The following is a 144,179-nucleotide window of genomic DNA, read 5'->3' as shown; positions in this document are numbered from 1 at the left end:
ATAAAAAGGTTGATATAGCTAAGGTCAAAAGGATCAATATGTCGACACAAACATTAGGTCAACATGATTTTTTCACCTTTTTTTAGCCAACATGTGCCAACAGGTGGTATTTCATGCCCTACCATCCACTAGGGCATGGAGGTAGATTATAATAGTGTGGTGAGCGTAGCAAGGCACCATGTCAAGTGCAGCAAACCATGCAAGGGGATGTGATGCACCAATACGGTGTCCATGTAGACCATGATGACATTGGGGATAAAAAAAAGTGAAAAACTCATGTTAACCTTTTGACTGTCGACTTTCCCATTGTCGACCTAATGCTTGTGTCAACTTTTTGACCCGGTCAACATTATCCTTGTCAACCTTTTTTCATGTGTCAACCTAAGCCCTGTCGGACATCTGTGGTCAAACCAATGCATGTCGACCTTAATTTGGTCGACCCAATGACCCATACCACGCCTCAAACGTTTCCTACAGTCCACTTCCTGTGCATGCAAAGTGGAGAAATCTGTTTTGTTAATTCAATGGTGCACCTTGCTGTGCAATCTGTGTCACCTTCTGGACTCTCAGGAGTTTGACCTTTTCCTCTGCTAGTAGAGAGAGGGGTTCCTGTATCTTTTGGAAGAGGTGTGAATTCACAACTTGGGCATACATTATGCTTCACATGCTGTGCGTATGCACTATTGTTATTTTTCAGTGTTAATTTTCAGCAGGAACCAGCAGGAACTCAGTTCCCGAACCTCTTATTATATATGACATCATCAGGAACCTGTTCTGGGGCAAAATGTACTTTCCATAAGACATTTTTTTAAAGTCCTTTGTTTCTCAATACAGTATATACATCTCTCTCTCTCTTTCTTTCTCTCTCTCCCTCACTTTTTATTTCATCGACACACCCCCAGCAGTTCCCGGATCATTTTTCCAGAAAAATAATAATGGTTGTAGGCATAAATATTAAGCCAACTGCATCTTACATGGGTTTGGATCATTGGGTCGACCACAGGAAGGTGTGGGAGTGGCCACGGGGGGCAAAGCTGGAACATCCCCCCCCCCAGTTCCGATAGCTGGCATCATAGAAGCTCGAAGTTGATCTCATTTATTCGAACCCAAATCGCTGGGCCTTCAATCTGATACCAGGTTCATATGGGTTATCAATAATCTTGTACCTCAGGGTAGCTAAACCGTGTTTCTGTTCCCTGAAGTCCTGGAAGGGAAAATACCCCCCACTGAGCAGCCCGTTCCCAGACACTTCCTTCAGGGAACAGAAACACAGTTTAGCTACTCTGAGGTACAAGATTATTGATCATGTGCCTCCCAATCTCAGAGGTGGTGACCGTGATCAATTACTGCTTCGAAGAGAGGCCAAATGGATATAGAGATTAAACACAGTACAACCGTTTGGTCTGAATGACTCCTGCAGTCTGCACTGCTTTCTATGATCACATTGCGGACCCTTCCATGGCTCACCCCCCCCCCCCCCCCCCCCCCCCCAGCATTTGTACTTCTCTTCATTTATCGCACAGTGTGTAAGGGTTACTATATTATACCCATCCATGTGAATAGCCCACTTTCAGGCTTTTTCCATTACGTCTTGCTACATTGTTATGTATACGTTTCCAGCTGTTCTAGACCTATGATCATGTACTTTCAATACTCAATTGTAGTCACGCTGCGATGACTCGTCCAATGTGGACACTCCGGGTCTTTTAATTTAATTTTCCTCTTCTGTTCACACAAGATTTCTATTTGTTTATTACAAGTCGCCTAGCAACCCTAACGGAGGTCCGGACGCACCGGCCGGTGCGCGTCGAACGAGGGTGACGTCGTGTGATCCGGGCTGACGGAGGGGTGCGGGCGCCGTGCACTGTGGTGTTGGTAAGTGTCTTTAAATATATGTACCTGTTCACTGTCATTTTGAGCTTGATAACGGTCCTAATACACCGAAACGTTGCTTAAGACCTCCGTGTCTGCCTGTTTCTTTTGCTCAAGTCCTAAGAGTGCCGGTCATCAATCTGACGTCTATATATATATATATATATATATATAGAAGAAGTCGGTTTGTTCGGCACTCTCGTTGAAAGAGGGATTCGCTGGTGCCTTCCTCAGTAGGGGTATACAGGCAGAATTCACCGGGTATTTCTACACCAAAGAATCAGGCGGCACTCAGACTCGTAGAATAATTTTTTGTATTAGTGCAAACAACACATAATGTTAAGTCATCAACGTTTCAAGGCCGGGCTGGCCTTTTCATCAGGATGCGTGCTAGAAAGTGCAATAGTGCTAGATAGAAGAACAGAAAGAAACGGAGCTGTGTGCTCTCTTACCTATATGTAGCAGCGTGTTCCAATGTCTACGGGAGCCAGCGTGTGTGAGGTCCACTTCCTGGAACCCGACTCCGCCCCGCTACGCTTGGCCGTTGTCTAGGTAACCGTAGTTGCTTCCTCTTCACAGCCGCCCCGCTGTAGACAGACTGAGTACGACCAACTTTCAAACTAGTTGGATAAAAAGTGTAAAACCAAAGTGAATAAATAAAGTAAAAACGTGTGTTTAAAAGCTGCTGACATATCACTAGACGATATCATAGAAAGTGATTAAGAGAAAACATGGAGCATAGTGCAAAAGACAAGGCATTTTAGAATGAATGACATTTCATGACATAGATAGAAAAGATAAAAAAGGCAGATGCGGGATATATTGTGGGGATTCAAGAGCAGGTTTCCAGAAGTTTCATGTACTGTCCCAATTCGCAGGTATTGTGGGTTTCAAACAAACACATTCCATGCAATTTTCTCATTTAGTCCCATTGGGGATAGGGAATTTAGTTTAAAGATCCACTCCGATTCTCGCTGGTGTAACAATTTATGACGATCTCCTCCACGGCAGAGAGGTGGAATGTGGTCGATTATCATGCTGCGTAAATTTGCCAAACTGTGTCCACACTGTTTGAAGTGTCGGGCGACTGGCTGTTCAATTTTTTGTCCTGCTAAACTTGCATTTATGGCAGAGCGGTGTAATGCCATGCGCTCTCTGAAGGTTCTTATAGTTTGTCCAACATAATATTTGTTGCATGGGCATATGATTAAATATATTATGAATTGTGACTTGCAAGAAAGGACATGTTTGATTTTGAACTTCTGTGCAGACTGTGGGTGTTGGAATTCACTGCCAGTGAGCATAGTGCTGCAAGTGGTGCACGACGGACATCGGTAACACCCATTCTTTTATGTTGGATGTTAAACAAATTTTTTGGGGGATCTGGGGTGATGTTGGTTCTCACCAGTATGTCTCTCAGGTTACGTCCGCGGCGGTAACTGGGCAATATTGTTTTATGTGCAAAACATGGCAGACTGTTGTCACTGGATACGATAGGCCATACAGCATGTGCCGCTCTGGGTAGCACTTGACTACCTGGGGTGTAGGTTGTTACAAAAGGTACTTTCTGGAAAGTGGATTTTTTTGAGCCTGGATTTAAGAGCTGGTCTCTAGGGATTTGCATCACCTGTGTTTTGTATTTTTGCAGTAAATTCAAGTCATATCCACGTTGTAGGAATTTTGTGATCATTTTGTCCAGATTAGTCTCAAGGGTGGATCGGTCACTAATAATGCGTGCCACACGGATCATTTGGGATTTTGGTAATCCTTTCTTCAATGAGGGGGGATGATAGCTACTATATTGCAGAAGAGTGTTTCTATCTGTCTCTTTGTGGTACAGCGAGGTCGCGATGCCATGGTTTGTTTTCTTAAGAGTCACATCTAAATAGTTGATTATATCACTGCTGATAGTATGGGTAAATTTGATCGGATTGTCCAACTGATTGATGTGTTCGATGAGATTGGTCAATTGCACTGCGTCTCCGGACCAGATCATTAGCAGATCATCTATATATCTGGTATATAGAAGGATTTGGGAACTGATGGCATGATCCATAAAGAAAAAATTGTGTTCTTGTTCGAACATATATATATTCGCAAGGGCTGGCGAGATATTGGAGCCCATGGAGCAGCCTGTGAGCTGCAGGTAGTAATTGCCATTATGGATAAAATAGTTTTTGGTAAGTGTTAGTTCCAATAATTCCAGATATAGGGAGATGTCCAGTGCTGTGAAATTCACTCTGTGTAAGAAAGTTCTCATGGCCGCGATAGCTTGCATGTGTGGTGTGACAGTATAGAGGTTTTTTACATCCAATGTGCACAATAATGCTTCATTGGGTAGTTCTGGAAGGTTTTGAAGTTTGCAGAGTAGTTGAGTTGTATCTTTCAAGTAAGTTCTTTGGATAGTAACAAATGGCTGTATCAAAACATCCAAAAATTGCGATATTGGCTGATATAGTGATTTTCGGGCAGATATAATTGGCCGACAGGGGGGGTTCAGAGGGTCTTTGTGGATTTTTGGAATTGTGTATAACACTGGTGATACTGGGAATTCGGTGGTTAAAGTGTTATATACTTTGTTGCTGAACAGCGAGTTCTGATGGGCTCGTTTAAGTACAATGTCCAGTTCTTTTTTAAAGACCATCGTAGGGTCCCCTGGTAGTTGTCTATACGTAGACGTGTCTGCTAGTAACGCATCAATATTAGCAATATATGTAGAAGTATCCTGCACAACAATTGCCCCGCCTTTGTCTGCCGGGCGAATTGTTATATTGGTAAGTTGGGTTAGATTTTTTAGAGCTTTTGCCTCATTGCGATCCATGTTGGAATGATTTTTTGGTGCATTTTTGTCAAACCTTGTAACTGCTTCATCCACTATTCGGGTGCATGTTTTCATGGAAGCATTATGGGATTGAGGATCAAAGGTGGAGTGTGCGTGTTTTTTTAAAAAAGCATCGTGGATATCTGTACTGGGGTTTGTGTGATATTGGAAAAATTCTTTGACTCTGAGCGATCGGTTGAATTTATGTAGGTCCACTTTCCATTTGAATTGGTCATGTTTGTTGGATGGTACAAATGAAAGACCACGATTGAGGACTTTTTGCTCATCAGGGGATAGAGGGTGGGAAGACAAGTTAAAAATTAAGGTTTCCTCTTGTTTGTATTTCTGGGCGGTTTTGCAGAGCCGCTTCGATTGCCCCCCTCTCCTTGTCCGCCTGTTGTAGTTGCTCCGGTGCGGGTTCGGGTCAGCCGACCTAAAGGGACCGCAGATTGTGCGTTGTCATCGGAGTCCTCAAGAGCAAAGTCACTATCACTTGTATATTTGCTTTGGTCTCTCGAGAGTCTATCGAGGGTCTATCCAAAGAACTTACTTGAAAGATACAACTCAACTACTCTGCAAACTTCAAAACCTTCCAGAACTACCCAATGAAGCATTATTGTGCACATTGGATGTAAAAAACCTCTATACTGTCACACCACACATGCAAGCTATCGCGGCCATGAGAACTTTCTTACACAGAGTGAATTTCACAGCACTGGACATCTCCCTATATCTGGAATTATTGGAACTAACACTTACCAAAAACTATTTTATCCATAATGGCAATTACTACCTGCAGCTCACAGGCTGCTCCATGGGCTCCAATATCTCGCCAGCCCTTGCGAATATATATATGTTCGAACAAGAACACAATTTTTTCTTTATGGATCATGCCATCAGTTCCCAAATCCTTCTATATACCAGATATATAGATGATCTGCTAATGATCTGGTCCGGAGACGCAGTGCAATTGACCAATCTCATCGAACACATCAATCAGTTGGACAATCCGATCAAATTTACCCATACTATCAGCAGTGATATAATCAACTATTTAGATGTGACTCTTAAGAAAACAAACCATGGCATCGCGACCTCGCTGTACCACAAAGAGACAGATAGAAACACTCTTCTGCAATATAGTAGCTATCATCCCCCCTCATTGAAGAAAGGATTACCAAAATCCCAAATGATCCGTGTGGCACGCATTATTAGTGACCGATCCACCCTTGAGACTAATCTGGACAAAATGATCACAAAATTCCTACAACGTGGATATGACTTGAATTTACTGCAAAAATACAAAACACAGGTGATGCAAATCCCTAGAGACCAGCTCTTAAATCCAGGCTCAAAAAAATCCACTTTCCAGAAAGTACCTTTTGTAACAACCTACACCCCAGGTAGTCAAGTGCTACCCAGAGCGGCACATGCTGTATGGCCTATCGTATCCAGTGACAACAGTCTGCCATGTTTTGCACATAAAACAATATTGCCCAGTTACCGCCGCGGACGTAACCTGAGAGACATACTGGTGAGAACCAACATCACCCCAGATCCCCCAAAAAATTTGTTTAACATCCAACATAAAAGAATGGGTGTTACCGATGTCCGTCGTGCACCACTTGCAGCACTATGCTCACTGGCAGTGAATTCCAACACCCACAGTCTGCACAGAAGTTCAAAATCAAACATGTCCTTTCTTGCAAGTCACAATTCATAATATATTTAATCATATGCCCATGCAACAAATATTATGTTGGACAAACTATAAGAACCTTCAGAGAGCGCATGGCATTACACCGCTCTGCCATAAATGCAAGTTTAGCAGGACAAAAAATTGAACAGCCAGTCGCCCGACACTTCAAACAGTGTGGACACAGTTTGGCAAATTTACGCAGCATGATAATCGACCACATTCCACCTCTCTGCCGTGGAGGAGATCGTCATAAATTTTTACACCAGCGAGAATCGGAGTGGATCTTTAAACTAAATTCCCTATCCCCAATGGGACTAAATGAGAAAATTGCGTGGAATGTGTTTGTTTGAAACCCACACATACCTGCGAATTGGGACAGTACATGAAACTTCTGGAAACCTGCTCTTGAATCCCCACAATATATCCCGCATCTGCCTTTTTTTATCTTTTCTATCTATGTCATGAAATGTCATTCATTCTAAAATGCCTTGTCTTTTGCACTATGCTCCATGTTTTCTCTTAATCACTTTCTATGATATCGTCTAGTGATATGTCAGCAGCTTTTAAACACACGTTTTTACTTTATTTATTCACTTTGGTTTTACACTTTTTATCCAACTAGTTTGAAAGTTGGTCGTACTCAGTCTGTCTACAGCGGGGCGGCTGTGAAGAGGAAGCAACTACGGTTACCTAGACAACGGCCAAGCGTAGCGGGGCGGAGTCGGGTTCCAGGAAGTGGACCTCACACACGCTGGCTCCCGTAGACATTGGAACACGCTGCTACATATAGGTAAGAGAGCACACAGCTCCGTTTCTTTCTGTTCTTCTATCTAGCACTATTGCACTTTCTAGCACGCATCCTGATGAAAAGGCCAGCCCGGCCTTGAAACGTTGATGACTTAACATTATGTGTTGTTTGCACTAATACAAAAAATTATTCTACGAGTCTGAGTGCCGCCTGATTCTTTGGTGTAGAAATACCCGGTGAATTCTGCCTGTATATATATATATATATATATATATATATATATATATATATATATATATATATATATATATATATAGATACGTGCATAGACCGCACTCTCACTTAATTATTTATATGTAACTGCGGGGTGCCAGACAAGAGATAAACGTAGTGAGCGAATATCCCAATAATAGTCTGAGGTGTATCCACACCTGTTGAGGTGTGGAATGTCAGGCACTCGCCTAATAATAATCAAATCCAAGGGTCAGATAAAATCCAAAGATTGTGCAGTTTTATTTCAACTATCCAGTATAGTCATATTTGTCTCATAATATGCCCCATATTATGAAACAAATATGACTATACTGGATAGTTGAAATAAAACTGCACAATCTTTGGATTTTATCTGACCCTTGGATTTGATTATTATTAGGCGAGTGCCTGACATTCCACACCTCAACAGGTGTGGATACACCTCAGACTATATATATATATATATATATATATATATATATATATGACAACAGTACAATGAACATTGCGCAAAGTGGTTAATAGCATATAAAATAATACATATAATGAGAGCTCCCAATGCAAGTCCCCACTTTAATCTTTTTAAGTTCTCAAGGGGAAAGGTGTTGATAAAGGAGATTGTTCCTTCCTTAATATTGTAATGCACTCAGTTTGTGAAAACCAGCTGCTCCGTGCTGAACCACACAGGTGTCCTGAATCCCACAGGCAAACGTAGATCTACAATAGAAAAAACGGGCGCTCCATAGTGCAATTATCATCAGTTAAAAAATACGTTTATTTAAGATCAATCACCCATCCCTCTCTCTGCCTGACACCCCTGTCCCCCATCCCTCTCTCTGCCTGACACCCCTGTCCCCCCATCCCTCTCTGTGCCTGATACCCCTGTCCCCCATCCCTCTCTCTGCCTGACACCCCTTTCCCCCCATCCCTCTCTCCGCCTGACACCCCTGTCCCCCCATCCCTCTCTCTGCCTGACACCTCTGTCCCCACATCACTCTCTCTGCCTGACACCTCTGTCCCCCCATACCTCTCTCCAGGGGCGGGCTGGGCCGGGGGGCAGAGTGCCATATGCCCCCCGGGCCGCTTACCCACCCACTGGCTGCGGGCCGTGCTGCGGCTGGATCAGCTTCTCCAGCCCTCCTGCACTGGCCGCGGCTTACAGAACACGGCCGCGGCCATAGGCGTGCGCACGGGGGGTGCCGGGGGTGCACAGGCACCTCCTAATGACACCCCTCATGTTTGCACGCAGTACCATTTTTACCGGCTGAATAGGCTGCCCAATGGTAGCGGCGGCTCCGCTCATGCTTCTGAGCTGAGCCGCCTGCATGAAGTAGCGCTGGCCGGAGAAGGTATTGGCTGCGGCGCACAGTGTTTCTCCCCATATACGCGATGTCTCTGAATCCCCGGCCCGCCCACACACTTACTTCCTGCGCTGCGCACAGTCTGTTTCTCTGCAGCGTGGTCGCGCCGCGCGCACTGTCATGACACAAGCAAAGCAGACTCCCGGCAGCAGTAGGTAATGATAGCAGTGACGTGCGGTGGTGGCTGTGAATGGAGAGGAACTGTCACAGCCACCTCCGTACCCCTTTCCCTCTGCACCAGGCTGCCACCAACACTCGCTGCACCCCACCCCCTCCAGGCAGCAGCCAGCAACCGCTCCATGCCACCACCTCCGCCGTACCTGGCCCCCACCAACACCAGTGCCCGCAGCAGCCGTCCCCCGCCGCCACCTCCGTCCCGCCCGCCCGCCGACTCACCAGGCAGGGGAGAGGGGTGCACTGCAGGAACACCGCACACAGGCAGGGAAGCGGGACTCAGGAGCCGGGCACAGGTCAGAGGTCAGAGCGGAGCAAAAATTAAAATTAGTTTATCAAAGCATGGGGGAGGGGGAGGTATTGTTAATTATATTTTATAAGGTATGAGTTAGGAAAAGTGAATTACACATATAGGCTGCATGATGTGAGGGATGGATATTAAACATCTAAGGATTGTATGATCATATGTAAAATGTGGCAGATTAACAGCCCCCATACACTATGCAATTTGTGCCCGATTTCATGAGAAATCAGCCCAAATAGCATGTGTCTCACTTCCGATCTGATCAGACCTGGAGAGAATACGTGCTGCACGTACAGTATGATCTCCAGGTTGGACCCCCTACCAGCAGCAGGGAACGGGAATTGCATTTGATACATTGCACCTGATGTATCAAGGAAATTGGGCGGGTGGCCCACCGCTCTCTGCCCGTCTGCTGTCCCCGCTCTCTGCCCAGGACTTATGTGGCATAATATGTAATAGGCATCAAAGCATGTTTTCGTATGTGTAATTGGCATTACAGTGTTATATTGTGTTATGGGCTTTATGGTGTGTGGCATGATGTGTAATGGGCATTACAGCATGTGGCATAATATGTAATGGCCATTATGGTGTTTGGTATATTGTGTAATGGACATTACAGAGTGTGGCATAAAGTTTAATGGACATTACGGAGTATGGCATAATGTGTAATGGGCATTACAATGTAAATTTTTGTTGCGCACCTCTGGCGTGCCCTGTCCCTGTTTCTACTCTATGTATATGGGGAGTGCACCCCCTAATAAAAGGGGCTGCGCACACCTATGGCCGCGGCTACAGGAAAATGGCCGCCGGCCCCCTGCACTGAGGACATGTTCTTAGTGCAGGAGGCCGGCGGCCATTTTCCTGTAGCCGCGGCCGTGTTCTGGAAGCCGCGGCCAGCGCAGGAGGGCTGGAGAAGCTGATCCAGCCGCAGCACGGCCCGCAGCTAGCGAGTGGGTAAGCGCTCTCCCCCCCCCCTCCCTCACCCCAGCATATGTGTTTCTGTCACTGTGGGGGGCATATCTGGCACTGTGTGGGGGCATATCTGGCACTGTGTGGGGGCATATCTGGCACTGTGTGGGGGCATATCTGGCACTGTGTGGGGGCATATCTGGCACTGTGTGGGGGCATATGTGTATCTGGCACTGTGGGGGGCATATCTGGCACTGTGGGGGCATATATGAAATTTGGCACTGTGGGGGCATATGTGTATCTGGCACAGTGGGGCATATGTGTATTTGGCACTGTGGGGGCATATGTGTATCTGGCACTGTGGGGGCATATGTGTATTTGGCACTGTGGGGGCATATGTGTATCTGGCACTGTGGGGCATATGTGTATTTGGCACTGTGGGGGCATATCTGGCACTGTGGGGGCATATGTGTATCTGGCACTGTGGGGGCATATGTGTATCTGGCACTGTGGGGACATATGTGTATCTGGCACTGTGGGGGCATATGTGTCTGGCACTGTGGGGGCATATGTGTATTTGGCACTGTGGGGGCATATGTGTATTTGGCACTGTGGGGGCATATGTGTCTCTGGCACTGTGGGGGCATATGTGTCTCTGGCACTGTGGGGGCATATCTGGCACTGTGGGGGCATATGTGTCTTTGGCACTGTGGGGGAATATGTGTCTCTGGCACTGAGGGGGCATATGTGTCTCTGGCACTGAGGGGGCATATGTGTCTCTGGCACTGAGGGGGCATATGTGTCTCTGGCACTGTGGGGGCATATGTGTCTCTGGCACTGTGGGGGCATATGTGTCTCTGGCACTGTGGGGGAATATGTGTCTCTGGCACTGTGGGGGCATATGTGTCTCTGGCACTGTGGGGGCATATGTGTCTCTGGCACTCTGGGGGCATATCTGGCACTGTGGAGGAATATGCGTATTTGGCACTGTGGCAGAATATCTGGCACTGTGGCGGCATTTGTGTCTGGCACTGTGGGGGCATATGTGTATTTGGTACTGTGGCGGAATATCTTGCACTGTGGGGGCATATCTGGCACTGTGGACATCACATTGTGCGGTGTAATGGGCATCATGGTATGGGGCGTAATGGACATTACGGTGTGGGGAGCATTGGGTAATTGCCATCACAGTATGGGGTGTAATGGGCATCAAGGTGTGCAGCATAATGTGTAATTAGCATCACAGTGTGCGGTGTATTGAGTAATTAGCATCGCAGTGTTTGGGCGTAATGTGTAACTGGCATCATGGTGTTCAGCATAATGTGTAATTGGCATTACGGCATGTGGCTTTATGTGTAATGGGTATTACAAGGTTCGCTAAAATGTGCAATCTGCAGGTACACAATACAATCATGGTACAGGCAACGCCCCTTATGATAGGCCACGCCCCTAATTTTTCGGCGCGCCTACGGCGCGCAAAAGCATTCCTTCCGACGGTGACTTGGCTGATTATGGGCCAGTGCTCTGGACTTGCCCCCTAGGCTAAAAGTTGCCAGCCAGCCCCTGCCTCTCTCTGCCTGACACCCCTGTCCCCCCATCCCTCTCTCTGCCTGACACCCCTGTCACCCCATCCCTCTCTCTGCCTGACACCCCTGTCCCCCCATCCCTCTCTCTGCCTGACACACCTGTCCCCCCATCCCTCTCTGTGCCTGATACCCCTGTCCCCCATCCCTCTCTCTGCCTGACACCCCTTTCCCCCCATCCCTCTCTCCGCCTGACACCCCTGTCCCCCCATCCCTCTCTCTGCCTGACACCTCTGTCCCCACATCACTCTCTCTGCCTGACACCTCTCTCTGCCTGACACCCCTGTCCCCCCATCCCTCTCTCTGCCTGACACCCCTGTCACCCCATCCCTCTCTCTGCCTGATACCCCTGTCCCCCCATCCCTCTCTCTGCCTGACACCCCTGTCCCCCCATCCCCCTCTCTGCCTGGCACCCCTGTCCCCCATCCCTCTCTCTGCCTGACACCCCTGTCACCCCATCCCTCTCTCTGCCTGACACCTCTGTCCCCACATCACTCTCTCTGCCTGACACCTCTGTCCCCCCATACCTCTCTCTGCCTGACACCCCTGTCCCCCCATCCCTCTCTCTGCCTGACACCCCTGTCACCCCATCCCTCTCTCTGCCTGACACCCCTGTCCCCCCATCCCTCTCTCTGCCTGACACACCTGTCCCCCCATCCCTCTCTGTGCCTGATACCCCTGTCCCCCATCCCTCTCTCTGCCTGACACCCCTTTCCCCCCATCCCTCTCTCCGCCTGACACCCCTGTCCCCCCATCCCTCTCTCTGCCTGACACCTCTGTCCCCACATCACTCTCTCTGCCTGACACCTCTGTCCCCCCATACCTCTCTCTGCCTGACACCCCTGTCCCCCCATCCCTCTCTCTGCCTGACACCCCTTTCCCCCCATCCCTCTCTCCGCCTGACACCCCTGTCCCCCCATCCCTCTCTCTGCCTGACACCTCTGTCCCCACATCACTCTCTCTGCCTGACACCTCTGTCCCCCCATACCTCTCTCTGCCTGACACCCCTGTCCCCCCATCCCTCTCTCTGCCTGACACCCCTGTCACGCCATCCCTCTCTCTGCCTGATACCCCTGTCCCCCCATCCCTCTCTCTGCCTGACACCCCTGTCCCCCCATCCCCCTCTCTGCCTGGCACCCCTGTCCCCCATCCCTCTCTCTGCCTGACACCCCTGTCACCCCATCTCTTTCTCTGCCTGACTTCCCCTCTCTCTTTGTACCTGAACTCTCTCTCTCTCTACAACCCTTCTCTCTATCCCTGACACCCTCTTGACACTATCTCGCTCTCCCCTCTCATTTACTCACTTGCTGGCACCCCCCCCTTTCTCCCTGACATTATTTATTTCTCTCCGACACCCTCATTTCTCTCTTTCTCCATGATTCCCTATCTCTCTCTTTCCCTCACTTTCCCTATCTCTCATTTTCCCTCGCTCTAGCTGTCTATCAATGGGGGGGCACCAACTTTTTTCCTGCCTCTAGGCGACATGGACTAACTTACGTCACTGAGTAGTCCCTTCGCACCCCGTGTCTGTGTCCTCAGCCCCTCACCTGGACGGCGGCACCCAGCTACTGCCCCAGGCCGTGGCCCCAATGGAGGAGCAAGCAGCAACCAGCAGCTCAAAAGCTCAGCCTCAGACGGAACGTCAGTGACTGAGACAGCTACAAGCAGCAGTGCCAGTGCACTACCACCACTGAAGTGAGTCCAGTGATGGTCAATGGCCTCAAACTCCCACAAGGTAATAAACCTCTCACTCCACCTTGGCAATGAGCATGTACCCTCCCTCTGGCATAGAGCAAGTAACCACTGGCATAGAGCAAGTACCCCCTGGCATAGAGCATGTACCCTCTGGCATAGAGCATTTAACCCCTGGCATAGAGCATGTAACCACTGGCATAGAGCATGTAACCTCTGGCATAGAGTATGTAACCTCTGGCATGGAGCATGTACCCTCTGGCATAGAGCATGTACCCCCTGGCATAGAGCATGTAACCCCTGGCATAGAGCATGTACCCCCTGGCATAGAGCATGTTCCCCCGGCATAGAGCATGTACCCTCTGGCATAGAGCATGTAACCCCTGGCATAGAGCATACAACCCCTGGCAGATCATATAACTTCTTGCAGAGAGCTTGCAATCCCTGGCATCAAGCATGAAACATTGAAACCCCTGGCATCAAGCATGAAACATTGAAACCCTTGGCATTAAGAATGAAACCCGTAGCAACCCCTGGCATTAAGAATGAAACCCGTAGCAACAAGCATGTAGGTAAGCAGCACTTATATGTAGTATGTAATAGGCATTATGGTATGTGGTATTATATATAATGGGCTTTACAGTGTGTGGCATAATGTGTAATAGGCATTACAGTATTTGGTATAATGTGTAATGGACATTAAGGTGTTTGGTAGAACATGTAATGGGCATTACAGCATGTGGCGTAATATGTGATAGGTATTACCTTGTGTGGTAAGTGTTATGGGCATTACGGTGTGTGGCATAATTTGTAATATTTAATGGGTGTGTGACATGTAATAGGCATTGTGGTGCAAATTTTTGGCATTCACCTTTGGTGCATATTACCCCTATTTTTATGGTTTGTCTTGCTCCTACACTTTCATCCTGGCTCCTACATTTAAAAAAAATTGCAGAGTCCTGGCATAACATGTAATGGGCATCACGGTGTGTGGCGTATCATGTAATGAGAATCACGTGTGTGGCGTAATGTGTAATGGGCATTATGGTGTGCAGTGTAATGGGCATCACGGTGTGTGGCGTAATGGGCATCACGGTGTGTGGTGTAATGTGTAATAGGCATCACGGTGTGTGGAATAATGGGCATTGTGGCAAAATGTGTAATGGTTATTGCGGTGTGTGGCAAAATGTGTAATTGGCATCGCGGTGTGTGGAAAAATGTGTAACTGGCATTATGGTGTGCATAATCAAGAATAGAATTAGAGCAAAGGTTTTTTAAAAATAAGGCTTTTCAAGGGGCGGGACTGGAGGTGGGTCAATGGGCGGGCCACTCTCCGGGAATCTCTCAACAAAAAGGTGGTAACCCTCCATGTTGACCATTTTTAGGTGAAGAGCTAGTGACTGTCAACCTAGGCATTGTTGACCATCTATAATATAACTTGGAATGATGTAATGTGTTCGCTCTTTAGTCTTCTTTAGTAAATATTCTTTTATAATGAATAAAATAATATAAACTGAATGGAAGATTAGCTGTAACAGCTGTTTGGAATTACTATAGAGGTGTGAAGGTTATGTTTTTGCTAAGCAAAGTAATATTCGTAATGCATACCTCCCAACTTTTTGGATAAGGAAAACAGGGCAGCTGTGCATGCCCAAAATTAGGGGTGTGGCTTCTCAACAAGGGGGCATGGCCTGCAAATTACATCATCCCCACACGGCCACGTCTGTTTTCGCCGATGCAGAGGCCTGACCAGGGGCGCTGTAAGCTGCTGGCCAGCCCCCAGCCTCTCTGCTGCGAGAATAGATTCACCAGATGAAAGAGAGGGCCTCCCAACTACCCCCCTGCTGCTGGACAATGTCGGCGCCGGTTGGGATGCAGGAACATCCCCAAAAACCAGTTGGGATACTTGATAAGTGATATCTAAACTCTTAAAGGTAGGTATAGGCAACTTCTCCATCTGTTCGCTTAAGGCACATGTTCTCAAAGTCGGTCCTCGGGACCCCACACAGTGCATGTTTTGCAGGTCTCCTCACAGAATCAAGTGATAAGTGCACCTGGCTTAAGACTATAGGGCCTTATTCAGATCTGAGCTCAGTACAAATTTGTTTGGAAAAAGGTCAAAACCATGTACAATCAGTGGCAGATTCAGGGGGGGGGGGCACCCGGGCACGTGCCCCCTGTCATTTAGCTGAGGACCAGGGCTTTCCAACGAGCCCAGCCCCGTGTCTCTAGCCCCCCGGGAACCGGAGATATCGCCTGGCAAACCTGTAACGTTTTTTCCCCATAGGATAATATGGGACCCGTCAATTCCGACCCCCACCCGGTTCCAACGGCTGCCAGTTCCCGCCCTGGCATCACAGAAGCTTGTGGTTGATCTCATTCAATTCCAGATCGCTGGGCCTTCAATATGATACCAGGCTTGTCCAAATCGGTCAATCGGTTCCAGAGATATTGCGTGTAAACCGATTTTTTTTTTTTTAAATGTAATTTCATGGCTGTTCATGTTCTTTGAGAGCAGATTACTCTGGAACCAAACGTTCCAGTTTCACTTGACCAAAATCATTCAAAGCCCGATCAAAAGTTATAATATAAAAAAGTTAAAATATAATACTTGTCTCATGTAAATGGGTCAGTTGGTTCCGAAGATATAGCCGGTTAAATGAGATAACTGGTTAAAGGGGGGAGGGGTGGTTTTCTCTCCCCCTCACACCAGAAAATGCAGGGACTAGGCTGGTGTAAAAGGGGCCAACCTGGAAATGCATTTTCTGGTGTGAAAAGGGGATTATTTCAATTAGCCGGGACCTGCAGTGCTCTGAATACAGCCAGGCTCTGCCACTGTCAGTGGCTATCACTTCTGCCTGGCGGCGGCTGTCCCCCATTTACCACGAGCATGTATTCCCCCTTGGCAATGAGCATGTAATCCCACATGGCAACGAGCATGGAATCTCTGGCAATGAGCATGTAGAGAAGCAGCACTTATGTAGCATAATTTTTAATAGGCATTATGGTGTTTGGCATGACAAATAATGGACATAATGGCGTGTAACTTAACATGTAATGGACATTATGGTGTAAATGTTTAATGCGAGCCTTTGGTGGATAATGTCCCTGTTTATGAAGTGTATTGTGAATTTTGGCTTAATCTGGGTGGCATTATTGAATTCTGGCTCAATCCATGTGGCATTATGTGAATTTTGTCTCAATCCGTGTGGCATTATGTGAATTTTGGCTCAATCCATGTGGCATTATGTGAATTTTGGCTCAATCCATGTGGCATTATGTGAATTTTTTCCCAATCCATGTGGCATTATGTGAATTTTGGCTCAATCCGTGTGGCATTATGTGAATTTTGGCTCAATCCATGTGGCATTATGTGAATTTTGGCTCAATCCATGTGGCATTATGTGAATTTTGGCTCAATCCGTGTGGCATTTTATGCATTTGGCTCAATCCGTGTGGCATTATGTGAATTTTGACACAATCCATTTGGCATTATGTGAATTTTGGCTCAATCCGTGTGTGTTATTATGTAAATTTTGGCTCAATCCATGTGGCATTATGTGAATTTTGACACAATCCATGTGGCATTATTTGAATTTTGGCTCAATCCATATGGCATTATGTCAATTTTGGCTCATTCCATTTGGCATCATGTGTATGGGGCAAGTATAATGGGGTCTAGTATTTTGTTGCATAATGTGTAGAAGTTGTATATGGTGTTGACATGCCCCCTGTTGAGTGGCCACACACTCTTTTCCGGAGCGCGCCTTTGGCGCGCGCACAACTACATCCTTCACTTTTGTCGCCATGGTGTACCTGCGTACTTTAAATGCCAGGGCCTATTTTTAATTCCATTCCCACCCTCTCCTGCCGCTCTCTTAGCATGTACACTGGCACCACTAACACCACCCCTCCCCCACCCAAACCCTTTTATATCATGGTGCCCCCCCTGTCATTTTATCCTGGATCCGCCCCTGTGTACACTGCAGGTGGGGCAGATGTAACCTGTGCAAAGAAAGTTAAATTTGAGTGGGATGTGCTTAGGGTTGCCACCTCATTCCTTTAATCCTGGAGACATATTAATTACACAGGTTCTGTGGTTGATTAAAAAACCTGTTGGAATGAGTCTTGAAGTGAGCCAGTCACAGAACCTGTGTAATTAATATGTCTCCAGGATTAAAGGGATGAGGTGGCAACCCTAGGTGTGCTGAAACTGAAATCTAAATTGCAGTGTAAAAATAATGCAGCCAGTATTTACCCTGCACAGAAACAACATAACTCACACAAATCTAACTCTCTCTATACTTGTTACATCTGCTCCACCTGCAGTGCACATGGTTTTGCCCATTTTCCAAACAAATTTGTACTGAGCTCAGATCTGAATAAGGCCCATAGCGTTGATAATTGATAGTTCCAACATTGATGCGAGAAGTCAGGCATTGATGGAGAACCATGGGTGGGTTTTGTTTTGCACATGAGCAGCTATTACACCAACTAAACTAATGATAATCAATAGCAGCCATAATCTGCTGTCACCGCTGTGACTACTTACAGTGTTGTAGAGAGTTGGCTGGGGCCTCAATACTTTTGGGGGGGATGTGCCGGTTATCATAGGAGGTTTGGCCAAGCCCACGCTTGCTTACCCTCCCGGAATTGCTGGAAGGCTCACGAACATCGGGTCCCTTTCCCGACCCCCGGGAAGGTGGGCAATCCTCCCACATTGGCCAGGCAGCCCCCGCACCCCCTTCCATGCTGCACAAAATTACTGGTTTTTGGGGGTCCGCAGCGGGGCTAAAATGACGTGAATTGTGTGATTTCTCATCATTTTAGTCCCTCCCCCAATTTGCGGACCCGCAAATTGCATTGTTTGACTGCCATGGGGGTGGGGCTTGATGGGGGCGGGGCCCCTGGCTTCTCCCGGAAAGGAGAAAACAAAAGTCAGCAAGTATGGCAAAGCCCCCTTGGGAAAATTTTTTTTTTTTTAAATATGGCTCACCACAATGAAAAAGTCAGCATTGGGGGAGGAGCGATCAGTGTTATAGATTCCACCCTTTCACAACTGGGCAGCAGACCCGGACTCCTCTAATACCACTTTTACACTAGAATCCCGGGTCGAACCCCGTATGTTGACCGCAGGAATTTTCCAGGTCAGACCCTGCTTCAGACACCATTTACACTGCACTTCAACCACGGTATCCCCAGGTCAGTGCTCTTTTACACTTAAAACGGGTCAGCCCTGCTTTTCCCTGTTGATGTACCTAAAAATTGCCTTTTTTGGGCTGTTCGTTCCAGTTGGCCGGAGGCAAGATATACGTACACACACAACCCTATATAACCTTATATAAAATATATATTCTGTTCAGCATATAGATAGATAGATAGATCGATAGATAGATAGATAGATAGATAGATAGATAGATAGATAGATAGATAGATAGAACATGTATATATATTTCAGAACTCAGCCACAGAAGCAGTATCGTTGGCTTTTAAATAACTAATTTAAACTTCCATGGAGAGGTGCCCCTTTGGGAGCAGGAGCCCGGCGGCAGATGACTCCATTGCCTCCCAGAGTTCTGCCTCTGAGTCCCTCTACAGAGAGACTCCTGGGCAGGGCAGCCGAGAGGAATGCCGGGCCCCGGTAAAAATGTTGGGGCGTGGCCTAAGTGTGGGAGGTGTGGCCACCTCCTGTGCTTAGGCCACGCCCCCAAAATGTTAAGATGGGGTGAAAGAAAACTCTAAACTCCACAGCAGCAGCACACACCTGCAGCAAGTAATGTGATGACAGCAGGCTCAGCATGAGTTCTCACGCTGTCAGTGAGACACACATGCTGAGCCTGCTGTCAGCACAGCACATGCTGTATGTGTGCTGCTGCTGATGCTGGGAAGGACGGAGGGGGAAGATGGGGGGTTGGACCAGGGCCCCTGCCGGGCCCCTCCAGCAAGCCCGGGCCCAGGTAATTAGTACCTGCTCCCCCTCCCTCTCGGCTCCCCTGCTCCTGGGTCTCAGAAACTAGAGGATATAAATGGATTGCATGGCAATAAGAAAAACATTATATATAGAGAGAGACAGAGAGAGAGAGAGAGAGAGAGAGAGAGGGAGATTGTCAAAGATACACCTTCCTGATTCAGGTGGGGGTCTGTGAATGTGCATGCGGGGATCTGTGCCTGTACAGACTCCCTGTGCGAATGCCTTTGGTAAGTATCACACTCTCCAAGGCGTTTGCATGGGCAGAGGAGGGTGGGGGAGGCAGAAGGGGAATACCCAGCGTCCCCATGAACTGACATTCCCATGGGATGCAGCGTCTGCCCCCATTTCAGTCATCAGCAGCCATCTGACAGGTAAGTATTGACTTACTTTTCTGACTGAAAGCTGCAGAAAGTTAACGCTTGGTCTTTCCGATATATCTTTTTCCACATTTACAGTATATAGATCAGGTGTGTAGTGAGATGCAGCTTTTAATATCCCATGGTTTTTTATGTCCCAAAATATGTGCCATAATCCTCATCTACATATTGGCATGTTTTGCACTTATTGCATGGGAAAACACCTTAGCTGTTTGTAACCAATTTATTTTAACAGTTGACTTAAGGTGACTTAACAGATTTCAGAATGGCAGCTCACCTAAACACTAATTGAGGCTTGGGAGGAAGAAAGGTTTGTAGCAGGGGGTGGGCAGTTAGTACATCCCAATGTTTAGTTAACATTTCTCTTATATTAGAAAGTAGCCTAATTTTGGGGGCGTGGCCTATACTCGCGGCTCACCAGCAAGGCCACGCCCCTGTTTTGCCGCTATGGGGGCATGACCCAGAGGCTCTATGAGCCTCTAGCCATGCCACCTGGCTGCGGGGATAGACATTGTGCGCATGCGCACAGCGTTTATTCCCCGCTGCTCACTAGCCGACAGGGGGGACTCCCAACAACCCCCCCCTTGCCGCGGGACACTGCCGGCCGCAGGAGGGACGCGGGAATGTCCCCGAAAACCGGGACATTCCCGCGGTTTTCGGGACTGTTGGGAGGTATGACTAAACATTGGGGTGTACGTGGACCCCCTGCTACAATGTGGCTCTGTCCAGTATTCCTGGCAGTAGAGGATGATGTGGGGTATACTGTACATGTGATGTGCTGCATGGCCATAACCAACTGCCACCCCCAACTGCCAATCCTCAGTGCACAGCAATATCACTGGCATTTCCTGGGCAGCAGCTGATGTGGACACAGGAGAAAAGGCTTCTCAGATTAGATCTTTTTGCAGGCGATTATTTGCTGCCAGATATTCTCCTAGTGAGTTATCAGTGATTGGAGCTCAGCGCACAATTACATCTGTGCTTTTTCTTTCTCTTTTTTCCCCCTTTTTTTTTTCAACTGGATCACCTTCTGCCTCCGGCTACAATGAGCCGCCGAGAGTTATCCCAGCTGATTGGAAATGAAGGTCAGTAAAATGTTTGTTTAGTAAATTAAATCTTAGACCAATGTCTCTTCTCTAGCAGTTGGCCTTTGTAGTGGGAGGGATTATAGCAGTGGTGTTTGGCCAGTGTCCCTGTGTTACTGGCTGGCACCTCCCATGCTGTCAGTTACAGATCAGGAACCGCTAAGCATTGGGGCCTGCATCCATACACTCATACTGCTGCAGCTCTGTTTTTCAGTTGTATGGTAATATAATATATAAATCATGTTACTGCTGGAAGTCTTATTGTACACCAGCAATATCTGATCTTTACATGTCACATATAGCTATTTGTTATATCTACAATATATGAAATATCATTTTAGATGGACCCGGCCAGAACACCAGAGAGCCATGGCTGAGGTCAGGACGCCGCAGACCATCCCGTGGGAGTCGGTCAGCAAGAAGATCTGGACCATCATCGGGAAGAGAAAGGTCTGGACGAAGAGGAAGAGACCATCAGGCCGGCAGCAGGAGAGTAGAACGCCTCCTGCTGGACAGCATCATGCGCCTCGTCCTGTCCCGTCTCCCCACCTACAGCAGGCGCACCATTGCAGACGGAGAGGAACCAGAGTACTGCTCCATTTGCATCTCTGACATTGAGGTAGGTACAGAAATGGCTGTATCGCACTGTCACCACACCTTCCATGTTCCCTGTCTGACAGAATGGCTCCAGGTCAACAACATCTGCCCTCTGTGCCGCGCGAGACTCTTCAACCCAGATTCTCCCACCTTTACTGACAGCTCTCCAGCAAAGCAGAACAACCAAACATAAGATCATGGTCTAAAGCGGTAAGTTCCTGTTTTAAAGTTCAAAAGTTTTTACACTTTTACAGTGTTTTTTCAATTTACAGTTTTTGTATTTTTCAAATTATCAAAAGACTTGTCACTGATCCCTCCAGTTCCAACAATTGTTGTTACACATTTAGTGTTTTTCTATTTTACTTAATGTTCTGTTTTGAAACTGGAGGGAATTGACGTGAACAAGCTGGGGATTAGGGCTACTGGCGACACCCCAAAAAAAAACCGACATTGAGCAGCCACCTCATGGGTGTGTTGGAAGAGCTGCTAAGCTGCTAATTATTTTTGAAATGTTGTAAATTAAACCCAACTCATTGATTACTTAATACTTGAACATTTAACATTTAAACCATCGCCGGGTACTTCAGCTAGTAATTAGTAAACCTGACCCTTTTCATCGCCAATAAGTCTCCAAGTCAAAATTTTAAATATGTTTATTATTTATTTATTAACAGTTTCTTATTTGGGCGCATACATATTTCGCAGCGCTTTACAGAGAAAATTTGAACTTTCACATCAGTCCCTGCCCCAGTGGAGCTTACAATCTATTTTCCCTACCACATGTACACGCACACACGGGCATTCTAGGGTTAATTTTTGTTGGGAGCCAATTACCCTAAAAGAATACAAGGGGATATAATTGAGCACTTGGGGTGGGGCTTAAGAATAGAACAGGCGCCTAGTGAGGTGTTGTGTCGAGCTGCTCCCACATAGGTGGTGCTTGTACTTTTAAAACCAGCTCCGGATTCTAAAGGTTGCACTGTTTTTTTTCCTGCTACAATTTATCTCCGTATCTCATCCCTGGGTTTAACTTTGGAACTTTCTCAGCAATATACCAACATATGGGACACCACCATCTGCATACTGTGGATTACACATACCGCATACATCGTGAGGACACTCCCTTGACTCAAGGATTGCATTCACCCTCCAGCGATATTCCAACATCCTGCATGGTTTATGGACTCCCTTAATTCGTTCATGGCCAAGTCACCCAGTGGGAAAATTAGTTATAAATCTATATATATATATATATATATATATATATATATATATATATATATATATATATATACACACAAGAACAAGCAGGACTCCAGTACTACTAATAATAATACAACCTTTAATATTTGTTTACTCAATATATACATTACAGTACACTTATTGTATTTATAAGTATTATTATTGCCAACCGTATTTTGAATACTGCATCATTTATGTGTTTTTTTTTAATACAAACTTTTATTTTTATTGTAATACTCAATTGATACAAATTACTTTTTAGTGCTCCACCTTTATATTTTGTTTGAGCCAATTAGCCTACCAGTATATTTTTGGATTGTGGGAAGAAACCAGAGAACCCGGAGGAAACCTACACAAGTACAGGGAGAATATACAAACTCCGCACAATTAGAGCCATGGTGGGATTCGAACCCATGACCTCAGCGCCTGTGGACATGGAGCTAGAGGAAGGTACCTGTCACCCCCTCATCCCTCCCCATCACCTCACACCCAGGCTGCTCCTTCTTTGTGTGCATGGTCCAGAAGGGATCAGCACCATGGGGTCCTGTGCGGGTCGGTGCAGCCTCCCACCTCCCACTCCAGCCCTGAGTGCCTGCATCCAGGCTGTAGCAGCACTAGGCTTGTGCCCACCACTCTCTCTCTGCCTGACACCCCTGTCCCCCCATCCCTCTCTCTCTACCTGGCACCCCTGTCCCCCCATCCCCCTCTCTCTGCCTGACACCCCTGCCCCCCATCCCTCTCTCTGCCTGACACCCCTGTCCCCCCAACCCTCTCTCTGCCTGACACCCCTGTCCCCCCATCCCTCTCTCTGCCTGACACCCCTGTCCCCCCATCCCTCTCTCTGCCTGACACCCCTGTCACCCCATCCCTCTCCTGACACCCCTGTCCCCCATCCCTCTCTCTTCCTGACACCCCTGTCACCCCATCCCTCTCTCTGCCTGACAACCCTGTCCCCCCATCCCTCTCTCTGCCTGACACCCCTGTCCCCCCCATCCCTCTCTCTGCCTGACACCCCTGACTCCAATCCCTCTCTCTGCCTAAAACCCTTGTCCCCCCCATCCCTCTCTCTGCCTGACACCCTTATACATACACAACATCAACAATAATACAAATCATTGCTTTTAATTTGTTTTGCAAGTCACTTGTACACTATTTCCAGGGCATCTCTGACAAGTGTCCGACAGTCTGCTAGCATTGAAGCTTTCCATTTCCCCTGGTATCTCTTCTCTATCTCAGAAATAACCTGGTGGAAACATTCACTGCGTTCATCACTAATGGCGCCACAGTTAGCTGGGAAAAAATGTAAGTGAGAATGAAGAAAATGCGTCTTCAAACTAGTGTCTTATGATATGAGGAAATACTATTTTCAAATATGTTAAAATGGTAAAATGTCAGCAATGCGTGATCACTAAGAATCTTCAAAACTTGAACTAATAAACAATGTTAAACATCATACTCGTGTTCAGCGCATTGAAATCAGTTAGAATTGGTTGTTTCTACGTAGAATCCTTTTTGGCTGTTGCCTAGTGTAATCAATGTATTGGACCATCACAGGTGTATGTATGGGAGGGGTTAATCTGGGCAAAAAATTTCAAATTGAATCAAGTTTCTGTCATATTTTCCCCACTGCCTCATGCTCGCCCCCTTCCCGCCCCTCCTGGTGCAAATGCCCAGCTGAGCGTGAAAATCGCGGAAGACTCCCGGGGATCTGCATACCCGACCTTCGGGACCGAGGACGAATTTGGACCTGAATCTGAATCGCCCCCAGAGTTCCATAAACACTGTATACACTGTACAATGACCAGTGGCGGTTTTTACCTATAAGCTGCAGGGCTGCAGCCCCCCACCCCCAGGTAAAATCCACCACTGTCACCTTCTCTGGCTTCAATGTGACTGACAGTGACTTCCTATTGGAAGTCCGACCTGCCAGTCACTGAAGGCAGTCCCATTGGGAGGTATTCCCTCCCTCCGGGATGCCTCTCTGTGCGCAAATGCGCAGCAACCTCCAAATCGGGTTCTGCGGATGCACAGTACCGCAGACGATACTGCGCATGCGCCATACCCAGGAACCGTATTAAGCCTCCGGTTGCTGCTGCAAAGGCAGCCCATGGAGGCTTGGGCCAGCGCATCATGCGCAGTATGTATGAAGTTACTGAGCATGAGCTGGCCTCGTGCAGGGGACTGGCGGCCGGGGAGCACAGCGGACGGGGAACGTAGTGGTGGTAGTGGCATCAGATGGGTGGCCCGCATTGCGGCTGCCCCCCTCCTCCAGAACGGTAAGAGCCACCACTGACAATGACTATGTGAGAATGCTAATTCTAGCCTTTGTTTCTCCTCTCTGGCTGCGACTGAGATACATTAGATTTACGTGTGGCTCTGCACTGTCCAAATATGTATATGCTTAACATGTGCAATTCGTAAACATGCAGGATCCATCCACAAAATAGACCAAACAAAATGGTATTTTCCACTTAAATCCCGGGTTCCAACCTAGGTCAGACCCAGGACAGACCCCATTTACTCCGCTGCTTGGACCTGGGTCTGACCGTGTGCAGGGTGTTTCTGTTAAGAAATTAAGAATCACCATGGATTGTATTGGAAGATCCTTTTGTTGTTTTTGGACGTTTTCAACTGCAAATAAACATTATACAAAAAAATATTTTTTTCTTATCAAAATTTTATTCGGATGATATAAGGATGAAAAGACACAACATATATGACCTATGCAGAGGTCCAAAACAAACAGCAGAGGCTAATAATCCAGAGCCAAAACAGAATAAAGAAGGTGCATGTCAATGGGAAGATAAGCACATCAGAAGGGTAGTTTCATTCAATTATATTTTAAATGTGAAAGGGATAATGAGGAATCCCTTGCCTTGGCCCCTGCTTTTGTAGGTATTTCAGTATTATCTTTCATATAGAGTTCATATTGTAGCGCATTTTCAATTTGCATGGATAAGTTCATCATCAAAATAGTGACCCAGGGCTCGGTGCTATGAGATATCTAATTAGCCCTTTGAGTGGCAACTTTGCTGTTAGAGATCCTCAAAATTTCCGTTAAAAGGTAGGTTAATCCGACAGGCATAAATCTAAAGGCCCCCATCCACTAGTGGCCTGTTTTCATGCGATTGCAATGCTTTTCTGCGACGGATCGTGTGAAAACTGGCACATCGCAGGTGCTTTTTGTGTGATTGCAATGTCAGGCGCACTCCCGTGTGCCTCGCATCGCAGATCTCACTGGCTGTCATGAATATCTGTCGCAGCCGTTAAGCCCTGCTAGGATAGCATGAGATACATTGTTTGCAAAAGGACCACATACAATGTATCATATGTAATCCTGTCCCCCCGGGATGGTCCCGCCCACATTGCAACCAAAACGCATCCAATTGATTGCTGATACAAATCTCACTAGTGGATAAGGGCCTACAGACTTGACAATCAGTAGGTTGACACCAAAAGGAGGACATGCACAAGGTCGTCATTGCCAAAAGGTCAATATGCACAAAAATTGTACACATGAAAAGGTTGACATGAGCTTCACAAGTTTTTTTGCTGCCAATGTCGACATGAGCAGGTGGACCCCCAATTACAGGGTATGGATCATTGGATAGACACCAACTAAGTCAACAAGCATTAGGTCGACATGCATGAAGGTCGACATGACTGTATGTAGACGGGGTCATTAGCATTAGGTCGACATGAAGACGTTGGACAGTCAAAAAGGTCGACATGGGGTTTTTCACCTGAATGTCGACACAGTTGACATGGACACTGAAACGTGTCACCATGTCCCCTCGCATGGCTCGCTGCGCTCGGCACACTATTCTTTCTCCCACCACGCATGAAATACCGGCTGTCGGCACTTGTTGGCTAAACCAAAGTGAAAAACCCCATGTCGATCTTTTGAATATCGAACTAACCCCATGTCGACATTCATACATGTTGACCTTCAGATATGTCGACCTAATGCTTGTAGACCCAATTACATACCTCCCAACTTTCTGAATTCTCAAATCGGTATCCGAAGGCGCACCAAGACCAAAGAGGGGGCAGAACTGAGGTGGGGTGGGTGAGGTCCCATGTATAGGGGGCGTGGACCGGCACCACAAACCCCATTCTTTATTTTTAATTTTTATGTGCATGCCCAGAGCTCCCCTAGTGACTGGGCAGCACCGGCTTCCCTTTATGGACTCTCTCCCTCCTCCCTGCACTGAAGAGATGCCATGCCTTTGCAGTGGTGATCTCCAGCTCCCCCCAACTCCCCCCTGCCCCCCCCCCCCACTGCCACTCCACGGGACAGTCTCCAAATAGCGGGACTGTCATGCTGTAATCGGGACAGTTGGGAGGCATGCACAGGGCCAGCCCAAGGGACGTTCCTTAGGAGCGTCCACACTGGGTGCTGACTCCTAAGGGCGGCCATCAGTTGCCCGCAATCTTAGGAGCTCTGGTGGAAGCCGCACTCAAGATTGCCGCTGCAGCTTCAGACTTAGGCAGAGTCACCGAGATGCCGCCAAACGCAGCCACCGGGAGCACTTGTCCGGATCAGGCACTGCTGTGCGGGGCTGAAAAGAGGCCGCATGTGTCCAGATGATTGGCCCAGCCAGGAAAGGCTGGGCCACCACGTCCCACGGCACGGAGCCCCAGTGGTTGATGCAGTTTAAAAGTGAGATCCCGGGCTCACATGAGAAAGGGGGGGGTCGCAGCCCAAAGGGAGTGCTATAACCATCCCCCGGCTCCGCAGCTCTCCTCACCCAAATGCAGCAAGGTCCCGGGAGGCCGAGCAGAATGGTGAGTGTAAGGGCAAAGTAACTTGATAATTCAGGAGGATAGGAAGGTACTGTAATCAGCAGGAGCTCCCTAAAAAAGCAGCCTGTCTCATCCTCGTGCAGGCCGGGGGGGTTTTCAAAATGTCTTGCTCGGGGCACTAGAAGGCCTGGAGCCGACCCTGGGCATGCAATTAGTGTACCACTTTACTTGCCATGCTTCAAGCCTCTTTACCGTTCCCAATTGGAGTATTGGAGAAATCGTCTTGTGTGTAATCTTCAGCCAGCACTGGCACAAAAACCCATTAATACCATCTTGTGTGTATCTTCAGCCAGCTCTGGCCAGTGGTGTAGCTAGGTGCCACAGTGCCCGGAGCAAGGGCATGTTTTGCGCCCCCCCCCCCCTCCCCAATTTGTAGTATGCTCTTGCACTGCGAAAAGGGGGCGTGGCCTAACATTATACCACACACCGTAATGCCCATTGCACATTTTGTCAAACTTTGTAATACCCATTACACATAAAGCCACATGCATCAATTTAGCATCAATAGGGTTATCCATGTGAGCTATGAATAAAAGTTATTAACTCAGTTACTAGGGGAGGATGAAGAGTAACAAATGCACTATCCCTTTTATATAGGCCTGACACCTCTGGTAACCATTGTGACCACAGTCCGGTATTGGCAGGACTTATGATCTGTGGATGGTGGTTAATTTAATTACCTGCTGTATGCCAGCGAATTCTGTGGTGCTGGCTGAGTATTATTAAATTAAATGAATGCACTGGGTGCTAGTAAACACTGAGCCAGAGATGGTTATTAAAAGAACCGAACACTGCCATGAGGACAGTAAAGAAGCAGAGAGTGCTTTGCAATGGACTTTGAAGTGTGACGTGCTGTGAGTTGGACATTGAAGGGAGGAGGGAGTGTTGAGAGGTGAACAGTGAAGGTGGGAGTGCTGCGAGGTGGACTGTGAGTGATGTAAAATCGGCAGATGAGCAGCAGGCTCTCGGCGGTGTGTGCGCTTACCGCTCTGGAGAGTTCCTGAGGCTGGGTTACTCACGTCCCGGCATCTATAGCAGTGCGGGCGGCAGCGCTAGCAGGGTTTTGGGTGCTAGGAGCGCTAGGTGATAGAGAACAAAACTAAATAAAAGTAAATAATAAAAAGTAAATAAATAAAAAATAAATATAACAAATAAAAAATATATAAATAAAAATAAAATGAACAAATAAAAATAATATTGTTATAAATAATAAAAGAAAAATACCAGTATACAAAAGAATGTGACCTGAGAAACTAATGTAGCTTTCACATCACATAAAACATTTTGAAACGTTTTGAAAAACTGTAATTTTAAATGGTATTTTAAACGGGTCTAGTGTTCATATTGCAGCAGATTACCATTTAAAAATACCGTTTAAGTACCATTCACATCACCAGTCAAGCCGTTTAACCTCTGAACACGTTTCTACCCACAGCTTATTTCCTGGTTCAGGGAAGGGACACAAGACAAGGGACAGCCTATCACAGTGCTCTAACCTTTATTTTTTACTAAATACCATTTCAGTGCCATTCAGACAGCACAAAAAACGGCTCTGAATTGGCTTTAAAACGGGTAGGACTCTGCTTTTTAAACGTGTTAAAATACCAGTTAACTTTAAATGGTATTTCAACTATGACACTTTCACACTGCAGCCTTAAACGTTTTAAAAGGCAAAAAAACGGCAATATACCGTTTTAAAAGTGTGATGTGAAAGTTACATTAAAGTTAGTTTGCAATGCTTACACTCCTCTGGAGTGGTGGAGTGTCCGTCCCCTAACTTTCCCTGCTATGCGGCTAAGTTACGCAGTCCGTTCTCCAGTCCTGGAGATTGACAGCGGGGATTCAAGAGTGTCTTCTGCCGGAGACTGTACTAGTGGGGCAACTTAGGCTGCAGGGGAACATTATGGATAGGCTGCGGGTGTAGGGGAAGGCCAGGGTTAGGCTGTGGGACTAGGTTAAGACACTTCAAAGGGGGGGGGGGGGGTAGGTTTAGAAAGTGTGTTGCGTGGGTTAGGTTTATGCACTAGTGGGGATGGGAAGGGTTAGGCTGATGCAAGGGAGGGTTAGGAGGGGTAGGGGAAGATGGTAAGGGTGCTACAGAACCCGTGTCATGATTCTCAGTTTCAGGATGGCGGGGTCAGTCTTTTGACCGCCAGCATTCTAAAAGCCAGGATATCATAGGTATCCCGTCATACACTGCCTTCCTCACACATACACTGCCTTCCTCATACATACATACATACATACATACATGCATACATACATACTGTACATACATATGCCACCCACATACACTGCCTTCCTTATACATACAACATACATACACGGGACTATGTAAAAACCGGACCGGACTAGACTCTGGACTGCCGGACAGGACATCAAAATCTGCAGTCCGGAGCTTATAGGGTCCGGTCCGGGGGGTGTCCTGTTGGGGGGTGTCTTGTCCAGGGGGGTTCCTGTGATAGCTATCATCAGGGACATGGGGAAGGGGAGATTACAGCCTCCCCCTGTGGTCTGGACCGTCCGGTTTTTGCTACATGCCCGGACCATACAGGGAGACTCTATTCTACCCCTCCTCCTCTACCTGGTGACAGGTGTCACAGGCAGCCCCCCAGGACAGGACACCCCCCGGACCGGACGCTACAAGCTACAAAATGCAGAGTTTGATGTCTGGTCCGGCGGTCCGGGGGTTTTGTCCTGGTCCGGTTTTTACCCATACCCTACATACACTGCACTGCCTTCAACATACATACACTGCCTACCTCATACATCCATACAGTGCCTCCCACATACATACAGAAAAACAGTACATACATCCTGTATATACGTCCATACATACACTGATTCCCACATCCATCAATCCATATATACATAAATATACTGACTCCATACATATACTGTATACCCCAAAGTTCCCCCCCCCACTGCCACCCCTTAGTGCCAGGCAATCTTTGGGGAGTTACTTCAGGGAACCACTGGTCACAGAACCATAACAAACAAACAACAAAGGTCAGCTTACCGCTGGCTGTCTTAGTGCTGGCCTGGAGGTGCTTATGCTGCTGCCAGCTCCGGACTCACAATGTTGCTGGCCTGGTGGTTGGCGCTGCTGCCGGGCGGGGACCCTGTTACTATCGCCAACACCATAGTGCTATTAGCGGGCAGCGCGCTGCTGATGTGTGTGGGGGTTGTGCGTCTCCTGTCACATCTTCCGCGCTATGCACCGTGCTGCTGCTGGGACTTGGCCCTGTACCTGCCGCTGGCACTATGGTGCTCCTAGCAGGCAGTGCGCTGCTGCTGGGCGGGTGCGGGGTGCGGGGGAGTTGTGTCTCCATCACTTCCTCCTTTGGCAGTATGCGGCTGCCGGGTGGGGGCCCTGTCACTGCCGCCCGTGCTATAGTCAGCCGCTGGCAGTCGGCTTCTGCTGCAGCGAACTTCCTGGGGGTAGAGCAGGTCGGGGGAGCCGGTGGCAGAGTGCACGGCTCCGGCGCCAGGTGACATTACCGCGCCTGGAGCGTGTGCTCCGCCGGCTCCACCGTAGCTACGCCTCTGGCGCTGGCACAAAAACCCATTTATACTCCTATTATTTTATAAGGGACTGACTACCCTTAGTGCCGGCTGCTGCTAATTGCACACCACACATACTCTCTATTTCTTTGTTTCGAATTGGAGTAAAGTGGTTATGGGCCAGATGCACTAAGCTTCAAAAGTGATAAAATGGAGAGTGATAAACAGTCAGCCAATCAGCTCATACCTGCCATGTCACAGACTCATACCTCCCAACTGTGTACAGCGGGACAGTCCCGATTTTCGGGTCCTGTCCCGCTGTCCCACCCGCGGCAGGCATTGTCCCGCTGCGGGGGGTGGCAGTTGGGAGACCCCCCAATCTAATAGAATAGACGCTGTGCGCATGCGCACAGCGTCTATTCTCGTATGAAAATGAGGTTGCGGCTAATTAGCATAAGCCGCACCCTCATTTGCATACGCCCGCCCCTTTTCGGGCGCTCGTACGGCGCTATTTCTTCAAAACAGAAGTTGGGAGGTATGCAGACTGTGGGGCAGATTCTCTAAGCTTCAAAAGTGATAAAATGGAGAGTGATAAACAGCCAGCCAATCAGCTCCTACCTGCCATGTCACAGACTGTGTTTGAAAAATGTCAGACAGGAGCTGATTGGCTGGCTGTTTATCACTCTCCATTTTATCACTTTTGAAGCTTAGAGAATCTGGCCCTAAGTTTGAAAAATTTCAGGCAGGAGCTGATTGGCTGGTTGCTTATCACTCTCCATTTTATCACTTTTGAAGCTTAGTGCATCTGGTCCAAAGCATGAAAGGTATAGTATGAAAGAAACAATTGGGAAATTTAAAATAAATAAATAAAATTACGTCGACCTATCCGTGTGTCAACAATACATGTCGACCTTTTTCTTGTGTCTACCTGCTGACCTTGTGCATGATAAGCTTTTATCAATGTGGATTTTGTGCATGTCAATCTATTGTCTTTCGATTTATCATCCGGATCTATAATCTGTCTAGTGAGTTTTCCGTGCAAATCTCCTCTAAAATGGCTCCTGAAGAGAAGACTACAGATACACAATGTTTTCCCTCTAGTGGCGGCTTTGAATGACAGCGCTGTGCCGGCGTGAGCCTGGTGTTCCGGTTATGCAGCTGCCCATGTGGAGATTAGTCCCGTGTACGGGGAGAAGTGCAGGGTGGTGACAGTACTGGGAGAAAGGGAGGGCCATGCTGTAGCCTCCATGGGGTAATAAGCAGCCGCTATGGATGCAGCTGTCACTGTGTTACGCAGACTCTCAGTTGCCGGCAGCAGGAGGCAGCAGTTATGCTGTGTGCTGGGACAGGCAAGGACTTTCTGCTTCCTCCTCGGCCAAGGACTTCATAGGAGAGGCATTACTTGGGTGCCCGCACAGGTACACAGGAGACAAGGGATCCCCCCACACTGCAGTGAGTGATTATACACCTATAATAAAGTGTATGTTAACTGTGACTTCACCTATAATAAAGTGCATGTTACTGTGACTTGTATCATTAATGTGGGTGCGATTATAAAACACTACTGATGGGTGGCAATGGCAGCATGAAAGGTTATTTTCTATTACTTCAGGCACATACTGTATACAGTAAACGAACTCACTGACTCCAAATGTTATGTGTGTATGGTTTATATATGACAACAAATTGTTTTTGTTCGGTCATGAATGGATATTCTCTATACTTGGTGGTTCGTGTAGTTAACAATGTTGTCCAAGTTCTTCCATGAAGAGAGAAGCATGCATTGCATAACTAATATATTTGTGTTGTGGATTTATCATTGGAGACATCCATCTAGATTTTAGAGCAGCAACTCAGATTCTGCCATCAGCACATCATTTCATTTGTGCTTTTCTCTGTATCCTAGAAGTGAAGTGAAGTGGAGCTGTTGCCTAAAGGAACCAATCAGATTCTAGCTGTCATTTCATAGTTTTTGCTAGATAAATAACCGAAGTTGATTGGTTGCTTAACCAACTTCCCCATCTTATCTTATTTATATATTTATTTACAGTTTCTAATATAGCACAGCATATTCCGTTGCACTTTATTATTGTTATTTATATTTTAACCCCTTAACGACGCAGCATGTTTTTGCCTTCCTGACAGAGGCCTTTTTTTCAAATCTGACAGGTATCACTTAAGTGGGGATAACTTTTTTTTGCTTTTACTTATCCCAGTGATTTTGAGATTGTTTTCCCGTGACACATTGTACTTTAAGTTAGTGATAAATTTTGGTCGATACAGTTTTTTTTTTTTGTGAAAAATACCAAAATGTCGTAAAAAAAATGAACATTTTGCAAAATGTTACATTTTCTGCTTGTGAGACAAATAATCATACCACTCAAAATAGTTAATAACTAACAAAGACCATATCTATACTTTATTATTACATCATTATTTCAACCTGCTTTTAATTTTTTTGGACACTAGGGGGCGGCAGAGTCAAAATTATGCACATCACACAGTAAACGCTGCTTTTGGCTGTTCACGTTTGAACAGCCAATCGCAGCGATCGCCCATGGCGGGGGGCATCGCTGCCCCCCCTGGGCAATGAGGGAAGATGTCTGCTGTCAGGGACAGCAGACATCGTCCCTCTGTCACCGCGTCCCTAGACGCGGTGACACTTTGAAGTCATGACGTACATTTACGTCATGTGTCAGGAAGTACATCCCGACCATGACGTAAATGTACGTCAAATGTCGGGAAGGGGTTAAGATAACTTTTACTATATGACCATGTATATGCTTCTTTCAGTGCATATTATTACACCTGGACACATGGGGTGCAATTTAATAGGATGAGAGATTCAGAAAGTGAGAGATTTGGTAAGAAAGCTCCAGTTTTTTTTAAAGTGGCAATCATTTACACTGCAAAACCAGTTTGATTTTGAAGTGTAAATGATTGGCGCTTTTAAAAAACTGGAGCTTTCTTACCAAATATCTCTCTTTCTGAATCTCTCATTTTATAAATTTTTACCCATGTTCTCATACTGCCCAGCTCTTATCTTACATCATTAATCTTTTGGACCTGCTCCTCCAGTTGACCACCTGTGTGTTATCCATTTGTAGCCGAATTGGTAAAGTAACCTTCTACTCCTCTAACCCCATTTTTCTTGTGAGACGGAGTGAACTGAATCATTGAAAAGTTATGTACAATATTTTCACAACACATCCTAAGTTGATGCAAAACAAACTAAACGTTTGATGCTGCCCTACAGCGTGGTTGGTTGCAGCTGCTTTTGATTGTTTTCATCATATAGTTATTTATATTCTGCTCATTCCAAACATTATTAACTGTCTACTTGTTTATTGCCTTCTTTAGTGCTGAATACCCCCTCACAGCCCGTGTTGGAAGTAGGTATGGCTGTGTGTGAGCCACTATTCACACACTCCAGTTAGGTATCCACATGTGATGGGTCCTTCCACTCATACTGTATGTCCCCTTCTGCCTCCATATAAAAGTAGCAAATCGCATTGACTTGAAGATTCTGTCTTCCTTAATGACAGAGAAAACTATGGTCCTGATGTAATGAAGTGCAAATGTGGTGGCCGTTCGAGATGCTGGCGGAACTCAGAGGTCTTCTAAAGGGGCAGCCATATACAAGGAAAAATTATGCCTTGAAAATGATTGCCTGTTTTATAAAAAAAAAATCCTAGTTCGACTGGCTTCCCTCACGGCGGCCAAACTCGTATTGCATTGCATCAGGCCCTATAAGTTTGTTCTTGTAGCAGAGGTATCAGGGGCATAAGTAGTGGTATGTGTGTCATCCTTGCCTGATAACAACTCCCTTCAATGCAGCCATTTTAGTGGCAAACTGCATTGTTTTTAATGATCTTTATTTCAGGGACCATCGTGCCAGGCCGTAACATGCACAAAACCATGTACACTGCAATATAGATCTCACTTTGAAGAAAAACCCCACCAAATCGAATTCTCTCTGCACGTTACATCTGCCCCACCTGCAGTGCACATGGTTTTGTCCATTTGAGAAGGAATTTGCCTCTGAGAGTGAACCAGAATAAGGCCCAATATGCTTATAGCAAATTACTAAAAAATGGTACTTGTTTTCCTCCTTTTGCAGGTCCGGTATATCGCTATACACAGACTGAAACGTCCCAAGCCACATTAGCGAGCGTGGCTCCGGTATTTTCTGTGGTAAGTTATAAACTGTTCAAATGTCTTACTGGTTCATAACATGATGGATCCAGCAATCCTTGCATGTTAGTAACTACTAACACTAGTAACTACTACATTTCAAGGACATTTTTACCAAAATCTTCAGTGGTGTCTAATACACCACTATTTACCACTAGCCTTGCAAATTTATCTTTTGTTTTGCAAAGGGACTTACCAGTCCCTTTGCAAAACAAGAGATAAATTCGCAAGGCTAGTGGTAAAAAGTAAAAAATTATATCTAAAAAACTAAAATATAATAAAAATTAAAATATAATAAAAATTGTATCTCTTTGTTATTAGATACATTATTAGTTTGGACACTTAGCAAGTATATAAAAAAAATCACAATAAAAATCTTTAAAATTTAGAATTTAAAAAGCATCTTTATTGAGCAACTTTGAGTCTGGGGACTAAGAGTGCACCCCACCCGAGTTTCTTTCTTCTTTTGTTTTTGTGTCTAATACCACTGCAGATGTGAATGCCCCACTTTAGAACACCATTTTAGTCTTTTTGTGCTGCATAGTACTTATATCTTAAGTAACCTGTGGACGTTGGGACCGATTCTGGTTCACACATAGTGAACTGAATTCAGCCCCAGCCCGATGGTCGGGGTTTGCGCACTCGCTGGGCGGAGGGAGGGACGGTGGCGGTGCTGGGACATGTTAAGGCCCAGCAGTTTATGGGTGTCCCTGTGAAAACGCTGGATGTTCCCATGGGTAATGCCTGCCGGGGTGGGTGGCTGGCGTCTGCCCTGTCTTCGTCCCAGCAGCCGCAAATATAAGTCAGTTGAAGCTGACTTACATTTGTGAGTGCAGGAGAAATCATTCAGTGGTCAGTGCCATCAAATGATTTCTCCTGCTGGGGACACATGCAAGGGGATGTATCTTCCTCGTATGGTTGCGAGGGGATATGGCGGTGGGGGTGTACATTCGACGGGGCGGCGTCACAGGGACTTGATAAGTGCGGGCTTCGCAGCGTAACGAGTCATTCAGAATGAGCCCCTTTCTGTAGCATGCCTTTACCCACTGCTTTGGCATTGACAAGCATTTTCATTAGAATATTACTTGCATTAAATAGATCGTTTTAGGCATTTCTGGTGCATTTACTTTTGGGGAAAAAATAGAAAAAGCATTCTTCCAAAAACACAGGGTACAAGATTATGTTCATGATGACACTTTGAAAGAATGATTTTTGGTATTAGTATGTTCACAAGCATTTTACATGCTGTAAAAAACCATGTACGTGTAGTGGCTTGGTGTAGTGGCTATGAGCTCTTGTCTTCTAACACTGTGATTTCTTATTACAGATGAAATTTGACAAAGCAGGAAATATAACGTCATTTGGTAAGTAACATATTCATTTACAGATCTCTGGCAAGTTTTTACGACAATATAAGTTCTCTTGATTTATAGGATTGCATCAGAGTTTGATAAAATAATTATATGTCAGTAGCTTTGTTAAAAGTGTTTACATGTTATTCAGTGATTGCTAAGCTGTGGTCACCTCCACAGTATTTCTTAGCTTCTATATACTTCGCACGTATTTACCTGTATATACGTTGGGTATATGACAACCAGTGGTCAGTAAGGGCCTTATTTAGAGTCCATCTGAAAGTCCGTTGAATATTTCTCTTATGGGGCCTACACACAGGTGGGCAAGATGTACTAAGCCTTGAAAAGTGATAAAATGGAGAGTGATAAACCTCCAACCAGTCAGCTCTTACCTCTCAGTTTTTCAAACCCAGCCTGTAACATGACAATTAGGAGCTGATTGGCTGGTGGTTTATCACTCTCCATTTTATCACTTTTAAAGCTTAGTGCATCTTGCCCAGGGAGATTTTCCTGAGCGATCTAAGGGCTGCTAGATCACTTGCCACACAGCGATGTGTGTCTGGGCCAGTGTTCTCCTGTAAGAACACGGGCTCTGACCGGCGATGTAACTAGATTTGTCCAGCATGCCAGATATTAATCGCTATCGCTATGGGCCCCTACACAAAGCGATATAGGGGCATTTTCTAAGCAATCTAGTCAGATTGCTTAGAAAATGCCCTGAAGTCGCCGTGTGTGTAGGCCCCATTAGTTTGATGATGTGCATATTCGCAATCTGCATTCTTTACCATCTCAGTTATTTCTTCTAACTACTTACAACTTGGGAACTGGGACCCAGGATGGTATGGGTGTGCAGTTGCAAGAAGTGGGCATTCAAATGACAGTAAGGTTTGGTGCGGGCATGAATTTGAATAGTTCAAATGAAATGGCCACAACCTGCTAAAGGGTAGAGTTGCATGTGCTCTGCCCCTGGTGTAATGATGATGATGATGACTGTATACCATTGGCTGCAACTGATAGTTTTACACAAATAAATAGTGCCTTTTATGCAGTTGAGGTTAGGGAAGCCTACACACACATTTTAAAGGGATGCTATAATAAATATATATTAATCTCGTTGCTTCTGCTTTGCTAAGCGTTTCAGTTGTACCTAGCGGAATACATGCAGCATGTCGGCAGTCCGGATGCCAGCAGTAGAATTCCTAGTGCCGGAATCCTGGCATCCCGATAGTCTGTATGCTGGGGCTTGTTAGCCTTAGGCCATAATGGTGGAGGAAGGTGGGTGTTAGGGTTAGGCACTAGGGGGTAGGGTTAGGCTGGAGAGAGGGAGGGTTATGCATCCAGCAGAGAGGATTAGGGGTACAAGGTAAATATGCTTACCAAGAACCTATCGAGATTCTGACCATCTGGATGGTGCTGTCAGTCTCTTAACCGCTGGTATCCCGATGAATAGCCATCCGTATGTATTCCCACCATTCGGGTATTTATTATCTGCTCTGTGTGGCTATTAAGTGTAACGTGCTTCTCTTATGTACACATCTTCTGAGTGTACACTATAACCATGCATCCAATCTGATCTCACCCAAGTCAAGTTGACAAGAGAAAAAGTTGCAGGCAATGAGAGCGTGTCGTGGTTTGAGTTCTGCTTATGCGAAAAATTAAAAAAGGGCCTCACCCCCCCCCCCCCCCCAACTAAAGTAGATGTGTAGTCTATTTTGACGGTGTCCAGTTATTATTTTTGACTTCTGAAGCATGTTTAGTTTGTGTAATGTGTTTGTGCTGTAATAAACTCAATGCCTTCTATGTATCAAATGTGATTTGCTTATTAGTTTGTTTTTTATTTTTACAGAGAGAAAAAAAACAGAGTTATATCAAGAGTTAGGTCTCCAAGCACGAGATCTGAGGTTTCAGCATCTAGTGAGCATCAACTCCAGAAACAACAAGATTATTTTAAGAATGGAGGTATGATTAACTGTATGACTTAGTAATAGACTGATGCTGATTTTCCTATTACCTGTGATCGCTGATCATGGGTAACAGCCTTGCCTATGCTAATTAGCCCCAATAATCCAGCTCGTGCCACAGCTGATCAAGGATTTGCCAGAGGTAAGAGAAGCAAAAATCCCTGACGCAGCTGAGATCGGGGCTGTAGCTGGGCAAAAACACACAGGTTTCACTGAACAGGTGTGTGGTTCACAGCGAAACGGGTCTTTTATCAGGCAATGCAATAGGATAGCCGATATCAGTGAAACGTTTAGCAAAATAGCAAAAAATTGCCAGGGGTAATTGGTTAATTATTTATTTTTGGTTAGTTATATCCTGTTTTTTTCACCGTTTGCATTTTCCCTGGTAATAGTTTTAGCAGTAGCTACTTTCACTATACAGAATTCATTCCTAAAATGTCTTTTGTGTGTACTTCAGTAATCAGGAAAACATATCTTCACTAACTTCTATTATTTTGCTGTTTTATGAATTAAAAGTTGGCTTTACTGTCACAGTGTAGGGTATATTTATCAAGCTTGCAGAAAGATAAAGTACCAACCAATCAGCTCTTAACTGTCCTTTTTCAAGCAAAGGGCCAAATGCACTAAGCTTCAAAAGTGATAAAATGGAGAGTGATAAATAACCAGCCAATCAGCTGCTACCTGACATGCCACAGCCTGTGTTTGAAAAATGTCAGACATGAGCTGTTTGTTTATCACTCTCCATTTTATCACTTTTGAAGCTTAGTGCATCTGGCCCATAGTCTGTAAAATGGTAGACAGAAGCCGATAGGTTAGTATTTTCCCTCTCTCCAAGCTTTGGAAAATCTAACATAGTAAGGCTGAAAAAAGACGTTCGTCCATCGAGTTCAACCTATCTAACTTGTAACTACTGACTTGAGTAATTCATATCTATAGGATTCCCTTAGTGGCCAAAAATGCATCCAATTTTGATTTAAATTCATTAACAGTAGTTGCTGTAATCACCCCCACCGGCAATGAGTTCCAGAATGTTACTGCTCTAATGGTGAAGAATCCTCTTCTTATTTCAGTAGTAATTTCTTTTCCTTGAGCCTCAGTACATGCCCGAGTGTCCTTAGTATACACCTGTTAGTGAACAAATCATCTCCCAGTTCCATATGATTCCCAATCCTGTATTTTAACATAATCATATCACCTCTCAGCCTCCGTTTCTTCAGTGAAAACATATTCAGCCTGGTTAACCTATCTTTGTATTCTAGTGATTCAAGACCTTTTACTAGCTTAGTCGCCTTTCTTTCTACCTGTTCCAATTCATTTATGTCCTTTTTAAGGTGCAGTGCCTAGAACTGAACACTATTCCAAGTGTGGTCTCACCAATGCCTTGTAAAGAGGCACTATCACATTGGCATCCCTTGAATTCATACCCCTTTTAATGCATGCCAGTGTCCGGTTTGTTTTTGCTGCTGCACTTGAGCAGTGTGCACTATTACCCAATTTTTCATCTATGATGACCCCCAAGTCCTACTCTACAGCAGAATTCCCTATAATAACTCCATTTATCCTATAAGTAGCTTGTTCATTGTTGTTCCCATAATGAATTACTTTAAATTTTTCAACGTTAAACTGCATTTTCCACCTTTCCACCCACGTTTCCAGTTTATTTAAGTCACTTTGTAGTGTTTCCACATCCTCTACTGCGTTAATTTCCTTACTTAATTTTGTGTCGTCCGCAAATATTGCAATTTTACTCACTATGGGCCTTATTCTGATTCACTCCTTCTGGCAAATTCCTTCTTAGATGGACAAAACCATGTGCACTGCAGAGGGGGCAGATGTAAAATGTGCAGAGAGAATTAGATTTGGGTAAGTTATTTTGTTTATGTGCAGGGAAAATACGGAAATTAATTTTTGCACTGCAATATAGATCTCACTTTGACGTAAAACCTCACCCAAATCTAACTGTCTGCACAAGTAACGGTACTTATGTAGTATCTGGGCGTCCGATTTAGAGATCGGATCGCATCGCATGTGACCAAATCGTATGCGATGCGATGGTCAAGATTTTTCCATAGGATTCAATGTTAAAATGGTCTGAGTCCATTTTAACATAGAATTCAATGGCAAAAAGGGGTCCTTTTCCTTTCCCCACTATCCAAGTGGGCATGGAGTTGGATATAAACCTGTGGCGAGCGTAGCGAGCCACCGAGCCCGAAGCGTGGCGAGCGTAGCGAGCCACCGAGCCCGAAGCGTGGCGAGCGGACACAGAATACTTTTTAAGAAATATGCGTCCCCTCGCGGGGCTCGCTTCGCTCGCCACGCTTCGGGCTCGGTGGCTCGCTGCGCTCGCCACACTATATAAAATCAACTCTATGCCCACTTGGATAGTGGGGAAATGAACAGGACCTTCTTAACATTGAATCCTATGCAAAATCGCATCGAATCGCATCGCATCTGATTGTATGCCTTAAGGTAAGGCATACAATCACAAAATCGGCAGCCCAGATACTACATAAGTACCCAAGTAACATCTACCCCACCTGCAGTGCACATGGTTTTGTCCATCTAAGAAGGAATTTGCCAGAAGGAGTGAACCAAAATAACCCCCTATGTCACTTTGAATATCATTAATAAATATGTTAAACAAGGTGGGTCCCAATATTGATCCTTGCGGGACTTCACTTTGGACCTTACCCCAACTGGAATGTATGCCATTTACCATCACTCTCTGTCCCCGATTGTGCAACGAGTTTTTAATCCAATTGCAAATTTTATCCCCCTAACCCTAAATTACCTAGTTTCATTAATAACCTTTTATGAGGCACTGGGGGAAATTTACTAAAGGAAATTTGTAAAAAAAATAGGTGTATTTGTATCCAGAAATACAGTTATTTTTTACATCTACTATCCCGAAAATATGGCAATTTGTAGTCGTATTGATGTGCTATCAATACGAATACGAATTGCCGTATTTTCGGGATCGTAAATGTCAAAAATAAGTGTACAGATAGCGCCGGGCTTGTCGTTGCTGGGGATGGCGGAGGACTCGCCACCCGCCATCCCCCGCCCCTCGCCATCTGTATGTCGGAAGGGGACGCGCGTGCACGAGGTGCACGCGCGTCCCGTTCCGACGGTGCCTTTCCCCGGGTCCCCGCCGGCTTCCCCGGGTCCCCGCCGGTCCACACCGCCCCCCCGCAGCCCCCCGCAGCCCTGCCCGTCTCCCTGAAGCTGGAGACGGGCAGGACTGCACCCGCCGCGCCGCCTCGCCGCCCGGCTATTGAGACGCTCGTGCGTGGGAGACGCACGAGCGTCTCATTCAGCCAGAGCGCCAGATTGCTGGCGGATCGCCAGGGACACGGTCCTGGCGCTCCGCCAGCAATAATAAGGCCAGCTCCTGTATTTCTGGATACAAATACACCTATTTTTTACAAATTTCCTTAAGTAAATTTCTCCCACTGTGTCAAAAGCTTTAGCGAAATCAAGCAGTATTACTGTACATCAACAGATTTGCCTAAATCCAGCCCCCTACTGACTTCCTCATAGAAGCTAATTAAATTAGTTTGACATGATCTATTTTTGACAAACCAATGCTGAGCCTTACTTTTCACTTTCTCCTGTTGTAAGAAATTTTGGATACTATCTCTTATTATTCCTTCTAATATTTTCCCCATAATGGATGTAAGGCTGACCGGTCTATAATTTTCAGAGTTACTTTTGCTGCCTTTCTTCCATATTGGTACTACGTTAGCTATGCGCCAGTCCCTTGGTACCATCCCCGAGTTTATTGATTCCCCGAATATCAGATCTAATGGTAGTGCTATGACAGAACTCAATTCTTTTAGTATAACATATCTCTGCATTGACTATATAGTGCAGATCTGCACTATATAGTCAAAGTTGTATGCAGATCGCATGCATGCCGTGCGATGCGATCCCAATGCGTTCAGATCGCATCGGGGTTGCATCGTACGGTCCTCGCACCGTGTGTACACAGCATTACTATAGCTTGAATTTATCACCAGAGAAATAATTGTTTCCTTTATTATTGTGTTGCAGTTCCTAAAAGCAGTTATAACCCCAGAATATCTTTTGATGTTGGATTACCGGAACCTTCACCTAGAGCAGTGGTTCCTCCGCGAACTTGCCCCTCAGCTAGCAGGAGAGGGACAACTAGTCACGTACGCCTTGCCTTTTGAATTCAGAGCCTTGGAAGCAATCCTGCAGCATCGGGTAAGGGAAGACAATTATTCTAAATGTCTTTTGTCGTTCATCAGAATTAGCTTTATTGACCAGGTATACTTGCATATACTTGGAAATTGTTTTCGGTTTGCTGTGCAACAGCCAGGTTGGGAACAAGTAAACAGTATACAATATAAACAGGTGGGGTAACACATAAAGTCATACAGTCATACAGAAAGATATTCCATGGGGACACAGTGTTAAATTATGTGCGAAGGGTTATGGCGCGACTAGACTGTGAGGTGTTCAGAAGTTCACATGACAGAATCTGATTGTGAAGTTTCTTGCTGGTCAACCAGTATACATCTCCCATATGGGGCATACACCCGTTGAGATGTGTGCTTAATTTTTGTGCTAAGCGGTATAGGATAGGTGATTTCCCTTGAACTTTCCGGTGTCTAGATCACACACACGTGGAGATGTGTGCTAAGCGATGTGTGTTAAGTTTAAAAAAAATGAAAATGTTATTTTAAATATCAGATCGCTATCGCTCATACAGTATACATGGGGCGATTTGAACTCACTTGCTAAGTGATCTAACTAGATTTGACTACTTGTGCTAAAGATCTGGGCTGGCATGGCCCGTGCATTGCCATTGCTAGAGGGTGTATACACGGAGAGATTTATGCTTAATTTCTAAGCAATCTAGACAGATCACTTAGAAAAGAGGCAAAATCACCCTGTATGTATGCCCCTACAGGTAAATTTACTAAAGCATCTAAAAATGGAGAGCGGTGATGTTGCCCCTAGCAACCAATCAGATTCTGTCATTCTCTATCATTTTTCTATTGCATCCTAAATAATGATAGACCATTTCTGATTGGTTGCCATAGGCAACATCACCTCTTTCCATTTTCAGATATTTTAGTAAATGTACCGCTTATTGTGCGATTTACAAAAGTTCCCTTCTTTGAAAAATGAGTGACTAGTGTCTTAATCTTTGTAAGCAGTGTGTTTAATATGTTTTTTTAATGAATCCGTTAAAACTCCTTCTAAGGGTAGATTTATTAAAGCTTCTAAAACAGACAGGTAGATGTGTTACCCAAAACAACCAATCAGATTGCAGTCTAAAAAATTAATCTCTGGTTGTCTGTTAGAATCTTCAATGAGTGTATCCCCTAGGTATTTTACTGTAATAGTTATTCCGAGATGGAAGTAGTGACCCAAAAGCAATAACTGACCTGAGGCTTCTGATTAGATAAAAATGAAATCACTGCTTGCCCTTTCCTGCAATACATTGGTGTACTTTTTGCTTATTCTGAATATTTTTATTTAGATTGGCAATCTTCAAGGCAGACTTCAGTATTTGCAACCTCATATCTTGGAAACATTGGAAGCTTTGGTGGATCCCAAACTCCTGTCAATAGACAGAAGTAAATTGCACATTCTGCTGCAGAGTGGGAAAAGGTAAATCCTTTATCTGAGTAAATAGTTTTTCCTCCCTTAGCTTTAATCATGCTGTGGTGCATGCAAGGGGGTGTTTCTAAGTTCCCCCCAAAACCCTTTCTTTCCATCAGATAACCTAGCTACAGTGCCGAGCAGAGAGGATGGTTCTTATTGAGCCGAACAAGGGACTGAGAGCTGCTGTCTCTGCTTAGTGCAGTTCATTTTGTTGCCACTAGATGCCTCCATATCCATTGATTCATCTCATCCACGGGAAGGTCTGATCTACTTCCCACAAACAGGCAACTAAGGAGAGACAGGAGCAGTTGGCACAAAGAGAGCGTTGGAGATTCTTGTGCAGGGATTCCATAGAATCCACTGTGAAGCCACTGTCTGTATCTAGCTGTCTATATAGCAGGATTTTCATAGAGCCCCTACCCCCTTACAGATCATGCATTCTCCCTGGTAGTGGTAGATACAAGATATCTGTAAGTTTCCCAGGCTTGATGAAACAGAATATGACCATTATCAAAGCATTGTATCTCATTTTAATATTTTAGTCTTTCAGAGTTGGAAACCGATATTAAAGTTTTCAAGGAGACCATCCTGGAAATACTGGATGAAGATGAACTAATTGAGGAACTGTGTCTGACCAAGGTTGCTGCTTGTCAAGCACTGTGCGTATTTCAGAATTAAATATTGATTTTAATTGGGGAAAGTAGGGCGTTGATAGGGGGTAAATTACTTTTTTCATAAAGTTATGCAGCAAATAGACCAGTATATCCGCATGTTTTGACACCATTGGCTATGACTCTGTTATTAGACAATGTGACAAGCAAGCACAGAGCCGGCCTTAGGCATAGGCAAACTATGCAATTGCCTAGGGCATTTGGAATGCCTAGGGCCATCAGCAGCTTCTGCTGATTAAAATGTTATGCAACATGCCTATATTCTGTGTGTGTGTGAGGATGAATCTGCATATGAAATAGTGTATCCATGGAAATCACTGTAACATAGCATTCCGTATGCAGGTACAGCCACAGTCGCACACAGAATATAGGCATGCCGCATATCATTTTAATCATTGGAAGCTCCTTGTGTGTGCTGGTCATAACAATGCAAATAAGATGAATTTTTAGCAGAACTGGCCAGGAGCTGCATGGCTTATTGAGTCAAGATGTATGAGGAAACCTCTGTATCCAAGCAGAGGCAGAGGTCACCGTCTTAGCGACTGTGCGAGTGGGTTGCTTGTGCATATGTGTAAGGGGCATTATGTGTGTCATGTATAAATGCATTAATAATATGCGACATGTGTAACAGGCATTCTGTGTGTCATGTGTATAAGTGCATTAATAATGTGCAACTTTTGTGTAATGGGCATTATGTGTGTCATGTGTATAAGGGCATTAATAATGTGCAACATATTGTAAGGGGCATTATGTGTGTCATTATGTGTATGAAGGGCATTAATAAAGGGTGGCATAATGTGTAAGGGGCATTATGGTTATAAGGACATGAAGGGCATTAATAATGTGTGTAAGGGGCATTACTGTGTGGTATTATCAGGGGTACAGAGAGAAAGGGGTAGGGGGTACAAATTACCCAGGCCAAAGTCTGATGGAAGGGCCCAGTGGGGGCACTGGGCCCCCTCCCCTTAAGTGACAGCAGCAGCTGCAGCTCTTCTCCTCTGCCCAGCACACACTGCTTTGTGCTGGGTTGCAGTGTGGCCATGGAGGTGCTTAAAATACAATATTTTCTCAGGATTTTTTTCTAAGGGTATAATGTGAATAATGTGAGGAGTAATGTATATAAGGTAAAGTGGTACTACTGTGTGATGTAACATGAATAAGAACCACCATCACATGATATAATGTGAATAAAGTTGCACTACTGTGTGGCATAATTTGAATTGGGGGTACTATTGTGTGGCCATGCCCCTTCCCAGCAAGAACACACCCCTGTTTGGGCTGAGCACCGAATGTGTGCACTGTTTCTATTTAAAATATTGCGGGTAGGACCACCAAAATGATGACTGCTATGGTGAGACTCGATGGTGCTGGGAAAGGAGAGCAGGGTCAGAGGCGGAACTAGTGGCGGTGCTAGGGGGCACCAGCCAAAATTTTGCCTAGGGCGTCATTTAGGTTAGGGCCGGCTCTGAGGAAGCACATGCACTGGATCAGATAAAGTCTGGGTCTTTATTTTTGTAGCAGGTGGACAGCTTACCAGGTAATCAGCACAGCATGAATGGTTACAGCATTGCAGCATACAGGTGTCACAGCATAGTACAAATACTTCAGAAAGCTCCAGTGGTCCCTACTGTAGCCCACAACCCAGCCTATCACCTGGGCAGCTATTCCACCATCAAGAGCAATGACCCTCTGCCCTGGAAACCCTTATATCAGGAGAACACAGGTGCTGCTTAATCAGCCCCAACCCAGATCACATCAATTCGGAAACCTGGACTGGATCTAATTTTCCTGTTGCTGATCTTGATTTTCCTCATGTAGAAATATGCTGTATCTGCCACAACATCTTTACAAAGACCCCTGGAATTGCTTATATTGGGGATGGTGATTACAATGGCACAAAACTTATTTTTTGCTGGGAGCACTGTGGGCTGAGGAACCTTATCTGAATACATTTAATTATAAAGTGGTACTTTGGGACCATTTTTCTTTGCACAAGCTGTTATCAGAGTCTCATTTAAATGACAAACCATTCACAGTATGGGTATCAGTTAGAGCAGTGGTAGCCAACTCCAGTCCTCGAGAGCTACCAACAGTTCACATTTTCCAGCCCACCCAGCAGGTGCGCTAATTACTCCACCTGAGTTCCCACATGCACCGAGCAGGAACACAACGCCTGCATCCCCAGGGGAACACCCACTGATTTCATGTAGATGTCCATAAAATGCTGGGCATTCCCCTACAGAGCCCCCCATCTCCCCTTCCCATGTGATACTCGCTGAGGGCGTTCGCACAGTGGGTCTGCACATGTGCAAATATGGTCAAGCGCAGACCCCCCACAATCAGAATGGGGCCAAATTTGGCCCCTACTGAGCCACAATGAATCACCCCCTGTCTATGAACTCATAACTCTTCTTATATCTTCTATACCCTGCCTATGTTGATGACTTACCCAAAAAGTTAGATTCTGCACTGGTCTGACCCTAGCGATATCCATTCATATGTAGCACAAATATGTAGTACACTAGTAAGCACGCTTGAAGCGAATGCTTTGAAAGCTAGTCTGCTACCTTGTACAAACATGCACAAACACTTGCCTCTGTGTTTGCATGTGTGATAGAAAGATATGTAGTTTCACTAACTGCCAACAGATGGCAGTGTTTCCTAGACATGCGGACATTAGTGTGTGTGTGTGTATATATGTGTGTGTGTGTGTGTGTATATATATATATATATATATATATATATATATATATATATATATATATATATATATATATATATATATATATATATATATATATATATATATATATATATATATATATAGAAAGAAATTGGAGAAAAAGCGCAGATATGAGCAAAGTGTAAAACAAATTTTACTAAAAGTGCAGGCTCACATACATCATAGATAACAGCAAACAGCTTGCCACAGTGATATCCAACACGGTGCACCAACGACTTGAATAGCCGGGACCAGCCTTTTCGCCGCCGGAGGGCCTCCGTATCTGCGCTTTTTCTCCAATTTCTTTCTACATGTGATTGGGACAATTAAAGCTAAGGTCTAGCTTTATTTGGAGAGAGCTGCACTACATCCTGACCCAAGGACGCACTCCTATTTTCTGAAGCTTGTGGCTGTGCGCAGTCTGGATCTACATTTTATATATATATATATATATATATATATATATATATATATATATATATATATATATACTTATTTCTGGGTTAGATCCTGTGCATTGATTACTCCATTGTTGGTGCTTCCTAGAGTTACAGATTTGAACACAATAGAAGGCATTTGGGCTCTTGTTTAAAACATATTTTACGTTCTGTTGAGGACTTGTTGGCTTTTTCCTCCGAATAAGTTATGTGTTTTCTTGGGGGGGATATTTTCATAGCAAATGAAAGGATTTGCTTTCGGTAGTTTGACTTCCTTCCATGTTAATTTATGTACGCAGTGAAGACAGCAATTCCAGGATAGATCATGGGGAGGAGATGGAGCTTCTGCTGGAAAACTATTACAGGCAAGCAGAAGACCTTGCCAATGTTGCCAGAGAGCTGCGAGTGCTGATAGATGACTCGGAAAGTGTTATTTTCATTAATCTGGACAGGTTGGTTTTTATACTTACTTTGTGCTAGTGTCCAGGAAGCAATACGTTTACTGGAGCAGTTCCTATTGTGTACGTAGTAATGAGCATTGTGTTGATTTACCAGTCACCGTAATGTGATGATGAGGCTCAACTTGCAGCTGACCATGGGAACCTTCTCGCTTTCTCTCTTCGGTCTCATTGGAGTGGCTTTTGGCATGAATTTGGAATCTACTTTTGAAGAGGTGGGTGTAGAAACATGATTTTCCTTTAGTGTCTACTGGGTTATAGCATTAAACTGAATTATTTTCCCTTAAAGCATTTGCAAATAGCCTACTCCAATCATTTAAAAATTGATGATCATATAGTGTTGTCAAATATTAAAAAGATCTGTAATAACTAGGGGGCTAATTCAGGAGTGGATGCAATGGTACAGCGGCTGCGTCTGCAAAAGCCATAGGAGGCATTCCAAGTAAAAAGATGGCCACTGCCAGCTTCTTTGATCCGCTGCTGTGTCCAAATATTCATCATCGTATCAACCTCCTGAACATCTGAACATCCCTGTACGAGGGACTATGTAAAAACCGGACTAAACCCCGGACTGCCGGACAGGACATCAAAATCTGCAGTCTGGAGCTTGTATACGGTCCGGGGGTGTCCTGTCCAGGGGTGTCTTGTCCGGGGGGGTCCCTGTGATAGCTATCACCAGGGACATGGGGGAGGAGAGATTACAGCCTCCCCGGGTGGTCCGGACCGTCCGTTTTTTGCTACATGCCCGGACCATACAGGGAGGCTTTATTCTACCCCCCCTCTACCTGGTGACAGGTGTGACAGGCAGCCCCCACGGACAGGACACCCCCGGACAGGACACCCCCCGGACCGGAGGCTACAAACTACAAAATGCAGAGTTTGATGTCCGGTCCGGGGGTTTTGTGTTGGTCTGGTTTTCACCCATACCCCTGTACGATGTCTGGCAAAATCACCTGTCTGGGACTAATGAACCTGCATCCAAGAATGTAGCCGCTGGCTTCAAAACACCCAGAAAACAGGGTCAACATGCCTCTTTTTCTGGAACCCTTCCCATTTTTGCCCCAATTTGCCAGCAGCCTAACTGTGGAGTTTGTATATTCTCCCTGTGCTTGCGTGGGTTTCCTCCCACAATCCAAAAATATACAGATAGGTTAATTGGCTTCCAACAAAATTAACCCTAGAGTGTCTGTGTGTGCGTGTACATGTGGTAGGGTATATAGATTGTAAGCTCCACTGGGGCGGGGACAGATGTGAATGTTAAAAAATATATATGTATTCTCTGTAAAGCGCTGCGGAATCTGTGTGCGCTATATAAGAAACTTAATAAATAAATAAATGTCCGTAATGCTGCAGCTTTTACACATTGAAACCAACATTGCAGGACCAGATCTGCACATGTACAGTATGGGTCCTAAATTAAACCTTGGAGATTTATGTGATCTCTAAATCGGGCATAGGTTGTTTATAGGGATGTGTTCTACACCCAACGGTCTACTGCCAGGAGTTTGGCCCTGGAATTCAGACACCAATGAGGACGCTAAATTAGCAGGGTGCGATAGGGTTTGGCTGGGAGATGGGAAGGTTAGGGTTAGGCACTTAGAAGGGTGGGTTAGGGTTATGCTGCGGGCCAGAGGGATTATTTTTAGGCAGTGGAGATTACGGTTAGGTTGCGGTGTGTGTGGGGGGGGGTTAGGATTAGAGGGGTAAGGTAAGGATACTTTCCTTACCCCTGTCAGCATTCACTCCTTCAGAATACCAACATCTGTTTCGGAACACCATCATCCCGACTGACAGTTATCCGTATATGTATCCTTATTTCTATAGTGGTTTTCTGTTCTTGTACGTTTTGAGGTAATCCATGTTCTCTGCTTTGACAAAAGAATATTATCTCATTTTAACTATTGACTTTCATTTTTTTATTGTTCTTTAGGACCCCCAAGTATTTTGGTTTGTTACAGGAGTAATGTTCCTGGGAAGTGGCTTAATCTGGAGACGCTTGCTATCTTTTCTTGGGAGACATCTAGAGCCATCCAAGCCACCCTCGGTACGTTGTACTGATTATCAGCTCTTCTGTCCAGCAATACACTGTTTAAAAATTATTTAAGTCTTTAATTGTTACAAGCATTATACAATGATGGTTTTGACTTTTAACATGCTTAAATCTGTCATCTGAGTTTAAAGTTTAAATTTGTGGCTCCTATTCATTGTAAAAAGTAGTGGTGTAGTAGTCTCAGTATGTGTTAGGTAAGTGTTGTGCATCTCCTACAATCACATCCTAAATGGCAGATCTACTGTGTAGGGTCTGTAACAACAAATTTTACAGGTGGGGTTTTTCATTACTGTGATGCCCCATCACAGCTGTTCCTGTTTCACCAACCAGTTTTCTACATTCTGTCCAGTTGATTGATTCGAGACCAAGCTTTCACATCAGCTGCGTTGAGTGGGGCGGTGTATGCCCCAATATACGCAGCCTGAATCAGGCCCAAAATACCTTAAGCCTGGGGGGGCAAGTCCAGAGCACTGGCCCATGAGTAACAGCGTTTGGCTGAGAACCCCCTCCCTGCTCCCCCTGTGTAATAACAACTACAACAGCAGGACCCCACAGGCTGCTCCTCTACTATAATAATAAACCAGGACACCACATGCTGCTCCCCCTGCATAAAAAGTATAGGACACCACAGGCTGCTCCCCCTGCAGAATACCCGGAGGACACCACAGGCTGCTCCCCCTGCATAACAGGACTGAAGAGTCAGGACACCACAGGCTTCTCCTCAGTCCTGTTCTCCCCCTGTACAGATGCTGTTACCTGAGGCAGTGAGGCTGAGATCTACACTGCCACCGGACGGACACCGAGGCTCCGCTGCATACCTGCAGCACTAGCAGGGGGAAGGTGGATGCACAGGACGGTGCCGTGTGATGATCGTCACAGGCAGGCTGCTTGCTGGTGCTCCGGCCTCTCGCCCTGCCCTCTAGCGTCCTCCTGCACTGTCTAGACATGTGGCCTATACTCACTGGATGACCAGGCGGCCCTCAATACTAATTGATGTAGCGGGCAGGACCCAGTGCTGGAGGGCTTGGTGATAGGAGGGGCAGGGCCCAGTGCTGGAGGCCTTGGCTATAGGAGGGGTGTTGCTACTTCCTCTAGTTCAGGAATTACCTGTGGTGCGTGCCGCTTTTAATATCCACCATGTGCATCAGCGGTCTTGCAAGGGCGCTGCATCTTTTAGGGCCGTGATTACACCTCCTTGCACTCCCAGGCCACTAGATGGGCCTGGGTATTTCATACAAGTCTCTCGTTTTGGCGCCCCTGCAGACCCCACATTGCAATGTATAAGAGCAAAGTTGGCAATGACACCTCCGTCAAATCGTGTCCCAACATGGAGAAGAGCTTCTGCCATACCAACTAAAACGCCAATTAGACATAGCTATTATAGCCAGCTCAAAATAGTTCAAAATAAAGGAGACTACTGCGTAAATACAGTATATTAAAAATAGTGCTCACCTACATACATGTAAATGTCATTTTTGTTGTAAAAATGTGATATAGGACCGGATTTATGCTCACGTTTGACACAGATAAATGGAAAATCTGTGGCTTTTACTGCACCTAGCAGTTGAGCATACACACAGCTCAGTGGGCTATTCTGAAGAGTGGTGGTAAACCTGACAGTTTTTCCATCAGATTGTAGAGCGGTATCCTCATACGTCAGTGCTGCAGGTCCACCAAACAACCTCTCAGCATTCCAGGCCAGCTTAGACTCTGCTAACCCAAGGGCCAAATGTAATAGGGTGAGAATTTCAGAAATTGGGAGAGTTGTCCCATTTTTTTTTTTAAAGCAGCAATCAATTACACTGCAAAACCAGGTTGATTTTGCCATGTAATTGATTGCTGCTTTTAAAAAAAATGGGACAACTCTCCCAAAATCTCTCACTTTCCTAAACTCTCACCCTATTACATTTGGCTCCAAGTGTCTTTTTTTTATTTTTTTGACAAAAATAGCACCTTGGTTGCAACACAATGCCACGAGAATGCGTTGATCAATGTAATATGCAACACTTCTGTATCTGTGTGAAGTTTTCAATGTGCTTCCTATATAGCAGGGATGGCCAACCACTCAGTGGCAACGAGACAAAAAAATATGTTCTGGTAAGACAAAGAGCCGATCCCATGCAAACAAATGGGCGTGGCCTAGCTCCCACAAAAATAACTAAGACGTGAGTGACTGCCCTAATCATGGGAGAGCTGCGGGTTGGCCACCCCTGCAATATATACCCAGTGTCACATACTGAATTAATCAGCATGGTCTACTGGTGCATCCTATTGCAACGAAGACTCATTTCTGCCTCCTCGTGTTGTAATTATTCAGATATGTCAACTCCTCTTCCACTGATTTATATTTCTTTGTCACATCCTCACTATACTATACTATACTATACTATACTGCATTTGGAAGCATGGGTCTAAATTTTGTAGATTTTTATTTTTTTTCTTCACCAGATTTTAAAGAGGACATTTCCTCTTAATGGAAGAACAGATGCAGCAAATGGGCACAAGGTGTAGGCTCCAGGTCAGAGTGCCATGGACGTTGGACATCACTAAATGGACTACTGGTAAAAGTCTGTTACAGATACTTTTGCTAACCATCGGGTAACACGTTTGCACATCGGTGTGACGGCGTATTAGCCATGTTTGATGTGTGGAAATAATCAGAAAGCTCAGGTTTTATTATGCTTTGGACTGACCCTGAGCATCTCCCCTCCTCCTCGAGGACCCTCATTTATAGGGTCTCCTCTGATAGGATTTTGATACTATACACTTTATAACCTCATTCTGTCTGTTTTGTATGCATTTCTCTGTGATCTGAACAACTGGGTGTCAGACATGCCACTGAAACATTTGGTTACTAGTATTACACTGTGTATTTCGGAGTATTTAGTAAGCATATATTATGCAAGCAAACAGCTGTTCCTGTACAGCAATGGTTCCCAAACTTGGTCCTCAAGGACTTCCAACAGTGCATGTTTTCTAGGTCCCCTGACAGATTGACAAGTGAAATAATTTAGTTTTACCTGTGGATCTTTTAAAATGTGTCTGAGTAATGTATACACCTGTGCATCTGCCAGGTGACCTAGAAATGGTAACTGTTGGGGGTCCTTCACTAGGTTTTGGAACCACTCCATTCCATCACTTCTGTATAATAAACACCTTGGGTCATTCCATGACCAATCATCACAGCTTCTAACCCAACCGTGTAAGATTTCCAAATGAAATTTGGTAGGATGATAGAAGACCTACATTTACTTTCATATGTAAAACTAGTAAGCCTGCATCAAAGCAAATGCTTTGAAAGCTATACCACACAGATTTTGGCAGGTTTCCAAGGCGCTAGTGGTCTCTATAAACTTTCAGGATGATATAGTAGTAGATGATTTAGTGATATAAAGATGATAATGAACCACATTGACATAAACTCGTACCAAATTTCTTTTGTTTATGTAATGAGTAGACTATTGCGTTTGATTGAGAGACAACAATTTCTCACCAAAGACGGACTTCTCCTTTTACTCCTCCTCTGATACGTAGTATCTCAAAAGGATGAGAAAAACATCATGGTGCAGTATGTATACTTTAATAAAATACAATTTAAAACAAAGGTACAGAGATCAGAATCATGGGACTCGCACCATTTGATTTTGCCCACAAATGAACGCAGACAAAATAAGCAATAGATGTTATCCAAAACAGGCGTCCCTGGATGCTGGCGTATGGTAAGAATTCCCAAGAGTCCTCTCCCTGCCTCCAAACAGCCTTGAGCTTTGAAAGCTAGTCTGCTACCTTGTGATTGCCCCTGTGTTTGTGCATGTGCAAGAGAGAAAAAGATGTAGTTTCACTCGCTGCCAGTGATTTTAGCCCTCAGGGATACACAGTGTTCATGCACTGTGTGTACACACAGTACAATTTAGCCTACAATTTTGACTATATAGTCAAAATTGCATGGTGATCGCACATGTTTTTTAACCTTGCGATCCCGATGCGCGCTCCCATAGAGCACAAATCGAAGCCAGATAGACAGGGCTGCATTGACTATATAGTACAGATTTGTACTATAAAGTCAAAATTGCATGCATGTGTTTTGGCTTGCTGTGCGAGTCGATCCTGATGTGATCCGATCGAATAGCATGGCTGTCGACCGTGTGTGCACACAATAATACATACATAATAAGTACATGATAATATTTTATAATATTTCTGCTTTTGATTATTATTATGTATTTATTACCAGTCTGAACTTCTGTACTTTAATATGTTGTTTTGCTCCTGTTCCCAAAGGCATCCCAAAATGAAACTTATGGTTTTGTACACACAGTGCGATAGCCTTGCAATTCGATTGGGATCGAATGGCATGGCAAGACAAACGCACGCATTGGATTTTGACTACATAGTCATCGCTGCACTGTCTATTTGGCTATTCAATTTCAGCTGAGCTGGAGCGCGCATCAGCATCGAATCGGAATAAAAAGCTTAAAAACATGTTTGATGTCTATGCGATACAGATTCTATTTTGACTATATAGTCAAATTTGAAGGGTAAATTACACGGTGTATACACAACATTAGACCAAATAGATATTGTATTTAACTGTGTGACATACTTTATGTACAAAAAAATGAAACCTAGATTATTTTTTTTTATATATTTAAGGTCAAAGGTCACATCATGAGATCTTGAAATGTAGATGTAAATCTAAAACTTTTTTTTTTAATGAAAAATATGGTCCCAAGACCAAGATGAACGTTCTTCCACATCTAGAAGCAAAGTTATGTTTTAGTTGGCATAAATGTAAAAAAAAATTTGTCATTTGTGCAACCCTTTTGCATGAATACTGTCTATCACTGAGGGCTAACCTTTTGTATATTAAAGTAACATCTATCATCCTACCAAATTTCATGAAAATCTGAGAATGTCGGGTTGAGAAGTTACTTATTTGTGGTGATTTGGCATGGAATGACCCACCTTTTGGAATGACCTGTATGCATTCATACACACACGGCTATGTACCAACATCTGTATAATGTGCAAATACCTGTGTGTATGTATTTATATAGATATCTGTATAGATATATTCTATTGTATTTATCTATATTGCCAGTGTGCCTTGACAGTTTAAATACTTTGCTTCATTATTTTAAAAAAAAATTCTTATTCGGTGGATTACAGTAAAAAATGTTGATGTTGATGATGACGTTGCTGCCTTTGTAGGGATGCATATGGATGACCGGCGGTCAAAATACAGATGCTGGCATCTCAAAGTAAATATAAACCTCCCCCTAGTGCCTTACCCTAACCCCTGTACCCTGCCACCTAAACTTTACCCCACCCCTTAACTGCAGCCTGAACCTATTCTCCCCCCACCCCCACTTTAAGTGCCTAAGACCTGACTTTCTCTACCCAGAGTCTAACCCTAAGTCCCTTCCCCCCTTTCCCAGTCCTGACCATCACCCACTCTGCATACTCGCCGATCAGAATGTCAGCTGCCTGAATTCCAGTGTTTGCATCCTGAACCTTTTGGCACGGCACCGGTCTTCTGAAGGCAGTTTGACCTCTGTGATGCTGCCTCCATACAATGAAACTAGGCATGTATCCTCATTTCTATCTACCAAAACAAGGATGGAATCCTTTTTCAGATAACCATCATCAAATGCAATATACATAGTTACATAAATATACTGTGAGTGTACAAATTAATGACTAAAAACTCTGCAAGCCAAATCAGGTTACTTTTTGTTTACGCAATATGTTCTTTTGATATGTACTGTGTGTATGTGTGTGTATATATTGTAATTGATGATATGAGCTTATGGGACTGATTCTGTGTTGGGTATTCAGCAAAACATAGCAAATAATGCTTGGTATACACTAGGCCAGTGATGGCTAACCTTAACACTCCAGCTGTTGTTGAAACAGACATCCCAGCATACCCTGCATTAGTTTTAGCATCGCCAAATAGTAAAACTGTCGCAGGGCATGCTGGGATGTGTAGTTCAGTAACACCTGGAGTGTCAGGGTTAGCCATGACTCCACTAGGCAATAGATAGGTTGACAGATTAGCCAGATTACTTATCTACTGGGACACCACAACCTTTTTGGTTGGGAGAGGGGAGAGCTATCATTTCAAATAGCACCCCTACATCGAAAGTCCCTGAATCAACTGGACTTACCTGCCACACCACCTACCCGATGACAGACCTCTATATATACAAACACATCTTTATGTAAAGAACAGCATACAGTAGAAGATATTCTAGGGAGTTCAGATAATATTGTATTAGAAAAAAAACAACAACATTAAGAGGCCCATTTACGGTTTCTTGAGGTTTAGACTCGATAATAGAATTTCCTCTACCTCCCCATGGCAGCTGCACTATGGGTTCTTCCCCTCATTAGGTAGGTCTGGAAAGGAAAAAAAGACACAACACTGCCCCTATATAAGGACCGCCCCTACAGAGGCTCCGTGTCTTTTTTTCCTTTCCAGGTAGAGGAGGCTTACCCCACAATGCTGCTACCTTCCCCGCTGCCTAGTGCAGTTGGGGTTTAGGCAAAAAGAAGGCTACCCGCTACCTAGAGTAGTTGGGACACCTGTCTGGTGAACCCCCCTCCGCTAAAATGTGGCTGGGGGTTATGGGCGAAATCCCCGCAAACATACCTGCCGTCTGTCCGGAAACACAGTGAATGACAGCAGGACTCGCGCGCCATGCTGCGCAGCGTCTCTCCCTTCACACGGAGCACGAGCACAGGAAGCGCCGGAGGCGACGTCAGACGCGGCGTCTGGCGTCAACTAGTGCATGAGGACGCGCACGGAGCCGACTTATGGGGAATGTGAGGTCATCAGGGGGCGCAGGGCGCACCTCTATGACAAACAACGCCAGGACTTAAAATGGCGCCGCAGACAGCCGAAAAACGCTGCTGATACTCACCAGACCAGACTGACACCGGGTAAGGCTCCAATGTTAGCTTGCTAACGGAGCACTATACTGCAATATTATCAGGCATTTTTTCTGATTACCTTATCTTGTGCTACAGTGATTGCAGTTATGGAGGATGATAAAAAGCAGCAAGGAAAATCGGGGTAAGCCAAGAGGAAAATGAAGGGAATGCATGTGAATGGACAGCATTAAGCAAGGGCTTATGTGTTTACAGGTCAGAATCAAGCAAGGATAAACTGGAGTGTAAACAGAAGCATAAAAAATTACATACGCCTAAATGCTCGGTGTGTGATGCGCCCCTGCCAGAGAAATGCAAGGGCATGGTGTGTGATAATTGTAAGAAAGCCCCCATAATGAGGCCAGAACAGATGGCGGACCTAGTAGCCATGTTAAAAACTTCCTTAGCAGACACCTTTGTTACAAAGGAAGATCTGAAGAAGGGATCACACAAAAGGCCCAGGGAACCACCTTCCGAGGACTCTGACCCAGGGGAAGGGCCCGCTATTGATCCACAAGAGGAAGTGGAAGAAGGGGAAGTGACACAGGAGAAAGCGGAGCTGGATTTTAATCCAGATCTCCTTAATAACTTACTTACTCTAATAAACAAATCACTCAGTATTGAGGATCCACAAGAGGAAGGGAGGTTACAAGACCTTCTCTTCAAGGATAAAAAGAAAAAACCCAAGTCTTTTCCCCTATCCAAACCACTACAAGACATAGTGGAGGAAGAATGGGCTAGTCCGGATAAGAAAATAGCCGTGCCGCTTAGGGTTAACAAGATGTACCCATTTGACACGGAGCAAGTGAAGAAATGGGAGACGGCTCCCAAAGTAGACTCAGCCATTGCCAGACTGGCAAGGAAAACTACTCTACCACTTGAAGACGCCAATGCGTTTAAAGACGCAATGGAAAGGAAGATGGAGGTGAGCCTGCGTAAGCAGCACATTACGTCAGGGGCCTCCATTAAATCATCCTCGGCGATAGCAGTGACCTCGAGGGTATTGAGATCCTGGTGCCAGGACTTAGAGTCTGACTTACTGGATGGAGTGAAAAGGTCAGAACTCCTTAAAATAGTCCAGAACGTGCAAATTGCCGTTGAGTTTATCTGCGATGCGTCATTGGATGCGGTCAGATTAGCAGCCAGGTCAAACGCAAGTACCGCAGTAACCAGGAGAGCACTGTGGCTCAAGTCATGGTCGGCGGACGCCCAGTCCAAAAACAAACTGGTTTCACTCCCGTTTCAAGGTGATTACCTATTCGGGAAAGACTTGGACGACATCATCTCAAAAACGACAGGGGGAAAATCGACATGGCTCCCTCAAGACAGAGGGTTTAAGAAACCACCAAACAGATCACAAAGACCCCAGTTCCAAGACTTTAAGGAGGCAAGAACATACAGGCCGGGCAGAGGGTACAGGAGACCCTGGTCCGGTGGAAGGAGCTCCTTTCGTGGCCAAAGGGGCAGAGATGGACGGTTTGGATACAGACAAACACAATGACGCCAAGCAGAAGGTAGGGGGCAGACTGAAAAAATTCCACTCAGTCTGGGCCCAATCTACCAAAGACAAGTGGGTGATAGAAGCAGTATCATCAGGATACAAAATAGAATTTATACAAGACCCTGGAGTATGGCTGGAAGAGTCACCCATACCCAAACACAGGGAAGAAAGGCGGGCACTGAAGCAGAGCCTACAAAACATGATAGCACAAGGAGTAGTGGTGGAGGTCCCCAAAGGACAAGAGATGACGGGTTGGCAATCAAGGTTTTTTGTGGTCAAGAAACAATCGGGAGGATTCAGGACCATTCTGGATCTGAGAAGGCTGAATGCATACGTGGTAGCAAGAAAATTCAAGATGGAGTCTCTCAGGACGATACTCCCGGATATAAAGAAAAACGCATTCTTGGCTACGATAGACCTCAGGGATGCCTACCTTCACATACCCATCTACTCAGAGCACCAAAAATTCTTAAGATTCCGCATATCAGGCGTAACCTACCAGTTCACAGCTCTGCCATTCGGCCTGTCAACATCCCCAAGGACATTCACCAAGATACTGGTGGTGCTAGTAGCAAAGTTAAGAGAAGAAGGCATCACAGTATGGGCGTACTTGGACGACCTATTAGTAATGGCTCGGTCAGAGGATCAAGCAGTAAGCCACACTCACAGAGTAATGCAATTTCTCCAAGAACATGGCTGGATTATAAATCTAGACAAAAGCCAGCTTCAGCCCGCAACAGCGGTAAAATATCTGGGGGTTGTCATAGACTCAAGAGCAATGAAGGCAATGCTGACGCAGGAAAGAATAGCAAAGCTAAAACAGGAAATAAACTACTTCCAAGTAAGAAGAACAGTCAGTTCAGCAGACTGCTTAAGGCTACTGGGCCTAATGTCGGCGGCATCAGATGCTGTAAACTGGGCAAGGTTCCACACAAGAGGCATACAAAACTGCTTTCTGTCTCAGTGGAACGGAGACAGCAAGAGGACCACACAGAGGATCATACTGTCAAAGGGAGCCAAGCAAGACCTGCTCTGGTGGGGGTCAAGAGGAAGACTGGGACAAGGCAAGTCCTTCACCACAGGGGAACAGGTGCTAATAACAACCGATGCCAGCATGGCAGGCTGGGGGGCAGTATGCGAGGGGGCAGCAGCCCAAGGACAGTGGTCAAGGCAAGAAGGAGCACTTCACTCAAACATCAGGGAGATGAACGCAGTGAGAGAGGCGTGTCAGTACTTCCAATCCCAACTATATCGCAGAGACATAATAATCAGAACAGACAACGCGGTAGTAGTAGCGTACCTCAACAAGCAGGGAGGTACAAAGAGCAGAGCGATGATGACAGCAGCAGCAATGGTGCTGAGCTGGGCGGAAGCTTGGACGAGCAGTCTCGCAGCAGTATTTATAGCAGGAAGAGAAAACCAGCAAGCGGATGCCCTGAGCAGGAATCAGATAAACCTAGGGGAGTGGGAATTATCCCAAGGAGTATTCGAAGAGATAGCTCAGAGATGGGGCTATCCAAGGATAGATCTCATGGCAACCAGAGGCAACAGGAAGGTAGAGAAGTTCATATCCAGACACTGGGAGGAAGGGTCCTGGGACACGGACGCACTGACGTGTCAGTGGGAACAAGGCCTGATGTATGTGTTTCCGCCTTTCCCGGTTATATCGAGGATACTGAACAAAATACAGAAGGAAAAGGCAACGGTAATAATCATTGTGCCCACATGGCCAAGGAGGGCCTGGTTCCAGAAACTAGTCAGGATGGCAGTAGCAGGGCCATGGAAACTACCGGACCAAGAAGACCTGCTATGGCAGGGAAGATATACGCAACATCAACCCAGAGACTGGAACTTAGCGGCATGGTTGCTGAAACCAGAACCCTGGTAAATAGGGGCTTCTCTTCTAAAGTAGTGAAGACCTTGCTAAGGGCCAGGAAGAGCTCAACATCAGGCACATATTACAGAATCTGGAAGACATACACACAATTCTGTATAACCCAGAGGAAGGATCATAGGGCCATACCAACAGTACTTGACTTCCTCCAGTCGGGCCTGGATAAGAAGTTATCGGTTAGTACATTAAAAGTCCACACCTTTGCTAGACATTACAGTTTGGATATCGAGTCCTCCAGTGACGCAAAACTAGGCAGGAAGATACTGAGCGCAGTAATATAAGGACAAACATAAAAAACTCCTAAATAAGGGGAAGAAAGTTAGTTCAAGGGACCTACATGTAGGTGACTACAACCTACTTCAGTATGAGGTATTATTCTCTTATTCGGCCCCACCCAAAATTGTTTCTTTTCTTTTACACTGCTATGGTATCACCCATAGTGCAGCTGCCATGGGGAGGTAGAGGAAAGTACGGATTCTTACCCGTTAATACGCTTTCCTCTACTCCACCATGGCAGCATTATTCCCTCCCTTGGGATATATGATGCAATATAAGATGTTAATTTAAGTTAATATATGAGTGCATATTTGCTGATAATCAAGACACTGAGCCTCTGTAGGGGCGGTCCTTATATAGGGGCAGTGTTGTGTCTTTTTTTCCTTTCCAGACCTACCTAATGAGGGGAAGAACCCATAGTGCAGCTGCCATGGTGGAGTAGAGGAAAGCGTATTAACGGGTAAGAATCCGTACTTTCCTATTGCTGCTATTTACTCAATAATAAATTTCTGCCCAGATGTAGTAAAAATCACATCCATGCACAGACACTCGATAAACTATCCCAGCAATGTATAAGTAATGTTATATTAATGGGGATTTCTAGTTTTATCAGGTCCCGCAACCCGTTAACTCATCTGTCTGGAAACTTGCCTCTGTTTATGTTTGTTAACTACCAATAACAGATTCATTTTTTTGGGTTGAGAATAAAGGTCTGTAATGCAATAATCCCAGGTGTTCAAGCACTAGGAGGACATCTTCTTTTTTTTTTTTTTTACCTGGGCCATTACATTTATGGAGCTTATTGAATTTCCCCCTTAATCTTGCATCTCCCTCACCTGAGCGCAGTATGGTTTGGCCAGGTACACAGCTACTTGCTCTGTTTGCTGAACTCCGTCCTCAGAATCACACCCTAAGTTCTTTTATATTTATTATGCTTAAAAACCTATTTTTATGTTAATAGTATTGTATTTTAACATTATGATTAAAACTAATATGGAAAACCAGCTGAAAGATGAAAGGAATCCTTAACTTACATGTGGGAAATATATTTGGAATTTGTACAAAAAATAAATGTGTAAAACAGGAATTAATAAACTGTGTAATTATTAAATGCATGGGACACCATTGTGCTTCATCGGGAAAGTTCTAGAACAGAAATGTAAATATATAAACAAATTTACCCATGTGTAGTTTATGAAGAGCCCATGTGTAGGGGCGTAGCGATAACGATGCTTGGTCATGCACGTCGCTATCACCCCATTAGATAAATCAAGTTAATCGCCGGAGTCAGGGCCAGTGTTGTCAGCGGAGAACACCGGCCCAGACAGATTTCTCAGCACACAGCACTGTGTGCTGAGCGTTCTGTACGATCCAGCAAACTCTGTATGTGTAGGGCCTATTAGAATCTGACATTATACCTATTAAGTGTATTGTCATGACATTATGTTCCCGAGTAGATAACCCAGTCTAAGGGTGTATTGTGTGACCCAGCATCGCAGTTAGAAGCTACTGATAGGCTGTTCAGGGCTGCCTGGAGGGGCTGTACTGCAGTGGGCTGGAGAAAGTTTGTGATTGCTTGAGTGTGTATGAGTGTGATATTTGTGTGTATGTATGTATTTGTATGAGAGCAGGCTGGCAGCCCTAGCTTGTAGAATACTGGGGCAGACCTGGCTTATATCTAAAGGAGACAACCCAGGAATTTCCCAAATCTCAGGTGTAGTATGAAGGGGTCTCCAGAAAAAAACCTGGGATTTTGCAGAGGTGAAATTACTGTCATATATTTATCTGAAAGTGACATAAGTAACTATCACTGAACCAGTCAGGGAATTTACATGTTTCTGTTTGAACCAAACAGAGGGTTATAGATGGTAATTTTAGCTTAAAATGTCTGCGCACTGTGCAGAACCCCTTAGGAAATCCTTGACTAATTAGGCTTTTAGAAGTTTCCAATTCGCTTATTTGGGCAAATTAATGAAATGTCATTTTTGAGTAGAAGAAAATAACTGGATTTAAATTACCCCAAAATCAAATTATTTCAATTAGTTTATGCACCCCAAATTAAGTGAAGCAATTTATTTAAGCCAAAAGTAATTCCTTTTGATAATTGTATTACATTAAAATGGTTACAAACTACCCCACAATTCCTTTGTAATTAAACAAAATTCGTAAGCTTTTTCCAGGGTCAAAGCAGTGTCAAAGGGTCTGATTCAAAAGTTACTTGCTAACTTTTTCAAAGTTAGCAAGTAACTTTGAAAAACAAATATTTGGTCCATCAGGGGGGGTTTCTGGGTACTCTGAAACCCCCCCCCCCCCCCCACGTGCGCTACTGCTATTAGAGTTCCCAATATAGTTCTTAAAAATGTCCAATTCTCCTTTTTGAGATTTGTATGGAATGACAAACCATCGGGATAGCTTTAAGCATTCTTAAACTTCCTAGATTAGGAGGTGGTTGGGGTGACCTTCTTCCTATCTCCTGAGTCTATTGCTTGGGTAGACTTGGAGACAAGTGATGGAAATATATGTACTGTAGTATGTTTTTTGTGCTGCAGGCAGTGAGAAACCATTTTGAAAAATTAGCCAGTCCCACAGGATGCTCTGTGTCTGACTGACTTGTGTGCACCTCCACAAAAAGATTGCTTCATTGTACCACTGCATTGTGCAGTATGATGTATGATATGTTGGCTAGCAGAACGGCTGAGAACAAATTGCTCTTATGTATACAGCTTAAGATGCAATTTTGCTTGGAAAAAAATCCAACTCTAGTGGAGTTTCAAAATGGTTTAATTAAATTATAGACAAGTACAGCACAACCAACATCTTGCCAATAGAAGGTATGGTCCCAATTTATCATTGATCTGCAGTGCACTAGATGTAGAAATGAATACATGATTTATATAATTTACATGCAATGAATATCTTAACTTTGAGACCGAAAATGGATGAAAAAACTTTTCTTAATTACTGTTTTCGGTAATTTTCTGTGGTAATTGAGTCCAGCAGTAGTAGTTGTATATTTTTTGTATATGCATGATATTCTTTTGGTGTATCTTAGTCTAAATTGTAAATATATAGACTTCCAGCCAGCCTTGCCTTAATGGAACTTCTTACAGCTGCTACAACAACCTGTTTCTGTAATAAAAATAAATAAGTAAATATATACTGTCTTTATATTACTTTTATAAATCAACATTCCATATCTAAGGAGATCATTAATAGTGGCACTGCTCCGAAAATGCAGGCTAGTACATTTAAACCTGTGGTTTAAATTTGGGGAAAATCACTGTACCTTGCAGACTGAAACAGGGCACAACTAGACTACAGATATCTTTGTCTCCTTCTCCTTAATCCGCCACCCGTGGAAACCCTTAACAAACCATTAAGTAATCAAACATCTAGAGTAAATAAAAAACTTGATACATTTGGGAGGGATCTGTGTCCCTCAATTGTATTCAGATAGATTTTATCTTAAGTACAAGAATCCTGTTTCCTCCTCGCTCATTATCCCAGACATTACAATGGGACACTTATTTATTTTTTTTTACTTTTTTTGTATACTTTCACAGAAATCTTTAAAAAAACAAAAACACCTTTTAAAAAATAAAATGTTTTTTTATAACAAATAGAATTTTTATTAAGCTTAGCTGTTGAAGTTTTTAATATCTTATTATTTATTAACAGTTTCTTATATAGCGCACACATATTCTGCAGCGCTTTACAGAGAATATTTGAACATTCACATTAGTCCCTGCCCCAGTGGAGTTTACAATCTATATTCCGTACCACATGTACATGCGCGCGCACACACACACACACATATTGATTCTAGGGTTAATTTTGTTAGGGGCCAAATAACCTACCAGTATATTTTTGGAATGTGGGAGGAAACCAGTACTTTGATGCAGTAATGCTAACCATTACACCATCCGTACTGTTTTTAAACTTTTATAAACATTGAATTACTTTTCCAAACTTTTTATGTTCAAGTTTTATTTCTAAAAAGTTCAAACTTTAAAAAAATGTAATTTCTTTTAAAAATATTTTAGAAGTCACTTTTTTATATTTTTATTCTAAGTTTATTTTTATAAACATTTGTTTTTAAACAAAACCATTTTTTAAGAAATTTAAACTGCACTCTATTTGACTTTTTCCTATTTTTGTGGTATTAAAAGCAAAAAAATTTACTATTTAAAAAAATACCCTTTTTAGAAACAAAAATTCTTTAACTTTTTTATTATAACTTTTTAAGTGTAATACAATTTCTAAAAATAAATAATATCCTTTTTGGAAATACTATTAAATAAAAAAAAAATATTTTTAACCCCTTCATGACAGAGCCAGTTTGTGCCTTCATGACAGAGCCCTTTTTTTTCAAATCTGACATGTCTCACTTAAGTGGGGATAACTTTTTTTTGCTTTTACTTATCCCAGTGATTTTGAGATTGTTTTCTCGTGACACATTGTACTTCAAGTTAGTGGTAAATTTTCGTCGATACAGTCTGTGTTTTTTTGTGAAAAATACCAAAATATCGTGAAAAAATGGAAAATTTAGCAATTTGCAAAATGTTAAATTTTCTGCTTGTGAGACAAATAATCATACCACTCAAAATAGTTAATAACTAACATAGACCATATGTCTACTTTATGTTTCCATCATTATTTCAACTTCCTTTTAATTTTTTTGGACACTAGGAGGCTTACAATATGAATAGCAAATTCTCAAATTTTCATGAAAATTTCAAACACTGATTTTTTTAGGGACCAGTTCAGTTCTGATGTGACTTTGAGGGACTTGTATGTGAGACACCCCCATAAATGATGCCATTTCAAAAACTGCACCCCTCACAGTATTCAAAACAGCATTTTGGAAGTTTGTTAACCCTTTAGGTGTTTCACAGGAATTAAAACAAAGTGTAGGTGAAATTTCAAAATTTCTTTTTTTTTGCAGAGTTTCAATTTTAATACATTTTTCTAACGAATACAGTAGATTTTACTAGAGAAATGTGACTAAAAATTGATTCCCCCAATTCTTTTGTTTTCAAAAATATCCTATATGTGGCCCTAGTGTGCACGTTGACCAAACCACAGGCTTCATAATAGAAGGAGCACCTACTTGATTTTGGAGCCTCCTTTTTATGAGATTTTTTTTTAGGCACCATGTAGGTTTCTAGGCACCATAAGTGCTAAAAGTTAGGAACCTCCCCCACAAGTCACCCCATTTTGCAATCTACACCCCTCAGGGAATTCATCTAGGGGTATAGTGTACATTTCAAACCCCCAGGGGTTTCACCAATTTTGGTACAACTGGGATGTGAAAATGGAAAATTACATTTTTTTACACAAACATGCAGTTCTGGCTCAAAATTTTTCATTTTCACAAGGAATGAAGGAGACAAAGCACCCCAAAATCTGTGCCCCAATTTCTCCCGAGTACGGCAATGCCTCACATGTGACCAAAAAATACCAGTTGGGTGCATGGCAGGACTTAGAAGGGAAGGAGTGATTTTTGGATTTTGCAGCAAAGATTTTGGTGGAATGAATGGTGGGTGCTATGTTGCATTAGCAAGACTCCCAAAGCACCAATACAGTGGAACCCCCCCACAAGTCACCCCATTTTGCAAAGTACACCCCTCAGGGAATTCATCTAGGGGTATAGTGTACATTTCAAACCCCCAGGGGTTTCACCAATTTTGGTACAACTGGGATGTGAAAATGGAAAATTACATTTTTTTACACAAACATGCAGTTCTGGCTCAAAATTTTTTATTTTCACAAGGAATGAAGGAGACAAAGCACCCCAAAATCTGTGCCCCAATTTCTCCCGAGTACGGCAATGCCTCACATGTGACCAAAAAATACCAGTTGGGTGCATGGCAGGACTTAGAAGGGAAGGAGTGATTTTTGGATTTTGCAGCAAAGATTTTGGTGGAATGAATGGTGGGTGCTATGTTGCATTAGCAAGACTCCCAAAGCACCAATACAGTGGAACCCCCCCACAAGTCACCCCATTTTGCAAAGTACACCCCTCAGGGAATTCATCTAGGGGTATAGTGTACATTTCAAACCCCCAGGGGTTTCACCAATTTTGGTACAACTGGGATGTGAAAATGGAAAATTACATTTTTTTACACAAACATGCAGTTCTGGCTCAAAATTTTTCATTTTCACAAGGAATGAAGGAGACAAAGCACCCCAAAATCTGTGCCCCAATTTCTCCCGAGTACGGCAATGCCTCACATGTGACCAAAAAATACCAGTTGGGTGCATGGCAGGACTTAGAAGGGAAGGAGTGATTTTTGGATTTTGCAGCAAAGATTTTGGTGGAATGAATGGTGGGTGCTATGTTGCATTAGCAAGACTCCCAAAGCACCAATACAGTGGAACCCCCCCACAAGTCACCCCATTTTGCAAAGTACACCCCTCAGGGAATTCATCTAGGGGTATAGTGTACATTTCAAACCCCCAGGGGTTTCACCAATTTTGGTACAACTGGGATGTGAAAATGGAAAATTACATTTTTTTACACAAACATGCAGTTCTGGCTCAAAATTTTTCATTTTCACAAGGAATGAAGGAGACAAAGCACCCCAAAATCTGTGCCCCAATTTCTCCCGAGTACGGCAATGCCTCACATGTGACCAAAAAATACCAGTTGGGTGCATGGCAGGACTTAGAAGGGAAGGAGTGATTTTTGGATTTTGCAGCAAAGATTTTGGTGGAATGAATGGTGGGTGCTATGTTGCATTAGCAAGACTCCCAAAGCACCAATACAGTGGAACCCCCCCACAAGTCACCCCATTTTGCAAAGTACACCCCTCAGGGAATTCATCTAGGGGTATAGTGTACATTTCAAACCCCCAGGGGTTTCACCAATTTTGGTACAACTGGGATGTGAAAATGGAAAATTACATTTTTTTACACAAACATGCAGTTCTGGCTCAAAATTTTTCATTTTCACAAGGAATGAAGGAGACAAAGCACCCCAAAATCTGTGCCCCAATTTCTCCCGAGTACGGCAATGCCTCACATGTGACCAAAAAATACCAGTTGGGTGCATGGCAGGACTCAGAAGGGAAGGAGTGATTTTTGGATTTTGCAGCAAAGATTTTGGTGGAATGAATGGTGGGTGCTATGTTGCATTAGCAAGACTCCCAAAGCACCAATACAGTGGAACCCCCCCACAAGTCACCCCATTTTGCAAAGTACACCCCTCAGGGAATTCATCTAGGGGTATAGTGTACATTTCAAACCCCCAGGGGTTTCACCAATTTTGGTACAACTGGGATGTTAAAATGGAAAATTACATTTTTTTACACAAACATGCAGTTCTGGCTCAAAATTTTTCATTTTCACAAGGAATGAAGGAGACAAAGCACCCCAAAATCTGTGCCCCAATTTCTCCCGAGTACGGCAATGCCTCACATGTGACCAAAAAATACCAGTTGGGTGCATGGCAGGACTTAGAAGGGAAGGAGTGATTTTTGGATTTTGCAGCAAAGATTTTGGTGGAATGAATGGTGGGTGCTATGTTGCATTAGCAAGACTCCCACAGCACCAATACAGTGGAACCCCCCCACAAGTCACCCCATTTTGCAAAGTACACCCCTCAGGGAATTCATCTAGGGGTATAGTGTACATTTCAAACCCCCAGGGGTTTCACCAATTTTGGTACAACTGGGATGTGAAAATGGAAAATTACATTTTTTTACACAAACATGCAGTTCTGGCTCAAAATTTTTCATTTTCACAAGGAATGAAGGAGACAAAGCACCCCAAAATCTGTGCCCCAATTTCTCCCGAGTACGGCAATGCCTCACATGTGACCAAAAAATACCAGTTGGGTGCATGGCAGGACTTAGAAGGGAAGGAGTGATTTTTGGATTTTGCAGCAAAGATTTTGGTGGAATGAATGGTGGGTGCTATGTTGCATTAGCAAGACTCCCAAAGCACCAATACAGTGGAACCCCCCCACAAGTGACCCCATTTTGCAAACTACACCCCTCAGGGAATTCATCTAGGGGTATAGTGTACATTTCAAACCCCCAGGGGTTTCATCAATTTTGGTACAACTGGGCAGTGAAAATGAAAAAAATACATTTTTTTACACAAAAATGTACTTCTGGCTCAAAATTTTTCATTTTCACAAGGAATGAAGGAGACAAAGCACCCCAAAATCTGTGCTTCCATTTCTCCAGAGTACGGCAATGCCTCACATGTGACCAAAAAATACCAGTTGGGTGCATGGCAGGACTCAGAAGGGAAGGAGTGATTTTTGGATTTTGCAGCACAGATTTTGGTGGAATGAATGGTGGGTGCTATGTTGCATTACCAATACAGTGGAACCCCCCCACAAGTGACCCCATTTTGCAAACTACACCCCTCAGGGAATTCATCTAGGGGTATAGTGTACATTTCAAACCCCCAGGGGTTTCATCAATTTTGGTACAACTGGGCAGTGAAAATGAAAAAAATACATTTTTTTACACAAAAATGTACTTCTGGCTCAAAATTTTTCATTTTCACAAGGAATGAAGGAGACAAAGCACCCCAAAATCTGTGCCCCCATTTCTCCAGAGTACGGCAATGCCTCACATGTGACCAAAAAATACCAGTTGGGTGCATGGCAGGACTCAGAAGGGAAGGAGTGATTTTTGGATTTTGCAGCACAGATTTTGGTGGAATGAATGGTGGGTGCTATGTTGCATTACCAATACAGTGGAACCCCCCCACAAGTGACCCAATTTTGCAAACTACACCCCTCAGGGAATTCATCTAGGGGTATAGTGTACATTTCAAACCCCCAGGGGTTTCATCAATTTTGGTACAACTGGGCAGTGAAAATGAAAAAAATACATTTTTTTACACAAAAATGTACTTCTGGCTCAAAATTTTTCATTTTCACAAGGAATGAAGGAGACAAAGCACCCCAAAATCTGTGCCCCCATTTCTCCAGAGTACGGCAATGCCTCACATGTGACCAAAAAATACCAGTTGGGTGCATGGCAGGACTCAGAAGGGAAGGAGTGATTTTTGGATTTTGCAGCACAGATTTTGGTGGAATGAATGGTGGGTGCTATGTTGCATTACCAATACAGTGGAACCCCCCCACAAGTGACGCCATTTTGCAAACTACACCCCTCAGGGAATTCATCTAGGGGTATAGTGTACATTTCAAACCCCCAGGGGTTTCATCAATTTTGGTACAACTGGGCAGTGAAAATGAAAAAAATACATTTTTTTACACAAAAATGTACTTCTGGCTCAAAATTTTTCATTTTCACAAGGAATGAAGGAGACAAAGCACCCCAAAATCTGTGCCCCCATTTCTCCAGAGTACGGCAATGCCTCACATGTGACCAAAAAATACCAGTTGGGTGCATGGCAGGACTCAGAAGGGAAGGAGTGATTTTTGGTTTTTGCAGCTCAGATTCTGGTGGAATGAATGGTGGGTGCTATGTGGCATTAGCAAGACCCCCGAAGCACGGTGAAATGATGAACCTAATAATCCATAGATGTGTGGTATATTTTGAAACACTCCTTTATACATAGGCCGGGTTTGTCGGGGCAAGTTTCACAGTGGAAAATAGTTTCCTTTCTTATTCCCTTTTTATAGCAAACTTTGCACCTTTTTTGTGTCCTGCCCTTTCTTGCAGTGGAGGGGATTTCGTTGGGAAAATGCTGCCCTGGTACAATACGGGGGCCAGTACTAGAAGTACTGGGGCCCTCTGCCTGCTGATTCCCAAATGTTAGGCTCTTTATGACTTCCTCTTGAAAGTGCATAAATGTCCCCCTCTGGCCGGTAGAACGGAATAGCACGTAAGCGTTATACAGTGCCATCTGGATGATATACACGGCCAGCTTCTTGTACCAGATATTTGTTTTCCGCAGGGCACTGTACGGCTTCAGTACCTGATCTGAAAGATCCACTCCACCCATGTACTTATTGTAATCTAGGATACAATTTGGTTTTGAGGTGTGGGTACTGGTACCTCGTACAGGGATGGAGGTGGTACTGTCTCCATGAATTGTTGTCAGTATAAGGACATCCCTCTTGTCCTTATATTTGACCAACAACATATTTTCGGTGCATATTCCCCTGCTTTCACCCCTTCTCATTACTTGGGCAATGTGCGTTTTGGGGAGGCCTCTTTGGTTCTTGCGCACAGTACCGCAAGCTGCTGTACCTCTTGAACCAAGGGCCTTAAACAGGGGGATGCTGGTGTAAAAGTTATCCACATAGAGGTGATAACCCTTATCCAGGAAGGGGTGCATTAAATCCCAGACAATTTTTCCACTAACACCTACGAGGGAGGGGGGGCATTCTGGTGGTTCAATTCTTGAATCCTTCCCTTCATATACCCTAAACTTGTGGGTGTACCCTGTGGTGCTTTCACACAGCTTATACATTTTTATCCCATACCTTGCCCTCTTACTGGGAAGGTACTGGCGGAATTTAACCCTTCCTTTAAAATGTATAAGGGACTCGTCGATACTAATACATTTATCAGGGATGTATAGCTCTGCAAATTTGGCACTGAAATGATCAATGACCGGCCTGACTTTGAATAGCCTGTCAAAGGTGGGATCATCTCTGGGTGGGCACTGTGCATTATCGGTGTAATGTATAAATTTATGGATTGCCTCAAAACGAGCCCGGGGCATGGCCATACGGTGAAATGGGGTGCTGTACAGAACATCTGTACTCCAATATTGCCTAATTTGTGGCTTTTTTACTATGCCCATATGTAACACCAGACCCCAAAACGTCATCATCTCTACTGCATCTACAGGGGTCCACCTAGCAAATGATGACGTGGGGTTTTGAGCAATAAACTGCTGGGCATATAAATTAGTTTGGTCCACCATTAAATTTATAAAATCATCAGAGAAAAATAATTTAAAAATGTCAATTTCTCTGAGACCTGTTGAATCAAATTGGATTCCTGGGATGGCCAAAAACTCAGGAACCTGGGGCTCAAAATTGTCTGGTGGTGGGGTCCATACGAGATCAATTATTGGGGGGGGGGTCTCAGCTGCTCTACGGGGGCGTCTTTGAGGGGGTCCCTCATCATCAGAGGAGGAAGAGGAGCTTAAGACAAATCCTTCAAATTCCCCGCTTGCCTTACTGGCTGTGTCAGAGTCAGAGGCAAGCATGGCATATGCCTCCTCCACCGAATACATTCTCCTGGATGACTGGGACGACATTTGGGATGACATTTGGGATGCCATTTATATTTTTGTGTTACTGGTAGTGAAATGTTTCAACACGTGTATAGTGTAGGGGGGGGTACAAACTTTATTTCAACCCGGGGGGTATGTAGTGTGTATGTATGTAGTGCAAAAAAAAAAAATACAAAAATAAAAAAATTGAAGGGTTAAAAAAAAAAAAAATGGAAGGGGTTAAAAAAAAAAAATGGAAGGGGTTAAAAAACAATGGAAGGGGTTAAAAAAAAAAAATGGAAGGGGTTAAAAAAAAAAAAGGTCCTGCGCCAAAAATTGAGCACAGATGTTGGTCAGTAACGTCCGTCACTGAACAGCGCTCAAAGGCAACAGGAATTTGATTAAAAAATAAAATAAAATAGATCAACCCTGTGCCGAAAAAGCTGATCAGTGATGTACGTCACTGATCAGCGCACAGTGGCCACAGGACACACACAAAATCACAGTGTGTGTAAAAAAAAAAATGTAAAAAAGACCCCACAGCACTCACAAAAAATAAAAAAAGGTGATCAGTGATGCGACACTGATTACCAGTGAGGGGCAGCAGGTGCACAACCTTTGGTGGTACTGACAGGTATATATAAAAAAAAAAACCTCTGCACCCCTAAAAAGTTGCTGATCACCTCAGTAATAGTGATCAGCACAAAAGGCGGGGGCAGCAGACACAAAATTTAGCACTCTCTATCACTCTCTGTCACTATCTCTCTCTATCTCTCTATCTCTCACTATCTATCACTCTATGACACTGCAGCAGCAGCACTGACAGGTATATCTATATATAAAAAAAAACCTGCGCCCCCAAAAAGTTGCTGATCAGTTAATTTATACTGATCAGCACAAAAGGGGGGGCAGCAGTCAGTTATAAAAAAAATATATAGCACAATCTGTCACTCTCTCTCTATCTCTCTCTATCTCTCTCTATCTATCTATAGCTCTATCACACTGCAGCAGCACAAAATATAGCACTAGGCCTCTCTATCTCTCTCTATCTCTCTCTATCTCTTTCAGTTATATAAAAAATATATAGCACAATCTGTCACTATCTCTCTCTCTATCTCTCTCTCTCTATCTCTCTCTATCTCTCTATCTATAGCTCTATCACACTGCAGCAGCACAAAATATAGCACTAGGCCTCTCTATCTCTCTCTATCTCTCTCTATCTCTCTCTCTCTAACTCTCTCTCTATCTAATAAATCGCAGCAGCACAAGATGTCACAGGATGTCACAAGATGTCACAAGCATAAGCAATCTCAATGATCAGGTAAGTATTTTGGATGGGTTCTGGTCAGTATAGGCGGCAGCTGGGCACGGTGACCGCACTGCACGCTATTCCAGACCGGAATGGCGTCTGCAGTGCAGTCACCGTTAGTTTAAACCCCCCTCCATGGCTGTGATTGGTCTGTCGGTCCGACGAACCAATCACGGCCTTTGGGGGCGGGAGGGGTGAGGTGGGGTGACACCAGTGTCACCCTTACACCCCGCGGTGATTGGTGCTGTACTTTACAGCACCAATCACCTCCGATCCCGTGTCACCGGCGAACGTTATTCGCCGGTGACACAGAAAACGCTGTGAATGGCTGTTCACAATGAACAGCCAATCACAGCGATCGCCGACGGGGGGGCGGCATCGCCGCCCCCCCTGGGCATGCACGGACATGTCTGCTGTCAGGGACAGCAGACATCGTCCCTCTGTCACTGCGTCTCTAGACGCAGTGACAGTTTTAAGCCATGACGTATATATACGTCAACGGTCGGGAAGTACTTCCCGGCCATGACGTATATATACGTCAAATGTCGTGAAGGGGTTAAGGGGTTTTTTAATAAAAAGTTTATTAAAAACATTTTTATATAAAAAGTTTGATTGATCTTCTGATCCTATAACAGTGTGATCCTTCCTCAATTTAGCTATTTTTTTATTTTATTTTTTGCTTTTGAAGTTTGATTTAATTGTGTCATGGTTCTGGTATTTTTTGGAAATTTCTCAGTGCACGTGTCTCTGCAGATGCTGCAATGCTGTTAAACCATTGCTCCAGGAACTTATATCAGAACAGTTAGAGGGTAACTTCGCTGTGCAAGGAAGTGGCTGTTATTTTCCCAGTCCTATGAATTACTGTATCTTATTAAAGCTGGCATGAAGTATGAAAAAGCAGCACAAATAAATACATGTACATTTTACCTACCCTTTGCTTTGACTTGATTGTGATTACAGCACTTCCAAACCTTGCTTTTTTCTGAAATTTTGAGTTTGTTATTATAGGCTACATACCAAAGAAAAGAATCTCTTATATATTTAGCCAGATCCGTCACTCAAAAGCAGTGTAGGTAATGGTGGGCGGGGTTCCACGGGTGATTGACAGGCCCATCCACCGTTATCCACAATGCAGAACCTGCATTACAAGTTCTACACATCCTATATCCTACACAAAGCTCGTGAATTGAGGGGTGTGTGTCGCGGGTGGGGGGAGGGGTGCCCGCAAATTTCGGGAGGGGGGGGTCACGGGTGGGGGGAGGGGTGCCCGTGAATTGGGGTGTGTGTGTGTCGCTGGTGGGGGAGGGGTGCCCGCGAATTTCGGGAGGGGGGGTCTCGGGTGGGGGGAGGGGTGCCCACGAAAGGGATTCTCTCTCTCTGCGATCCCTCTCTCTATCTCTCTCTGCGATCCCTCTCTCTATATCTCTCTCTGCGATACCTCTCTATCTCTCTCTGCGATACCACTCTATCTCTCTCTGCGACCCCTCTCTCTCTCTCTGTGATCCCTTTCTATCTCTCTCTGCGATCTCTATCTCAATTACACTAGATCTCACACATATATTTCTACTTCTAATGGGGCGTAGCCTCTCACGACGGTGTGAAGAGCGCCCGGAGGGCGCGATGAATCACCTAGTTGACTTATATACCGTAGTTGATCTTTTTAAAATAATGCTTTTTATTGTAACAGCAAGCATATAGAAATCATCTCCCATATATAATAAGAATGGAAGAGGAGTGCAGGAAAATTAAAGGTAAGGAGGAAGAGAGAGGAGGGTACTTATATGTTTTAAACTTACTTCAGGAGAAATCAGAACATACTGTGCCTGGAGGGAAAGGAAAAAAAATGTTTTGCCAAATTTGATGTTCAAACAAAGTGTAGGCAGTGATATTTGCATGCTAGTTACTAGTTGTTTATTAACACTCAAAATAATTGTCCTTTTTGTAAGGCAACACTGTACACAGAGGGCCAGGTGCACTTAGCTTCAAAAGTGATAAAATGGAGAGTGATAAACAACCAACCAATCAGCTCCTACCTGCCATGTTACAGGTTGTGTTTGAAAACTGTCAGGCAGGAGCTGATTGGTTGGTTGTTTATCACTCTCCATTGTATCACTTTTGAAGCTTAGTGCATCTGGCCCAGAATGCTTAGGAAGAGTTGCCTACCCAATCAAGCTTACAATCTAGTTTTCACTGAAACAGAATATAAAATATTTTCATCTGAGAGCTAAAGCTGAGCTTCAAAATTCGCAATTGCATTATTAGAAACTGGATTGTATTAGGACCACTTGGCCCTAGGGCAAATAATGATCAAGGGCCTATTATGAAAAGAGGGTGCTATGCCCATTGCTATGTGGGTGTGTACATCCACTACACCTTCAGTCTCACTAACTTGATATATATGTAAAAATATAAAATAAATTGGTGACAAAAATAGAAATACAATTTAGCAGCTGGTGGCTGGTCTTCATCATGCTGCCATGATGATGTGCCTATTTTTATGTGGAGGCCTGGACCTGTAGTCACAACTGCCCCATGGTTCTTCACATTTGAGATAAGCCATTGAAGGCTTTCAACCTGTCTCTGGTCATGACGTCATTGAGGTATCCCTACCAAATAACTTGATACTGTCCAGTATAGCCTCCTACATAAGAACTGTGTAGTCAGCTTTAATAAAAATTGGTGAGCAGCTATCATGGATTAGCAGTTCATTACAAAATCCAGTTCAACACACAAATATTGCATAGTTCTCTTACCCAATCGCCAGGACATGGTGAAAACCATGACTTGCATCTTCCTGTTAGAAAGCCGGTAGAAGTGGTATTTCCATTGTAGATGTAGACATGACCAGTCTGAGATCCAAACAGCATTGGTGTAATATCATCCGTCCTCATTGGTGAGCTCACAATGATTTCATCTGTAAACCATTTTTATGAGCGATACTTTGCATTATAATCTGAAACTATTTCCATAAACCAGTTTTATTTCCTGACACACATTCTATTTTCCTAATACGGTAGTAACCAGATACGTGTACACATTTTCTTTACTGATGTCACTTTTTGTCTTGGACTCATTTTATAGACCTCCTATATTTCCAATTTCAATTTAAAATTAGACCTCCATCATTATAATTGGGTACGATCATACAGTAGCTAAAATGATGGTATCCTGTGGGAGTTTTGTTCTTGTTAGTCCCTTCTGAGTTGTTATTATTATTGAATTGTGCAGTAACTTTTATTTTAAGCCTGGGATATATTGGATCGATGGGGATTTGTTCTGATATCCACATCAACCCAGATCACCCATACACACTGGAGCAATGTTAATGAAGGACAAAACTATCACTTTTCCGTCCTACATTAACATGCACGGTGTTGCTAGCGATGCAGGTATGTTTGATGTACAGCACATCAAACCTAGCCTTGTAGCAAGTGACCATGAGAGCACGTACACAAACTGAGTGACGAGCAATATGCCGGTCTGATCCATCGGACAGAAGGGCGTATAGCTAGGTGTGTACCCAGCTCAAATCTATTAAACCGTTGGGACAGTTGTTATAAATAGAAAAAAAAGCCAAAGGATATCTGATTTCTTTTATTAATTTTTTTTATTATTATTAGTGTGTATCTTTGCCTTTTACATTTTATGCTTGTAGCTATGCCTCACTATGGGGTATTTGCTTATTTAAAAAAAGAAGCCTGTCTGCATATTTAAGAAATCTACACCGTGCACTTGGACTGGTCCTAGTTCCAAAAATACAGGGGAGAAAGGCCGTATTTTGGAACCAGTATCGGGCTCCAACAGCAAGCTGAGTCATGCGACAGTAATGGACACTTTTTATAGAATTTCCCCCGTCCAACCCATGATTACTGTGGCTGGTCAGTCCTGGATGGGGTACCAGGGGTCCCCCCTTAATAAAGAGGTCCTTCCCAGGCTTTACCCTTCCAGGGCTGAAGCCCGGAGCTGTCCCCGCCACCCCTGGCTGTGGGTGGCAGACTGATTGTTTTGGTATAAAAAGAAAATAATAAAAAAAAATACATTGGTTCACACAGTAGAACTACAAGTCCCAGAATGCCTTCCATAGATCGGCTCCTTTACTGTACAGTCCCTGTTTTGTTAGTTAGGAGCTGCTTCGTAGGAGGATTGTGAATAGGGTACGTGTGTGTACTATATGTTAGTGTGTGTGTTAAAGTTATTTTTTCTGTCTTTTTTTTTCTTTAGAATGTTTTCATAGTAGAACTTCATGTCTAAGTGAGCCTATTAATGCCCCGCATGCTGGGACTTGTGGATTCCTAAGTCCCAGCATGCGAGGGAGGTCTTTTGGGACTGGGAGAAAGGCCAATGCATTTTTTTTTACACCAAAACAATCGACCAGACACTCACAGCCAAGGGGGGTGGTGGAGACAAGGACAGGGGAAGCCTGGGGGTTCCCATCCCCCCAGATACCCTATCCAGGACTGACCAGCAAGAGTAGTCTTGGTTTGGCTGGGGGACCTTGTATATAAAGTGTTCTCCAGTTGTGGCATGATACCTCTGGCTGTTGGAGCCTGGTTCTGGTTCCAAAATACAGGGGACACCCACTCTTTTTATCCCCTGTATTTTTAGAACCAGGACTAGTCCAAGTGCCTGATGCTGGTTTCTTAGATATGGGGAATCCCCACTATTTTTTCCCTTGTATTTCGGGAACCTGGACCAGCTCAATGAGCCTGGGGCTGCTAATGCTGGTGGGGGGACCACACACATGTTTTTTTTCTTTTGGTACTTGTATAATAGCCGGGCGCCCAATTAGCATACGTACGCAGGCGTAGGCTAAGCCACGCAGTCAGCATATTTCAAAGGCTGCCTAGCGTAGTTAGTGTAGTGACTCCACGGCAGCCCGGTCTGTCCCCAGCGTCCGTGGCTCTGTCCCAGGCTCCCATACCAAGCCTAGTGAGCGAGGGGATGCGGAACAGATGTGAAGTAAAATCAGCTCCACGCCGACGTGAATAGTGGGGGTATGAACAGGTCGGGAACACATTCACACCTGCCATATCATACATCTGAGACAGTAATGACAACATGTGTTAACTGTTGATTCTGACAGAGGCGCTCGCGGGAACACTACGCTACTTCTGTCTGACTACGCTGGCTCTGAGTGACGCTGGCCGCGGGAACACTGCGCTGATTCTGACAGTGCCGCTACGCTAACTACATACCGGGCGTCCGGCTAATACACAAGTACCTTTTTTTTGTAATAGAACAAAAATCTGCACATTCCCATTACTAAAAAAAATGCATGTGTCTAGAAAAAAATCACACATTACTGTACTTAAATTCACCAGAAATCATAAGTGAATTCTGAAAATTTGCACCCTATTATATGTGTGAATTTCAGGGAAAAATCACACATTTGACATGTGCAATATGGTGCAATTTTTTTTATTTTAGCTGTCTAAAAAAATTGATCCCTATTACATCTTGCCCATAGTCTTATTCGGAGCAGTAGAACACATGCCAGAACCTTCTGAAGTGGTTAATTTGTTTTCCGCTAACCCTGTATACATATGTAGCTTCCTTCTTCTTTGCGGTTTCTCAGCCTAAACGGAGGTTTAGTTGCACCTAAATTGGTGAGGCTTGACAACATACACAGCAAGCCATACACATGTTCACCACTGGGTGACTAATGCTTCACCAATCCAGTACAGTAGTGTGAATAGTGGTGGATGGATATGCAGTCAGGGGCGGGCTGGGAAGGGTGCCATGTGTCCCCCGGGCCGCTCTATCAAGTACTCCGGCGGGCCGCCCTGTGGACCAGCTTTTTTTCACCACCTCCTGTAGGTGGCACCGGCCGCGGCTTTCAGTATATGGCCGGGACTACAACAACATGGCCACCGTCCTCCTGCTTGAGGACATGTCCAGGGACCTGGTAAGTATGGGACTGATGCCGCACGAAGTGGCGTGGGGGAAGAGCCGGCGAGCGGAGGAGGGAGCATGCTGCTGTTATGTGTCTTCCGGACCCTCAGGCAGTTCTGCTGCTGCACGCAAGACGCTGCCAGCAGCACAAGCTCAGTGTAGAGAGGGGGAAGCATCGCAGGGTGTGCTGTGCGCCGGAGCCTCCAGCCACATGACTGCATGCTGCTGAAGGAGCAGCTGCGAGACGAGCACCACAGGCACCGACCTGCCATCAATCCAGCAGCTGTAAGTAGTTGTTTAGAGTAGTGGGTGGAAGCTCTGGCGCACAGCAAGCCCTGCGGTGCTTTCCCCTATCTACACTAAGTTTGTGCTGGCAGTGGCTTGCAGCATTGCCTGAGGGGCTGGAAGTCACATAACAGCGCACTGCAGCACCTGAAGGAAATTCATACCCTGGAGCAACCCCCAAAGCACAGTCAGCCAGTATGTGAGCATACAATATAGGGGGGATGGACAGAAATTATATAAGGGGTGGGAGGGCTGATGTAATTAAAGTGTATAAGAGGTGATGGACATAATATATAGATGGAGTGAGGAGGGTGTTGATGGGCACAAATATAGGGGGTGGTGATGTAAATGCATAAAGGTTGGGGGTGATAAAATATAAAAGGGGTCTACACAAAATACTAACAAATGTATAATGGAAGGGGCACAAAATTAATATTAAATAATTTTAAGTGTATCCCTCATGTGTATATATACACTTAAAATTATTTAATATTAATTTTGTGCCCCTTTCATTATACATTTGTTAGTATTTTGTGTAGACCCCTTTTATATTTTATCACCCCAACCTTTATGCATTTACATCATCACCACCCCCTATATTTGTGCCCATCAACACCCTCCTCACTCCATCTATATATTATGTCCATCACCACTTATACACTTTAATTACATCAGCCCCCATACATTAGTCCGACTTGTCCTAAGGACAAATCGGACCTGATTGTCCCAGCAGCTCCCCGGGAGGGATCACATGCAATTTTTTTTATTGAAGTGCTCTGCTCCCGCTGCGCCGCTGGTTCCCGGATCACTGGTTCCCTGCGTCGTCCCCCCTGCTGACGGCAGTGGCTTCCTCCTGCCCGGCTCCATGCGCTGTCCCCTCTGCTCCCTCCTGGTAGGTCCCCTGCCAGCTGCAGTCCCCCGCCAGCTGCAGTCCCCCGCATGGCTCCGGGCAGCACATAAGATTTAGCAAATCTTATGTGCAGCCCGTCCGACCTCCCGACTCCAATCCGATGCGCACGAAACCGCGCGTTGGGTCGGAGGGGATGTCAACATATGCGATTTGGGCCGATTTCAAGGCCCAATTCATACGAATCGGGTGAAATCGTGCCCAAATCGCACAGTGTATGGGGACCTTAACATAGACAGTGAAACTTGCTTGAGCGAGTGACAGCTGAGATCAATCAAGTATCTATGGTATAATCAACTCCAGGCCTAATCTTTTTTAATACATATTTATTAAACAAAAAACCTTCATTAAACGATGTGCTGTTACTTATTGGCCAGTGCTCTGGACTTGCCCCCCAGGCTAAAAGTTGTCAGCCAGCCCCTGCATGCAGTACAGTGCAAGCTCTGGCAAATGGCCAGTGATAACTGTAATGTTAATGTATACTGTACACACAGACCAATGGTCTGACGGACAGAATTAATTAAACAAAAAGAAACCAGTAAAACAATCAATAAAAATAGTTTATACAGATGCAAACAAACGTGTTAAAGCAATGGTCCGTTGGCATTAGGTTTATGTGAGCATCCAAATCCAGTAGACAAACCAATAAATAAAAAATAGCATATGCAAATTAATGTGTTAAAGCATTAGTTAACTGACACAAGGGTTATGTGAGTGTTGTAGTCCCATAGCCAATACAGCATAAGCAAAACCAATGGAAATGGATCACTGCTTATATTTTACACATGAGCTATGTAATGTACACGTACATCGCTAATAATGTAAAGTAGCTCACTTATCCCCATAGCCCTTTGTGTTTTAAAATGCACAAGCAGCATTGCCCTGATAAAGGAAAAACGTATGCTGTCGCTGCTCAATAGATGTGGCTTCCACGGTGCTGGTTCACGGGCGGCAGCTATTTTGTGAACCTACTCAGTGCTTGAGTCTGGCCTGCATACATTGCTTATACTGTACAGTAACTCGCTTATCTCATAGCCCCTATGTGTTTTAAATAGAGTAATGAGACGCACAGACAGCAGTGCCCATATATAGTACATGCATAACCTATGCAATAGCATTTGCTGAGAAAAATGTCTAACAGTTATGTACAGTAAAGTAGTTCTATCGCTATACTGTATTTCAATGAAGACTTCACGCATGCGCAATGGTGATTCTTGCGCTATAGTATTCTATTGGATACCTCACGCATGCGCAATGGTGATTCTTGCGCTATAGTATTCTATTGGATACCTCACGCATGTGCAATGGTGATTCTTGCGCTATAGTATTGTATTGGATACCTCACGCATGCGCAATGGTGATTCTTGCGCTATAGTATTCTATTGGATTCCTCACGCATGCGCAATGGTATTCTATTAGATTCCTCACACATGTGCAATGGTGATTCTTGCGCTATAGTATTCTATTGGATACCTCACGCATGCGCAATGGTGATTCTTGCACTATAGTATTCTATTGGATTCCTCACGCATGCACAATGGTGATTCTTGCGCTATAGTATTTTATTGGATTCCTCACGCATGTGCAATGGTGATTCTTGCACTATAGTATTCTATTGGATTTCTCACGCATGCGCAATGGTGATTCTTGCGCTATAGTATTCTATTGGATTCCTCACGCATGCGCAATGGTGATTCTTGCGCTATAGTATTCTATTGGATACCTCACGCATGCGCAATGGTGATTCTTGCGCTATAGTATTCTATTGGATTCCTCACGCATGCGCAATGGTGATTCTTGCGCTATAGTATTCTATTGGATTCCTCACGCATGCGCAATGGTGATTCTTGCGCTATAGTATTCGATTGGATTCCTCACGCATGCGCAATGGTGATTCTTGCGCTATAGTATTTTATTGGATTCCTCACGCATGTGCAATGGTGATTCTTGCGCTATAGTATTCTATTGGATTCCTCACGCATGCGCAATGGTGATTCTTGCGCTATAGTATTCTATTGGATTCCTCACGCATGCGCAATGGTGATTCTTGCGCTATAGTATTCTATTGGATTCCTCACGCATGCGCAATGGTGATTCTTGCGCTATAGTATTCTATTGGATTCCTCACGCATGCGCAATGGTGATTCTTGCGCTATAGTATTTTATTGGATTCCTCACGCATGCGCAATGGTGATTCTTGCGCTATAGTATTCTATTGGATTCCTCACGCATGCGCAATGGTGATTCTTGCGCTATAGTATTTTATTGGATTCCTCACGCATGTGCAATGGTGATTCTTGCGCTATAGTATTCTATTGGATTCCTCACGCATGCGCAATGGTGATTCTTGCGCTATAGTATTCTATTGGATTCCTCACGCATGCGCAATGGTGATTCTTGCGCTATAGTATTCTATTGGATTCCTCACGCATGCGCAATGGTGATTCTTGCGCTATAGTATTCTATTGGATTCCTCACGCATGCGCAATGGTGATTCTTGCGCAATAGTATTCTATTGGATTCCTCACGCATGTGCAATGGTGATTCTTGCACTATAGTATTCTATTGGATTCCTCACGCATGCGCAATGGTGATTCTTGCGCTATAGTATTCTATTGGATTCCTCACGCATGTGCAATGGTGATTCTTGCACTATAGTATTCTATTGGATTCCTCACGCATGCGCAATGGTGAGTTTAGAAAGCAACATCTGGTTAATGATTGCTCGTATTACACTCAACTGTAACGTGTGCTCCTTCCTGCAACTGGATGCGCTGCCTTGTGTGCAGGCAAGCTGCGCCTCCGTGATCGGGACTAACGCCATAGGCCATATGGATGAGTCAGGCTTCATCTGTATCTGTAGTTCTAAATATGTAACGATTGAGATGTTCCATTGGTGCACCTGTATGTGCAGTTTCTCCATCCAATCAGGAAATCCTGTGCAATTAGTGTATGCAACCCTTTTCACCAATATGGCTATCACGTTTCCAGAACACGCCCATAAGAATGATCATCTCCATGTGTACACTAAGATACATCCCTGGTATCGCCCAGGAACGCTTACTACATTGGCAATGCACTTCTGCCTGCGTGTGCCTGAATAGATAACTCCAACTGTGAACGGATACAAGCGGGACACATGCAAAGTAGCAAAATGCTCCACTACATCAGACACTAGCAGTGTGTTTACCACTGAATCAGGCCCTTAGGCACCTAAACAACGACTTGTGTCTAAGCTCCAATAAATATTTTTTTTAAATGACCCTCTTGTCTTGTGTAGCTTATTATAAGCACTGAAATTTTTTTTAGAATGGCAAGAAGTACATGAAAAAAAGTAACCCCTGTAAGTAAAGCAAAGCTCTTGTTACATACCGAGTCCATCGCCATCCAGGTCACTTAGATGTAGATTTGTACCAAAGCGAGAAAACGCTCTGTCTCCCTTTAAGGTGGAGAGTGGTGATGGATCGCTCGCCCCTTTCAGTTCATACACTGTGGCTGTGCCTGCATGGTCCAGAGTCTTCGACAGAAACACAACCCTAGACACTGTGCCTGGAAGAGAACAAAATAGATATACAGTATATATCTATCTATACACACACATATATACATTGCATCTTTACATTATTATTAAGCATTGTATGAATGTTACTAGACTACAGCATTCTAGGGTAGATGTATGAAGCAGTGATAAGGGAGGAGAAGTGATAAGGTGCCTGGTACTTTATCACCGGCCAATCAGAACCTGACTGTTAAGTTACAGGCTGGCTTTCAAAAGGGACAGTTAAGAGCTGATTGGCCGGTGATAAAGTACCAGGCACCTTATCACTTCACCTCCCTTATCACTGCTTCATACATCTACCCCTAAGTTACTTAACCTGCGTTTACTATTTTATACAGACTACCCGATTTAAAATAGGAACTTCTTCTAATAATGAATGGGATTATATTTATTCAAATAGGTTTCAAGGCTCCAATATATTAGTAGTATCAGTTGTCTATTTTTTAAATATTTTTAGGGTATATTCTGGCCTAGTACACACTATGCGATATATCATTCATGCAGCTAGCAAGCAAAATATCGCCATTGTCCATCGACATTGTTTAGACATATCACATAATCTGTGAGCATGACAAGTGTATGTGGGACCCACTGACTGACACATACACATCTGGACAAAAGTATTCCAACACCTAACCATTTTACCAATATGGAGGGTAATGATATTGTATTTAAAGACATATACTTTTAATATGGAGCTGGTCCCTCTTTTGTGGATATAACAGCGTCCACTCTTCTTGAAAGTCTTCCTAAAAGATTTTGGAGTGTTTCTGTGGGGATTTGTGCCCATTCATTCTGTAGGTATTCTGAGGCCAGGCACTGATATATGAAAAGACCTGACTCACAATTTACGTTCCAGTTCATCGCAAAAGGTGCTCAATGGGATTGAGGACAGGGCTTTGCGCTGGTCAGACATTGTTCTTCTAAACCAAGCTCATCAAACCGTGTCTTCGTAGTCCTTGCTTTGTGCACTGTGGTACAGTCATGTTGGAATACAAAAGGGCCTTCCCCAAACTGTTGCCACAAGTTGGAAGAATAGTATTGCTTAAAATTACTTGGTATGCTAAAATGTTAAGATTGCCCTTCACTGGTCGTAAGGGGCCTAGTTCAATCCTGGAAAACCGGCCCCATACCATTATCCCTTACCCACCAAACTTTATAGTTGGCATAATACAGCCAGACAATTACCATTCTCTAGGCATCAGCCAAACCCAGACTGGCCCATCTGACCGCCAAACAGAAAAGCATGAGGTCACTTCACTTAACACATTTCGGCTGCTACACAGTCCAGTGTCAGTGTGCTTTACACCGCTCCATCCAATGCTTGGACTTGATGATATGAGGCTTGCATGCAGCTGCTTGGCCATTAAATTCATTGCATTAAGCTCAGTTTTTGTGCTTACAATAATGCCAGTGGAAGTTTGAGACTTCAGCTATAGGGCGAGATTTAATGCCGCCCAAATTCAGCGGCAGTGCGAGATGCCGCCGAACTCGGACGTTTTTTTTTAAAGGGGAATAAACTTACAAGGCAAAACCATTGTAAGTTAATTCCCCTTTAAAAAAAAAGTCCCAGTTCAGTGGACATCTCGCACTGCCGCTGAACTCGGGCGGCATTAAATCTCACCCATGGAATCAGCAGAGCATTGGTACATTTTCCGCACCTTGCATATTAGCAATCATTGACACTGCTCTGTGATTTTATGTGATCTACTTTGTGTCTGAGTTGCTGTTGTTCCTAAATTCTTCCACTTTCTAATAATATCACTTACAGTTGACCAAGGAATATCCAGCAGGGAAGTGATTTCACAAACCATTTTCTTGCAAATTTTGCATCCTACCACAGTTCCATGCTTGTAGTCGCTATTCAGAATTACCCATTTTGCATCAGAAATGTTTGCAAATGGAGACTGCATGGCTAGGTGCTTGATTTGTATACAACTGTGGCAATGGGTCTGATTAAAACACATCTGTTAATTAATGGGCATGGCCAAATATTATTGTCCATATAGTGTATGTTGAGCCGCAGGAACTGCTGACAGTGACGTCCTTACTGGTTCCTGTGGCCAGGCATGTCAGGCGGCAGATTGATAAGTGTGTCTGTTTAATTTGTGTGAGGTACACTTACCAAATCAATGGGGTTTGTGCCCACCCTATTAATTTGTCTGACGTTGAATGGGCCTAATTCAGTATGAGATGCAGTTTTGCAAAGGGAAAAGCTGCCCAGTATGCCTGGTACTAACGTCCCGCTAAAATGCAAGCTAATTAACAGCAGCTCCCTACATGCTTCACATAGCCTGGACGGCAAAAATGTACAAAACTACCATAAAATGAAGAACGTACTCTGTGTGGGTGCACCTATTAGCAGCACTTGCTTTGTCTCTCCATTCACACCTATTGTGCCACTTGCAAATGATGAGCCCAGCTTGCTTTGTTCCTGCAAAATATAAAAAATTACTGTGTTCCTTTACAGTTTCGCACATTACTGTACATCAAAATGACACACGTGTAAAGTAAGTAGCTCATAAATAAAGCATTTACATATTTATTATATTTTACAATATGTGCTGATCAAAATAAATATGTAACTGTGTACCTATGAAGATATCCTTTTATATCATCAACTTACAGTAGCTGTAGGTTGGCAAATAGGCAAAATAGGCAAATAGCTGTGGAAGCTGTGACTCAGAGACTGGTGAGTGGCGTCAAAAAATAGAGATGTATTGTGACCATTTTGGGGGATGTCTCGGCCTGTGACCAGTTCGGTAACCAGTTGCGATGGTTCTGGTGTCTTACTACTGTAATTGCCACCATGTGCAACCATAGGGATAGTCCGATATATATGTAACTCTATGGGGTAAATTTAATAAGCTGAATCATACATTGCGGTAAATTTATGATGATGTGATGTTGCCAATAGCAACCAATCAGATTCTATCTATTATCTCCTAGAAGGTGCTAAATAAAAGAAGTATAATCTGATTGGTTGCTATTGGGAACATCCCATCATCATAAATTTACCCCAATGTATGATTCAGCTTGGAGCAAGTATGTTAAACAGCTTAGCATATGTAATCCTTAGGTAGTGCAAATGCGGGAGGCAGTGTATACCACCACTGCCTGCATTTACTAATAACTGTGGGGGTAATTCAGACCTGAACACTGCTGTGTGAATTTGCACAATGGATGATTATCGATGAACTGTGCACAGCACCTGCTAGCAAAGGAATCCTGCTACTTTTTCCCTTCGCTAGCCATTCCCAAGGTGATTGGCAGGAAGTAGGCGTCTGGGGGTGGTAACTGGCTGTTTAGTGAGAATATTAAGTGTTTTAGCAGAGGGTGTGTGACGTCAGCTCCAAGCTGAATATATCTGTATTCACCGCAGCTGCCAAAAACAGTCCAGGGCTATGCGGGGCTTGTGATGAGTGGTGAGAGTGGAAATATCATTTGATGGTGAACGGTTTGCAACGGGATTTGGACATTTTTGCTTGGGTGCAAAGTCTCTACTAGATGTACACATCTATTTGCACAGCTTAAACATTAATCAGCAAGGTGGGATTTCACTGTAGCTGGGTGGTGTTTACCTGTTTACTGGTCACTGCACATTTGCTCAACAGCAATCAGGTCTGAATTACCCCCCATGATCGCTTTGCAGTTTAGAGGAACATTTGCGACTGCAGCTTGAGTAAGGCACAGTCCTTGATCGGGCCACTGTTGGAAAATGGACCTACCTGCGAAGCATCTGCCTGTCAATCATAGAGGCGTTCGCTGTTCTACACTGCGCAGGACCCGTTCTGTGCTCATGCACAGCCCAAATATTTGGCATTCTGTGATCCAACCTGAATTAGCCGCTTTCTATAATTTGATAACCATAGTTGGCCGCTTGGGCTTTTTGATTAGTAGTTGGTTGGTTCAGCTGTTGTTTATAAATATTTCTGCACCACACACATAGCTAAAGGAACTATCATGGTACTTTAAAAGTATTATTTAATGGTTATTCAATATAAAGGTTACTTAAATGTTCTGTAAAATTAATTATTAAAGTTGTGACAAATACATCCTCTTCCAGCACAATACAAATGTTATTTATTATATATGGAATAGAGACAGGAGCGGATTGGGAGCTAAAAGTAGCCCTTGGAAACATTTCTAGAAGTGGCAGCACCAAATCAACTGTAGGCAGATCCAACACCAAAATAGGTGGGATTAATGCATCACTGTACCTGTGTGAAAGCTGTTGGTTTCAATATGCTTGGCAAGTTAGTGGCCCCCAGACTGTGAAGCTGCTGTGAAAAACCACAAACCTCCACATTTCAAGTAATACCCCATTTCCCCCCACTGAGACTGACCACAGACCCCCAAATCTCCATCAAGCAAACAACTCATTACTAAAATCTCCTGAATATCACATACTTCCACCCATCCCCTAGTGGAGCCCAGAAGCACACCAAATATTGTTACATCCCCAGATGTCACAATGGGTATAGATGGGCAATGAGTATTATCTGGACAGGGTCACATCTTAAAAGATGTCAGCCTTCCTGAAATCTTCCCTGTAATGTCTATGGCCAATCGGCCCCTGAATAGAGGTGCATACTGAATCAGATAGGACTGACAGCAGCTTAGCATCTGTTTTAACTTGAAATGAGAAAGTAATACATCATCATAAGCAAAGTTGTTAAAGAACATGTTAAATCAATAGGCACCATATATCAGATTATGGGCGGGATGTATTAATATACATAGCTGCCCTTCGCCGCCCGGCTGCCGTGATGCCAGCGCATAAGTATTAACATATGCGGCTGGCATCGCGGTGCGGTGACAGAGGCCCCCCGCGTTACCTGTAATGTGGTGTGTGGGGGATCTCCCTCACCTCCCTGCCGCCTCCTGCTCCCCTCACACCAGGGACAGCTAAGCAGACTGTCTCCGGCGCCTCCTCCTCCCTCTGCAGCTGGAAGGACATCTGGCTGCTGTACTAGGGGGAGGAACGGCTTACCTTCCAGGTCCAGGAGGACCTGCACTAAGGTAAGCCAGAGGGAGGGGGGTCGGCAGGTTTGCGGCGGAGGCATCGGGCAGCGAAAGGAAGCCCATAGGCTTCTATAGGGTATCGCCACCAAAGGTGGCGATACCCTACTATGCGGTATCGTGGCGGTGGGGTTTTAATACATAGGAAAATGCGGTAAAACGGGGGTTTTACCGCATTTTCCGCTTAGTTCATCCCGCTCCTTAACCAGGGAGAATAGATCTCTTATCACCATAACAAGAATGCGATACTCCAGGAACTTACTGCATGTCCATATATTGTGAATGATATGTTTTTACTTGATGGGTAGATTCCATATACTTTCCCTATGCTCTGTGGTTCTTTGCAGTCACGTCTGCAGGAAAGAAATATTATTATATAATAAAGATACTTCATGTAATACATAATGTCAGACGTTTCCTAGACTACGACAGAAATAATTGTTGTCTGGGAAATTTGAAAAAGGGTCATTTATGAGAGTACCCCACAGTAATTAGCAGGGGGATATTTAGCAGAGATTACATGGGGATGTACCTTTTGCAAGGGCTCCAAGTGGGACTACCAACCACCAGTAATGACTTAGACTTCTGTGTATAAGTATGAAGCGAGTAACCAAACCAAGAATAATCCTTTTCTCCAGCTATTCTCCATTCTGTTTCCTCTGCATATAAAGTGCCTGTAGAAAAATAAACCAATCACAATGGGTTCATATGTGCATGCTTTACTCCAGCAGAGGACAGTAGTATAGCTGCATGGTTTCCATCAGGAGGAGCAAAGATCAGGGTCCACACCATGTGCATCTTGCACAGGAAGAGTTGTACACCCTATGATACGAAGTACTGACCTGTTGTCACTATATAGCAATAGACAGAATAGGGGCAATTGTATACAGGAATTAGGGTTGTCCTGCGGGTGGACCTGTCACTGCTGGACTATGAACTTTTTTTTTAAGTAAGCCACCCAATAATTAAAATTCTTAACCCCTTCACGACATTTGACGTATATATACGTCATGGCCGGGAAGTACTTCCCGACACATGACGTATATATACGTCATGACTTTAAACTGTCACTGCGTCTAGAGACGCAGTGACAGAGGGACGATGTCTGCTGTCCCTGACAGCAGACATGTCCCTGCATGCCCAGGGGGGGCTGCGATGCCGCCCCCCGTCGGCGATCGCTGTGATTGGCTGTTCAGTGTGAACAGCCATTCACAGCGGTTTCCTGTGTTACTGGCGAATCAGACGCTCGGTAACACAGGTGTCAATCACCGCCGGGCGTCAGGGGGCATGAGGGGGTCATCGGTGACGATGACACCTCACCCCACCCTCACCCCACCTGCCCCCAAGGCTGTGATTGGTCCGTGGGACCCACGGACCAATCACAGCCAAGGCGCGACATTTAAACTAACGGTGACTGCGCTGCAGACGCCATTCCGGTCTGGAATTTCGTGCAGAGCGGTCACCGTGCCTATCTGCCGTGATACTGACCTGATCCTTGCTAATACTTACCTGATCCTTGCAAATACCTTACCTGATCACTTGATCACTGCTTGTAGCGTGCTGGACGCTTCCTGGATCTGACTTCCTGAGACTTCCTGCTGCTGCTGCAGTGTGATAGAGAGATAGAGAGAGATAGAGAGAGAGATAGAGAGATAGTGACAGAGAGAGCTATATTTTGTGTCTGCTACCCCCCCTTTTTGGGGGTGCAGGGTTTTTTTATATATAACTGTCAGTGCTGCTGCAGCAGTGTCATAGAGTGATAGATAGTGATAGATAGTGATAGATAGTGATAGATAGTGATAGATAGTGAGAGATAGAGAGATTTGTGTCTGCTACCCCCCCTTTTTGGGGGTGCAGGGTCAGTGCTGCTGCTGCAGTGTCATAGAGTGATAGATAGTGAGAGATAGAGAGAGATAGTGACAGAGAGTGATAGAGAGTGTATATTTTGTGTCTGCTACCCCCCCTTTTTGGGGGTGCAGGTTTTTTTTTATACATATAACTGTCAGTGCTGCTGCTGCAGTGTCCTAGAGTGATAGATAGTGATAGATAGTGATAGATAGTGAGAGATAGAGAGAGATAGTGACAGAGAGTGATAGAGAGTGTATATTTTGTGTCTGCTACCCCCGCCTTTTGTGCTGATCACTATATCTGAGGTGATCAGCAACTTTTTGGGGGAGCAGAGGTTTTTTTTTTTTATATATACCTGTCAGTTGCTGCCAGTTGCACTGTCAGTTGCACCAAAGGTTGTGCACCTGCTGCCCCTCACTGGTAATCAGTGTCGCATCACTGATCACCTTTTTTTTTTTTTTGTGGGTGCTGTGTGGTCTTTTTTTAATTTTTTTTTTACACACACTGTGATTTTGTGGGTGTCCTGTGGCCACTGTGCGCTGATCAGTGACGTACATCACTGATCAGCTTTTTCGGCACAGGGTTGATCTATTTTTTTTTTTTTTGATCAAATTCCTGTTGCCTTTGAGCGCTGTTCAGTGACGGACGTTACTGACCAACATCTGTGCTCAATTTTTGGCGCAGGACCTTTTTTTTTGTTTTTTTAACCCCTTCAATTTTTTTTTTTTTAACCCCTTCAATTTTTTTTTTTTTTTTTAACCCCTTCAATTTTTTTTTTTTTGTATAAAGTATTTTTTTTTTCTGCACTACATACACACTACACACTACATACCCCCCGGGTTGAAATAAAGTTTGTACCCCCCCCTACACTATACACGTGTTGAAACATTTCACTACCAGTAACACAAAAATAAAAATGTCATCCCAAATGTCATCCCAGTCATCCAGAAGAATGTATTCAGTGGAGGAGGCATATGCCATGCTTGCCTCTGATTCTGACACAGCCAGTGAGGCAAGCGGGGAATTTGAAGGATTCGTCTTAAGCTCCTCTTCCTCCTCTGGTGATGAGGGACCCCCTCAAAGACGCCCCCGTAGAGCAGCTGAGACCCCCCCCCCCCAATAATTGATCTCGTATGGACCCCACCACCAGACAATTTTGAGCCCCAGGTTCCTGAGTTTTTGGCCATGCCAGGAATCCAATTTGATTCCACAGGTCTCAGAGAAATTGACTTTTTCAAATTATTTTTCTCTGATGATTTTATAAATTTAATGGTGGACCAAACTAATTTATATGCCCAGCAGTTTATTGCTCAAAACCCCACGTCATCATTTGCTAGGTGGACCCCTGTAGATGCAGTAGAGATGATGACGTTTTGGGGTCTGGTGTTTCATATGGGCATAGTAAAAAAGCCAGAAATTAGGCAATATTGGAGTACAGATGTTCTGTACAGCACCCCATTTTACCGTATGGCCATGACTCGGGCTCGTTTTGAGGCAATCCATAAATTTATACATTACACCGATAATGCACAGTGCCCACCCAGAGATGATCCCACCTTTGACAGGCTATTCAAAGTCAGGCCGGTCATTGATCATTTCAGTGCCAAATTTGCAGAGCTATACATCCCTGATAAATGTATTAGTATCGACGAGTCCCTTATACATTTTAAAGGAAGGGTTAAATTCCGCCAGTACCTTCCCAGTAAGAGGGCAAGGTATGGCATAAAAATGTATAAGCTGTGTGAAAGCACCACAGGGTACACCCACAAGTTTAGGGTATATGAAGGGAAGGATTCAAGAATTGAACCGCCAGAATGCCCCCCCTCCCTCGTAGGTGTTAGTGGAAAAATTGTCTGGGATTTAATGCACCCCTTCCTGGATAAGGGTTATCACCTCTATGTGGATAACTTTTACACTAGCATCCCCCTGTTTAAGGCCCTTGGTTCAAGAGGTACAGCAGCTTGCGGTACTGTGCGCAAGAACCAAAGAGGCCTCCCCAAAACGCACATTGCCCAAGTACTAAGAAGGGGTGAAAGCAGGGGAATATGCACCGAAAATATGTTGTTGGTCAAATATAAGGACAAGAGGGATGTCCTTATACTGACAACAATTCATGGAGACAGTACCACCTCCATCCCTGTACGAGGTACCAGTACCCACACCTCAAAACCAAATTGTATCCTAAATTACAATAAGTACATGGGCGGAGTGGATCTTTCAGATCAGGTACTGAAGCCGTACAGTGCCCTGCGGAAAACAAATATCTGGTACAAGAAGCTGGCCGTGTATATCATCCAGATGGCACTGTATAACGCTTACGTGCTATTCCGTTCTACCGGCCAGAGGGGGACATTTATGCACTTTCAAGAGGAAGTCATAAAGGGCCTAATATTTGGGAACCAGCAGGCAGAGGGCCCCAGTACTTCTAGTACTGGCCCCCGTATTGTACCAGGGCAGCATTTTCCCAACGAAATCCCCTCCACTGCAAGAAAGGGCAGGACACAAAAAAGGTGCAAAGTTTGCTATAAAAAGGGAATAAGAAAGGAAACTATTTTCCACTGTGAAACTTGCCCCGACAAACCCGGCCTATGTATAAAGGAGTGTTTCAAAATATACCACACATCTATGGATTATTAGGTTCATCATTTCACCGTGCTTCGGGGGTCTTGCTAATGCCACATAGCACCCACCATTCATTCCACCAGAATCTGAGCTGCAAAATCCAAAAATCACTCCTTCCCTTCTGAGTCCTGCCATGCACCCAACTGGTATTTTTTGGTCATATGTGAGGCATTGCCGTACTCTGGAGAAATGGGGGCACAGATTTTGGGGTGCTTTGTCTCCTTCATTCCTTGTGAAAATGACAAATTTTGAGCCAGAACTGCATTTTTTGTGTAAAAAAATGTAATTTTTCATTTTCACTGCCCAGTTGTATCAAAATTGGTGAAACCCCTGGGGGTTTGAAATGTACACTATACCCCTAGATGAATTCCCTGAGGGGTGTAGTTTGCAAAATGGGGTCACTTGTGGGGGGGTTCCACTGTATTGGTAATGCAACATAGCACCCACCATTCATTCCACCAAAATCTGTGCTCCAAAATCCAAAAATCACTCCTTCCCTTCTGAGTCCTGCCATGCACCCAACTGGTATTTTTTGGTCACATGTGAGGCATTGCCGTACTCTGGAGAAATGGGGGCACAGATTTTGGGGTGCTTTGTCTCCTTCATTCCTTGTGAAAATGAAAAATTTTGAGCCAGAATTACATTTTTGTGTAAAAAAATGTAATTTTTCATTTTCACAGCCCAGTTGTACCAAAATTGGTGAAACCCCTGGGGGTTTGAAATGTACACTATACCCCTAGATGAATTCCCTGAGGGGTGTAGTTTGCAAAATGGGGTCACTTGTGGGGGGGTTCCACTGTATTGGTAATGCAACATAGCACCCACCATTCATTCCACCAAAATCTGTGCTCCAAAATCCAAAAATCACTCCTTCCCTTCTGAGTCCTGCCATGCACCCAACTGGTATTTTTTGGTCACATGTGAGGCATCGCCGTACTCTGGAGAAATGGGGGCACAGATTTTGGGGTGCTTTGTCTCCTTCATTCCTTGTGAAAATGAAAAATTTTGAGCCAGAACTGCATTTTTGTGTAAAAAAATGTAATTTTTCATTTTCACTGCCCAGTTGTATCAAAATTGGTGAAACCCCTGGGGGTTTGAAATGTACACTATACCCCTAGATGAATTCCCTGAGGGGTGTAGTTTGCAAAATGGGGTGACTTGTGGGGGGGTTCCACTGTATTGGTGCTTTGGGAGTCTTGCTAATGCAACATGGCACCCACCATTCATTCCACCAAAATCTGTGCTGCCAAATCCAAAAATCACTCCTTCCCTTCTGAGTCCTGCCATGCGCCCAACTGGTATTTTTTGGTCACATGTGAGGCATTGCCGTACTCGGGAGAAATTGGGGCACAGATTTTGGGGTGCTTTGTCTCCTTCATTCCTTGTGAAAATGAAATATTTTGAGCCAGAACTGCATTTTTGTATAAAAAATGTAATTTTTCATTTTCACTGCCCAGTTGTATCAAAATTGGGGAAACCCCTGGGGGTTTGAAATGTACACTATACCCCTAGATGAATTCCCTGAGGGGTGTACTTTGCAAAATGGGGTGACTTGTGGGGGGGTTCCACTGTATTGGTGCTTTGGGAGTCTTGCTAATGCAACATGGCACCCACCATTCATTCCACCAAAATCTGTGCTGCCAAATCCAAAAATCACTCCTTCCCTTCTGAGTCCTGCCATGCGCCCAACTGGTATTTTTTGGTCACATGTGAGGCATTGCCGTACTCGGGAGAAATTGGGGCACAGATTTTGGGGTGCTTTGTCTCCTTCATTCCTTGTGAAAATGAAAAATTTTGAGCCAGAACTGCATTTTTGTGTAAAAAAATGTAATTTTTCATTTTCACTGCCCAGTTGTATCAAAATTGGTGAAACCCCTGGGGGTTTGAAATGTACACTATACCCCTAGATGAATTCCCTGAGGGGTGTACTTTGCAAAATGGGGTGACTTGTGGGGGGGTTCCACTGTATTGGTGCAACATAGCACCCACCATTCATTCCACCAAAATCTGTGCTGCAAAATCCAAAAATAACTCCTTCCCTTCTGAGTCCTGCCATGCACCCAACTGGTATTTTTTGGTCACATGTGAGGCTTTGCTGTACTCGGGAGAAATTGGGGCACAGATTTTGGGGTGCTTTGTCTCCTTCATTCCTTGTGAAAATGAAAAATTTTGAGCCAGAACTGCATGTTTGTGTAAAAAAATGTAATTTTCCATTTTCACATCCCAGTTGTACCAAAATTGGTGAAACCCCTGGGGGTTTGAAATGTACACTATACCCCTAGATGAATTCCCTGAGGGGTGTAGATTGCAAAATGGGGTGACTTGTGGGGGAGGTTCCTAACTTTTAGCACTTATGGTGCCTAGAAACCTACATGGTGCCTAAAAAAAAATCTCATAAAAAGGAGGCTCCAAAATCAAGTAGGTGCTCCTTCTATTATGAAGCCTGTGGTTTGGTCAACGTGCACACTAGGGCCACATATAGGATATTTTTGAAAACAAAAGAATTGGGGGAATCAATTTTTAGTCACATTTCTCTAGTAAAATCTACTGTATTCATTAGAAAAATGTATTAAAATTGAAACTCTGCAAAAAAAAAGAAATTTTGAAATTTCACCTACACTTTGTTTTAATTCCTGTGAAACACCTAAAGGGTTAACAAACTTCCAAAATGCTGTTTTGAATACTGTGAGGGGTGCAGTTTTTGAAATGGCATCATTTATGGGGGTGTCTCACATACAAGTCCCTCAAAGTCACATCAGAACTGAACTGGTCCCTAAAAAAATCAGTGTTTGAAATTTTCTTGAAAATTTGAGAATTTGCTAGTCATATTTGAAGCCTCCTAGTGTCCAAAAAAATGAAAAGGAGGTTGAAATAATGATTGCAACATAAAGTAGACATATGGTCTTTGTTAGTTATTAACTATTTTGAGTGGTATGATTATTTGTCTCACAAGCAGAAAATGTGACATTTTGCATATTGCTAAATTTTCCATTTTTTCACGATATTTTGGTATTTTTCACAAAAAAAACACAGACTGTATCGACCAAAATTTACCACTAACTTGAAGTACAATGTGTCACGAGAAAACAATCTCAAAATCACTGGGATAAGTAAAAGCAAAAAAAAGTTATCCCCACTTAAGTGAGACATGTCAGATTTGAAAAAAAGGGCTCTGTCATGAAGGCACAAACTGGCTCTGTCATGAAGGGGTTAATAGTTTTTAGATACCTGAATATTTATCCTTGGTATACATATTTATCTTTGGTATACATACGCTTACAACTTTTCAAAATACAATACAATCCATTCACAAACATTCAAACACCGTGTTTCCGTAATCTGAATCATAACCGGATAGATAGCATAAAATCCCATCCTACACCCTACATCTTAAAGGACTTCAAGGTTACAAATTTAAAAAGTTCAAATACAGTATACAGCAACTGTTGGAAATCTATCTCTATCTTTCAATGAGGTGATGTTCTCAAATGGACCTGAAAGCCAAATAATCTTATTAATGGATCAAGTAAGGAGGTGCATCGCACTAACCACAGCATGTCTGTTTTTATATAGGAACCAGTAAAGTTTAGCAGTGCCCCAAACAGTGAATATGTTCTTCTGTTAACTGTGTTTCACTATAGGCAGTGCTGACAAGAGGAGAGGGCCCTCCTCAGGCTTACTCTGGCCATGCGTGTTAAGCTAATGATTTAAGGGGTGTACACACGGTGAGATTTTGGCAGGAGATTTTGAATAGTCATACTCTCCTAGAAGGTTAGCCAAAATATCCCTATTTTTTTCTCCTGCTTAGTCAATATTGTCTAGCTTATATTGCTTAGCATAGATTGACTGTGCAGGCAAGGCAATTTTGACTAGACCATAGACTATCATTACTTAGACAAAATCGCTTAGTCAAAATCTCTAGTGCATCTAGCCAAAATCTCTCTTAAAATTGCTCAGTCAAAAAATAGCCAATATTTCACCGTGTGTACGGGGCCGAAGGGTATCACATATCCCTCTCCCCCCCCCTTTGCTCTCCATGGTGTCCACTCTCCTCTCTGTGCTTGTTCACCCTAGGTCCTCTCCCACATCCCTTCATGTTCTCTGCTCGCTCTCCTGGTCCCAGTATCTGGCTGCAGTGTTGGTGCACTCTAAAACAAAGCATCAGGCACAGAGAGGCTACCCAGCACTCTGAGGAACTCTTCCTCACGCTACAAGAGCTGCAGTGCAGCCTCTTCTCATTTTGTTCTCCCCCTTATTCCGCTCTGCTTGTGGGTCAGGCAGCCTTTCATGCCAGAAGTGGGGATGGGACCACACATTACAAAAACAAATACTTGTCCAGCAGTCAGCTCAGTGAGGATCTTCTCTTCCTCGTCTCAATAAACATTGTAGAGCCATCCCTGCACAACACATGGCACTTTGCCTCCCAGCCCAGTCACTGTTGCTGCAGTACAACTAAGAAAAAACCTCTAAATGACAGGGGGGAGGGGGGGGGACATTGCCTTTTTACCCCTCCCCCCTGAGTCCACCACTGCTCCCGAAAGAGAAAACAAGCACACAGCCCAGCTGTGCAGGAGGCACCTCTGCTGGCTCTTATTGGAATACGGAGGCTGTGTTTGTAAAGTGGGATATACCTAGAAATAAAGTAGCCATGCTTGGTGGAATGTGACCAAAATATCTACAGTCAGATGACCATCAGCACAAACCCGACAGACAGAATCCAAACAAATCCCAGATGTATGTACTAGGGTTAGGTGCAATATGGAGATTTAGGGCTGGGGAGGGGTAGGGAAGTTTTAGGGTTAGGCCACAGGAGGGGGAGAAAACACTTAGGGGGAAATTTACTAAAGGAAATTTGTAAAAAAATTGGTGTATTTGTGTCCAGAAATACACTTGTTTTTGATATTTACTATCCCGAAAATATGGCAATTCGTATTCCCATTGATGTGCTATCAATACGTATATGAATTGCCGTATTTTCGGGATAGTAAATGTCAAAAATAAGTGTATTTCTGGATACAAATACACTTATTTTTTACAAATTTCCTTTAGTAAATTTCCCCCTTAACGTTATGAATCTGGCCGTCACTATCCCGCTGTCAGTCTTCTGAGTTTGGGATTCCAACAGGCAGGATTTGGTGGGGAGTTTAGGCTTCTTTCATTATTGTCTATTTAATACATATTAATTATATTGTAGCAAACAGTTTGTCTGGTTACTTTGTGTAGCATCATTTATTTACATAAAGAAAAAAGAACACTTTATTTGCACTTAATACAGCTGTGTGGATTTACTAACTGTGTTGCATCATTTTTCCTGATAGTTTTCATCTTGAATTGCATAAGGTAAACACTTTATTTTGCACTTAGGACCTTATTCTGGTTGACATGCTGCACTGTGAGATTCGCAGCGCTGTTTCCTTTCCGCCCGCCACTCGCAATTGCCGCTGCCCCCAGTCTTTCATGATGGAATGCACAGCTGTTCCTTGGCCGATCCTGAGTAACCTGGGGTTCTGATGGCATTAATACTTTTTCATATGTATGGATCGTGACTACGTTCCATTATGCATGTATACCTTCTTTCCTACCCTATAAACCAGCATGTGCCATCTTGTCATTTAGCTGATTTTTTTTAAAACAACTGTAATAAAAGACAGAACGCCAGGACCCGTCTGCCACCTCCTGTGGGAGCTGGGAGCCACGCACCGCTGGGAGCCGAGGGCCCGTCTGACACCTCTTGTGGGAGACCAGAGCTGCACAACGCCGGGACCCGCCTGCCACCTCTCATGGGAGACTAGAGACGCGCACCGCTGGGACCTGTCTGCCACCTCTAGCAGAAGAACGGAGCTGCGCACCGCTGGGAGCCAGGATCCACCTTCTACCTCTAGCAGGAGTCAGGAGTTGCGCACTGATGGGAGGCTGAACAGGAAAGAGGACAAGGAGGACAAGCAGAGCCAGCAAGTATATATACACAGTCCCCTCTCTCTCTCTCTCTCTCTCTCTCTCTCTCTCTCTCTCTCTCTCTGACTGTCACCTCACTCCCTCTCTCTTTCACTACTCCTTCCCTCTATTACTCACTGTGCTCTATCACCCACTCCATACCTCCCAACAGGACCCTTCCCAGAAATGACACAATGGACTTTCCTCTTAATTTATGATTGCTATCACCTGTGTGGAACTATTATTATTATTATTATTATTATAATTGTTTATAAGGCGCCACAAGTGTTTCGCAGCACCGTACAAAGGAACAATACAGGGAGACAAAACTTGGCATAACTTTGAATAAGTAACAAAAATACAGTACAAATAAAGCGCCACAGATCAATACACATTACAGCTTAAATGTAAGTAGTGAGGACTCAATCAACATACAACTAGAGGCTTGAGGCCAATGATGGAGATGAGTATGCAGACGAAGATGGTCACTGGGTGTTGGAGTATAGGAGAGCTGTGAGTGAAATGTGAAGAGAAGTGGGCTTTGACAACAGGAGGGAAGAGGGCCCTGCTCGGAGGAGCTTACAATCTAGTAGGAGGGGGAGACAGACAGATTACAAGAGGTGCAAGCAAGTGGGTGGTGGTTAGATAGCAGGATGTAAACAGGCAAGGGGTCGGAGAACCAGCTAGTTTATGCAGTGGAAGGGTATGCTTTGATGAATAGGTGAGTTTTCTACCTTTGTGTAACAAAGTAACTACCTTTGTTACACATGAACCTGGATAAAACAGGTTATGGCAATCACACATTGAGGGGGAAGTCCAGAAACAGAACATTGTGTGCCACTCTCTAATAGGGGAGGGAGTGGCCAAAAATATTGTGCCTAGGGACGGCCTGACCCCTAAATTCGGCCCAGTCAATCACCAACACAAAATGGCTTCAAACATTCATTCATCTCCAGTAATATTTGGTGACAGATACATAATAATAATAATAATAATAATAATAATAATAATAATAATAATAATGATTCAAACTGTACCCAGAGGAGTAAATTTACTAAAGCTTCTAAAAAAAAGAGGTGATATTGCCCATAGCAACCAATCAGATTCTGTTGCTCATTTTCGAGGATGCAATAGAGAAATGATAGACAAAATCTGATTGGATGCTCATTTTTAGAAGCTATAGTAAATGTGCCGCAGAATGTAAGTTACATCACCTTGTGCAGCTCTTTTACTACTTGAGAAAAATGCAATCACCAATCCCCTCTGTTTTCCTCCACCTGGAGCATATGGAGAGCCAATGACAAGGTCCATCCTATGGTCACCATTCACATCAGCAGCCAGCAGGGTCCATCCCAAATTACAATATGTGTACTGCAAATCACACAACATATATAGACGTTCTATGGTTAGCGGAAATGTATACATACAATATTATGCTTTTCAGAACAATTATTTTAACTTTACGTTAAGATTTCCTATGCAATAGATTGCTGTTAAGGCAAATATTTAGTATGTATTACTCACCATGCATTGAATGGTGACATTTGGTTCAGAGGAGAAACCTTGTCCCTTTGTCCCATAATACACATATACCGCACCCTAGAGATCAAGCAGTTCAAAGTCATATTATTACTTTCTGACTTATGGTATTGCAATTACTGCGGATAGGATATTTCTATACTGAAATATGAGCTTTATCATTCAGAAACAGGAGCATACAATAAGCATTTGAATGAGTATAGTATACACTACAAAATATAAATATGTTAATTAATCCAACCACCAGTATAATAAATAATGGTATTTAGAAAGTTGGAGCTTCCTGCATTACTCTCCTACATTTTGCTATCACTGTCTATCTGTTCCTATAGATCAGTGTTTTTCAACCACTGTGCCGTGGCACACTAGTGTGCCTTGAGCTGTTCCTAAGTGTGCCCCCATATCTAGAGATGCCCAACCCATTTTACAGCCACCATCAGTTCAACAGTTATTTACTAGTCTCTTCTTTTCATGTAAAGGTCCAATGTATTTTATTTTTGTTACCTGCGGGGACCAGTGTGATTGATTTTTATATGGGGGCCAATAGGTTTTATTTTTTTTCCTGTGGCTGTGGGGGTCAATGTGTTTTGCTCTGTGGGGATCTCATGGTGTGCCTTGGCAATTTTAAAATCTTATTCAGTGTGCCACAAGGTAAAAAGGTTGAAAATCACTGATCTAGATTATATTTACATTAGGATTTGGTGTAATCCGATAAAGATAGAAAGAGGGATGTGATTTGGATTCCATTACCTCTCTATTCATCATTATCCCAGCTGAGCGCTGTAGGAAGGATGTCAGCCAAGCCTTTCTGGCCCATGGATACTTTCTTCCACATGGAGATTAGGAAATCCTGCATTTTAATTATTATTCTACTATAGGTGGAGTAAAAAGGTTACCTCCATGTTTTAGTAAATGTCTTCACACCTCAGTAATTACTCTGTACCTGTTAGCCAAAGGCAAGGGGGTTAAACGGGGAGGATTGCCGAAAACAAGCGACCCTCGCCATTTAACCCCCGCGCCGTCCGCTCACCCTATTCAACATTCTGGGGGGCGGCGAGAACTCCCCCACATGGCGAGGCTTGCAGCTAATGCAGGGATCCCGCTGCATTTAGCCAAGAGCCTCGCTGTTTTGGCGGCCGCACCATTTCCACTTCACTGTAAAAACCCAGCAAGGTGGAAACGGCGGGTGCAGGGGGGGTCAATTGAATACTGACCTGTGAGCTGTGAAGGCAAGCAGTCAGCCCTGCTCACTGTCACAGCTCGCAAAAAGGCATTGATTCCTGCCCATAGGGTTGATTATGTGTGGTGAATGTATCTACTTAATTTCAATCACTATAATAAAACCTCTGCGCATTAATATACCACGGCTTTATTTTTTGATAACTGAAAGCTGACAGGATTAGTAAAGAGGGTGGACAGTACCAGTGTTCCTGCTTTGTAGATGAGTAGGAAGTGGTTCAGATAGATAGTTTATATCTACTTTATTAGCAATAGCTCCATATACTTACTGTATAGGTAAGTTGACTGGACCCTGCAGATGGCGCTCCCACAGCCAGATCTAGTTGCCCATCAGCATTGAAGTCTAACACAGCTACCGAAGAGCCAAATCTGCCAGAGGGCTGCAGAATGAAACCAATAATCAGAAAACAGTATATGAGGCAGATGATGATGGTGACTTGTAGTAATTCAGAAACATGTGTGAAAAACAATGTTGCTATCAATTCTGCATCACTGTAAAACAGAATAAACTAAGCATACAAGTTATCACCTCAAAGCCTCTCAATGTGACATCAGCATCACTGTCTAAGTCCATGTTGCCAGAAGGTAGGCCTGTATCATTACTGTAGACAATGTACACACAGCCCACATGAACATGGCCCAAAGTACTGGAACCAGGGGCTCCCACTATCAAATCATCCCATCCGTCGTGGTTCAGATCAGCTGTGGTGATCGCCCTGTGCAGTTGGAAATATCAGCATATCATTTTCTGTTTTCTAATAAAAACTCCTGGGCTGATACAGAGTTGTGTGTAAATCGTTCAGAATTCCACTCACACTATGCACATGAAATTAAACACATTTTTCAGTATGCCAAGATGTACACATTTATGCAGTTGGACTGATCTCAGCATACACGTAGCTCTGCGTCCTGCAGCTTTGTCACACACCCCTTGGTCAACTTTGCTTAGTTGCTAAATCCTTGTTGTCAGCAAGTTATTACTCTTCTACCATATGTGGAGATGTGTTTGAGTAATTTGTTTCTCAGTCACTCCTCATGTACTCACCATCCAAGTCTGGAATATAGGGACCTCACAAAGTAGGTGGCTGAAACATTACAAATTTGGTTTGAGTTCTGTGAATTAAACATTTTCTTCATATTCACAGCTTGAGTGGCACTGGCTATCAGCTGTTTGGACTTCTGTAATGGTGAAATGCAAAATATATTTATTAATTTACAGTTTCTTATATAGCACAGCAGATTCCGTTGTGCTTTACATTTGTAGACAGTGATAGAACAAACTGGGTAACAACAGACAGACTTGGAGGTACGAGAGCCCTGCTGCAAGCTTACAATCTATAGGGACATGGAAGGGAAACACAGGGACAGACACCAGTAATAGCATAGCTTGTAGGTCCAGAAGGGAAGCTATATAATACATAAGTGCCTCAAAGGGTTATGTGTGTAGTACTTAAATATGATAGGCTTGCCTGAACAGGTGAGTTTTCAGGGAATGCTTGAAAGTTTTGAGGTTAGTAGAGAGTCTTATTGTGTGTGAAATGGGCATTCCATAGGGTGGGTTCAGCCCAATGATTGTCCTGTAACAATACATGGGAGCTAGTGATCCGTGCAGAAGACAGATGCAGATCTTTTGCAGTGCGGAGTGGTTGAGTTGGAAGATATTTAGATATAAGTAAAGAGATATACGTTGGTGTAATATGGTTAGAAAGCTTTTTATGTGAGTAGAAGTATTTTATATTGAATACAGTAAAATACAGGCAACCAATGGAGGGACTGACAGAGCGGATCAGCAGTCGATAAACGTCTTGCCAATGAATATTATTACTGTTATTGTTTATTTATAATGCGCCACATGAGTTCCCAAGTTCCTAACAATACATAAATGAGCAAAAAAACAAGAAAATAATGAATTAGACTACAAGGGCAATTTAGGACAAGTACATGGTAAATAAAGATAGTTCCATCAGGACATAGAACACACAAGCAGTTACTAGGGTGGCAGAGATATAAATATTCTAAGAAAAGCACATGAGGAGAGAGGGCCCTGCTTATGAGAGCTTGAATTCTAAAGATTCATGGTTACTACATATACTTCCTGATTTACATAGGGGCTGATGCTCAGATTGGGCACATTTGCAGCCAAATTTCTTATTTAAAATGTATTCACTATTTTATACATATGGAATGGTGGAACACCCCCGTTCTAGTCTCGGCAAGCTTTAAACTGTCCCCTCCTACCTCCTACCCTACTACAATGTAGGGTAGGAGGTTGACATAGGTGGTTTAATTTTTTCCCACATTTATTGTGTTTTGTTATAATTAAAGCCTGTACATAATCTATCTGTTTCACAACTTGTAGAACTTTTCTTTCTTATAAACAAAGTAATATCCAAATTAATAATTTCTTATTCCATTTTTTTTGTTTATATTGTGTTTAAAAGAACAGAAATCTTAAAAATGCAACTTGATTCATATAAAAGAAATAATAACATATGTCACAAGTAAATAAGAAAAATTATCATCATTGTATCACATCTAAAGATACAGCATTTAACACAAGACTTGGAAGCATTTTCATGACCACATCAAACTATTGTCAAAAAGCAATACCTCAATGCACGGAGCATTTTCACAACCAAATCTAATTGGTTATTTTTTTTTTTAAAGCACTTTTATGAATACCATAAGAAACCTTATCATGTTCAGTCAACTTGCATTATAGATTTTGGGCCAGATGCACTAAGCTACAAAAGTGATACAATGGAGAGTGATAAACAGCCAGCCAATCAGCTTCAACCTGACATTTTTCAAACATAGGCCCTTATTCTGGTTGGTGCGGCCAGAGCCGCACACGGTGCTCTGGCCGCACAAACCATTCCCCGCCCACGAGACGGATCGCCACGGCCGTCCGTACACGGACGGCTGGCGATCCGCATAAAAATGGTGGAGGCGTACGCCTCCACCATGGTGGGAGCTGCCCCCTGCATTCGATGGTCGTCGACCATCGAAGGCAGGTCCGCATGCCCCAGCAGCTCCCGCAAGCTGAGACCACACGGACAATCGTCCGTGTGCTAGCTTGTATGGGGGCTGAGAGCTGACATCCGGCGACGTCAGCTTTCCGCCCCCATGAGTTGCGTCATACCCTCATTACCATGCGTACGCCCCGCGTTTGCATGGGAACGCCCATGAAACGCGGGGCGTATACATAGGGAAATGAGGGCATGAAGCCCCTCACTCCCCTATACGCCCCCTTTGCGGCGTAGTAACGTTATGTGCGGCGAATTCGCCTGCACATGCGCAGATTGACCTCTGCGCATGTGCAGACGGAAAACATCGGCGGTACGGCCGCACGCGGGCCGTACCGCTCGAATCAGAATAAGGGCCATAGCCTGTGACATAGCTGGTAGGAGCTGATTGGCTGGCTGTTTATCACTCTCCATTTATCACTTTTGATAGTATATCTGGCCCTTAGTGACCCATTATGCAAATGTATTAGTATATATTCATAAGCACCAGGTAGATTTAAATGACATGTACCTCTGCCCATTGATTCACTTGGAAGTAGACTCCAGACTCTGATGAGATTATATCAGCTCCAACTGACCTCATGATGGATAAGTTAAATTCTCCGGAGAATTCATTTTTCGGCAAGCTTATTTTTTCTGGACTATAAGACAGTAATATAACTGTTACTACAAGAATGAAATAAACCATTATAGAGAAAAATCAACGCACTTATGTTCAGGATATCCATTTATCTTGGACAGTCCAAGTTGTTATTTTTCTCTAGAAATCCTTAACTTGTAATGCTCATTTACTTACACTTCATGAACATATCATTATGCACTTACGGGTTCTAACTTCTTACAGCTGTTTTACTACTTATGGTATTAAAAGGAACCTATAAGTTGGCTCCTAGGGGCTCTAAAATGGGAAAATGGGCACTGATTACCTGGATCCTGGACTGTTTTAAGGTCCCCAGTGGGTGCCCATCGCCGGCACATTGTACTTTCACTAATTTTTTTCTGCAAAGGGGGCATAACTACACCTCTCAAATTTGATCACCATTTCTTCAGTACCTGGGCCCCTGAGGTAGTCCCAGAGACACTGCTTCAGACATTTATGATTGTACTATCCATGTGTACAGGTCACATGCAACCAGATCTCTCCTGCTAACTATTGGTATGATTTGTAGTATCAAACTAGCTGCACAATGAACTAGGTCAGTGGCTCCCAACCTTGGTCCTCAAATACTTATAACAGTTCAGGTTTTCCAAATCACCCAGCAGGTGCACTGTGTATCACTAACTGTCACATTTTAAAAATCTACAGGTGACCTGAAAACGTGAACTGTTGGGGGTACTTGAAGACTGGGTTGATAACCACCAAACTAAGTTAGAAAGACATTTTCTACAATATTAAAATATAACCTCTTAAAGATGCTTATAATAATGTTTGCAAGGTGGACACATTAGATGAATATAGGAATACTTAAGGAGCACATAAAGAGTCCCAAGAATATCCACATCAAGGGCTTTTTATGCCCAGTATGCCTAGACTCATGGACAAATGTTGGTAAGAAACTGGTATAGTTACTGTTTGGATGAATTATGACTCCTACAGTACTGCATGGTGTGAAAGACAAGCATTGTTTGCAAGTGCATCAGTGGTGTAACTACTGTAAGGCAGCCCCAGCAGCCGCTTGGGGGAGCAAGCAGCAGTGGGGTCTGTGTGGGCGCCGGCACCCACTCGACGCACTGACATGCTGCTGCCTGCCGCTGCCCACTGACTGACCACTGGAGGCGAGTCAGCCACAGCGCGGGTGCAGCCATGGCAGAGATGACTAATCCCCCCACTGATTCAATTGACTGTACACAGAGCCCACTATTAGCTACTGTGTACAGGATTGGCAGGCTGGGCGTGCTAGGGCGGCCTGGGATGCATCGGAGCCATGGGAAGCAGCAGTGTATGCTGGTCTCTATTCCTCTCTCCTGCTTCAGCTTCTCCATTTTGCACGCTGGGGAAACACTCTGGAGTTATGCCACTGAAGAGCAGGTACTTGTGTATTTTGGCGGCGCCCATCGCATCGCATTATATAACGCATACGATGGTATGCGATGCGACGCGATATCGTACGATAGTGCACGATGGCATACAATTTTGAAATTGTATGCCATTGTTCATGGCATACAATGCCATACGATGCGATGCGATTAAACATTGTATAAGCACCCTAATGGGTGCTTATACAATGTTAAGCACCCAAATGGGTGCTTACAATGTTAAATGCACCCCCACGCCACCCCCCCACTATAAACGTGAACCCGAAGCGTGGCGAGCGGCGGCGGTACGCGTCCTACGACCTTTTCATACCTCCACTATCCACGTCGGCGTGGAGTTGAGAATAGAATAGTGTGGCGAGCGCAGCGAGCCACCGAGCCCGAAGCGTGGCGAGCGGACGCGGATACCTGTGAAGCTCGCGAAGGGACGCGTTTACCTGTGAAGGTATCCGCGTCCCCTCACGGGGCTCGCTGTGCTCGCCACGCTTCGGGCTCGGAAGCTCGCTGCGCTCGCCACACTATTCTATTCTCAACTCCACGCCGACGTGGATAGTGGGGGTATGAAAAGGTCGTAGGACGCGTACCGCCGCCCCTCACGGGCTCTCTGCGCTCGCCACGCTTCGGGTTTACGTTTATAGTGGGGGGGTGGCGTGGGGGTGCATTTAACATTGTAAGCACCCATTTGGGTGCTCAAAAGCACCCTTTAGGGTGCTTATACGATTTTTGGTCGTATAGGGGGTCAAAATCGCGTCGCATCGCATCGTATACCATCGGGTGCATGGCATGCGATGCGATCTGTTCGTCGTACGACGGACATCGGGGGCGCCGCCAAAATACACAAGTACCGAAGAGCATATACTGGATCAAACAATATTTATTTACATTTTCTTATATAGTGCAGCAGATTCCATTGCACTTTACAATAGTGAACAGTGATAAAACAAACTGTGTAACAGACAGACAGACTTGGAGGTAGGAGGGCCCTGCTGTAAGCTTACAATCTATATTGAGACTTGTACAACAACAAAATAGATGAGAAACAAAGGGTGAGATTTAATATGATGAGAGATTCAGAAAGTGAGAGATTTGGTAAGAGATCTCCATTTTTTTTGAAAGCGGCAATCATTTATACTTCAAAATCAATCTGGTTTTGCAGTGTAAATGATTGCCGCTTTAAAAAAATTTAGATTTCTTACCAAATCTCTCATCCTATAAAATCTCACCCTGATTGTCTATTACCTGTACAACAATAGCTGCCTGAAGCAAGAGTAACAAAAGTGTCAAAACTATATCAACAAGTCAATGGAAGCACTAGCTGTTCTTATACTTGCTATAATATGCCATACATCTGTGATTTCTCAATATCTTCCCTGACTACTATCATAGTTGGCTGAAGGAGATGCTGTCACTTTCTCCACGATAACAGTGTTATGGCTGTAGCTTAATGGTATTTTCTAATTCACTATACTTCAGAACAAGATTTCGCCAATCTAGTGATAAAAACGAAAACTCTCTCCAGGAAATATACATATACTTAAAAATAGATTGTTTTATACATTACTCTGCTCACACATTGAAGTCTTTCAGCTGTGCATTGCACTGTATGTAGATAGGATTTTCAGGCAGGTAGCAATCACTAAAACATAAAACAGAAGTGGATTATTATTAGATCCATACTGTATATCAATTTCTCTGTTTTTTTTTTCTTTCAGTTGACTTCCAAATTCCAACAGTAAGGGGGGTTTCAATCGGGTGTGGATTGTATTGTCGACCCGACTTAGGTCGACAGTAATTAGGTCGACACCATTGGGTCGACAGGCAGCAAGGTCGACAGGGTTCTAGAACAACGTGGGTGAAGGTCGACAGGTGTCTAGGTCGACATGGGTTTCGGTCGACAAATGCATTAGGTCGACATGGATTTGGTCGACAGGTTGTGAGGTCGACAGGTTGTGAGGTCGACATGGGTTTTTTCAATGTTTTTTTACCCGAATGTCAACACAGTCGACATGGACACAGTTGGAAGTCAACCGCAGCCCCTAGCAGCGCTCGCAGCTCTCGCAATGCTTCGGGCATGGTGCCTCACTGCACTCGGCACATTATTTTATTCTCCCACCACGCCCTAGTGCAGTGGTAGCCAACCCCAGTCCTCGAGAGCTACCAACAGTTCACAGTTTATATCTCACCTTACAGATACACAGGTGCACTCATTATTGACTGACACATTTTAAAAGATCCACAGGTGGCGCTAATTATTTCACTTGTGGAGACATGGAAAACGTTAACTGTTGGTAGCTCTCGAGGACTGGAGTTGGCTTCCCCTGGCCTAGTGGATGGTAGGGCATGAAATACCGTCTGTCGGCACATGTTGGCTCAAAAAACAGTGAAAAAACCCATGTCGACCTCGCGACCTATCCAATGTCGATCTAACGCATTTGTCGACCTAAAACCATGTCGACCTTGTCCCATGTCAACCTTCATCCATGTCGACCTAGAACCCTGTCGAGCTTGTTGCCTGTCGACCCAACGGTGTCGACCTAATGACTGTCGACCTAAGTTGGGTCGACAATACGACAGTATCCCATTCAATCCCCTCCGATGGGGGAAATAGAAACGAACGAATATTCAATGCTCTCTTGAACGACAGCATTGAAGAGGCAGATCGACAGAACGGGACCGATTTTTAGCTGTCGGCCCCATTTTGCTGAGAATGGCCGTGAATTGTCCCGATCAAGGCCGGACCTAGACAATCCATGGTCATTTACATAGACACCCCCGCCCCCCTTTTCACCGATCGTCAGGTGGGACAATGAAACGCGCCTGCCGATTTGTGATCGAGCAAAACAAAAATGGGCCAGGGTCACAGCCCTGTATTGTATCGACAACAATGACGCATAGGTGGGCTTTTTCCACTTTCCAGTTTTTGTATCTGTCCCCAGAACATCAATCCATCACAAAATATCAACCTGATGTTAGAATCCATCGCTAGGGCTGCTTTAATTATGACACTACAGCCCAGTAAATATCACACAATTCTATATTCTGTGCGGCTTCTGTGTGCGGTGTGTACTAATACAATGGTTACCAGGAACTTTTGTTAGGGGCATAGCCATTGCAGAACACTGAGGGCCTTATTCTAGTTCACTCTTAGAGGCAAATTCCTTCTCAGATGGACAAATCCATGTGCACTGCAGGTGGGGCAGATATAACAGGTGCAGATAGAATTAGATTTGGGTGGGGTTTTTCTTCAAAGTGAGATCTATATTGCAGTGTAAAAATAAAGCAGTCAATATTTTCCCTGCACAGAAACAAAATAACTCACCCAAATCTAATTCTATCTGCACCTGTTACATCTGCCCCCTGCAGTGCACATGATTTTTTCCATCTGAGAAGGAATTTGCCTTCAAGAGTGAACTAGAATAAGGCCCTTAGTGATTAACTGATTATGTGTCTCATGTGCAGGGGCTGGCTGGCAACTTTTAGCCTAGGGGGCAAGTCCAGAGCACTGGCCCATAATCAGCCAAGTCACCGTCGGAAGGAATGCTTTTGCGCGCCGTAGGCGCGCCGAAAAATTAGGGGCGTGGCCTATCATAAGGGGCGTTGCCTGTACCATGATTGTATTGTGTACCTGCAGATTGCACATTTTAGCGAACCTTGTAATACCCATTACACATAAAGCCACATGCCGTAATGCCAATTACACATTATGCTGAACACCATGATGCCAGTTACACATTACGCCCAAACACTGCGATGCTAATTACTCAATACACCGCACACTGTGATGCTAATTACACATTATGCTGCACACCTTGATGCCCATTACACCCCATACTGTGATGGCAATTACCCAATGCTCCCCACACCGTAATGTCCATTACGCCCCATACCATGATGCCCATTACACCGCACAATGTGATGTCCACAGTGCCAGATATGCCCCCACAGTGCAAGATATTCCGCCACAGTACCAAATACACATATGCCCCCACAGTGCCAGACACAAATGCCGCCACAGTGCCAGATATTCTGCCACAGTGCCAAATACGCATATTCCTCCACAGTGCCAGATATGCCCCCAGAGTGCCAGAGACACATATGCCCCCACAGTGCCAGAGACACATATGCCCCCACAGTGCCAGAGACACATATTCCCCCACAGTGCCAAAGACACATATGCCCCCACAGTGCCAGAGACACATATGCCCCCACAGTGCCAGAGACACATATGCCCCCTCAGTGCCAGAGACACATATGCCCCCTCAGTGCCAGAGACACATATTCCCCCACAGTGCCAAAGACACATATGCCCCCACAGTGCCAGATATGCCCCCACAGTGCCAGAGACACATATGCCCCCACAGTGCCAGAGACACATATGCCCCCACAGTGCCAAATACACATATGCCCCCACAGTGCCAAATACACATATGCCCCCACAGTGCCAGACACATATGCCCCCACAGTGCCAGATACACATATGTCCCCACAGTGCCAGATACACATATGCCCCCACAGTGCCAGATACACATATGCCCCCACAGTGCCAGATATGCCCCCACAGTGCCAAATACACATATGCCCCACAGTGCCAGATACACATATGCCCCCACAGTGCCAAATACACATATGCCCCCACAGTGCCAGATACACATATGCCCCCACAGTGCCAAATACACATATGCCCCACTGTGCCAGATACACATATGCCCCCACAGTGCCAAATACATATATGCCCCCACAGTGCCAGATATGCCCCCACAGTGCCAGATACACATATGCCCCCACACAGTGCCAGATATGCCCCCACACAGTGCCAGATATGCCCCCACACAGTGCCAGATATGCCCCCACACAGTGCCAGATATGCCCCCACACAGTGCCAGATATGCCCCCCACAGTGACAGAAACACATATGCTGGGGTGAGGGAGGGGGGGGGGAGAGCGCTTACCCACTCGCTAGCTGCGGGCCGTGCTGCGGCTGGATCAGCTTCTCCAGCCCTCCTGCGCTGGCCGCGGCTTCCAGAACACGGCCGCGGCTACAGGAAAATGGCCGCCGGCCTCCTGCACTGAGAACATGTCCTCAGTGCAGGGGGCCGGCGGCCATTTTCCTGTAGCCGCGGCCATAGGTGTGCGCAGCCCCTTTTATTAGGGGGTGCACTCCCCATATACATAGAGTAGAAACAGGGACAGGGCACGCCAGAGGTGCGCAACAAAAATTTACATTGTAATGCCCATTACACATTATGCCATACTCCGTAATGTCCATTAAACTTTATGCCACACTCTGTAATGTCCATTACACAATATACCAAACACCATAATGGCCATTACATATTATGCCACATGCTGTAATGCCCATTACACATCATGCCACACACCATAAAGCCCATAACACAATATAACACTGTAATGCCAATTACACATACGAAAACATGCTTTGATGCCTATTACATATTATGCCACATAAGTCCTGGGCAGAGAGCGGGGACAGCAGACGGGCAGAGAGCGGTGGGCCACCCGCCCAATTTCCTTGATACATCAGGTGCAATGTATCAAATGCAATTCCCGTTCCCTGCTGCTGGTAGGGGGTCCAACCTGGAGATCATACTGTACGTGCAGCACGTATTCTCTCCAGGTCTGATCAGATCGGAAGTGAGACACATGCTATTTGGGCTGATTTCTCATGAAATCGGGCACAAATTGCATAGTGTATGGGGGCTGTTAATCTGCCACATTTTACATATGATCATACAATCCTTAGATGTTTAATATCCATCCCTCACATCATGCAGCCTATATGTGTAATTCACTTTTCCTAACTCATACCTTATAAAATATAATTAACAATACCTCCCCCTCCCCCATGCTTTGATAAACTAATTTTAATTTTTGCTCCGCTCTGACCTCTGACCTGTGCCCGGCTCCTGAGTCCCGCTTCCCTGCCTGTGTGCGGTGTGCCTGCAGTGCACCCCTCTCCCCTGCCTGGTGAGTCGGCGGGCGGGCGGGACGGAGGTGGCGGCGGGGGACGGCTGCTGCGGGCACTGGTGTTGGTGGGGGCCAGGTACGGCGGAGGTGGTGGCATGGAGCGGTTGCTGGCTGCTGCCTGGAGGGGGTGGGGTGCAGCGAGTGTTGGTGGCAGCCTGGTGCAGAGGGAAAGGGGTACGGAGGTGGCTGTGACAGTTCCTCTCCATTCACAGCCACCACCGCACGTCACTGCTATCATTACCTACTGCTGCCGGGAGTCTGCTTTGCTTGTGTCATGACAGTGCGCGCGGCGCGACCACGCTGCAGAGAAACAGACTGTGCGCAGCGCAGGAAGTAAGTGTGTGGGCGGGCCGGGGATTCAGAGACATCGCGTATATGGGGAGAAACACTGTGCGCCGCAGCCAATACCTTCTCCGGCCAGCGCTACTTCATGCAGGCGGCTCAGCTCAGAAGCATGAGCGGAGCCGCCGCTACCATTGGGCAGCCTATTCAGCCGGTAAAAATGGTACTGCGTGCAAACATGAGGGGTGTCATTAGGAGGTGCCTGTGCACCCCCGGCACCCCCCGTGCGCACGCCTATGGCCGCGGCCGTGTTCTGTAAGCCGCGGCCAGTGCAGGAGGGCTGGAGAAGCTGATCCAGCCGCAGCACGGCCCGCAGCCAGTGGGTGGGTAAGCGGCCCGGGGGGCATATGGCACTCTGCCCCCCGGCCCAGCCCGCCCCTGCTCATGTGAGTGATCCAGATGAGACAAGTATACCCTGTAAAGCCTGGTTTCACTCGCTCTGAGCTGATGATATTCTGAGGACTTACTGATGTGCAGTATGCTGTGGAAATCTGATTCTGATGTTGACTGAAGAAGTCTTTTCTGGAAGCTTTACCAAGAGACTTTGGGTGTATTTAATTGTTATATTGCCCCTGATCTCCCATTTAAAGTTTTGGGAGATTGTAAGGGGATATTCGGTTGATTTTATTTTTTTTGGACATATTGCGCTCATTGTGGTTAGGTCAGTGGTTCCCAAACTTTTTAAACTCACGGCACCCTAGAGCATCAGAATTTTTTTCACACCACCCCTAGTCTAAAAGTTTCTTATTCTGTAAATTGATTTGTATGTAATAAATGGGTTTATTTATGGGTGAGGGACAGGATTAGCTGTTTGTTCACATATTTTTATTATTGGTAGCCCACCAGCAATGTTTTTGCCTTTTACAATGACCATAAATAATTTCAATTGCCTCTAGACCACTAATCCAAGGCACCCCTGCAAGTGTCCCGAGGCACCCCAGGGAGCCTAGGCACACAGTTTGGGAACCACTGGGTTAGGTTTAGCCACGCATTGCAGCTCACCACCCCTGGGGATATAGAGCTGAAATGCTGGTAAAAAACAATTGCATATTGCCCTTGGTATCCTGTTCACAGTCTGGTTCATTTTTTTAAATATATATTTTATTGTTTTTTACAGAGGTATTATAATTATAAAGACGTGTCAAACATCACAAGACAATAAAAAGTTCAAATCGTAAAGACAAATCAACATAAAGAAACAAATAACAACAACATTGACATTATTATAAGTGAAAAGTAGGGTAGGGAAAAACTCAAGAGGAAAGAGAAAGAAGGTGAAATCACTAATAGCCTACTGTAAAAATGACCATATCATAAAATAAGTCACTTTACTAAATTAAAAATCAGAAATATAAAGAAAAATGTGTTTTACATAATATCTAAAACTCCAAATCATCTGGAAAGGGATCAGATAGATCAGACAACCAAGTGGAAAGAGACAGTGATGCAGCATACGATATACGGTACATCTATACATCAAAGTAAATTCCAGTCAGTGTTCTCATACAATTTAAGGATATGGCTTTGAGTTGTTTCATCTGGAGTGTTAATAAAGGGGTTCCATTTTTATAACATTTTTTAACCCCCTTGTTAATGTCAGGTATAGTAGATCTACTAGTCCAGTGGTTCCCAACCCTGGTCCTCAAGTATCCCCAACAGTGCACATTTTCCAGGTCACCAAGCAGGTGCACTCATTCTTCAGACACATTTTAACCCCTTCCTGACACAGCATGTTTTTGCCTTCCTGACAGAGCCCTTTTTTTCAAATCTGACATGTATCACTTAAGTGGGGATAACTTTTTTTTGCTTTTACTTATCCCAGTGATTTTGAGATTGTTTTTTCGTGACACATTGTACTTCAAGTTAGTGGTAAATTTTCGTCGATACAGTCTGTGTTTTTTTGTGAAAAATACCAAAATGTCGGAAAAAAATGGAAAATTTAGCAATTTGCAAAATGTTAAATTTTCTGCTTGTGAGACAAATAATCATACCACTCAAAATAGTTAATAACTAACATAGACCATATGTCTACTTTATGTTTCCATCATTATTTCAACTTCCTTTTAATTTTTTTGGACACTAGGAGGCTTACGAATAGCAAATTTTCAAATTTTCAAGAAAATTTCAAACACTGATTTTTTTAGGGACCAGTTCAGTTCTGATGTGACTTTGAGGGACTTGTATGTGAGACAACCCCATAAATGATGCCATTTCAAAAACTGCACCCCTCACAGTATTCAAAACAGCATTTTGGAAGTTTGTTAACCCTTTAGGTGTTTCACAGGAATTAAAACAAAGTGTAGGTGAAATTTCAAAATTTCATTTTTTTTGCAGATTTTCAATTTTAATACATTTTTCTAAGGAACACAGTACATTTTACTAGAGAAATGTGACTAAAAATTGATTCCCCCAATTCTTTTGTTTTCATAAATATCCTATATGTGGCCCTAGTGTGCACGTTGACCAAACCACAGGCTTCATAATAGAAGGAGCACCTACTTGATTTTGGAGCCTCCTTTTTATGAGATTATTTTTTAGGCACCATGTAGGTTTCTAGGCACCATAAGATGCTAAAAGTTAGGAACCCCCCCACAAGTGACCCCATTTTGCAAACTACACCCCTCAGGGAATTCATCTAGGGGTATAGTGTACATTTCAAACCCCCAGGGGTTTCACCAATTGTGGTACAACTGGGCAGTGAAAATGAAAAATTAATTTTTTTACACAACAATGCAGTTCTGGCTCCAAATTTGTCATTTTCACAAGGAATGAAGGAGACAAAGCACCCCAAAATCTGTGCCCCAATTTCTCCCGAGTACGGCAATGCCTCACATGTGACCAAAAAATACCAGTTGGGTGCATGGCAGGACTCAGAAGGGAAGGAGTGATTTTTGGATTTTGCAGCTCAGATTCTGGTGGAATGTTGGTGGGTGCTATGTCGCATTAGCAAGACCCCCGAAGCACCAATACAGTGGAACCCCCCCACAAGTGACCCCATTTTGCAAACTACACCCCTCAGGGAATTCATCTAGGGGTATAGTGTACATTTCAAACCCCCAGGGGTTTCACCAATTTTGATACAACTGGGCTGTGCAACTGAAAAATTACATTTTTTACACAAAAATGCAGTTCTGGCTCAAAATTTTTCATTTTCACAAGGAAAGAAGGAGACAAAGCACCCCAAAATCTGTGCCCCAATTTCTCCCGAGTATGGCAATGCCTCACATGTGACCAAAAAATACCAGTTGGGTGCATGGCAGGACTCAGAAGGGAAGGAGTGATTTTTGGATTTTGCAGCTCAGATTCTGGTGGAATTTTGGTGGGTGCTATGTCGCATTAGCAAGACCCCCAAAGCACCAATACAGTGGAAGCCCCCCACAAGTGACCCCATTTTGCAAACTACACCCCTCAGGGAATTCATCTAGGGGTATAGTGTACATTTCAAACCCCCAGGGGTTTCACCAATTTTGATACAACTGGGCTGTGCAAATGAAAAATTACATTTTTTTACACAAAAATGCAGTTCTGGCTCAAAATTTTTCATTTTCAGAAGGTATGAAGGAGAAAAAGCACCCCAAAATCTGTGCCCCAATTTCTCCCGAGTATGGCAATGCCTCATATGTGACCAAAAAATACCAGTTGGGTGCATGGCAGGACTCAGAAGGGAAGGAGTGATTTTTGGTGGTGGAATGAATGGTGGGTGTCGCATTAGCAAGACCCCTGAAGCACCCATACAGTGGAACCCCCCCACAAGTGACCCCATTTTGCAAACTACACCCTTCAGGGAATTCATCTAGGGGTATAGTGTACATTTCAAACCCCCAGGGGTTTCACCAATTTTGATACAACTGGGCAGTGAAAATGTAAAAATTTAATTTTTCATTTTCACAGCTCAGTTGTATAAAAATTGGTGAAACCCCTGGGGGTTTGAAATGTACACTATACCCCTTGATGAATTCCCTAAAGGGTGTTGTTTGCAAAATGGGGTCACTTGTGGGGGGGTTCCACTGTATGGGTGCTTCAGGGGTCTTGCTAATGCGACATAGCACCCACCATTCATTCCACCACCAAAAATCACTCCTTCCCTTCTGAGTCCTGCCATGCACCCAACTGGTATTTTTTGGTCACATATGAGGCATTGCCGTACTCGGGAGAAATTGGGGCACAGATTTTGGGGTGCTTTGTCTCCTTCATTCCTTGTGAAAACGAAAAATTTTGAGCCAGTACTGCATTTTTGTGTAAAAAATTAAATTTTTTTACACAAAAATGCAGATCTCCAGGGTGCTGGCGTTCCTGCCTGGCTTCCCCGTCAGACTGGCTCTCCGTGATGACGTCACCGTCCCTGGGATTCCTAGTCTACAGGGCAGGCTTCAGTGGTTGCCTAGCAACCCTCCGGAGAGTTTGGCTGCATAGGAACAGAACAGACGGCGCAAGGTTATTTACAGCAAAAATAGAACCAAGTGCAAGTTGCAAAAATAAGTGAAAATGAAATAACACTAGAGAGACATGTAGACTGTCACCGGGCACCAAGTAAGAGAAAAAGTGGGAGACGCAGCAAGGGGTTAGAGGGTAGGAGAGAGGCAGGTTATTTACAGAAACATGCTGAAACATAATTGTTCATTGAGTCCTTTGGGGCTAATGGTATCAAGTCTGTGAATCCAGCTGGTTTCAAGCTGTAGCAATTTCTTTCCTCTGTCACCTCCGCGATGGTCATCAGGGATCTGGTCGATGATGATGTAGCGTAAACTGGCTAATGAATGTTTTTCCGCTGCAAAGTGTTTCGCTACTGGCTGGTCCATGGGTTTATTGTTGATCGCAGCTTTGATTGCAGAGCGATGGAGCGCAATGCGCTCTTTAAAAGTCCTGATGGTTTTTCCCACGTACCCTAATCCGCAGGGACACAGGATAAGATAGACTACGTGGGTGCTGGAACAAGTCAGGGGATATTTGATTTTGAATTTGAAGCCCAAATGGGGATGATTGAACGTTCTAGAATGTAACATCGCGTTGCAGGTGGTGCAACCTGTGCATCTATAGCACCCACCTGGTTTTTTGAATGTCCCAGCCGGGACTCTGGATGATATGTCAGTCCTGACTAGCCAGTCGCGGATGTTCTTCCCCCTGGTGTAGCAGGACATCAGTTTGGAGGTCTTAAGTTCTTTCAGGTCTCTATCAGATTGGAGTATGGGCCATAGGTCTCTTGAGGTTGTGGAGATAGATGTATCGGCCACGTTGAACGACCGGACCCATCGGATCGTGTCAGTGGTGGTTGTAGGTTTCTCTCGTCTTTTAAGTGCGGTTTCACGGCTGATGAGATCCACTCGCTTTCGGGCTTTATCTACTGTACTTTTGGAGTAGCCTCTCGAGAGGAATTTCTCCTGCATTTTCTCCAAGTCAGGCTGTAAGTGAGCATCATTGTTGGTGATCCTCTTAACCCGAAGCAGTTGCGAAAACGGTAATCCCCGTTTAAGGGCTGGCGGGTGGTGACTTTGAGCAAGGAGCAGAGTGTTCCTGTCCGTTGGTTTGGAGAAGATTGACGTTTTGAGTTTACCTTCTGCTTTTGTGATGCAGACGTCTAGGTAATTTACGGAGGTAAGACTCATAGAATACGTGTACTTGATGGGGCTGGGTTGGGAGTTGATATTGTCAATAGCTGCCACAAACTCTGCTTGAGTTCCAGTCCATAATAGAAGCACGTCATCGATGTACCTCGTATAGAAGCTGATCCTGGTGCTCAATTCACCGGTGAGGAAGGTATGATGTTCAAGGGTCGCCATGTATGCATTTGCGTAGGCTGGAGCGACTGGAGATCCCATAGCGCATCCAGCGCATTGGAGGTAGAATTTTTTGTTGAAGAAGAAGTAGTTTCTATGTAGGATCAGGGACAGTAGTGAGATGAAAAGATCTATTGCAGGACCTTGGTATTCTGTGTCCTGTTCCAGGAGTTCCCTGGTAGCTGTAAGACCTCCTTCGTGGGGGATGCTCGTATAGAGGCTGCTGATGTCGAGGGTGATGAGCCATGTGTCATCTGGTATCGTCTCAATCTGGTCTAATTTAGTGAGGAGATGGGTAGTATCTTGCAGGTAGGCTGGGGTTTTTTGGATGACAGGTTGAAGGAATTTGTCCAGAAAGGAAGAGATGGGGCTGTACAGGGAGTCTCTGGCCGAAATGATAGGCCTGCCCAGTGGATTTTGAAGATTTTTATGTATTTTAGGTAGACAATACATCAAGGGTACTCGGGGGAAGTCAGTGGTCAGGTAACTTTTGACTGAGTATTCTTTCTTGGGTAACGGCTTCGGAGAGGATGATGTCCAACTCTTTTTTGTACCGTGGGGTAGGGTCATTGGGTAGCAGCATGTAGGTTTCCGTTTTGGAAAGCTGTGACATGATTTCTTTCTGGTAGTCTGCAACGTCCCAGACGACGATGCCACCCCCCTTGTCAGCCGGGAGGAACATCACGTCATCATATTGGCTCATGTTCCTGAGGGCCGTCCACTCATCTTTGGATAAGTTGGAGACTTTATCTTTGTTCCCACCTGGAATTGTGGACGAGTGTGATAAATTCACTTTGGTTTCCAAGACTTTTGAAAAGCTGAGTGCCACGATACTTCCTCTCTACATACCTGCCTTGCGTGCAGCACCCCGGCAATTTGACTATTCCTTTGGCTTTCTTTGGAGTGCCTTCATCTCTATTCTACATATGTTGCTGGGCTAACATTAGCCTTAGCATTCAGGAACGTGCACCCTCAGCCACCCGTTTACAGCAAGCTTTGAACAAACCAAGTTTCCGTGCCACCGCAGCTGTTTACCCGCCCTGGGTCTCTGTGGTTGTGTTTTAACTGCTGGTGATTGGTGTCGACACAGATTTGCCATACCTGGACTGCACAATGTCATTTCCAAACTCTCAATCTGAGAGAGTGGACAATCCCCTGGGACCACAGTTGCCGTTAGGAGAAAGACTTCACTTCTCTGAGGATGAATCCTCAGCCACTTTGTTCAAACAGAGATTTACCGAATTGGAGGGAGAATTGACCCCTGAAGATATTTACAACAATTTATTCAAAATGAGAAAGAAAGAAGTGGAATTCTTGCTCCACGGTGTAACACTGTCTGAATACTTTCGAGAGAAAAAAATCCCCAGGGGCTTTAGAATTCGAAACACCCCTACCATTGGCAGATACAGCCACGAATTCTGCCGCAAATGGTGCGCCATTTTAAATAACTGTTCCTTCGACCTGATCACCTTGGTGATCAGCGAGGCAGCATTAGAGATGGAACGGACCCGCAGCAAGATAGCGGAGTATGAGAGAATGCATCTTTCTACACTGACTGCTGACACTAAGGAAGATTGGTTAACCAAGCTTACCACACAAGTGACCATCTTTAAGAAAGAACTCGTGGAGTTCAAGAAAAACAAATTCAATCGTGTTAATAGAGATTACAGCGAACAGAGTGTGTACCGGTGGATCTCTGGCCCCTACAGACCACCCAACAAGGGCAGACAATCCAGACGCCGCAACTTTCGCACATCTGGCCCCGAGGGCCAAAGTGAAACTGCCTCATCGGCAAGTGATACTGGGTCCCTTTCTACGGCGTCAAAAAACTCCAGGCGCCCCCCCATAGGGGTAAAAACACGAGCCGAAAGGATCAGAGGAAACGACCCCCTAGAAGAGGAGGACAATGCCGCAGGATCCAGAGGCAAAGGGCGAGCAGCAACGAAAAAACCCTAGTCTTCAATATCTCCAAACGGACTCTCTCAGACGCAGAAACCCAGGTTCTCAACAAAGGGCTTTCCTACGTCCCGACAAACCAATTCAAAACTCTTGATTGGAAGATCGAGAATATGAGACTGAACCGGAGTCTGAGATTGAAGGAATACTTCAGCCGAGAAACCACACTTCCGCCCTACCCTCCCCCCATCCCCTCGATTTACTCACAATTCAAACTAAAATCCAAGTTTGACCCACCGTCCCAAAATGTGGCGATACAAAGCTTTTCAAAAGTCTTGGAAACCAAAGTGAATTTATCACACTCGTCCACAATTCCAGGTGGGAACAAATATAAAGTCTCCAACTTATCCAAAGATGCGTGGACGGCCCTCAGGAACATGAGCCAATATGATGACGTGATGTTCCTCCCGGCTGACAAGGGGGGTGGCATCGTCGTCTGGGACGTTGCAGACTACCAGAAAGAAATCATGTCACAGCTTTCCAAAACGGAAACCTACATGCTGCTACCCAATGACCCTACCCCACGGTACAAAAAAGAGTTGGACATCATCCTCTCCGAAGCCGTTACCCAAGAAAGAATACCCAGCTCAGTCAAAAGTTACCTGACCACTGACTTCCCCCGAGTACCCTTGATGTATTGTCTACCTAAAATACATAAAAATCTTCAAAATCCACCGGGCAGGCCTATCATTTCGGCCAGAGACTCCCTGTACAGCCCCATCTCTTCCTTTCTGGACAAATTCCTTCAACCTGTCATCCAAAAAACCCCAGCCTACCTGCAAGATACTACCCATCTCCTCACTAAATTAGACCAGATTGAGACGATACCAGATGACACATGGCTCATCACCCTCGACATCAGCAGCCTCTATACGAGCATCCCCCACGAAGGAGGTCTTACAGCTACCAGGGAACTCCTGGAACAGGACACAGAATACCAAGGTCCTGCAATAGATCTTTTCATCTCACTACTGTCCCTGATCCTACATAGAAACTACTTCTTCTTCAACAAAAAATTCTACCTCCAATGCGCTGGATGCGCTATGGGATCTCCAGTCGCTCCAGCCTACGCAAATGCATACATGGTGACCCTTGAACATCATACCTTCCTCACCGGTGAATTGAGCACCAGGATCAGCTTCTATACGAGGTACATCGATGACGTGCTTCTATTATGGACTGGAACTCAAGCAGAGTTTGTGGCAGCTATTGACAATATCAACTCCCAACCCAGCCCCATCAAGTACACGTATTCTATGAGTCTTACCTCCGTAAATTACCTAGACGTCTGCATCACAAAAGCAGAAGGTAAACTCAAAACGTCAATCTTCTCCAAACCAACGGACAGGAACACTCTGCTCCTTGCTCAAAGTCACCACCCGCCAGCCCTTAAACGGGGATTACCGTTTTCGCAACTGCTTCGGGTTAAGAGGATCACCAACAATGATGCTCACTTACAGCCTGACTTGGAGAAAATGCAGGAGAAATTCCTCTCGAGAGGCTACTCCAAAAGTACAGTAGATAAAGCCCGAAAGCGAGTGGATCTCATCAGCCGTGAAACCGCACTTAAAAGACGAGAGAAACCTACAACCACCACTGACACGATCCGATGGGTCCGGTCGTTCAACGTGGCCGATACATCTATCTCCACAACCTCAAGAGACCTATGGCCCATACTCCAATCTGATAGAGACCTGAAAGAACTTAAGACCTCCAAACTGATGTCCTGCTACACCAGGGGGAAGAACATCCGCGACTGGCTAGTCAGGACTGACATATCATCCAGAGTCCCGGCTGGGACATTCAAAAAACCAGGTGGGTGCTATAGATGCACAGGTTGCACCACCTGCAACGCGATGTTACATTCTAGAACGTTCAATCATCCCCATTTGGGCTTCAAATTCAAAATCAAATATCCCCTGACTTGTTCCAGCACCCACGTAGTCTATCTTATCCTGTGTCCCTGCGGATTAGGGTACGTGGGAAAAACCATCAGGACTTTTAAAGAGCGCATTGCGCTCCATCGCTCTGCAATCAAAGCTGCGATCAACAATAAACCCATGGACCAGCCAGTAGCGAAACACTTTGCAGCGGAAAAACATTCATTAGCCAGTTTACGCTACATCATCATCGACCAGATCCCTGATGACCATCGCGGAGGTGACAGAGGAAAGAAATTGCTACAGCTTGAAACCAGCTGGATTCACAGACTTGATACCATTAGCCCCAAAGGACTCAATGAACAATTATGTTTCAGCATGTTTCTGTAAATAACCTGCCTCTCTCCTACCCTCTAACCCCTTGCTGCGTCTCCCACTTTTTCTCTTACTTGGTGCCCGGTGACAGTCTACATGTCTCTCTAGTGTCATTTCATTTTCACTTATTTTTGCAACTTGCACTTGGTTCTATTTTTGCTGTAAATAACCTTGCGCCGTCTGTTCTGTTCCTATGCAGCCAAACTCTCCGGAGGGTTGCTAGGCAACCACTGAAGCCTGCCCTGTAGACTAGGAATCCCAGGGACGGTGACGTCATCACGGAGAGCCAGTCTGACGGGGAAGCCAGGCAGGAACGCCAGCACCCTGGAGAAGGCGCGCAGGACTGAACGGAGGCAATATAGGTGAGTGTTTGAATGTCTGTCATTTGTTCTCATGCCTTGAAGACGGAATAAACCCCCGAAACGTTGCTTAGTACTCTTGTGTACCTTGCCTTTATTACAAGACCGGAGTGTGCCACGATACTTCCTCTCTACATACCTGCCTTGCGTGCAGCACCCCGGCAATTTGACTATTCCTTTGGCTTTCTTTGGAGTGCCTTCATCTCTATTCTATATATATATATATATATATATATATATATATATATATATACATATATATATATATATATACGTATATATATACATATACATATATATATATATATATATATATGTGTATATATATATATATGATTTCATTTTATAAATTTTTTAAGAGTTTTACATGCGGGGGGGTTGGAGCTGGGGCGGAGCGCTGCGGCTGCTTCTTGCTGACAGGGAGCGAGGGAGGGGGAGCGGCTGCCGGAGGGAGAGCAGCTGCCGGGCGGGTGGGAGGGAGGGAGAGCGGCTGCCGGGCGGGTGGGAGGGAGAGCTGCGGATCGGTGGTGATCGGTGCCAGCACCGATCACCGCCGATCCCTGTGTTACCGAGCGGCTTAGCCGCCGGTAACATAGAAATAGCTGTGATTGGCTGTTCACATTTGAACAGCCAATCACAGCGATCGCCGACCGGTGGGGGCATCCCTGCCCCCCCCGGGCGGCGAGGGTGGATGTCTGCTGTCAGGGACAGCATACATTTCCAAACTGTCACCGCGTCTATAGACGCGGTGACAGTTAGAAGCCATGACGTACATGTACGTCATGTGTCGGGAAGTACCTCCCGGCCATGACGTACATGTACGTCAAATGTCGGGAAGGGGTTAAAAGATCTACAGGTGGAGCTAATTATGTCACCTGTGATTCTGTGTGGAGACCTGGAAAACATGCACTGTTGGGGGTACTTGAGGACCAGGGTTGGGAACCACTGTACTAGTCCATTGCATGAGGATTATTGTCTTTGCAATTGTAATCATGGCTGCCGAGAGGGGGGGTAATAAGGACCTGGGCCTGATGGAGGGGCCAGCAGGCAAAAGCAGCAGCACAAGAGCTCAGCACAGCACACGCTGTAGTGCATTGTGCTGTAGAGCTGCTTCTGCTCTGAGCCTCTGCCCCTTCCCCTTGCTCAGCTGCTGTACATGGAGATTTTAAACATCTCCCACAATTAAGCCACACCCCCACAATTTTACCAGGGCCCAACAGACCTCTCAGCTGCATTGATGGCAATAACTACAACTAACAATCGGATGCTCTCTCTCCATCCCTCCTAGTCCTACAGCTTTTGGGCATAAGAGTGTAATTACGGGTCTCAGCTTCACATATAATATACTGCTTGGCAAGTGACATAATATAATGAACAAGCAATGGAATTTTGAGTAGCTTAGTAGATAACAATAAATCACAGAAAAAAAAAAAACATCCTGTTGGATGTAATTACTGTGATGCAAAAGAGACAGATGTATGAAACTCGTTATGGGGCAGAAGTGGTATCAGCGCACGTTGTGTGGCATCGCTTACCTGCGTGACAGGCTAGTTTATCACAAGTCTCGTGTGGCTGCTGGAAGACAGTGGGAGTGCTGCTATGTTTATTGTCATTGTCTCCTGTGCCTTCCAGTCTCTGTATGGCAGAGTACCTAGCATCTCTGCTGCTGGTCGCCACCATTGCAATGTCCACCTTACCACTGCTTCTCGAATAGTATACCTGTGTCTATCAATCTCTGGCTCTGCAAAGATCACCTGTCATCATCCTCTGATCAGCGCGGCAAGGAGGACCCTGCAATTGCCTCAGGCAAAGTTGCAGGACAAACCTAATTTTCCTGTGTTTGGTCACCAGTGTGGTATTCCTGATTGCAGCATAAGTGGATTCCCAACTGGTACGCAAGCACACTATCCAGTTACCGGGTTCAGTTACTCAGTTTCAGCCCAGCTCAAGTCTTGTCTGGTCCAGCCTGGCTCAAGTCCACCTGGATCCAGCCCAGCTCAAGTCCTGCTGGTTCCAGCCTGGCTCAAGTCTACCTGGATCCAGCCTGGCTCAAGTTCTGCTGGTTCCAGCTTGGCTCAAGTCCTGCTGGTTCCAGCCCGATTCAAGCTCCATTGTTATCATTCCAACTGTATATTTCTGTTGGTGACTCGGGTGACCCATTAGAAGAGCCGCAACCTACCCATCGGTGCAGCAAAAAATATTTCCTTGCAGGAGATTTATGGTAAAAACTGCCAACGGGTATAGACTCTGTGTCTTTATGTTTGGTCTTATTGATTTAACCCTGTACTAACAGTGTATTATAAGCTATTGTCACTTCTCTAGACCATCTCAATTACTGCCCATGCGCAGAAGTTATCTGAAGCTGCCTCCACACCATAACTTTCACCACTGGTCCACTGCAGTCACATCTGGATACAGAAAATCCCTCAGTCCTGACAACTCTGACATTATTATGCTATTACTGTAGGTTGATGTACCTGACTTTAGTTACTACAAGTATGTGTACATAGTACACTTAGCCCTGTGTAACCTACCTGGTGCCGTTTTCCAGCATGAAGCTTGTTAACTGAAATATGTTTGTTGACCAAAATGCCATGTCATCAACACCACCAAGGAAATATTCATGGAACCTCTCCACCAGGAAGGGTGATTTTCTAGCGTAAGTGGGGTAAAGCTAGAATAAATAAATAAATAAATAGTCACACCAACACGCCTCAGTGAGCAAGAATTGTAATCTATAATATCAAAATATAAGAATTATATAAAGAATATATATTTATTTACCATCGAGACAGCTAAATGTTCACCATACCTAAAATAATAAAGTATGCATTAGTTTCATAGTTTTACTTGTGTATGTCTTTGTGATTGTTGTAATTACAGTATGTTTCTACTCACAGTTGAAGAAAGAGAATATAAGTGCAGTCAATAATTACATTCTCTTCTATGACTGTCCCATTATAGAACTCCTCATATATCTTAACAAGGTCCTTCACTGGTATATACCTACAGTAGAAGCAGAGAATGAGCGCTGTGTATCTACTGCTCCCAGAAGTACAACTGATAATATGGGTGTTAAAAAATGAATGAGGACAACATGGATAATGAAATCTGGATTTATTTAGTATATAAGATCCTATTTGTTTGTACTTATTGTAAGTGCTCTCATGGGAAGCTATTAGACCTAACATCTAGACATCTTTCTCTCCTCTACATAAAGCCGAGTGACACTCGTTTTCTCTTGGCTTACAATACGTATGTGTACTGTTTCTACAAGCAATCCCACAGAAAAGGTCAAAATCAATTAATGAAATCAAATTCAGTATAAAAAATTACATAAGCAGTTTGAAATTAAAAAAGTACCAGCTAATTAGCTGCCATTTTACAGGTACAGGTGACAGTTAAGGGCAGATTGGTTTTATCTTTGTCCACTTAATCTCTTTCCAAAGCTTATTACAGGTTGAGTATTCCTTATCCAAAATGTTTTTATATTTTAATGAGATATCCTGAGGTATCTTGCATGTATGTTGTATAAACACATCAAACACATGAAATACACACAAATATATTTTATTTGTGCATGAAACATAGTTTTAAAACATGAATCAAATTTGTATACGATCTCAGGCACTGACTTTGAATGCCAAGCAATCATGTCCTTGCACGTATTTAGTGCCAGTTACATATCATGATATCATGTCCCCAGTAGTGCCCGTTGCAGATGTTCCCCAATAAGTTTTTAGCAAAAAACAAAACCTCTATATAGACCCCTAAATCTGACTATGTTGCACTTTACTATGCACTCCTATATAATATATGTGCTGTGTGTAGAGGAGATAGCATAAGGTGCTGAACTGAAGAAGGAAAAGACCACTTCTGATGTTTGTATATATTAACCAGTGTGGTCCTGCTTGTGGCACATAGCAGGGAACCTACACCGCACTAAGAGGCCCATGTACTATTGAATATTTGCAGCTAATTCCCCCAAAACATATGTTTTGGGGAGTAGCTGCAAATATGAAGTATCTACATGCTGCATTTCCTCCTGCCCCACTCGCAGCCACTTCCCCCAAAGATTTCTATGGGGAGTGCAATGCTTCCCAATGTACCAATATCAGGCAGTGTCACATCGGGTCCCAGAGCTACCACCATTCTGTGATGACGGTAGCCCATTGTAGCCCATTGAGCTACTTAGCGCACTGCCAGTGGTGCAGTGTGGGTCAGCCGGGGCTCAGCGCTAACTCGACATGCGCTGACCCCCCGGCACCTGACAGAGCAGATTGCATGGAGGTATCAAGACATTGGGAAAAATGTAATAGGGCTTGAGAATCAGAAAGTGAGAGATTTTCTCTAGTACATTTGGCCTCTTAAGTCTACGGTATGTAGAATATTTACAATTACATTTATACATTTATAATTACATTGTAGCACACAGTTGCAAGAGGCGTGAGTATTGTGAGTATCATCCCTTTATATTTGGGTATATGACTTCTTATTATTTACTACTCTCAAGGTGATTTGCTACTGTTCCGTAACTATGAGTTTTGTGAGTCACTTTCTATGACTCACATACAGTATACTATTTTTAATTCAACTAATTATTTTAATTGTAACTTTCAAAACTCTCTTTTGTACATTATTACAGTGTTTGTATATTTGTTGTCATTAGATCCAATGTATATACTGTGCACCAGCCCTGTGCAGGACCAAATACTATTTTCTTTATAACTACAATATGTAAACCCCGCAGAAATATAGGGCTAAACATATTCATATATATATATATATATATATATATATATATATATATACTCCTTACACAGTTATCTTACCATTTGGGATCTAAATAATGAAAGTCCAGTTCATATTGACTCAGCACATCACTCCCTATACGAAAAACAATAGAATAAATAGTAAAAAGGGTATGACCAAAGAAGGACATTATTAATGTGTATGTAATTGTTTGCTGAGGATTGTTCATCTGAGATCCCAGCACATCAACTTTTTGAAAATTCTCCATAAAGCCATTTACGAAGATCGAGTGCAACAAGTTTAGGAGCCTCGGTTTATACAAGTGTGCATAGTTTCCACCAAGATGAAGGGTCGGGTGGAAATAGAGGACATACATACAGTACATTGCACAGTGCAGAGTTGGTACTCTGCTAAACCGAATTCTGTGGAGAAATGTCAAAATAAAATTTTCTTTGTGAAATGAGATTACTGAAATGCGATATAATGGTGGAGAAGGCATATTTTTACTGACTTTGTTTGCTGAACAGTGCACCAGTCACCCATTTCTACTACAAATGTTGTAGTTCTTGTCCTACCCATATTTTAAATCATATATAGGTGAATAACGAGGTCCATGGCACTGTCATCGCCCCGGAGCGCCTGCATTTGGCTTGCAGGATGCTTGAAACCGCACCCTGGAACACTGACCAAAGAGTGCTTAGAATGCTCCAGGAGCAATACTCTTAGGACATTATTCTGATTGACATGCAGTGTTGCGAGGTTCGCAGTGCTGTGTGTGCTTTTCCGCCCGACCGCAGCTCGAAATTGCTGCCACCCACTATTCGCAGCCCTAATTTGCCCGCATGGCTGTGAAAAGATGTTTTGCATAAACATCCATTTGCAGCCTATGGGGCCAAACCTACATCATTCGATGGCCAAGGACCATCGAATGATGTGGAAAGTACACGCATATCTAAGTGACTTAGATATGCGTGCACCCTCAACAGGAACTGGGCAGGCAGCTGACATCCAGTGATGTCAGCTGCCTGCCCCCCGCACCTGCATCACGGCCGCATTAGCATAGGAATGCCCAGCGTTTTCATGGGAACACCCATGAAACGCTGGGCATTCCCATGGGCGTGACTATCCACCACCACCCCATGCCCCTCACCCGTAGTGTTGGGTGCTTGCACCTGGCGAACACCCTGTTCGCACTTCATAAACATCGAGCTTGCATGGGAACTCACATGCGATCGAAGCAACCACAATACCCCCCTTTATTCCGGATGCCAGTTAAGTCTCATGTTCAAGGGCGGGACTGGCACAGGGTGGAAAATTACCCTCTTACAGTGCTAACCCTACTTGCTGATTTCCTTGCTGTCTCTACAGGAGAGCGATTGCTGATGACCATATGGGCATATGGGAGAGCCACCCAGGAATCAGGAGTCTCCTGGATGTTCAAGACGAGTAGGTAATTATAGTTACTTTTAACGTAGGCTTAAAGTAGGCTTTTATGGTATGCACTACGGGGCCTGATTCAGACCTGTTCACTAGGCTGCGTATACGCCCGCCAAAAATTACCACAATTCCCAGTAAGAATAAAATTAGAATAAGACGAATGTGCCCATCATTGGGCCTGCTGGCATATGCAGCCATAAGATGATGATGGGGGTGAGATGATCTTCATACCCAGCATTAGGAAATGATGCACCCAATCAGTCCTCATGCATGTGCCCAACATGGCCAGTTATCATGTGATCCAGAGCTCATTTCAAGCAGCATGGTCGTCCCTTGTAAGGTCAATTTAATATTTACTAACAACTTAATGAATATTTTTTCTAGTTTTGCTGAGCTATTTTTGCTGATTGGTTCCCATTATTAGGCAAAAGTTACACCCAAATGCAATGTCAGTATGTATGTGATACACAAGCTATTACAAGGGCATAATTCAATGTAAATTTATTTTTGAGCTATATATTAAAGTGTATAAAATGCATGTTCACCAAAATCACCAGCCTGATGAGCTTCGGAATATGAGCCATGAAAATCAATCTAGAAAAAATATCAGGAATATTCGATTATTGTAAGGTCATGGGGAGTAATTTTCCTTTAACAAAGTTATGTAGCAGTAAAAAATTATTGAGAGAAAATGAATACCGATAATTCAAATGACAAATAAAGGAGGTTTCTAAGCTCTTCTTTTATGAATTGATCCTTCATTATAAATTTTCTATACTCGGGGCATTAAATAATGGTCTGTGAGATTCAGACACGGGAACCATTGGTTTTGCCTTTTAAATGATTTCCACTTTAAAAACACGGACTAACCAGCCCGGGAATCACACCAGTGCCTGCACGTCATCCGCAGAGTAGTGGTATAAAATTGAAATTGCAAATACATTAACATATGTATACTCACTTTCCCCATGGCTCTTAGGAATCCTTGGTCAATGCCTAGGCTGTGCCAGCTCACATCGGCCACCATATGGGAAGCTATACCAAACACGAAAGCTACCAGCTTCTGAGCTTCCTGTATCACAGAGAAAAATAACATTATGGGTGCAATTTAATAGGATGAGAGATTCAGAAAGTGAGAGATTTGGTAAGAAATCTTCAGTTTTTGTTAAAGTGGCAATCATTTACACTGCAAAATCAAACTGGATTTGCAGTGTAAATAATTATAACTGGAGATTTCTTACCAAATCTCTCACTTTCTGAATCTCTCATCCTATTAAATTTCACCCTATATTCTAATGAACTATTACAGCAGCCATCATTTCATCCACTCATTCAAAGAAATACATTTGCCATGTGATAATATTCAGTGTTCTGACATATGTACCTCATTCCATGGCAGTGGATAATTTCTTCTGATGTAATTAACACTGGTCTTCAAAAATGGTGTCCAATGTGAATCTTCTGATACATCACGGTATCTCCCTGTGATGTAGACACCAAACAAATAAACACGTCAGTCGTATACGTATCTCCAGCAAATGTTGTTCCCTCAATGCATGTGACTGATTTTAGACATGGAATTAGACTATTTTATTTATCTATAAAAGGTGCCAATGACAGATACTGATTGGCCCCTAGTGTCTGATAACATATTATTGAGCACAGCTACAAATCTGATCTGGCCCACTCAAGTAGGTCTGCAAATAATGAAACTCTTACTGCAAGCATGTCCAAACTGTCACCCTCCAGCTGTTGTGAAACTTCACATCCCAGCATACCTTGTCATAGTTTTAGCATTCCCTAATAGCCAAACTGTGGCAAGGCATGATGGGAATTGTAGTTTCACAACAGCTCGAGGGCCACAGTTTGGACATGCTTGCCTTATTGGCATACCTATCTTGTGCATGTGCAGAATGAGTCCTGTGATCACGCTGGCAGTGTCCGACAGCTGCAGCTTTAATGACAGGTTCGCTGTTTGCGGATGGAGAGGGAGTGATGCTGGCCAGCATTTCCAAAATTTGGGGCATGTTGCCCCTATTTCAGGCCAGTGCGTTTGCTGATGCATATTTCCTGGCCTTGTTTATTCAGTTGATCAGAGACAATAAAAATGAGGCAAACTAACTCAATCTCATGCTCTCTACACTCCGATGTGGATTGAAAAAGAAGACTATACTGTAGCTCACACTTACCCCTTGCTCTGTCTTTTATTTCCATGGTGGCATGATGCACGGCTATGCTCCTGTGACTCATGGCTATGCCCCTGTTTTATTTGTCCACACAAGTTCCCAATGACTAGTTCTGAATTGATGGAAGGTGTGGTAGCTCAACATATAGGCAGGAGGGAAAAGTTATGATTTTATAAAACTGGTTCAAAAGAACGCATGTGTAAGTGCCCCACTGCATTGTTTTGCACAGGGCCTATAATGCTCTTATGACAGTCTTGATGACCCCACTATCTAACAAATCTGGCTATGCCTCAGCATGAATGAAATGGTGGAACAAAGAAAACGGTTGCAACACATGTTTTGCTACTATGGAACTTTTTCATGACTGATCCAATTGTCAGCATTGCCTGGGATAAATGTATTTTTTGTGGACCAATCAAATTCTTAATTCCAATCACGTGATAATTCTTTCAAATTAAATAGCTTTATTCCTCATTGGATTTTTGAACCCACATGATACCTACGTCTGCCAGTTGGAAACTGCTATGCATAAGAGCTGCCTGGAAAAATGTCTATAAGAAGAGGCAAGTGTGGGATTATAAGCCACACCTCTTATTATTATGCCCAAACAAATACTGTATTATATACACCCCACCAAAAAGTGTTACTATAATGCAGGAAACATTTCTTTAAAAGGAATAGGTTTCTCACCTTGCATGCAGAGGCCCTGATAGAACGCATCCGGGTAAACACTCCCAGCCTGGAACGCATCTTGATTTTTCTGCAACAGCTGGTAAAATATTGCATTAGATTAATGCCAAATATATAAAATGGAACACATTGGGTGGTACATGAGATCTGTTATAAACAGGCTCTTTTTTCACTGAGGATGAGGAATACATCTAAAAAAGATCTATTGGAGACGGATGTTTGTCACTCGCACAGGACTTTCCTCTCATAAGAGGAACAGATCGGACCCCCCAGAGGTGACCACGTTTGATAAATGTTATTTCAACAGTTGGGGAGGTGTGCTACCACTAAACAACAAAATTGGAATTGACTGATATTTCAAGAAGAAAAGGAGAAAAGGGATGTCACTGGTGTGGTGCACCTTAAAGATATTCTTACAATAAAATGTAACCTTTATTAGTTAGTTTAAAACTAGTGAAATATAAAACACACACAAAACATGATGAAGAAGTGTGTTAAAATACGGTGGCTTCCTGGCAACGCACTTACAATTGATAGTGGTATATATGTGTTTGTTTCTCGGGTTCTTATAATTGACACTTGATAAGTAAATATATTATAATATTGGTGTCTCGTGTTACTGCCTATTCATAACTCCTCATATCTCCACTTGTGCAAAATCAGTGTTATATGATGCCAAAATTCCTATCGTGGTCTTTTAGAAAGATCAAGAAATGAGTCATCATAGAGAAAGGTTCAGATAATATCCCTTAATACTGCAACAGTTTGTATGTTGCAATCTGCGTATATGTATAACTAACAATTGTTGCAACCACTCTGGTTTGGCAGGGATTGCTGTAACCTGAAGATAACTGGTAAGATAGTATAACGGCTTACTGAAGTAAGACCGTTTTACCCAGAACTGTTGTCTTATGATCTATACAAGCCATGAATTAGGGCAAAATATTATTGGGGATGTAATCTCATTCATTCAGTGACCAAAATAGTCCCACTGATAGAAGTACCCTCCCGGAGTGATGTATAATGTATTGTAGTTGGCACTTATATGTCGACTGAGCCAGTTGTAAACTGGTAGCAGGGGTGTTAAATTCCCTCTGGGACAGTTGTCCCTATGCCCCCAAATTTATACAGTAAGAGCTTTAAAGGAAGCTGTTTGATAAGTGAATGGACTACGTAGCCTCTCAAAGGGCAGGATGTACTAAAGAGAAAATGCGGTAAAACGGGGGTTTTACCTCATTTTCCTATGTACTATTACCCCTCCGGCCCTCTGGGTGGCGATACCCTATAGAAGCCTATGGGCTTCTTTTCGCCGCCCGCCGCATCCCTGCCACCTCGCCGACCCCCCCTTTCCCCCTCCCTTTGGCTTACCTTCTTGCAGGTCCTCCAGGACCCCGGAAGGTAAGCCCTTCCTCCCCCTATCAACGCAGCCGGACGTCCTTCCGGCTGCAGGGGGTAGGAGGAGGCGCCGGGGACAGCCTGCTTAGCTGTCCCTGGCGTGTAGGCAGCAGGAGCCGGCAGGGAGGAGAAGGAGACCCCCCGCAGACCACAGTACAGGTATCGCGGGGCTTCTCCGTTACCGCACCACGATGCCAGCTGCATATGTTAGTACGTATGCGGCAGCATCGCGGCGGACACCCGGCGAAGGGTGGCGATGTATATTAATACATCCCGCCCAAACTGTGTGGGAAGCAAGGATTGGTATACAATAGGTTGACCTTAGGTGTTTCCCTTGCTTCCCCGCCACCCCACCCAGCAATCTGAGTATTCGCAGTGGGTGCACACACCCTGTGTATGCACACACTCTGTGTATGCAAATGTGCAGTAACAAAACATCGGATCCTGTGCGAACGTGCGCCAGCAGTGAACAGACCAGAATAAGGTCCATACTGTGCAGATGCTATATGCATTTGCCTTTGTTCACATGAATCAGGATCACCACAAAATTTTAACTGAAGTTAATTTTGGATCCACAGTTTGTTTTCTGAGAGCCAAAACCAAAGGGTTGCTGAATTTTGTAAGGACAATGGAAGGTAATTAATTATCCCTGATTCATTTTTTGCTTTCTGGTGATTTTTGCCCAGTGCTTTATTCCATGCTGTTCAATGATATCACTTTTTTTTTTTCATGTAAAAGACAGGCAAAGTCCCAGATAACTGCCAGCATTGGGGACAACTGAATAGCCGGAGGCAGACTCAGCTGATTAAAGCAAACTAAGTGGGCACTTCAATTGCCTGTGATGCTGGCAATGTAGTACACTAATTAGCAGCCCTTTTTTTATCGTGATTATTTGCATGATTTTTCTGATTAATAGCAATTAATTACATTATTAGGCACATAAGTGCCGCTTACCTACAATCTCTTTGCAAGGGGTTCCATGCACATTTCCAGGGCGGATTACATGCTCATTGCCATAGGGGTTTCCATGCTCATTGCCAGGGGTCCATGCTCATTGCCAAGGGGGATTACATGCTCGTTGCCATAGGGGGTTCCATGCTTGTGGCCAGCAGGAATTACATGCTTGTTGCCATATGGAGGTAAATGTTCATTGCCCAGGGGGAGTTAAAATGCTCGTTGCCCAGGGGGAGTTAAATCTTTTTATTGTGAGTTGATTGGTGCCGTGGAGGTGCAGAGTCTCTGAGAGCATTAGAGACCTTGTGCCCCTCCTGAGAGACCTGGTTTACACCTAACAGTAAACACTTACTGACTGATGAGCTGTATGAAACCCTGATCCTCTCCAGCTCTGCTCTATTACTAGTGCACAAGTAACAGTGGGTACGGCTGTACCTGTGATCTGTCGATAAGCCAGCACGACTGCTTAAGTAACTGGGCTGTTCATAGTCTGAGTCATCCACTGTTATGTGCCTATATAATGCTGCAATATCAACACCTGCACAATTATTTCCTACAGTGGGAACACATCAGCCACTGCCCTGTCTGTGAGAGGAGGTCCTGTCCCCAGTGCCTTCCTCAGTATGACATTTAGTCACGCAGGCTCTGACAGCACCAATTACACTGGCCATGAGCTTCCTTTCATTCATATACAGCTGTGATTCAGGTAGAAATCACAGCTCTGTGAATTAGAGACATGATCATCAGCACTGCCACTAACAAGCAGCAGAACTCTCCTCAGTCCAGCTCAGATGGAAAATAAATGTGGCTGCACGCACATAAGTCAACCCTACCTCCCAGAAGTAAGGAGTAGGTCCCTCAGGCAGTGGGGCCCAACCCTTCTCCCTTTGCTGAGCCAGTTGTAGGACTTTGTTCAAAATGGCTGTGTAGTGGCCCAGGGAAAACTCACTGCTGTTCTGGGCAGCAGTGGGCCCCTTACACCACAGAGGCCCAGATGCAATGCACCTGCTGCACCAATGTTAGTTCCGCCGCTAGCTCCAGCGAATGTCTCTGTTCTCTTCTGAATAGCTACTACACTTGCATTGTCTCACATGCCTGTCGCCTGAGAAATCACAGCTGCATAGGCATTAGTGTACAAATCTGGAGGAGCACATAAGGTTGGCATGGCTGAGGAAAGTGAACATGTGTTAGTGGAGATGGTGTTGAGAGCACTTTACATAACATACATACAGGTCAGGGGAGCAGGATCGATACAAAATTTGCAGATGGGGAGACATAATAGAAAAACATATAAATGAACAAGACATAAAAATGAGGGAAGGGGAAGGGCACAATACAGGATGCAGGGATATATGTATTAAGCCTTGAAGAGAGTTAAAGTGAAAGGAGATAAAGTACTAGCCAATCAACTCTGTCATTGTTCAAACACAGCCTATAATATAGCAGTTAGAAGCAGATTGGCTGATAATTTATCTCTGTCCACATTATCTCTCTACAAGGCATAGTACATAGATCACACAGTGCACAGTTCTGCATTAAATATCATGCTATTGGCCATGCAGCCCAGCTGTCCAGAAGATATTGCTTGCCACTGAAAAGATGCACAGATTGGCAGAACACGCAGGCCGATAGGTGATTCCAATGAGAATGTTCTAGTGTGTACCCAGCTACAGAAGCATACGGATGGCCATCAGCCAATTCAAAATAATTTATGGTTTATGGCCGATATCGAATACTTTTTCCATCGATTAGGGAGAACCAGATGTTTCCCTCCATCGATGGCACAGCAAAACAATGTTTTTTTGTTTTTTTTTTCAAAGTGCCGGGGCATGGAGCATAGCTCTACCCCCTGACACCCACGAAGCCCAGCCCCCATGTTTGATTGGTCCACAGGCCAATCAGTCAAACACAATGGATGACCATTGATAAGTAAAAATATTGATGGTCATCCATTGCATAGGTTAGCACTATTGATGGCCAGTTGCACTATTGCCATCGATGGCAATGGCAATGATGGCCATCCCTACAGAGGCACTCTGCACTGTCACCCCTGCCTCAGCTGAAAAGGAGTCATGGTCTGTTTCAGATGGGGCGTGGCCTCTCCGGAGCCCATTTTCCTCACATCGGGGGGTGTGGCTTGCATCCTGAGAGATGCTGGCTTCCTCCACATACGGGGCTAATCTGCATTGGTGGCACTTTGGTGTTGTTCCATTTGAGAGTGTCACACCCCTGGCACCTAGGAAGTGCCACCACTGCCCAGCTATAGTACAAAGAGTCCATAGAGTTCTGTGAATTTTTGTATATACAGACTAGAGGAGGATATAGAGACTACACTAAACAGGACATATAGATGGGTGATATGTGGCAACCTATATTTCACCCTCCAATTCAAAAGCTTTCTATGCCACTGTTTATAGGTACACAGAAAACACATAGTACATTATTTATTTAAATATGTCTTAACAAAAATACAAATATACCTCTCTGTAATTTACTTTCCCCCCTGTATGGTTGAAATACTCCAGAGCTCGGTGAGCTGTAAAAAGACATAAATATATAAATGTATCATTTTTTAAGCAGTTTCCTTATGTCATAAAACTTTCTTTGTACTGGTTATATAGGCTGCTTTCTCACGGACATCCAATACGCTCGGTGATTTAATATGAATCTCCAGGACCACCATTAGAAGGAGGGGTCTGTGGATACTTTTTTTTGGACATCATTGGTGTCATTTCAGTTGTGAGGCCAGTCAGCCAGTAGGAGCATGCAGATTAGCAGCCAATCAGGAAGCTGCATGCACCTCTGACTCCAGGCCCAGAACTATTAATAACGTTTTAATAAATACACAATTTTTGCTAAAAAGACAAATATAAGAACAGAGTGCTCACATTGTAACCAGTTTTTCCAGACTCACCAGTAGATTCCAGATAGTTTGCCAAACTAAAAGCTAGAACATAGAAATGTCTCGATAGTAATGCACTATAGTATTAGGAGATTTGTTAAATAGATACCTGTATTGCTTTTTTGATGAAATTGGTTTGGAAGCCACTAATATTTACCATATACTAGGAACACCTCTCTTTAGTGAATTGTGAAACAATGCTGTTCATTTTAAACCATTTGGCCCCCCTTGTCTTAAGTGCTACAAGCTACCAAAGCCTTCCAATGCCTTAATCCAGCTCTGTGATATAGAAAGTAATGTAAACTGTAATTGCAAGCATATTATGTATAGATGTATATAGTGGATGTAGGAGGAGTATGGTATATTGGGTCAACAAAGTCTAGGTCGACACCAAAAGCTCACACAAGCAAAATATCTACATGGAAAAGGTTGAAGCATGAAAAGATCAACAGGAATTTTTACAGTTTTTTTTATACGGTATCATTGTCAACAACTGATCACATGGACACCCACAATGTTTTTGGCCAGATGCCTTGATAGTGTCCTGCTCAGCACACTTCACCATTCCCAATAAGAGTCCACATGGATGTTAAAGTATTTAAAAGTAAAAAAATAAAAATGAAGAAAAAACATCCAAAAAAACCTCATGTCAAGCATTTCATGTGTCCACTATAGCCATTTCTGCCTTTTTTTCCTGATGTTGACCTTTAACCCTGTTGACCATATGAGTGTTGACTATATGGTCAACCTACCATGCAGATAGCGTGCATCAGCCCCAGGTCATACAGCAGTGTACCATGTACCCAGAGGTGTCGACAATCCATCCACAGAGAAGGCCAAGGGCCCACCTGATTTGGTGGTGGCCTTGCACCACGCCTAGCCTTCTCCATGGCCTTGACCGCACCCAGAAAAAAAAGCTGTCAGCACACACCTGCGTACACTTATCTTTGACTTGGCTGTAATACCGCAAATGTGCACCCAACACAGTAACACACTAAGGGCATAACTCCGACCCTGACTGGGCATTCTGTTGTCAGACTGATCTTCTATATGCAACAATAATGATGATGGCTATGAAGTGAAGATTATGGCTGGAAATAGTCTGGCTGCGTATATTTTCACGATGTCGGAGTAATTACTATCAACTTGTTCTATTATTGCAGAGATACGTGATCACAAATATGGATTTGGATTTTGTTCTTTCCTAACAAAAAACTTTAACCAGCTTAAAAAGATAAACTACAGTATGATATTACACTGGAAAACGTTTGTTGTCATCTAAAACTGGAAATATCATTTTTAAAAAAGTGTATTTATTATAGAGAAATAGATGGTAAATGGAAAAATGGAAAAGGGATGTTCTACATGAACAAAAATGACATTTATTATTTAAATGAACTCTTCTCTAGACTTCATATATAGGACATTTTGCATATTGTGTTTTTGGGGTTCTCAGACAATAAAACACTTTCACTTACCTATCTCTATATGTGCTGAAATTCCACATGGTTCACCTTGTTGTAAAAAAAGTGATAAAACCAAAAGTAATGTAATGTGACCAGTCATTATCTTCAAATGACCATACAGTGTGTGTCACATGATGGGTGAAACCTCTCCACAAATAGGGGGTTATTCTAGTTCACTCTTTCTGACAAAATCCTTCTTAGATGGACAAAACCATGTGCACTGCAGGTGGGGCAGATGTTACTTGTGCTGAGAGAATTAGATTTGGGTGGGGTTTTACTTCAAAGTGAAATCTATATTGCAGTGTAAAAATAAAGCAGCCAGTATTTACCCTGCACAGAAACAAAAAAACTCACCCAAATCTTATTCTCTCTGCACATGTTACATCTGCCCCCCTGCAGTGCACATGGTTTTGTCCTTTTAAGAAGGATTTTGTCAGAAAGAGTGAACTAGAATAACCCCCATAGGGAGAACAACCTTTGGAGTCTGATGTGCTAATCGTACAGGGACAAATATATTGACACAAAAGTTAAATTTTTAACCAGACACCTTGGAAATATGCACTTCCAAAAAAAAAACACATCTACTGCCATACTTACTGTATATCCAGAGGGAGACATTTGTCTGCTTTGTTTTCACACATATTGTACTTTTTCAACTTTGTTATCCTCAACTTAATGAATTACTGTAGGGCACATTCTTACTAAATCCCAAGAGAAATTAGTGGAAAAAGTAAATTCTCAAGTAACTAGCAGTCCTGAAAAATTGTCTCATTCATGAAAAGAGTTGTGTTGTCATGTAGAGTTTTGATAAAAAAAAAAAAAAACACTATATGCAGCATAGTAACATAGTGTTTATCATTGTCACATTATTTAGCTGATGTTTATGGGTTTAATACATACTTGCCTGTCCAGAAGGCTCACAAAACTGAGTATCCCTCTCGAATAGCGGGGCAAGTGTACAGCATCCCCTTGGAGCACCGGCACCCCCTTCTCTTGGGCTCCCACTTACAAGTGAACACACTGATGATGTGATTCAGCGCTGTATAACAGGGGTGGGGCAATGTTCATGCAATAGCGTCTCCATACCCCACACAAAGTGAATCTTCCTGCTGTCCACTCCTCCTGCACCAACCACACTGCCTTCTCCCAAAAAGAGGGTTAAAAAATACCCTGTAGTTTGTATGTTTCTTCCACAAGATTTTCTCTTGCATTACAATGCATACTTGCCTACCTTCCTGGAATAGTTGAGAGGCTCCCGAAAGTTGTGTGGCCCTCCCTAGGCAAGTTCGAAGCACCCCCTGGACAACCCACTTCCAGAGCATAGGTGGGTAGACCAAGGGGGACCCGACTGATTTGCACTAAAGCGCATTATTGTAGCCCCCCCCCCAGTGCCTGTTCTTACGGTGCTTTATAGTGGGGGTGGAGCCACAATGATGCAATCATTTGGCCACACCCCAAGCCCATCTCCCCCTCTGGCCACGCCCCCTATACTTTGACCAGACTACCCCTTCCTGGAGGAGGGTGCTGAATAGTCGGTATGTATGCTGCAAGGTCATAGTGCATGAACTTTAATGAGTGTATTAGGGCCCATAGGTTCTCAAGCTTGGTCCTCAGGACTCCAAAAAGTTCATGGGGTGCACCAATATCCGCTGCCCCACATCACCGGCATTTGCCAGGTACCTCATAGTTAATAATCGCATATTCACTAACATATTAACGCAAAAGACAGCTCTTGCAATAAGAGCTGTCCTTTGCAAAGTGGCGCTGGCCTTCTGGGTCTGAGACCCGGGCATCCCTCTGTGCATGGGCAGAGCGACTGCGCTGTTCGCGGAGCATGCTGGGAGGGATCCGTGATGGATCCTTCAAATACCGTGGCGGAGAGAAGCCCATAGGAATTAGGGCTGCCATCAAAAATAGTGGTACCAGTACAAATAAAAGAGGCAGGGTCGGCGCTACCCACTCAGCAGCTCCTGCAAAGCAGGGAGGCACCATGCTGAAAAAGGCGCTGTCTCCCTCCCTGCTCCGCTAAAGCTGCCTCAGCCCTCACTGTCACTGCCTCCTGCACGCCGCCCGCAGCGCCTGTCTGACAGCGGGCGGCAGTATGGAGAGGCTCAGCAGCTCCCTGCACCGCACACACACTGTCCTCCTCCTGCGACCTGCCCTCTCTTCCTCACGGACACTTGCACTGAGGCATGTAGCGCTGTCTGTGAATGCCTGGATGACATGTCATGTCTGGATCCGCCCCCTACCCATTGCTCCCTGCGCCTGTCAGCTGTCAATCAAATGACGAACAGGCAGCAGCGCTGCCTCCCCCTCCTTCCCTCTTCTCAGTGTGCTGTACCAGTTCCGCTGCCAGTCCTCAACACTCTGCTCCCTCTATCTACTCCCCTCTTCTTCCATCTCCTCCTTCTCTCCCCTCCTTTCCCCCTCAGTCACGAGTGCTGCACATGCATGCCGTGCAATGCGATCTAGCCCATAACGTATGCGATTCTCGCAGCGTGTATGGGCACCTTTAGTGCCTGCAACATTTTGCGGACACAGCACTGAGATGGTGTATGCATACATGTACATGCACCCGAGATCCTCCATAGGATCGCATGTTGCATACACTCCCACAATCGGGCTGCAGCTTGTTGCAATGCCAATGTGAAAGGGCGTAAAATTTATGGTTTGCAGGAGGGCGCTGGACACCCTAGCACAAGCCCTGAAAAGAGGTAGGGCCTCTCACCTCCTACTGCCCCCCCCTCCCTTTCCACCACCACCACCAAAAGTGGGGGGGTGGAGTAGAGACACCAATGTGGGGGGGGGGGGGGACCAGTAATAGTAATGGTGACAGTGTGACAGACTGAATGGGAGGAGAGGCAGGGATACCTCTATCCAAAGCAGCAGAACATTTTCATCTTCAATGCACTGTGTGGGGATGGGGGAGAAGAACTGCAGGTCAAACAACTATGGAGGTATACCTTGGTCCTGCAGAATGTGCTACTGATTCACAATATCAGAAGATCACAATCCCTGTGTAATTAATGATTCATTCAAATCACTATGGCCAGCACTAGCAACAGTGAGTGTTATGATTAAATCTTGGCCCCAACTGGGCCTTTTCATATATGCATTGGGCCCTTGTATGGCTCACCTCCAACAGTGTAACCTTCGTAGTGTGCCAAACATGGCTGCCTCAACTGGTATACTTGTGGATGGGATGAAAATTACATGGACCTGGCAGTCTTGTTGGGACCCTACTCTACACTGCAATCGCCCCATTTTGCATCATGTCTTCAAGGAGTAACCCATTCCACCAAGGGTAATCCTAAGCAGTACACAGAAGATGACTGCCTCACATGGTACCTTGTTCCGGGGAATACACAACTCGTGGAAGTTATTATACAAAATGCCTGCACCAATCCTGCATTTTGTTTACTGTGCTCTCAAGGTTTTCTCTTATGTCTGTGACATGTTTATTGTTGTACTACCTAAATCGTATGTATTATGTGCATTGTTTTTGATGTCTGTAAAGCGCCTTGAGTCCTGTTCGAAAAAATGTGCTAAAAATAAAGCTTACTTACTTTTCAGCTGTTAGCGCCTGGGACTCCATTCCTGGCAGTGCACCCCTGACGGTGGCCCTGCCTTTGATGCATCTACATAACAAGGCACCACTCTAGTGTGATGAACTGCCATCCTATGCAAAGGAGTCACCTGTGAATACTTATAACAGATACTCTCCATTGCAGAGAGACAACAATATGATAAGTTTTTTAGAGAAAGAAGGCGATTATCGCCATATCAAATAAATTTAACCAGAACCCGTACAGGTAAAAGTGTGTGTGTGTATAAAGACGTTTTTTCTTAATAAAAACACAGACATTGCTGTAGAATCTGAGGATATGGCAACAACAAGCCATTTTAAACCCAAATCTATATTTTACCCTGCTCACGAAAAAGGTCATTTCATTGAAACGTTTAGTGCTTTAGTACTTGAGAATATAAAAAATGTATCTATCAAAAATACCAAATATAATTTGACTAAGAAAGAAAGACAAGCACTCAAAGATCTTAGTGAAAATAAGGAGATCATAGTGAAACCTGCTGACAAAGGCGGTGGAGTGGTTGTCCTGGATAAAAACTGGTACACCAATGAAGTTATCAAACATCTGGGGGATCAGGAAACTTATCAAAAAATTAGATCAGATTCTACAATAAAGATACAGGAGAAAATAGTCACATTACTAAATAAATATAAAGATTTAGAAGTAATAAAAGAAAAATAATT

General features: G+C 44.2%; 2 protein-coding genes across 3 annotated transcripts; one reads left to right on the top strand and one right to left on the bottom strand.

Moving 5' to 3' along the window:
- Positions 1-32,102: 32,102 nt before the first annotated feature.
- On the top strand, positions 32,103-53,281 carry MRS2 (magnesium transporter MRS2). The gene is made up of 11 exons (XM_083187839.1): positions 32,103-32,449; positions 35,118-35,191; positions 36,519-36,555; positions 38,390-38,502; positions 42,558-42,731; positions 44,017-44,147; positions 44,684-44,800; positions 48,271-48,423; positions 48,527-48,644; positions 50,360-50,473; positions 52,928-53,281. Exons 1-11 carry the CDS (start codon positions 32,266-32,268, stop codon positions 52,988-52,990), a joined length of 1,278 nt encoding a protein of 425 aa, XP_083043965.1. The 5' UTR covers positions 32,103-32,265; the 3' UTR covers positions 52,991-53,281.
- Positions 53,282-63,846: 10,565 nt separating this feature from the next.
- GPLD1 (glycosylphosphatidylinositol specific phospholipase D1) lies at positions 63,847-140,076 on the bottom strand. Of its 2 annotated transcripts, XM_083187837.1 has the most exons (25): positions 139,922-140,076; positions 138,022-138,077; positions 133,193-133,271; positions 131,701-131,798; positions 131,278-131,388; positions 130,862-130,910; positions 128,960-129,014; positions 127,026-127,133; positions 126,912-126,939; positions 126,662-126,801; positions 109,027-109,092; positions 105,934-106,063; positions 103,442-103,575; positions 102,926-103,112; positions 102,666-102,776; positions 101,143-101,217; positions 100,833-100,989; positions 89,747-89,888; positions 89,477-89,567; positions 86,533-86,626; positions 84,006-84,182; positions 76,303-76,463; positions 75,346-75,372; positions 74,481-74,531; positions 63,847-64,212 (listed from the first exon to the last, which is right to left on the bottom strand). In XM_083187837.1, exons 1-25 carry the CDS (start codon positions 140,007-140,009, stop codon positions 64,132-64,134), a joined length of 2,496 nt encoding a protein of 831 aa, XP_083043963.1. In that variant the 5' UTR covers positions 140,010-140,076; the 3' UTR covers positions 63,847-64,131. The 2 variants fall into 2 exon arrangements, with proteins under 2 accessions (XP_083043963.1, XP_083043964.1); XM_083187838.1 differs by lacking the exon at positions 74,481-74,531.
- Between the last annotated feature and the right edge of the window lie 4,103 nt (positions 140,077-144,179).

This window comes from Crinia signifera, chromosome 5 (genome assembly GCF_055691185.1).
Source record: "Crinia signifera chromosome 5, ASM5569118v1, whole genome shotgun sequence".
Taxonomy (NCBI): Eukaryota; Metazoa; Chordata; class Amphibia; order Anura; family Myobatrachidae; genus Crinia; species Crinia signifera.
The sequence above is the reverse complement of the archived record's forward strand: the minus strand, read 5'-3'. Positions and strand labels throughout refer to the sequence as shown.

Bases quoted from the DNA above. Each gene is read 5' to 3' on its own strand.
- MRS2 (XM_083187839.1), top strand. From the start codon at position 32,266: ATGGATGCAGCTGTCACTGTGTTACGCAGACTCTCAGTTGCCGGCAGC. The intron at 42,732-44,016 runs GTAAGGGAAGAC...ATTTTTATTTAG, and splicing joins AAGCAATCCTGCAGCATCGG to ATTGGCAATCTTCAAGGCAG. The intron at 50,474-52,927 runs GTACGTTGTACT...TTTCTTCACCAG, and splicing joins AGCCATCCAAGCCACCCTCG to ATTTTAAAGAGGACATTTCC.
- GPLD1 (XM_083187837.1), bottom strand. From the start codon at position 140,009: ATGACTGGTCACATTACATTACTTTTGGTTTTATCACTTTTTTTACAA. The intron at 103,576-105,933 runs GTACATGTCATT...TCACCATTACAG, and splicing joins AAGTGAATCAATGGGCAGAG to AAGTCCAAACAGCTGATAGC. The intron at 89,568-89,746 runs GTACATCCCCAT...TCTTTCCTGCAG, and splicing joins ACTTGGAGCCCTTGCAAAAG to ACGTGACTGCAAAGAACCAC.